Here is a 144,179-nt window from a genome sequence, read left to right on the forward strand (position 1 = left end):
TGCTAATACTTGTACCTGTTGTAGCTCCCACAAAGTTGTTTCAATATTCCACTCATTTAGAAAACAAAAGGCACCTTGAGGAGACATAGCTAAATTCATTGATTCTTCATCCACCATTATGAATTTACAAGTAAATCACAATCATTCTCACTTGTAATAAAGTTGACTCAAGATTGCCAAAAGCTCTAGGTATTCTCTTTCAGATTAAACTCGCTCAATTCCTCCACACACTCATTTCATATGCACTCAATCTCTTCTCAGATGCATCATCACTATCATTTGATGAGTTTCTCTCTCGCCTTCTCCAGTATTTCCTCACATACAAAAGCCTCTATTCGAGTTCTCAACTTGAAACTTAAATTCTTACTCTGCCTACAATAGAGTTTCTCCCCTTAATTATCTCAAATTTTCTACAAGATTCACCTTTTTCATAAGAAAAATTCATTCTAAACTACCATTGATTCTGATACACACACACAAATTGGAACTTATCAATTACATATACTCAGAGACAATATCAAATAACATTAAATTCTACACATACAAATTCTATTGAATACCTGTTTGAATTTATGAATGTGCCTAAATTCATGTGTTTGAAACACAATGTTTAAAGTTGACTTGAGAAAGACATATAGTTTTTATGTTTATTTGTTTACGTATTATTATTGTTCATTTGAAATATGTTTTGAGATTCCAAAGAAGGTAGTAGCTAAAAATTCCATGTATGTGGATATGCTAGAACTCTCAGTGACAAAGTTATAATGAATTTCTAATTTTTTCAGCCCTACCTTAAGAATGGTGGGTTAGCCTTATCCTTACTTTCCAAACAGGGGAATGGTGTTGATTTGTGATCTTCTCAGCTACTGATGTATTATTGTACTGATTCTCCTAGTATCTAGTCATTCGAGAATAACTAAGTTACCGATTGTTACCCCTAGTGGTAGAAAATATATAAAATACACCTTTGTGACTAAGATATTCAGAGTGTCGACTTACAAGAATTTAGATAAAGGAACTTGCTGGAATTAAGTCCTGGTTGAGTGATTGAACTCCTTCCCATGATGATGCTAGATAAATTTCTTTTCTTAGATGCTTTCATGCAATCAATCTTGATTATTGAATGTTGCATACTTGGGTAGTTGGTGGACACTGATTCCCAACTCAATTTGAGGTAAATTGGAAGGTTGTCACTTTATTGGTCATCTTTTTACTGAAATTGTTGATGACTGAATTTTGTATCTTTTCATTAGTTGACACTTACTTTTGTAGGCATTTCTAAATTTTTTGCGAGAAAGAGCTTTATTTGAAGTATGAAATGACTTATTAGGAAATCCAGTCCAATGTTCTGGACCTATTGTCAATATTTATTTATAGACAATTGTATGTTTTTGTGATTTCTGGACTTGTTTCAGCATGAATTACACTATCCTGTTTCACTGTGTAACTATTGGGTTTTTAGGTTCTTCACACTAATGTGGGACAATTAGCATCACAAGATCTTGCAGATGAAATGAAATGATTACATTCTGCAACTGACCGTGTCAATCCTCACTTATTTAGTGTTGGTGCTTCAGAACAATGATCATTTGAGGTTTTTGCGGTTGATGTTGAGGTAGAGGAAAATTTGTATTTCAATAGACATATATTAGACATTTGACAATTGATGATGTGATGCAAAATCTTTCACATTTCAAGTAGTCATCTGAGAAGAGGCATCTTGATTTCTAACCAGTAAGTTAAGATAATAATGTTCTCAGTTATAAAAACACTTGCTGAATAATTTGTCTCTAGACATTGGAGGTTTTCTAGTATGAGCTATTTCTATTTGATCTCTTTCTAATAGTGACTACCACATCCTTGGAAATTAAATAAACATGCAGGTTGTACTTGAGCTATATTTTTATTCTGTTATTGATACCTAGAAAAGAAAGGTCTCAGAAAAAATATCATTGGAGTTCAATAGTATTAGCTTAGTTTATTATCATTTCCAATTTTAACTGCTTGAAAACAAGTCCATTTCTGGTTTGATTAGTTCTCTGGTCATTAATATTGTTTCCCTATTCATTTCCTACTTCCAAGTCTTGTCTCCTAGAACTGTCTTGTATCTTGTTGATTTATAGCCTATTTGAACATGTGTATCTACTTGAATATTAATATTATGGTTGGCTTGGTTAATTTTATAGGGAAAAAGAAATCTTTTCTAGCATGATACAAAAATCCTATTTGATGAATATTTTTTTTTGCAAGGTATCCAGAGAGAGAATTGGAGATTACTACGATTCTCTTTGGTAAGTTTTCTTTGCAATGACTATATAAGAGGCTGCTAAGAAAGATTTATAAATCACCCACATGAGTCACTTAGCTGGGATAGACTGCCTTGAATTCACGATAAAATATTCGAAGGAAATTGACTAGTTGAGATCATAACCTTAATGCAATAGGAAGAAATATTGACTCAGCTAGTGTATATTGGTCTCTTTATATTGAAAAGTTTTTGTGGTGTTCTTTCAAATGTGAAATATTGTGCTTTTTGAAGTGACTAGAAGTTTTGAGCATCACTTAGATTTCTTTTTTGCATTTTCTCAGTTGATTCAGAGTTGAGGTTCTAGCTGTCTCTATTCTACCAAAACTCCCTAAGACTTGCACCTAGCCCAAACTGAAAACACAAGTACAAACACTAGGACATGCAAGCGGTCTATAAGGGAAAATCAAGTTTCTTGGGAGACTTGATTCTTGGTGGAGGCATTAACAGCATGCTGCTTTCACTGACCAGGAAATCCCTCCTCGACAAACCTTGTAGAACTTGATGTCATGTTATTAGTTTATCTAGAATTCCACAAAATTGCCAAGATGTAGAGATGGATACACATGTATGGTTCTGTAGCATTTAGAACTTGATGCCAACCTAGTGGGCTTGTTCATGCTTGCTTGAATGTGAAAACAATGAAATTGTTTCACCTGAATATGTTATGAAATTATATCTTTATATGAGGCAATTATTCATTAAAAAAGTCTTGTTCCTCTCCTCCTTTGTACTTTTAAATTGGTGCTATGACATTTCTCTTCAGAACGAGATTGATCATTGTGCTTGAAGATCACACAACATTGTGTATGAACCTTAGGAATATTGTATATTAACTTGTCTCATAGAAACAAAGAAATCCATGCTTACATTTTTAGGAGTTTGATGATTGTCATTTTAAGATTGCATGACTTTGTGTATGAATTATTACAAAAATTATGCATTAATTCATCTAATAGAAACAAAAATATCCATATCTTTGTGCTTATTGAAACCTCACTGAACCTCAAAGATCCATGCTATTGGGTTTGTTTAGAATTTTTCAGATTCCCAACCTATAGAGATGGAACCACATGTATGGTTCAATAGTGTATAGTAATAGAAGTCGATGCCATTCTAGTGGACTTATTCTTGGTTACTCAAGTATGAAATATGCAAAGTTGCTTTATTGTTAAGAAATTATATATCTCTATGAGGCAATTATTCATTAAATAATATTGTTCCTCACTGTTTTTTGTACTTTTAAGTTGGTGTTATGACATTGCTCAACGAGTTTGTTGATTCTTCTTTGAAGTTTGCAAGAAATCCATTTTCAAGTTCAAAACTTGATAATACAAGTATGGTTCTTATATTTCTCAGGATATATTTCTTACACATAGATGAAAAAGGAACCCTGCTGACATTGACATCCTATTTTATTTGATCCTTGATTTCACTACTGTTGTGCACACGTGCATTCAATGCTATTGTATTATTCTATTTTTTCTATGGATCAAAGCTTAAAAAGTATTGTGACTAAACTGTTGTTAATGATCAAAGCTCCTAGAGACTAACCATTAGCCTCAGAATAAAAGCCTGCCTCTTAAATATCTTTATAAAGGACTGATTTTATTTTTATAATTTTTTTAATAATAATATAAATTAGTCCTTTATGACAAGATCCTTAGTGGTTGGGTCAATTAGTTGGTGTCACTGTTGCTAGGATGTGGCCTGTAATCTGGCACACTGTGCAGGTCCATGCTCTGATTCCCATGGAGCTAAGTCACATGACACGAGGGAACATTACACAGAGGACTTGGAAATATGAGTATCTGATGTGGGACTGCAAATATACTTGATTTTCTTCTCCTAATATTACTAATATTACCAATGATCTATGGTAGATATGCATGAGTTGAAACTCGTTTCAGTCTACCAGATGGTAGAAATTGATAGCAAAACTGGACATACATAGTCTAAACACCTATTTTTTTTTTCCATTGTTTACTTATTGTTCTCCTCATGATGCACATTCAAATATCAATTGGATAATTGGCCAACTAAATTGACTTCCTCATGGCCTTTACTTCACTACCCTCTCCATTCTTGGCTAGGACCATTAGGGCTTTGTCCCATGAATGGGAGCCCTCTCTACCAGTTGGAAAAAATATTTCTCATAGCCCTCTAATCGTTAATGATTGACTTAATTTTCATTTATCATCTGCAACGTTTTTACCATTTTTTAACTTCTTGCCTTGCTTGTGTCAAGCAGTATGCTAGTGTCCTCCACTTCTTGATATTGCTTGGAAGCAATTTTAAGTAACTGGCATTGAGATTTCACCAATTCATAATGCTTTGCTGCTTCCCTCATCGAATTCCTTAATATTACTACTACCATTTCTTCGCATGCTAGAGTTTTCTTTTTATGCCATTTGGTATCACCATGTCCTCAACCACCTCCCTCTTTGCCTAATTCCTCTTTGATAGGTTATCTTGCTTTAAAAATTCTGTAAGGCTACTGTTTTCTTTTACTCAATTTTTCTTACTCCATCACTGTTTTACTTGGCCTCTATAGTTGTCGCGCCCACCCTCTCATTCAGGAACTAAACTTTATATCATTCAACCATTCATGTTAACATAAGACATAGTAGCATCTGAAATGATAAAACACCTTTTTGCTATTCATTTTGAATATCAGTAAATACTAAACATTCATACTCTAAGCCAGTTTAGGTCGCTGACAATTTTTTGAGGAGATAAAATAGGGTCTTGGGGTCAATTCGTACCACTTGGTTTAGCTGGGAATCACCTAACCTATTTAAAATTCAGATATTGATCTGATATATCACTTCGATTGGATCCGACCGTTCTTGAAGACTTATTGGCAGAGATCATTCTCAAAATGCGTGTTTGAGATAAAAATTTGATCACCAAAATAAGTAGAGATGGCACAAACCACACCCATATCTTGTAGTCCAAGCTTACTAAAGTTACTGCTAGTACTTCTAGCCATGGCACTAGCAGTATATATAGTAGTTCCTACCTTGTATTGGCATTTTAGAGAAGGCCTCACTCTTTTTAGGAAGACAACAATATGCTCTCCTTGTGTATATGACTGCACTTTAGAAGTTGGGCTGAGTATTCCTCTAGGTATTATTCTTCATTCTACAACCACATTAGCCATTGCTAATGTTACATAGGGATACCTCAAGACTTAGGTTCATCCAAGATTCTCTGATAAGTTAAGCTAGATTGTGTGATATTTTGTTCGTGTGAGGTGGATTTTGATTTTCCAATGACCAGTCAAGAGCTCAATTCCTCCAAGTGACCATCATACACATGGATCCCATAGTATGTTGGATCCAGTTCTGAATCATGAATCTCGAGTTCAGTTTGTCATGGTTTTCTTCTTGCTTGTGTTTGTTTTTTTTTGTTCACTCTTACTCTATTAATAGTGCAGTTATTTTCTCCAATATATCTTCCATTAGACTTCCTTATTTGCAGTTTCACTGAGAGAAGCAAGTTGCATTCTGCAGCCCAGTTGGGGGTAGAGGTGATCCATCAACTCTTCATGTGTTGGTGTATCACTGTGTAATAGTGCACTGGATCTATATGATACGCACTAACACACACCCATCTAAACCTAGGTCTGAGATGCACCTCAAGTTTACAATGCTAGAGGATCCATAGCGGGTTCAAATCCAAGTTTGAGATGCACCTCAAGTTTAAAATGCTAGAGGATGCATAGTGGATTCAAGCAAATGGTCCACATATCAAATATTGTTCAAGTTTTTGTGATCTAGTTCTTATCTTTTTGAAGTTCATATTCTTTTAAAATTTTCAAATTTTGTTCATTTTCAGCTAACCAAGGTTAAGCCTCAAATGTAACTCCATGCTTGTTAAGCATCTATGATTTCACTCTAGCTTGGGAGATCTGCATTAGCCACAAAGAAATATTCAATAATTCCAGTTATTTGTTTATTTCATGAGAGGTGCTCTACAACCTAGTATGACATAGATGTTGCTCGTAATGTGGGTAATGCTTACTTGGAATGTTGGCATGTTGGCTCTAAAATAATAACCAAAAAAAAAATTACATGTCTACAATTATAAACTAGCCTAGATCCATCAGAGTTTAACTCTAGATCAAATCCCTGAGAGAGTGAAAACATGTTCAGAGAGATCAAATCCCTCAAGGTGCAAACGTTTCCTTAAGTTTTACAATCTAAAAAAGGTTTGCATCTTAAGGGATTTGATATCACTTTCTCGACACTTGATAGATCCAGAGTTATAAGATGGATCTAGGTTGATAATTTTTCCAGCTGAGAACAATCTAGATTTTTCTGAGTTTAGGCTTCTGTGATCTGAGAAATTTTGATATGATACTTCTGAATCCATCACATAATGTTTTTGAGTTGATGTTTTCGAGCCAGCAAGTGTGGCTCAAGTGTCTTGATGATGAGCTACAGTTTCTAGCTCGAAACATAGACTCAAAAACATTATGTGATGAATCCAAAGTATCATATTATAAAAAAAAACTATCTAGATGGTAAGGTAAATCTTGGTTGTAGTTTGAGTCCCACTTTTTTTCTCAATATTAAGTATCAATTTATATTTGGAAATGTAGACTAAAAAACATTATGTGATGAATTCAAAGTATCATATAAAAAAACTATCTAAATGGAAGGTAAATCCTGGTTGTAGTTTGAGTCCCACTTTTTTTCTCAATATTAAGTATCAGTTTATTTTTGGAAATGTTTCATGTCTGCCTCTTTTCTAGTCCCACTTTTTTTCTCAATATTAAGTATCATGGAAACGTTTTATGTCTACCTCTTTTTTTCATGGAAGCCATCCCAGTTTAAGTGATCTATTTTTTATTTTCTTTCACTGAGGCATTTTATTAGTGAAATCTTTGTAGGGTCTCTTTTTTAAAATTTCAGTAAGGTCGGACTTTGAATATTTTCAGAATCATATGTAATTTCTTACATATGCTTCAAATTACATTTTCTAGGCACTAGATCAAAAGGAAGAAGGAACCTATCCAAATTGGTCATAGCAACTCTGTATGCAGAGCAATAAATAAGATGACTAAGAGTATGAATGTATGATGGAATTCTTAAGCTATGCAAAGTTGGTCCATTCAGAGATCAATAGATTGTTCTTCCAACCTCGTCCTGAATTTCATTTCTGTGCAAATGCCCCACTTTCCCATAAACGATTGCAAAATGTCATACTGTGGCACATATAATCAGTCATGTACGGTTTGGATCTCTCTCTCACTAGAGCTCAATGTATCATGTCTTCTTGCATGGTTGGCACCTTTACCTCTTATCTTGTCAAGGGCGAGGGCTTGGTTGTGGCATGCAGTTTTTGTCAACTGCTAAACTGTCAAACTGGTGCACCAAATATTGTAAAATTTTCCACCTCTTTAGTCTTAACAAGGAAAAATACTAATTGTCAAGGAAAATTCATAACATAAGTGCTAGACCACAAGGCTGAGCATCTAGAAGCAGACTAACTCTCCCTTTCCTTTTTGTATGGCCCGATAAACCAAAGGTTTGGTTGGACGTTAAAAACAAAAGAAAACAAAGAAATCAATGCTTGAGTTACCCATCCACGATTTTTGTCTATCTTTAGCAATTTTTATTGATGGATGTTGCCTATATTGTCTGGAAACATGATCCACACTTTCCACATCTCTATTTGGACATAAAAGGCAAAGACATCAAATTTTGAGTTTAGAACGCTTCTCTACTTGCTTCTTACTAGGCCTATAGGGTTTAAGGGGTTTGGTTGCTACTTAAAATGGTTTAAGTTACCTTTTTATCTAAGTAAATGCATTTTGTTTTTATTTGTTTCTCAGGTGCCTATCTTTAACTGTGAATATATTGGCCAGGTCAAAATGGAAAATATGTTGGGTTCATAGTCAGATTAGGACCTGTACATCTTGATATGCACAAGAATTTCTTAACACTTTCCCTTTTCTGTTTCCCCCCCGAGGCTAAAGCTAAAAGGAGTCTAAAAGCAGAAACAAGAATCCTTTTAAAGAGATCCATTCTTTGAAATGAAAGATATTGTCAAGTTCCTAACTGATTTATTTGTCTGTTGTGATACTGATACCTAAGGAAAAAAGAACTAATTCCATCTCAGAAGATGCTTCTAGTAATACATATTGAGTATGATTTTCCATGGCTTTGATAAGCTTTAACAACTCTTACTAGTGACTACTGAAATACCCTTTCTCATCTTCTCTTGAGTCTTAAGATAGTATTAATTTGTCTTCTCTAAATTTGCATTCTTATCTTCCCCAAAATAGTATCTCACCTTATGTTATCTGAATTAGGATTCTTATCTTTTATAAATTAACATTCTTATATTTTGCCTTTCTTAGACTTCTCCTACACCCCCTCCCCTGAGTTGCATCCTTATCTTCCCCAAAATAGTATCTCACCTTATGTTATCTGAATTAGGATTCTTATCTTTTCTAAATTAACATTCTTATCTCTTGCCTTGTTATATGTTATCTGAATTAGGATTCTTATCTTTTCTAAATTAACATTCTTATCTCTTTCCTTTGTTATACTTCTCCCACACCCCCTCCCCCTCACCCCAGGTTCCTTTGACCTTGGATGGTAAGATTGGGGTTTCCTATCTCCTACATGCCCCCTCCCTCTAGGGTCATACAAATAGATCCCCTCATGGTGCCTGATGACTCTAATAGTGAGCCAGCTTCTTGATGCTCCAATCGTTAGTCATGAGGATAAAGAGAGATAAATATTATCTCTACCTCCATCTCTCTCACAGTTTCACCACCAAGATTGTTGGATTTAAAGTCTTGGACTCTACCATGGTATAACTACATCTATAGTATATACCACTTCTATATGTATATAAATTTTGGTTATAGTTAGACCTAACAGTCTGCTTGGATGGAAACTTATCTTGCTATAGTATTTTTTCATTCTTTATATTGCTTTTAAGCATTATGGAGGAGTTGCTATGGCACTCCCAGGTTATAATTCATAATGGAAGTATCTTCTTTAGTTCTAATGGCCTACCTTTATTCTCATTTATTGGAAATTGATAAAAAAAATTATGTTATATCAAACCATCTTATCTTATCTGTTACATAAAAGGTTTCAAGTTTTAGAAACTTTGAAAAATATTGAACTCTTGACTGGACAAATTGGTCTACCACATGTTGCAAAGTTTGATCGAGAGTTATGGCTTCAAATGTATCAGGTTTTCAAATCTTTGAAAAATATGGAGCACTTGACTGGACTGATTGGGTTACGACAGGAAACAAAGTTTGATGGAGTGCTGAATGATTGTAAAGAACGTTTCTTTTATTTCTTCTTTCCTCTGAAACATGAACTAAAAAACATCAAAGAATTTATCAGTCTATGGGAAGATGCAACAACTATTTTGATTCTTCAAGACATCTCAAAAGATATTGTATCCAAGATGCAAAGACCTCTAACTCTTGGCCAGATTGGAATATTGCAAGTAGTACTTCCCCTTCTGCCGAAGGATCTGGTTTCAAAGTATTTAAAGAAAATTAGTACGTGCCTCGATGACACACACTATTGGAATGATCAAATGCTCTGGCTGCACATAAATACATTTCCAAAAATCAGTTTGCAGGATAAAAGAATGTGTCTAGTCAAAGGCTTTGAAAAAGCCCTATGTTCTACATTTAACAGCTGGGACAAAATTGTTTATATTTCCCCTCATATTTTCCTCATTCTCCTTGAGAAGTTGTTCTTTCTGGCATCTTCGTGTAGACATTTATCGACAGGCATGTGTCTGCCAAGGTCTTTTTTCGTCGAATTCATGACAGGGAAACAAGGGGAATTCTTCCATTCCTGGTTGCTTGAATCAAAGAGTCAACCGAGATGTGAAGGAAGCTCTGAAAATTTTTATGGTGCATTGAGAGATATAATTAGTAAACTGTTGCTTGATAAACATAGAATAGTCAAACGATGGATTGAAACTTTGAATATTAACTACAGAAAATACTTTCCAGAGTTTATATTGCATTTGATCAGTATGATTTGCTTGACATCGATCAACTCCATAGGAAAGCTAACAGATAATGCACAATTATTGCAGAAAATCTTCACAGATAGTCAGAGTACAAAGAATTTGCCTTTTAAATTTAGAGAAAGGCTATTGCAACTGTTGGAGAAGTGCTCTTCCAATCAAAAAGCATAATTAAACAGAGCATATTTTTCATATGAATGAGTGATACATTTTAAGATTATACAGAGCTTTCAATTAAGGGAAAGTTTTAATGATATAGACAAATGAAGCCCAACAAGAAGCAAAGTCACTTCAAGAATCAGAAGAAATCCCTCTCGAGCATCTGAATCAAATTGTTTCTCTTCGACATCGGCTACAATGACTCTGGTAAGATTCCAACAACTTTGGTAAGTTTCCAACAACTTAGATTGCATATCAATGTTAGATTCAAAAACTTAGTCCATGATCAGTGTGCAAAAGGCATCGATGCTGTAAATAGTTTTTTAGTATACTGATCTACCATAATAATTAGTTCGTCGATGGTTCATGTAATAATAGCCCTGTCTGAGATGAAAATGATGGACTATGTTTATCAAGCTTTGGTTCAATGCAGATAAGAGAACGATAGATTTATGCCCCTCTATTCTATTCAGCCTACAGGTGTAACCTGCTATCACACCTTCATCTAGGTGTTTCTTCAATCCAGTTGGGCCAAAGCTATGACAATCAACTCTGATTTCTCCTATTTTGAATAAGCCTGGATATGCAGATGTTGCATTATTGATTAGCCTTTCCATGATTGTAAGGGCCCATTTGAGTAGAATCTATTGGCATAGTCTCATTCTGAATATATTCTATAGGATTTAGAAATTCATCTATGTCCATGAAAGCCACCCATTGACATTCTTGGCGAGCTTGCAATGCACAATGGGAGAATCCAGCCTCTTGGGTTTTAATCCATGGCCACATATGTCTACTCACGTTGAAAGAAACCAATGATGCTATCACTTCTATGTTGTCATCACTGTTCTTATCATAAAGAAACCACCTCTGGACACCTAGATAGCCATGGTACATGATCGATTCTCTGAGAAATGGAGCTTGGTTCCAAAGCATTGTGCAAGCACAAACCTGATGGAGAGGCCTAAGCATCTGCACAGGTTTGGAGCTCATCATGGATTTAACTTCAATCCTAGCTATAGATGAAAGTAAACCACTCCTGGATCTCCATACAAAAGCCTTCAACCCTTGAATTTCTTGTATTTCTAAGCCATTAGGCTTCTCACATTTGATCACTTCTTGAGCAGCCACCAAAACCTTGGTCTTAAAAACCTTGCTACCCAAATCCATGGTGTCCCATTTCTTGAAATCCCTGGCATTAAGTAAATCGGTGTCCAAATTGGAACCAAAAACACAAAAAATATTATTAGTATCAGAAATCTTACCTCTTCTCAGGTTCAATCCTTTGACAAACAGAATCACGTTGTCTCGTTCTACTACTGCCTCATAAACAAGCATCCTCTATGCAAAATTATTTGGATACCTAGCTTGTGAAGGGACCAGAATTCCATTTTCCTTGAGTTTTATAGTTAAGGTCAATCCCTGTATAGAATTTGGTTGTGGAGGATGTGGGCACCTCACAATTTTCAAGTCTTGTTGTTTCATATCCACAAAGATGGAAAAGTGACAAGATCCTGGACCAAAAGAGAGTTATCCTTGTCCACGACTCATTCTTCAACTACATTATTTCTAGGCAGGAGTTGAGGATGATGTTCTTAGATAACAAGCCTTCCTCGGGGTGGAGGGTAAAAATCTGCCACACAATGAATCCCAAACATCAGAAACCTAAAACACTGCATCTATCACCGGCATACACAATGTCATCAAGCTTAGCCAACTTAAGCTGAACATATGCTTTCCTTGTATGTTTTGCACTCAAGGTAGGGACTTGCTGCCCAATAGTCCTCCTTGTTCTAATTGAAATTCTCTAGCATTTATAGTGGTAAAGCAATTGTCAGAAGGATGGACCAGTAGTTAGATGGTTTCCATATTTCTTTGAAGGACTAATTTTCAGATCTAGGTGTTTGCATATTGGATCTCAAAGATGGTGTTAGCTAGCTTCAGATTCGAGGATAGACTTGATGGTGCCTCATTTTTTTGTTATAGAAACTAAGGGTTATGCTCTTATTAAAAGACTGATATCTAGGATATCGTGCCTTCACCTATAGATCTACAGTGGTTGGTAGTGCACATGAGGATGGAAGTTAAGTCCAAGTGGATGATCATGGATGTCATAAAGGATCATTTGATCCCTCTATATATGAGAAGAAAACAATAAAGGATATGTTTTATGCCCTAGTGGACTTCTAGCGAGTGAGAACATAAATAGGAAGGTGATATTGTGAAACAATCTTAGATCCATAGAGATGACCTAATCAGACTTATTCAATAGTTACCTTATGCAGGGCACACGAGTTCATGGTCAACTTGTAATAGTTTTGGAAAAGGTTGTAGAACATAGCACTAAATGGATTCCTAGATTCATGGGAACCATTCATCAAAGGTGTTTCTGATCATGACAACCTTCCTCACATTGAAAAGATGCATGATGATTGTATCCAAGAGGAATACTTGGATGGAGTTGAAAGCTAGCTGTTGGAGAGGTAAATCCCCTCTGCGGACAGAGGCGATCCCACTAGCCCAAAATGGGTCTAGCAACAATCAATTAACGCTACCATGCAAGTTCCTAGTTGCAAATTGAAAGTGGATTATGAGAACCAACCTGGAGTCCAACGCTAGTGTCGTAGAAGAGTTGATACTCCCGTTCCCTTGCTCCGGCAGGTCACGATCCTCACGATCTCCGCGAATGGATACCTGCACATGCAAAGAACGAAGCGAATACAAGCATAAAATCCACTAAATACAACTATATATCAGTCAGAAAGGATATAGATCAAACATTATCATAGCAAACAATAAGATCGGAACCATAATGATAGTCGTTCATTAATGAATAATCAACAGAGAAAGATACAACCAAAGTTCTGACGTTGAATCTCTCCTCTGGCTGGGCGAGCAGCTATATATGTCTTGCAATAGACCTTTCTCTCTCAGACTTCCGACAGCAGAACCTCCCTATGCTCCAAGACTCTTACTATCACTCAAGACAAGCATTATCACTACTACTCAAAAACTAGCTTGTCAAATGCATGAGGACAGACTTTTATAGATGGAGAAGGGGAAGAAAATACAATGAATCAAGACACCCATTATGGATTGGCATTATCTCCAAAAATCCGTTGTGGATAGATGTAAGGGATAGATGATGACTCTCGACATCTAGAAGATGAGCTTTATCCTCAAAAGACTTCATGACTTGAAGGGAAAAAACATCTGGGCGCGTGTTTGTTAAAAATCTTTTCCAAACTTGGTTGGCGCGGGTGTTACTCTAAGACAGAGCGCCAATGGTCGCACCTTCTTTTGAGGATCTCATTCATTGGCGCGGGTAGTACGTTGTGGACCTGCGCTAATGGAAAAATGGCGCTTTTCAGGGATATTTTTCAAGAGGTGTCTTCAGGGCACATGAAGTCCATACTCAGCGGAACATAATGCAAGTGTTTTTAAGTTATGTCATTGCTCACAGGTCCCAGAATGAGTCCTCCAAAGTACGGGAAAGGGGTAACAGGGACGGTGACCAATGGTGACAAATTACTGTGTAACAGATGCCCCCTAAAGCATGAAGCCCGAGAGAGAGAGAGGGGTGAAATGCTTTAAAAGAACACATGTAGCTGCCACCGAGATTCTGCATTGAGAGATACAACTGATAGCTCAAGTACATGATATATGTGGTATGGTCGTAGCCATCCATAAGAGAGTACATAATAATCTAGATCCATAGTATGGGTGCAACCATCTGGTTAGGATCAATGAATCGACTCAGGTATGGTCGCAGCCATCCAATGAATGAGTCATGTAACAAGAATCATGCCTGGATTACAACAGACAAAATCCAGGGTCTTGTGCTCCATCTCGACCCGAACAAAAGTACAAGTTCAAGCATGTGAATATATGAGCTGAAGTCGAACATGCATGAACATCGTCTGATTACCAGTCAATATTGAAAACTGTTAACAGACGCGAGAGGTACCACCAATAATGACAATGGCCCTCAAGGTACTATAGGTACAATCTACGGCGTGCGAATTAGTGATCTGGCGTCGAACACCCATAGAATCATTCGATCGGAGGCCAATGATGAAAACCTCATGTCGAACGCGAAGAACCTGCCATTGAGGCATGCAGGCTCCAAGGCACCGGAAGGGAGTCTCTAGATCAGCTTCCTGGATAATGAGCTGAAGTCGACAGGAAGTGACCTTGATCGAAGGTGGGCAATAATGTTTCCCACATCATCGACATGAGACAGAGAGATAATTTTGTGAATCAGGATTATATGAGCTATCAGAGGGAGGTTGTTTCTTTGCAGAGGTCAACTTCTCCTGAACATATCGGCGGCACGACAGTGGAATTGGCAGTATTTGACATCAATGGATCAGAGGTCATGGTGACGAGGCAATGAGCAGATGAGAGGTCAAACAGGATTACCCAAATCCACGGAGGTAAGTGAAAAATGAGATGAGATATCCCCACCCAGACACAAAAGCAGACAAGTGCCATGTTCAAGAGCGACATACTGCCGACACGACAATAATTATGGTTCCTTTCTTTCCCCCGCCATTTCTGGCAAGTACCCCAATTATTTTTAACAAGCTTGATGGGGATAACATATGCTTGTGGTGCGTCATTTCGACAAAATCCGATGTCATCAGGTTTTAACGAGTCTGACAAAGGAAGAACTCGACGTCTTTTCATGTTTAGAGAGTTTGAAAAGACAGCAGAAAAGGAAACTCCAGGGGTGTCCTTTTTCGTAAAGTTGTGTCTCGCGAGCCCGAAAAAGTATAAAACAATGCTCGAAAGAACCGCCCGACCATTACGATCGAGGAGTACTTTTCATAAATAGTGATTTCGACCTGAAAAAGTAAAAAAGCGATCAAAACCACGTTGTTTCGTAACCATTAACGAGTCTGAAACGACAAAAACCCGGTAATCTTTTTATGTTTTAACGGTCGACAAAAAGAACTTAAAACGACCGCCCCTTATTAACGTTTAACGAGTCAAGAGGAGTAACTCAACAATCTTTTCATCTTTAAACGGTCAGAAAAGAGCTGAAAGCGGACCTCAAAGTAACCTTTTCACATGTTTTACCAAGCTTTAAAAAGTAGAAAAAGGAGCTCGTTTCGTCGCTTGAGTTGCACCTACACCTGTTATCATACCAAAAACAGCGTAAAACCCATTTTGATATAAATATATTCAAAAATACCCAAAAAAGACATTATTTTAACCCAAAAAATAATATTTTTAATGCAATTTAGGTCAAAAAATGCTATAAAATAGTGAAATGGTAAAAAACAAATTTACTTTTTACTTTTCACCTTGTGAGTTACCATTGGAGGGTTTTGGGTGCAAACTTCAACCGCTGATTGTGATCAATCCAGGAAAGCAATTGAGCCGCCGTCTGGAGCAGGTAAGAGGTCTTGTCCTTAGCTTCATTTTCATTCCATTTTTTCAGCTTTTCATCCACAGACGGAACCCTTGCAAGGGGATTTGCAAAATTTAGGGTTGCGCCATTGGCGCGGGTTTCCCGCTCGGGATTGCGCCAATGGGATTGTTTTCCCAAAGGGGGTGCGACATTGGCGCGACTGTTTTGAAAACAGTCGCGCCAACCGCACGACCTAATTTTCCCATGGATTTAACTGTTGAATTTTCAATTTTCCTTTAATTTTGGTTTCACCAGTGATCTAATGATGATATTTTCGACTTTATGGTTGCAGGGATTCGTCAAAATGGTTGTAGAATGGAGAGAAAGAGAGCATGATGCTATAGATGCTATGGCACTAGAGGATGAAGCCTGCATGGAAGCTTTGAGGGACTGCGGCTTAAAGAAGTTTTTACTCACCTCCTATTTGCGTGCACAACTGGAGCTACTATGATTTATCGTGGATTCTTGGGACATAAAGGATCAGGTATTCCGCTTGAAAGATCAAACATTGGAGCTGGATGTTTCCGATGTCTATTTTATCACTGGGTTTTCGCGGAGAGGTGCACGACCCGTTTTGACTGGAAGTAGGCCTTCTGGAGAAAAGATGGGGGAGGTGATGGAACGGGTTTGTCCGGGGGCACAGTTTGGATCGAACAGTTCCAAGGTAGATATCGTCACAGTTCCAGACCTAGTGCTATAGGTGATACTATTCACTATCACACGGACGGCTGGGGTACAGGCACCCCATGAGGCCAACAAGAATCATTTACTGCTGGCAACCGAGTGTCTCCATCCTACTCTGTTTGATTGGGCCACAGCTGTGACCCTTAACATCAAGAGACAACTTACGAAGTGTAAGCGAGGGGGCAACAAACAGTTCGGGTATGGATCCATTGTGGTATCCTTCTTCTTGGAGCGACTGCCGATTTTCCGGATTCAGGGAGGTATAGTGGTAGATCCAGTGCTATGGGAACCGAGGTTGGCTCGATGGGCAGCACTGATGCCTAGAGGAGGAGGGGGCCAGCAGATGGCCTGGAGGCTTGAGTTCTTCATATGGCTTCATCACCAGATGATCGTTATAGAGGACTGGCCCTATGTGAGCACCGATTTTAATGGAGACCTAGATCTCCCATTGCCTATGGGAGAAGACTGGGATGAGGAGCTTGGTAAGAACTCTTTGTGTTTTTGATGTTTTTTATGTATTTAAGTTTTTTTTGTAATACATGCCTGTATCTGACAACAGCTATATATATGTATGCAGATGTTGGTGCAGAGCGACCAGCTGATCTGTCTCACATAGCACGGAGGGTACAACTCGCAACCGACCCTCAGGTAGAGGGTGGTGTGGGTGATGAGCTAGTACAGAACCTTGAGGCACTCACTCGAGGGATTCCAGACTATTCTAGATTGGCGGATGTGCCCTTCGCGTACCAGAGGCACACAGTGGGAGTACCAACTCGCGTCCATCGTCTGCTGAGACGTTTGGTGCGAGCGGTGACATGCTATCATGAGCATCACCGTGATTAGACGCCTAGGTTTCATTTTTGCATATTTTTGAGAGACATGTTGTATGCGGCCATATGAGATTCGGACATGTATTATTTTTTTGGATTATGTAATGTGCGCGGCGCAAACATTATGATACACACGTATATATATCCATATGCCTATGGTTTATTATTGTGTTTTCATGTGCTTTCTTGTATAATGTTTTGGTTACAAATTACGCAAATGTCTATCTAATACATGATTAGCCAATGCATCAGATAATGTGTTTAATTGTCGTGGAATATGCTGATATGTAATAAAATCAAAGTTCCTTTCTAACAATCTCATACGTAAATACAACCTTAGAATGCGATGGTCTCTGACGGAATATTGCCCGTTGAGCTGGTGGACGACAAGTTGAGAGTCTAGGTTTACTACCAATGCACGAATGCCGAGACTGATTGCTTCAGCAAGTAGCTCGATTACAGCACAATATTCGGCGACATTGTTAGTGGTATGACCCAAACACACACCTTAAAAATCTATTAGCTCGCCATGAGGATCATAGATCACCCACGCCGCAGAGGACAAGTTGCGAGTACTGCGGCAGGCACCATCAGCGAAACCAACATAAGGTGCATCAACATCTGCACAAGAAGCGAAAGACACAATAAGTGGCAGTTACGCCTTTAAAACTGACACACATACATACAACACACTTGCTAGAGTACATGTATGTACAAAATAAAATGTACAAGCATCATGCGTAGTACTTTTTCAAATACAGCCCGTTTCGGGGCTTCCCAAGAGGGTTCCCTTCATAATCAATTAGCTCGTAGGCCCCTTTTTGCAAAACTTTCTTGAAAATGTAAGGGCCTAGCCACATAGACTCGAGATTTCCCGCTCCTAATTTATCCTTTGCTTGATCGTACAGCAGGACTAAATCTCCCTCAACAAAAGAACGTGGATGTACAGTCTGATCGAAGTGAGTCTTGACTCGCTTCTTTTGTGTTTCGATGGCCAAAGAGGCCAGGCGACGGGTCTCATCTAGCCGTTCCAGGTAAAGAAGGTGTTCTTCTAACGGAGTAGTGTTGGGAAGTAGCTCAACAGCCAATTTTAATGAAGGGATTTCACATTCGATTGGAAGGGTAGCCTCTAGTCCATAAACCAGTTGAAATGGAGTGAAACTAGTGGCGTCCTTCATGGAGGTTCGGTAGGCCCACAAGGCAGGGTACAAAATCAAATGCCAGTTAGACTTATGCATGCCAACGGTACGCTGAAGCATGGTAACCAAAATCTTATTGACAGCTTCAACTTGGCCATTGGACTGAGGGTAGTATGGAGTTGAACTATCGTGCTGCAAGCCTAGCTGGGTTGTTAATTCTGACATCATATGATTACGAAAATGCTTCCCGTGATCAGTGACGATGGCTTGAGGGACGCTGAATCGCGAGATAACATGGTTGAATAAAAATTGCACCGCTGTGTGACCGTCTTCAGTTAATGTAGGCATCGCCTCGGCCCATTTAGTAAAGTAATCGACGACAACGATAATAAACCCATGCCCCCCGGCCGAGCGAGGGTTACAGGTCATATAATCAATGCCCCATTTGGCAAAAGGGCTGATGGTGACAACAGGGTGCAATGGAGCAGGAGGCGCTCGCATCTTCTGCTGGTATATCTGGCACTCATGACAAGAGCAGACGGCAAGAATGCAATCCTTAAAGATAGAGGGCCAAAAGTAGCTAGCACGAAGGATTTTTTGGGCAGTGGCATATCCGGACATGTGACCACCACAGGCACCAAAGTGGCAGTCATTCAAGACACGCTCAGTTTCCTCGAGAGTTAAACATCGGAAGAGAACAGAGTCGGCACCGAGGCGATAGAGTGTGTCACCAATGATACGGTAAGGTTGAGACTCATGACGAATCCTTCGCCGAGCGTCTTTGGACACGCCAGGGCGAAAGGAGGAAATTTGCAGATATATAATGATATACCCGTACCAGGGGTCGAGGGTGCTAATGAGAAACAAAGTCTCATCCGGAATTTGATCCTCTATGTGAGAGGGCGGGGAAGAAGATGGCAAAGAGCAAAGTAACTCAGCAAAGACAAGGGATTTCTTGGACTTGGCAGTGGTAAATTCCAAGTCGAACTCTTGGAGGATGACAATTCACTTTGAGTATTTTCCCCCCAGCAACTGGCGTGACAAAATATACGTCATGGGGTTGCAATCAGAAATCACGGTAGTGGTGCACAGCAGAATATAATGACGGAAACGTTGGACAGCACAAACGACGACCAAAGCCAACTTCTCGACATAAGCATATCGAGTTTCCATATCTAAAAGATTGTAGCTGAGATAATATATAACATGTTCAGTGCCATCATCGTCAGCTTGAACGAGAACCATGCCGATAGTGGTGTTGGCGGCGACCAAATACAGAGTGTAGTCACGATGATAGTTTGGAGGACGAAGCAATGGAGCAGAAACAAGGAGGCCCTTGAGATGCTCAAAAGATTCCTGAGCCATGGTATCCCAATCAAAAGGAACATCTCGCTTTAATAATCATGTGAAACCTTTGGCCACCTCGGCATAGTTTGGAACGAAACGTCGTAGAAAATTTGCTTTACCCTGCAAGCTTTACAATTGATGTAAAGAAGCAGGGGGAGGAAGATGCACTATAGCTTCGACTTTAAGGGGATCCAAACGGATGCCCTCTCGGGAGACGACAAACCCGAGAAGTCGGCCGGATTCAACGCAGAAGACACATTTGTGAGGATTAAGTCTGATTCGGTAGTATCGACAGCGAAGAAAGATCTCGCGAAGGTGAGTAGGGTGGTCCTGACGTTGGGCTGAATGAGCTGGAAGATCATCCAGGTATGGCTGTACAATGTGTCGAATGTCATGAAAAGCATAGGACATTGCATGTTGGAAGGTAGCACCGGCATTTTTGAGACCGAAAGGGAGCTTCTTATAGGCAAAAGTGCCCCATGGATAGATAAAGGCGGTTTTGTGTTGATCAGCGGGAGCGATATTGATCTGGTTATAGCTAGAAAAATCGTCCATAAAAGAGTACATTTCACTTCCGGCACACTTGTTAATAATTTGATCAATGAATGGTGTGGGAAAATTATCTTCAAGACAGGCCCGATTTATATCATGATAATTGACACAAACACGGATTGTACCCTGTTTTTTAGTCAAAGGTATGATATTGGAAACCCAATCTGTAAGCGGGATAGGATAAATAAAACCGGCTTTAAGAAGCTTCTCGACTTCGGCCTTAATAGCTGCAGCCTTTCGGGGGTGTACAGGGCGTAAACATTGACGAACAGGCTTAGCACCTGGGTACGTGATTATCTCATGCACCACTATGCTAGGATCAATGCCGGGCATTTCTTCATAGGACCATGCAAAGACGTCACAAAATTCGCGAAAAAGATTGGAATAAAGTTGAATCTCCTCCGGAGTACAAGTGACTCCAATGTGAAGATGCTCGACAATCCCTGGTTTCACAGAGATGTCGATGGGTTGGGTTTGTGTAATGTTCGCCATATTTCATTCAGAGGACACTTGATAAACTTGGATAGGTGTTTGAAGGATTTGAAATGGGAGACAAGGAGAAAACCGCTCGAAAGAAGTAAGCATATCCTGCTGGGCAGGTAGAAACGAGGAACGATGGTGAAAATCATGCCAATGAGGTTCCTCGAGAGACATAGTATCAATAATGGCTTCGTTGGAAGGGAATGTTTCTTTTAAAGGGTCCGAAGAAGTCTCATCTACAAGCCTAGAGGATGGATGGAGAACCTTGCTCGAAAGGGCAAGTTCAGAAGAGGGAGCCGATGCAGCAATGATTTCGACATAGTTGAGCTCGGCAGGACTCAACGGCATCTGGTCACCCCAAGAATCTACTTGGTCGGTGAGAGGGAGGATCCATGGATCATAACAAGTAGTAATCATATTAACGGAAGCGACGTTAGGAGGTGGGAGCGGAAAAACACCCATGAGGGCGGGATCTTTGAAAAGCCCAGCTCCCAGACTCTCAGATGATTTCAAGGTATGCTCCACAAAAGGGATATTGTCGTCTGAAGAGGAAGCGAAGAATGATAGCTAGTTTATGGTAATAATCTTCCCTTGATTAGGGAAATGGATGATACGAAACAAAGATGAAGCTACCGCTTTCATCGCATATATCCAGCTACGTCCGAGAAGGAGGTTGTAGGTAAGAGTAGCATCAACAACTTCAACTTCCATTTCGACCGTCTTCCCTTCCAAAGAGATGGGCAAACGTTGGAGTATACCATAAGGATGGGATGCTCTTCCATCAAAAGCTTCCAAGGTCGTGGGAGACTGGCTCGGAGTCGGATATCCAATATCTTTCCAACAGGCAACAGACATGATCCAAGTAGAAGCACCTTCATCAATGACTGTTCGATGAATCATTTTGGAATCAATAATAACCTGTATAAGGAATGCAATTTGGGGAGGCAGTCTCTGCTATGGCGTTCTAAGTCAAAAGTAATTAAATCCGAGTCGGCCGGGTCTATGCCACCGATAGCGGATAGCAAGGACTTCCTCTGAGAAGGGCAACTATGGAGAACTTCTAAAGCGGACATAGCCAATGGAGTCTGAGCTAAGTCATCAACGATATTGTAGTGCTGTGCAGCACGGGCATTTGGGTTGTAAGAAGATTTCCGGAGTACTCCTTTTGGAGGGGGTCGAAGAGGCGTCTCAGTACTAGGTCTCTCGATGTGTAGGGGACCTGAACTGAACGGAGGAGCACTAGAGGGGATCTCAGGCTCTTTCCCGGCAGATGACGGATAATCTTTTGTTCGAGTACTGATATTGACAGGTATCGTTCCAGCCATAAACACTTGAGAACCGAAGGAAGAGGGAGGCTGAGAGGGGTCAACCACCATTTGAGTTTTTTGAGTTTGTTGTGAGGGAAAGGGTTCTTTTAGCACCATAGGAGTCCCGAGAGCGCCTTTCAACAAACGACTAACTTTGGACCGCTTGGGGCAGTCTTTGGTATAGTGATCCTCATCACAGATAAGACAAGGATACTTGGGTTTGCGCTTGGCACCTTCCTCGGGCGGAGGTTTAGGGGAGTCCTGTTTAGGTTGATCTGGCTTATTCTTCGCTTTCCCTTTCTTCTTTCCTTTCGAGGCTTTGTCTACCATGGTGGACTGGACGGCATTGACCTCGGAAGTAATATTCGAAGTGGGTGTTACCTGAGAAGTGGGTTCATTCGAAGCATTTGATTTTTGCTTCCCAGGGTTCGCGGAATTTTTCTTTGAGGACGAATTAACAGAACCAATAATACCGTCAACAGTTGGTGTTGGCGGGGCTTTGGATGTTCCTGGTCTCGGGGCGTCAGGCAGATAATCATACAATGTACTTGACTGAGAATACACCAAGTCAAGGTACTGCGCGTGTGCGATAGCTTGCTCTTCAGTGACACACGCCCCCATGGCAATGTCCCGAGCTATTGGAGGAACGAACGAAGTCGTAAACCAATCGGTAAGAAGTTGGTCGGGAATCCAAAATTTGATCATACGTCTACGCCGTCTCCATTCATGGATATGATCAGAGATATGCGTAGACGTTGTCTGTCTTAAGGACTTCAGGAGGTGTGTACCCATTTCATATTGAATGGGCAACTGAAAATGAGTGAGAAATGCCATAGCCAACGAGTTGAAATCCTGAAAGGATCCGCGATTGAGCTCAATATACCACTTAGCTGCAGAGCCAGTGAGAGTGCTTTGAGAAAGGCGAAGCCAAATTGAATCATCAAGCCATGAATTGGATGAACACCATAGGTGATAAGTCATAACATGAGCTTGTGGATCTTCATTAGCCTTACCATCGAATTTTGGACAGTCACCGGGAAATTTCATTGGAACCAGAGGCCATATGGATTATGGAGAATAGGATCATTGGTCAATTTGGACACATCCGGTAATTCTAAAGTCGCTAAGAAAGGTAATTGAGGATTGAAGGACATCTGGGGCTGCTGGTGGGATGGAACACCAGGGTTCCAACCAACTGGTGGTTACCCCCAAGGGCTTGGTACGGACGGATTTGGCCCCATAGGGTTTTGTCCGTAGGGATTTGGGTTCTGCCCCCCAACGTTCCATGGATTACCAAACGGTCCTGGAGGAGCACCATATGGTTGCGGATAATTCTGATAAGGATTCGCCTGCGGTTGTTTATAATTTTGATATGGGGCAAACAAAGGTTGCCCTTCAGGTTGCTGGTAACCATACGGTGGCTGGACTCCAAACTGAGTTTGAGAAATAGGTTGAGTTTGATAGACTGGTTGGGATTGAACTCCAACTTGCATTTGAAGACTGGATGGGGTCTGGGGTCTAGCCTGGGGCAAAAAACCGGACTGAGCAGTGCCAGAAGGATGTCCTGTAGGTTGGGCTATCTGGCCAGAAGGATGACCTTGTTGATATTGAGGTTGGCTTCCCTGCCTAGAAGGTTGTACCTGTTGGGAGTGGAGTTGTTGTTGCACAGGTAAAGGTTGTCCTAAAGGACCAGATGGCTGAGTGGGCTGGGCAGTTGGTTGTCCTGATTGGATTTGAGGTTGACTGGCTTGCCCAGAAGGTTGACTATACTGGACGGTAGGCTGACCATGTGGTTGAGCAGCTTGTCCAGATATTGGACCATACTGGACATTAGATTGGTTTGGGTTAACATATGATTGACCAATTTGTCCAGTAGGATAACCTTGCTGGATACCAGGTTGGGCTTGTTGAACAGAAGATTGACCTGAGTTACCAGAAGGTTGAACAAAAGAAGGGAAAAACGGACCACCAACGGTAAAAGGGTTTCCCTGGAAGGATTTCCCTTGTTGGTCTTGATGAGGTGGTCTTGGGGATTGTGCAGACGATACTTGGCCACCATGAAAAGAGGTGGAGCCCCAATCAATTGACAACGGGACTGAAATCTCAACAATCGGTTGAGACGCAAATATCGATCATATGGCCCCTCTGGTGGGACGTTTGATGTAGGATCGAAGACTCCGAATAAAGAAGCCGAAGGACGACTAAAAATAGGAGTCGAAGAAGCCACACATACTGTTGGAGCGGTTGTGATTGAGGTGACAGACGTACTGCGACTTTGTGGAGTAAAAGGTTCCGTGGTGGGAAAAGCGAGTTGTGACCAAATAGAACCCGTGAAAGGAGTTCCAGAGGGCATAGCATCCCTTAATGCTTTATAGCCTGGAGGTAGGCTCCCAGTAGTAGGAGTGCTACTAACAAGTGTAGGTTCTGTTGCGGTGGGAATTTCACCGCTCGTCGCAACAGATTCATCAGTCAAAGTAGGGGATACGTTCTCCATGTCGGAAGAAACTGGTGGGGCTGGAACACGAGGAGAAGTGTATTCCCAAAAAGGGATACTGTCCTCAGAAGGTTCCCAAACAGGGTTCCAATGAAACTCGTAAGTCTCGTCGCCTGGAGCACGAGAACTAATCGGTTGTATACTCGAAACAACAGAAAGAGTTGCACTCACAACCGGTATCTCGGAAGACGAAATTGGCAATTCCGCCAGGATGAAACTTCACAAAATCCTAGGGAATCTAACGAGACTAAACCCTACTCAAACTAACGCAAACAAAATCTAACCAGGTAAATGTGTATCGTGGCCGAATAAGTTTTAAGACGCAAAGACACAACTTGACCTTTTCATGTTTTAAGAGTCGAGAAAAGGACAAAAAGGTGACTCTAGTCTCCTTCGAATATTTAATGAGCACGAAGTGACAAGACGCTCACTAGAACCTTTTCTTTTAAGGAGTCTGAAAAGGATCAAAAGTGACTACTCTGGAGACTCTAGGCAAAGGGTTTACCAAACAATCCGTAAAACTACTTAGACACCTTGGCAATCAGATGAAAACCAAGGACTTCCCGTACGACAGTCAATCTTCCCGAATGTTGTGTTCAGTGCATTACGGCTTGTAAGGCGGCAGACACGGCTTCCTGTGGATAAAGGATGATAACCTAGTGGGGTCTCCCTTATATACGCGACGGTACGTGGGAGCTCAGTCCGTGCTAGACCACTATCGAGTCACAAGAGGAGGAATCACCCAACCGTAATGTGAAACAATAGTGACTAGGTTTAACGACGCCGGAACACGTCTCTAGCCTAGACCTCTAGAATGTATGCATTAGGTTCCAATGCGTTGTTAGATTCATTCGGTTTATTTTACAGTTTATCTTCAATTAGGTCTCAGTTTTTAGGTCCTACCATATGTGATCTCTCAGAATTTCCTAAATGCAAACTATATGCCAAAATATATCATTATGTTCAATGAATGCTAACTACAGAAGAGTTGAGATTTTTCAAACAAACAAAATGATCAACAAACAATCAACAAAGATCCTAATGTAGCTAATAGCAATAAATGAAACTTTTTCCTTTTCTCTTTTAAAAGTGACTAATTGCCAATAACAATAAATTTTAACTAATATAATGCAAAAAGATCATTTGTTTTTTTTCTTTTAAAATGGCATAATGCACTTAAACAAATCTCGAGAGATGTTAACAGGCATAAACAGGCAAATTTCACTCAATGCAAATAGAACCAAGTTTGAAACACCAAGATAAACTGTCAAAACAAGGAGAATCACAAAGACCTCAATGAACCATGTGATCTAAGCTCAAATGAAGTCAAGCAAAATCCAAACGAGCTAGAGGTGAATTGCTCGAAGCACAAAATAATAAGTTTTGACAACCACTAGACAAGTGTAGAAAACAACCAAAAAGTTGACTGGACAATTAAAGAACCAAAAACTCCCACGGAAGGCTCGATATACAAAGCCACTAGATGCTCTAGGGCTGGGATATAAAATCAATGGAAACAGGCAAACACCCGAAGGATAAAGATAAAAAACCAGTCAAACAGAGTTCTGACACACTCCAGTAGCTGAAAAGGATGTAAAAAGATAGAAATCTGAGTTTAAAAAGCTTCCAACAAACACACTGGCAAAGTTCACAGGACTGGCGCGACTGTCAGCCTGTAACTAGCGCTATTAAGGAATTAGAGCGAGTTGCTTTTGTGCAACATGCGCCAACTGGCGCGACTGTCAGGCAGAAAAACACGCTAATAAAGTTTACTAGCCTAAAAAATAAAACAAGCAGTCCAAGGTCTGGTCGACAGTATTCAGATAGATCAAACAGGAAGAAACAACTTAAAAACCAACCCAGAAAGCTTATTTATGCAAGCAAGAAAGAGGAAACCAAAATACAAGACAAACTCCAAGTTGTTCGGTTCATAAACCAAACCGGAGATTGACTGAAGTGGCATTGATCTACTTCGCTAATGCAAAGCAATAGCGTTTTGAAGGCTGCTTGGCCGTGCTTCAGACTCCGTCCAAGGTTTATGAATCAAACAAAAAATAGCTTCTCCCCAGCGGAGTCGCCAAATTATTGGAGAGGTAAATCCCCTCTGCGGACAGAGGCAATCCCACTAGCCCAAAATGGGTCTAGCAACAATCAATTAACGCTACCATGCAAGTTCCTAGTTGCAAACTGAAAGTGGATTATGAGAACCAACCTGGAGTCCAACGCTAGTGTCGTAGAAGAGTTGATACTCCCGTTCCCTTGCTCCGGCAGGTCACGATCCTCACGATCTCCGTGAATGGATACCTGCACATGCAAAGAACGAAGCGAATACAAGTATAAAATCCACTAAATACAACTATATATCAGTCAGAAAGGATATAGATCAAACATTATCATAGCGAACAATAAGATCGGAACCATAATGATAGTCGTTCATTAATGAATAATCAACAAAGAAAGATACAACCAAAGTTCTGACATTGAATCTCTCCTCTGGCTGGGCGAGCAGCTATATATGTCTTGCAATAGACCTTTCTCTCTCAGACTTCCAGTAGCTGAACCTCCCTATGCTCCAAGACTCTTACTATCACTCAAAACAAGCATTATCACTACTACTCAAAAACTAGCTTGTCAAATGCATGAGGACAGACTTTTATAGATGGAGAAGGGGAAGAAAATACAATGAATCAAGACACCCATTATGGATTGGAATTATCTCTAAAAATCCACTGTGGATAGATGTAAGGGATAGATGATGACTCTCGACATCTAGAAGATGAGCTTTATCCTCAAAAGACTTCATGACTTGAAGGGAAAAAACATCTGGGTGCACGTTTGTTAAAAATCTTTTCCAAACTTCGTTGGTGCGGGTGTTACTCTAAGACATAGCGCCAATGGTCGCACCTTCTTTTGAGGATCTCATTCATTAGCGCGGGTAGTACGTTGTGGACCCGCGCTAATGGAAAAAGGGCACTTTTCAGGGATATTTTGCAAGAGGTGTCTTCAGGGCACATGAAGTCCATACTTAGGGGAACATAATGCAAGTGTTTTTAAGTTATGTCACTGCTCACAGGTCCCGGAATGAGTCCTCCAAAGTACGGGAAAGGGGTAACAGGGACAGTGACCAATGGTGACAAATTACTGTGTAACACTAGCAAGAAGGGCGTTGACAAGAACCTTGTTCTATTTGGTTAGACAAATAAGGGAAAAGGTAAAGGACCTAACAAGGGTAAGGGAAAAAGTGAGGAATCAACCTCATAGTTAGGAAAGGAATTGAGTAAAAAAAAGTGCTTCTTTCCTCATAAGCTTGGTCATTATGCATCATAATGTCTAGAATCTGGATTAGAAGAAGCATAAGTGGAAGAAACAACAGAACTAGGTAGTGGCATCTATAGAAATTTAGTTGGATAAGTTTGTTGCCAAGTTTGAGAATGATTTCTTGATAGTAACTTGCCTATCTATCAACACAATTCTTAGGAATGTGTGGTATGTGAATATGGGGCTTCTCATCATATGGCACCAACCTGAAAATTATTCTCTAGTTTAACAAAGCAAGACTAAGTAGTATAACATGAGCTTGGTGATGCCAAATACCTAGTAGCAAGATTAGGTATTAATCTCTTCCACCTTGAGTTAGGGTTTAGATGTTTATGATGTTTTGCTTCACCAATAGTGCGAACGACGCCACCAAAAAATAAAGGATCATCATGCCTATATTATGGATTTTTGCTTTGTTGCCTTGAACTTTTATGTCGAGGGTAGGCAAGTATTGTATACAAGGCATCCTCTATGAAATTTAGCTAGTGCTTCACTTTCTACTATGTTTCTAGGTCAAATGATCAATAAAACATTTTGATCATTATATGTTTATGATATGTATGGATTGTAAAATGAATGAGTGGACATGTCTCTGTACAATGCTTTAGCATGAAGTATTGCATAGCAACATTCTTGCCAGTTTCATCTTAAACTTGCCCCATTTCCCTCAATAAACATTACCCTGGATGCATGCTCAAGAGTACACAGTTAAGATTATGTTTCCATTGTCTGAGACCTTTTGCATACTTCTTGACATGAGACCAAATCATGTAATCCAAAAGTACTAATATAAAACTAGACTTTTCTGTACCAGTGATTTCACCTTACTATACAAGTTAGAGAGTATGGGTCTGATCTACGTGAGGCCTACATTCAGTCTTTGATCTTGAAACTGATCTGGCTTGGCCCAAATTGTTGGCTTTGGTACCATAACCCGCCCTTCAAACTCGCTCTTGTATTTTGTCAGTGCATTAGATTACAAACCTAACTCAAACTCAAACTCAATTACAAACCTTATTATTTCCTAAAAGATAAGTTAAGCATTATATTTATTTTCTTATTTTCTATTATTCTAAATATGCAAGGAGTTTCTAGAATCCTAGTATTAATTTTTCTTTTTAGTTCTTGAAAAAAATATCCTGCACTTTTTCCAGGTGATTGTTTATATTTTTTGAAATTGTGTCCATGAGCAAGCTCTCCTGTGATGTATTTTACAATTTTTCCTTTAAGATAGGTACTAAATAACTATGTGTACATTGTAGGTTATGCTCTCAATCATTGCAATTGAGTATATATGTTGCTAAAAAATGAGAAGCATAGTTTCCATTTGTCAAATTTTGAATTTCTGAGACACCAAATCTTCTATAGAAATCTGAACTATGTCTTTCTTCATATAGTTTTTGAATTTTCTGCTAAAAAATGATATTTTGTGCTTTACATAAATTAGGGGTAAATATAGTGTTTGTGTCATTTGTTTTATCTTAGGTTCATATAAAAGTAAATCTTAGGATCATGAAAGAGTAATGATGTCCTTAACATTTTAGATTTTTATTTGCTGGATCGATCAAAAGCCTCCAACATTACAATTTATACAATGTACTTTTAACTACATATAAGTCTATGTTAAGATCCATTCTCTAGGTTAAGGTACCTACCTACATATTAGTGAAGTTATTATGATTGAAGAGTAAAGTAAAAGTCATTTCTAATGGATTGCATGCATAAATGACTTGCCTATTTTTAGTTGGATTTTGAGATAGTGAAACTAATGGTTCACTCCTTTCTTGTTAGGTCCTCATATTTTTACTATGGGTTAGGAGGTCTATGCTTGCGGCTTACAAATCTTTGATATCATGGTTTGTATGCTTTTATTTTTCTCATAATTGTCCTGGTGACCTAGGGTGGTCCAAAAAGGATGCAACAAAATTGTAGGAGAGAGGGGTCTTCATGCCCAGTTATCTATGTCTTACTTGAGGTAGAAGGTAATATTATCCCGACCCTCCTAATTGTATTGGTCACCCGAACACTACACAAGGAATAAACAAAGGTGTAGGAAAGAGTGTTTTGGCTGTGGGCTTATGTGAAAGGTCTTAACTGAGTTAGAGGGTAACATTGTGTCAAACCTTGTAAGGAAGGTAAGATACCTCATGTGCTTGGTTTTGAATAAGTCTTGTCATCTTGTCCTGAAAGGTCAACCCTTCTAAACTTAAGGTAAGTAAATTGTCCTTGATCTCTTAACTGAGCATAGCAATATGTTTGTCTTATTTTGTAAGAATGTTGGTTCTGATCGATAAACTATTGTTGGAGAAGCATTATGAAAGGATTTTTCTATAACTGTTGTGTTTTGCTAATTGATATCAATTTTGTGATGCTTGTCTCTATTTTAACAACCCAACTATGTTTGGGAAAACATTCTGACAGAACCCTTAGTTTGAAAAACCTGGTATTTGCTGCTAGATTTTTATCTAGGAATATTAATATTTTAAAACTTTTCCTTGTTTGCAGGCATATACTGTTGAGTTGGAAGTTGAAGTAATAGAACTCAAAGAAGAGAACAAGGAATTGTGAAAAAAACAAGTATTGTGGACAAACCTATAATTGATATAAATATCCACAGGATGTACTGCTTTCTTTAGGAAATTGGTTGTTTTATTATCATAAAATCTATGTACTAATTATTAATGGATATTTTTTTTCTAAAAAACAGGGAGAAATGGCTGAATTGCTAAAAGAATAAGTATACAAACCTAGAAATCTGGGTTTTCCATCTACTTGGATGAATATCTATCTATGCACACCATTTGAATGTGGGGATTAATATTATTGTCATATCATGTTACAATAATCTTGAACTTTTGTTGTTTACCCATGAATCCATTCATCACCATTTTCCCTTAATTTCAGTTAGTTTTTATATATTCCACTAAGATGTTTGGAGAGGAAAGAAGCTTTAGCACTGTATTTGTTAAATGTGATTGGTATCGGTTGATTTGATTATTTTAATTCTTGGTTGGTTCATATATTTTAATTTTAATTTATTATTATTCACATTCACATCTAAAAACCTATTTGTGAGGGTTGAAGAAACAAATAATTCATCTTGAGGATATTGGATTTATAGGTGTGGGCAAGTATATATATAGATACTATCTAACAAAAGATCCACCGAAATTATGAGATTTAAAATCTCTCGAAATTACAAAGTTATTGGCATATTTGTGTTGCGAGGGTTTTTATTGTTTTATTATTTTGTTTAACCAATTTCTTTTTAATAGCTATTATTTTTATTGTTAATCTTTAAAGGATGCTAGCTCAATGGAAGAGTATATGCTTTATAAGCAGGAGGTTGGTGGTTCGATTCCACTATGTCCTAATATGAATTAATCAATGATATTGTAGTTTATTTTTAATTAAATACTTTTAATATTGGTTTATTTCAATGGTGAGATATTTTTCTAGATTCATTATTTTATATTGTCTCTAAAGAGACAAAAGTGATGTTGTATTATCTTTGAATGTAATTTTTTATTGTCTCTAGAGAGACAATAGTTAGGATCAAAGACATTATCTCTTTAAAGACAATATGTCTTTAATCCCAACTATTGTCTCTAGAGAGACAAAAATGAAATTGTCTCTGGAGAGACAAAAATGCTTGTGTTATATATTGTCTATAGAGACAATATTTTAAGACAATTTAATTTGAGACACCTGCTTAAAGACAATATTTAAGACAGTACACAAGTTCTCTTTTGTCTCAATTTAAGACAATTTACCCAAAATTTATCTTAAATATTGTCTTAAAACACCCCTTTGTGTTGTAGTGCACTAGCGTTGTTGGCCAGCTTGGAGATGTATCCAACTATTTTCCCTGCTGCATGGTCATTTGCGTACTTATCTATCTTTTCTGCAATTTGATTTGTCCGATTAAATTTTGTGATCAGTATGGCACTAGCATGAGTGCAAAGCCTAACATTGAGTGGGCTTGCCGCCATTCCTGCCAAGTACATGAGGCCAGTGGAGGAGAGGCCTACCGAGTGCATTTTCAATTTGAAAGGAGGAGTTTCTCTAGTCAATTTAACGTCTCAAATTTCTCTACATAAATTATCAATCCGGTTATCGGAAACTGATGAAGTGTGGTGCACCATATGTGCTCAGTTAACCTTTTTCTATCTTCGTTGTTTTATAGTTTATGTTGTTTTTGGGGTTTTGTTCTTGTCACTATTTGATGCAAAAACATGTAAAGAAAAACTAATCTACAATCAACCGGTTGAACACACTTGCATGAATTAAAATTGCATCAATGGAAACTCTAATCTATCAAACTTGAAAGAAATCAAATGACATAATGAAATCAAAGGAAAATTACAAAATAAAACATACTCTACCTTACATTCTAATGTGCTCCATGACATCTACTTCACATCTCCTTCCATGTTGAGAACATCAAAGCTTTATTCAAATTCTTCAAAATTACAAAGTACAACAAAGCTCTCCAAAGCTTTCCAAAGCCATCAAAGAAGAACTACAAGCTCCAAGCTAAAGAACTAAAAGCCAAGCTAAGCTAAGTCTAACAAATGAAGGAGAGAGATCTCCTATTTATACAAAAATATGAGAAGCCATCTCATTAATGAGAGTCCATGAATCTCTCCCTCTACCTCTAGAGTCCTAATCAAAATAGGAACTGATAAGACACATGTCTTCTTAGATTTTCAATACAATTAGGAGATGTGACACATATCCTCATGATCCCATGATTATTTCCACTCAAATTCGAATTTGGCCCTAGAGTGCCACATAAGGGTCTTCTAGAAGCCTCCTTTGACCTACACATGTCAACAATCTTAGCCCACTTGTTAGGTATAAGAATATGCACTTTATTTTCTAATTTTTAACCACAAATTCACTTAAAAAGGCTTAGAATTAATAAAATTTGGAAAAACATAAATGTGGCCCAATGATAATGAAAGTGGGATGAATGTGGTGACATAGTAGTGGAATGGAGGTGATATAATGGACATAACAGTGAAAGTGTAATGGAAATGAATGACATTTTCAAGACCCAACAACATTGAAGACAAAGGTTCATAGATTCCAGTGGTGGATGTTGCCAAATGGAATTCTACGGATGAGGAAGTCAAGAAGGAGATCAAGCCTCAGGTGGCGAAGGCAAGTAGATGTGCCTAGAGCGTGAACAAAGAAGTCGATGGTGGAGGCCTCAGAGTAGATTAAGTGCACTAGCGCTGGAGAAAAATGCATGTGTATTGCTGCAAAAACTGATTGTGAAGGTTTGGTGAGTTTCTACTGAGCCTAGAATCTTATGAATCGATCCCAGAGAGATTTTGGTACATTAAGGAGCTCGAAGAGTGGCATTAGAGCCATGCTTTGACTTGTCCACAATTTTGTCATGACGAATGATCGTGGAGCTACGCTGAGGATAACCAGCTTGGAACTTTGACAAATAATTTGTGATGTAGTGCAGGAGTTGAGAAGGAGGCCTTAGGGTCGATTGACGATGGAAATTTGAGATCCTCGGAAGAAAACCTGGGTATGGCTTGGTACTTTTGATACTGCAGAAGAATCCGTGAGGCATTATGATAACACAACCATGACTCTAAGGGGAACCAAGTCAAAGACTATTTTTGCCACCCTGCGGGACAACCAGAGTAGCAGCCAGACTAGCACGGTGGAACCTTGGTCGAGTCCTAAGAACATCATCATAGCTCAATCTGACTCCCCTTCTGATGCCTCCTGGAGGAATTTCTACAACACCAAATACTTGGATGCGGCAAGGGTTAGTGGTAATGTAATTAGAAACCCTGGCTTTAAAGAAGCTACTATTGCTACTGTTTGGAAGACAATTTATATGGGGCAATAGTGGTCAATGTTGAATAACGATGCTGGTGTTGGTGAGGAGGTCAAGCTACGAAACATAGAGCTTGTGCGGTGACTAAGTGGAGAAGTCTAAGGAGATTGAGCAATGGAAGGAGGTCAAATTGCTTGGTTGATTGTTGTAGCCAAAGAACTGGCAAAGGAAAGTCACTGCGCTGTTGAAAATGACAACCACGAAGGCGTTGTAGCAAGCCGGGGTGGTATTGACATCGCTTCCCATGATGTAGTTGGCACGAGCCATGTGAAGGATGGGTATTGTGAATGCTCTAGCGTGGATGAGTCAACTTTAGAAGTAGAAAGAAAAGGCTTGTAGAATCAACAACCCTTGGATAATATTTGCAGAGTAGAAGCCATAGAGATCCATTCGAGTGTGAAGAAGCCTCGAAGTTAAGGAATGTCGAGGAAGAGCATCGAGGGATGTAGATGCCATTTAAGAAGTGTTGAACCTGACATGAGCTCAGGTGAGATGTTGAGAGGCCGTCGTGTGTGCTGAGACTCACTGCAAGAGACTTTGGAGTTATGTGCAGTCCAGTGTTGTCCAGAAGAGGACATAAGGGTGAGCCTAGGAGCATGTGAGCTCATAGGCAAAGCTGTAAGCTCGATGGTGTACAGAGCTATGCGATCTGTGGTGTGAAGAGCCAGAGGAGGGCTCAGTGGTTGTGAAGGGGAAGTGGCATCCACCCTGATTTTGATGTTGTTGGAGAGATTTTTTCCAGTGGAGTGTTCACTGAAGAGGGTTGTGCCACCCGTGACACATTTTTGGCGTAGATCTAGTGGAGTGTTGGTAGATAAGAGTGTCTGCAACAAAGTGTCTGCTGATGAAAATTGTGTTGACCGTGATGTTTATGTGGCGCAGATAATATCCAGTGGAGTGTTGGAAAATGTGAGTGTCTACAACCGAGTGTCAGTTGATGAAGTTTGTGATGTCTGTGTGGCATAGATCCAATGGAGTGTTGGCAGATAAGAGTGTTTTCAACCGAATCTCCGTTGATGAAGATTGTGCCCACTGTGATGCCTATATGGCGTAGATCATAGAGAGTATCTAGTGGAGTGTTTTCAGATAGGAGTTTCTGCAACACTGTGTCCGCTGAAGAGAATTGTGCTGTGTGAAACCAACAACAAAATATGAAAGTCCCTTATCAAGTTTTTTTCTTATGTATTGTTGTAAGCCTTAGCTGGGATTGAGACCAGCAGACACCTTAAAATTTAGGTCGTTGTGAATAAGGGGAGGTTTGTTATAATAATCACACTGTCCATCCATGTTTCCATGATGGCTAGTCGGCTGCAGTCGATGGGGAGTCAGCAGGAGTGAATTGATTTAGCTAGATTTAGGTGAAAAATAAATTACAGTCGATGATTACACTGTAGAAACTTTAGCTGTGGCATGTGTAAATAATAGTGATGTTAAATGAAATGTTAAGATCCATTTGTTAGAATAATCATGCCGTTTGTCCCTGTTCCCTTGACAGCTAACTAGTGGTAGTCGGCGGGGAGTCGGATATTGAGGGAACATCGATGCCATCAAGTCAACCACATCACCATGGTGGAGAATACTCACGACACATAAAAGTCGGCTTGAAGCAGATGGGCTATCATAAACCAGGGAGATTCTGCTTATTTCCACCCTCGATGGCCTCCATACAACACGCAACTTCAGGCACGTGTGAAGATCGACTTCCATACAACAAGCAGTGCTTTCAGGTGGATCACAATAACACAGTGATGCGACTCACTACCTCTTCACACTGCTCAACACCATCGAGCTTCCTCAAACCTACTTCAATACCATGTTGAAACTCACAAAATGAGCTTGAAGACTATCCAAAGAGAGCTTAACATTTCATTTAACATCATCATTATTTATACATACCATAGCTGGAATTTCTACAATACAATCATCTTTCATTTGAAAATTTTAAATATGAATTTAATTATGAGAATAATGAACTAGTAACCCATTATAAATTCTAATATAATAAGTGTTGTTTCAAAAATTTAAATAGCCATCACGTCATTGATAAAGAGGAGTTTGTCATTTGAGAATTTAAAATATGAATTTTATTACAAGGATAATGAACCACTAGTCACATTAAGAGCATAATTTTATGTTTCCTTTCTGAACGAATGTACATGTTGTATGTTAAATTGGCAACTAGGGCAAAAATCCATGTGGGTCAGCTTATTTATGGCACCTGATATTTTTATTGGATACCTCTCGTCGAGAGGTGTAGGATTGATCCAAAGATCATCCGATTCTGATATGTATTTATGGAGATATGAATTTATTTAGATTATGGTTTTATTATCTAGCCGACCAGCTCTTACATAGGCTCAAGAAGCCCAAACGTCATGTCTATTCAACCTTACGCTTTTAGTATAAATAAGAGAGGATTTGGAGTCATTAGAGACACACTCTTCATGTGATCTTCTCCTCACCACGTCTTGGGTTTTTGGTGAAGGAGAGACACACAAGAAGATACATTGGATGATGCCATAGCTTATACGTGGATGATGCCCTAGCTATATATGTAGCAAACATGTTACACACACAGCTAGCCTTACTACACGCAGGCATACAATGCAACAAACATGTTACACGCACCGCATGCCCTATACTCTACACGCAGGCATACAACGCACCAAACATGTTACACGCATAGCATGCCCTATACTCTACACACAAGCATACAATGCAGCAAAAATGTTACAGGCACAACATGCCATATACTCTACATGTAGGCATACAATGCAGTCATATAATATGGATTTATACACAGTTATGAAGCCAACATAATGAAGCAGTCAAGGGAACACATAAATAAAATGCCACATTCATATATGGAGCCGCAGTTAGGAAACACAGTCATATATGGAACCCGTTGTCTATACGGAAAAAGCAGTCATGTATGGAAATCGCACCACAATGTAATACGCTGTTCTTGGTAGCCCTAGCCATAGTAGCCACAAGCTTATGAGGATGTAAACCTTGTACACTGGACCCTATGCGCTGTCATGGAATGTTGATCATGACATTTATACGCTGGGCATAATTAACTTGCAGTTCATATATGTACATGCTGTTTCATATGACATATATCAACGCTGTCCAATGTTGAATATATACACGCTGACCACATGACATACCGCTGTTCATAAAGATCTATATATACAGTTCATGAAGAGAATACGTAGCAACTCTACACAACATATACACAGGTCATACGCAGATATGGTATACGTTGCAATGGAGATAAGAAGGCGCAGTCACATAGAAAAGAGCTGCAGTAGGGTTTGACTGCACCTAGGGTTTCGGTGCAGTCACAACCTCAATGCCAAGAGCAATGAATAATGTCATCGCAGTGAAGAATAGTCTCAACAACTTAACAGTGACAAGGGTTACATAATAAAGCAGTAATGAGACTCATTGTCTCAACAAATATACAGTGATGACAAAGATATATTGCAACAGTCCACATAATGATGACTTCAATAATGACTGTCTTAGTGCATCAATGAAAGCATAAATATCACAATGAGTGGATCACGTTGATATGAAGCAAGAGTGAAGATCTCCGTAATAATGGCTCCAATGGTGCTGAAATAAGGAGGATCTCAACAGCGATGAAAAAGAGGATTAGAGATCTGGTATATGGATCTCGATGACATGCAGCAGTGACTTGGAGTACAACATGATGTATGGGTAGCATAGTGAAGAGGTCATGGGCAGCATGGGTAGCATGAAGCATGATGATGCATGAGTAGCAAGAAGCATGATGAGATCATGGGCAGCATGGGCAACATGAAGCATGATGATAATCGTGATTAGTGAAGCATGCAGTGGTGTAGCAAGTGGACCAGATTCAGCACAATGATAGGTGAAGACGTCACCTTGAAGAATCAGTTGAAGTAGAATGTCTTCAACTGATCTCATCATTATACAAAATGATCTATGCTAGATCTAGTCAAGTCAAAGTGTTGATGTCTATTGTAAATGTACTATCTCTCTCTCTCTCTCTCTCTTTATCTGCTGAACTTTGAAGAACATAAAAGAAGAATTTATCAAGGGTTTCCCCACACATTGTGGGGTTTGTCCCTGGCTAGCGCCACATCTTGTGTCCTCTTGTCTTGGCTTGTCTTCTGCGATTTATATTCATGTTCTATTTGTAGTTTACTTTATGTTGATGTGATTGCTAATATGGAAAAAGAAATTAAATAAATTGCTCTAGCATAGAACATACCTAAACTTAACATTGTATTATAGTTTCATGGCTTTAACCAATAATGAATTAGTGTTTATAGGATTTCTTTCATGGTTGTGTTCATGTGAATTTGTTTTTAATAAGGATGATATAAATGTTAAATATTTTACATTCAATTTCAATTAATTACAAACACCAAATCATTTCCTCTTTATTTAGGGAAACAAATTTAAAATTCCTTCCAATTTTTAAGCTAATTTTTTTCTTTGTTTTCAAGATAGAGTGTGAGTAAAAGTATTTATTACTCTTCACTTAAATGTATAGAATGAAATACTTGCTCGGTAAGAAGGAAGTGGACTTTAGGTGTTCATAGATCTATGGTTTTCTTCTATGTTATAAAGTTCTTAATTTTACAACAAATTATTTTATTGTTATATGATTTACCATAAATATGATTTAATATGGTAAATGATATGGTTTAATTTTTTATTTTTATTGTAAAATATTAAATTATGTAATTGAATTTTGGATAAAAATCAAAATAGATTTATTTTAATTTTGGATGAAACTTTTTGTTAATTGTAAAATTTGGAAAACTACACTATCTCTTTCTTTCTTTCTTTCTTTCTTTTTCATAATTTTGATTTATTTAATAATTATTGTCATTTTTAAATCATTTTATTTCAAAGTAAATATGGATATAAGGTAATAATTTTTATTGAAAATTTAATGATAATCTAGATTTAGTGAAATAAACACTATATTAACTAAGAAAATTATAAAAAGGCACATATACATTTCTATTAAATTATGTGGCTGAAAGTTTGTGGGTGATAGCATAATTGGAAAAAAACATGTTGGCAAACCTTTGTAATTCTAGGTGATAGCATAATTGGAAAAAAACATGCTGGCAAGCCCTTGTAATTCCAAGTGATCGGATGTTCAATTCCCCACACATGTCTCACGAATATGTTGCTGAAATTTCCCCATTTATGTAAGTGTCATGATGGCTTTATATCAAGTTTATTGTTGTAATGGTTTATATCCTTGTCATTTAGGCTACTATTTATCTTTTCCTACTTTAAGGTAGAGATAAGAGTGCTTGGTTAAATAATTAAATTAAAACAAATTAAAATAATAACCATTATATTTATAAATAGTTAATACAATTAAAAAAATTATATTATTTTAATATTAATATGTCAAATTTACTGTAAAATATAATTTATAATTTATTTCCATTCTTTAAAATTAAGTAAAGTTGGCTTATAGTTATAGAGTGAAATGTTAAAATTGGGTTTCTGATCCGAATTGGATCCTAAAGATCTCTCTAAGTTTTCATAACTCTGTAAAATTCATGCCAAAGTTTCAAAGTCTTACAAAGGTCGAGCTTATCAGAAATATCCTCGAACAGTTGTAATTTGTGAGTAGCGACTCGTGGTGCAAACCACTCAGAGAAGCCCCGAGCGACCCAGACCTGAAAAATCATAAAACCGTATGGAATTCGTTGATCCCTTTATTGGCGTGTCCCACACAAAAACCGGCAGGATATCGAAAAGGCTTCAAGTAGTAAGCGGTTTCAACCCATTCCCACCTGATGCCACACACTGGGTGCCACGCATCCGTCGTGAGAGAGAGAAAACCGCTCACATCAGATGGGTAAGCGTCATGCAACTTACCTGCGTGATATGGACAAAGATCGTAGGATCTAGAGGCTCCAGATCGACGACGGATATGTGATCCGACGGATGACCGGATTCAACGGGGTAAACAGGCCGAGTTGTATAAAGTTTGAATTCCGGTATGAATGATGAGTTGGCAGAGGAATCATGTTTGCGGGCAATCTGGGAGCTAAACGGAAATAACGACAGTTCAAACATTTCCAAGAGAACTAACACTTAGTTTGTTATGAAACAGGTGGGCACCTCCCTGTAAGACATTACACAGTGATGATGACGCAGAATAGGGGAATTCAAACAGATAGAGGCAGGAGAACCAGAGCGCCAAGAAGCGGAAATGAACAGTCAGAAAGAAGATTGGCTTTAAAGCCACGAACTGACAGAAACAAAGCAAGCAGTGAGAAAAGTGAGTAAGAAAGCTAAGAGCAGAGAACGGAGAAAGTAAGTCAAACTAACCTGCAGAGCAAAGATAACGTCAAGACAGAGCCAGAGAGAGTTAGAGAGTCTGTGTACTCCAAAGAAGGCTTGAGAGGTTCAAGTGAACTCCTTTGTACATACCTGTCATGTATGAGTCTTAGATTGGGCTCATACTAGTGTGACTAATAGAGGTTGAGTTTCAGTAAGGAGAGTCTGTGTACTCTAGAGACTTGGGGGATCCAATTCCAGTCCTACTAATTTATATCTGTTGAGTGAGACTCAAATTGAGCTCACTGTTGTAAAACTCTGCTTTGAAAACATAGTAGAGAGGCCACCACTGAAGGTTGGACCAGGAGATGTAGCCCAGGAGAATTTGGTGAACTCCTTATTAAACTTGTTGTGTTTACATGTTTGCTTGTTATGTCTTCTCTAACTACTTCAGTGTCTATGTATTTCGCAATATTATCGATCCGTTGCATAAAGTAACATAGGCACATCCATGCACATGAGTCTATAATACCTTTAATTCTTTGTCCTGGATAAATTCCAAATGAAGTGGTATCAGAACTCTAGGTTACTAAGGTTAGACAAGCTTGTGTTGGATTTTATTTTTGAATGCTAAATAGATCAAAGCTTAAATTAGGAGAAGGAGAGTTGGTTGAAACTAACGCTAAAATTGGAAGAGTCTGTCCTATAAGGAAAATGTCAAAAGAAAGTCCCTTGGAATTAGACCCTCAGTTCATGGATAGTTTCATGACCATGAGAGCCATGGTAGAGGAAATGTATAGAGAATTTAAGAAAGGTAGAGAGGAAGATTCATCAAACTCCAAACAAGATAAAGGAGCAGAAGAATCTCTCCTCCGTGACCACTCTAAAGGAAAAGGGAAAGAAGAAAAACTTCCCACACCTCCTAGTAGCCCTGAAAACAAAAAGAATACATCTTTGATTAAATTAGATGTTAAATTTGATTTACCAATATATGATGGAGAGTTGAATGTAGAGAAGTTGGATAATTGGATTAGACAGATTGATGTTTATTGCGGAGTGCAGAGCATTGATTCAGACAATAGTAAGATTCAGCTGGCCAGCCTACGCCTTGGAGGCGCTACCTTGGTATGGTGGGAAGGCAAGACATAAGCTGACATGAAGAAGCATGGTAAAATTCTTTCTATCTGGAGTGAATTTGTTTCTGCAATTAAAAATAAATTCTATCCACTAGCCTATATGTAGTAATCCATGATGAGCTGGCAAACTCTTCGCCAATTAAAAGGGCAAAGTGTACAAGGCTACACCCAATAATTTAGGAAAAGAGCTTTGATTCTAGGAATTTCTTTAGATGCACCTGAAACTCTGTTGAAGTATATAGGTGGTATACACAACTACTTAAGGCACACTATTCTCATGTTTAATCCCACTAGTATAGATGAGGTATCTATTCAAGCTACACATCTAGAGGCTAGAGGCAAGAATGTGAACCCAAAAGTTGGGGGATCATCAAAACCCACTGCAAGCAAGAATAAGGAGAAAAGAAAACAGAAATGGAAAGAGAAGAAGACAAATACTGTACAAAAGACCAAATCTTCATGCACTCATTGTAAGAAGGATGGGCATGACGACAAACACTACTGGATTGTGCATCCGAAGTTGAAACCCAAGAAGTATGATGGCAAGAAGAAGAAGACTGTTGCAGCTATTCAAAAATATTTGGGATAAAATTTAGGAGATGAAACAACAATTGCAGCCACAGGTATAAAAGGTAAAAATTCTGAAGCATCTAGTAGTAATTCTACACAATCTATTGATAATGAAGCAAATTAGAGAAAAAGACATGAGCTTTTTCATATTAGAGTTGTTTCCAAGCATCAAAATATTAATACTTTGTTTGATAGTGGCTCACAAGTAAAATTAATTTATGAAGCAATTGTAAAAAAGTTGGAATTACTAACCACACCTCACAAAAAGCCATATCCATTAGGTTGGTTATGTGATAAAGCACAGCTACAAGTGACTAGACAATGTAAACTTAGGTTTTCTTTTAGGTCAACATTTGTAGATGAGGTTGAGTTAGATATTGTTCCCTTGGATATATGTGGAATTGTTTTAGGAAGTCCTTACTTGTATGATAGGAAAGTTATTTTCTATAGATTTGAGAACAAGTGTCAACTCGTTAAAGATGGAATCAAATATATTGTAAGAGCTCAAAAACTCGAGAATAATTATTCTCTCACAAACTTACGACAGATGAAAAGAATTGTAAATTCATGCAAAAAAAATTTACTGATGGTTGTAAAGGAAAAGAAACCTGACAAAACCAATGTATTTGAGGGCTGCAATGCTAAACAACAAGCTGATTTAGAAAAAGTTGTTTCAGAATATGATATACTATTTCAAGAACCTAAAGGTCTACCACCCAAAAAGGAAATAGCACATGATATTAATTTGCAACAAGATGCTCCATTGCCTAACATCAGAATGTACAGGTTGTCTGCTTTAGAAAATGCAGAAATCAAGAAGCAGGTACAGGAGATGCTTGAGAAAGGATTCATAAGACCTAGCACATCACCTTGTGGGTCTCCAATTATCTTGGTGAGAAAGAAATATGGCTCATGGAGAATGTGCATTGATTACCGAGCACTGAATAAGATAATGATAAAAAATCTTTATCCCCTTCCCCGCGTAGATGATCTACTAGATCAGTTGAAAGTTGTTTATTTTTCCAAGTTGGACTTGCATAGTGGCTATCATCAGGTCAGAGTTGCAGAGCAAGATGCATGGAAGACTGCTTTCAAAACAAAGCCGAGATTGTATGAGTGGTTGGTTATGCCTTTTGGGCTAACTAATGCTCCTGCTACTTTCATGAGAATAATGAATGATGTACTCAAACCTTTTATTGATGGTTTTGTCATTGTATATTAAGATGACATTCTTATATTTAGTAAAACATGGGAAGAGCATGTAAAGCATATCAATCAGACTCTATATGTTTTGAAAAAAGAGAATCTTTATGTTAAGCTCTCAAAATGTGAATTTGAAAAAACATCTTTGAATTAGTTGGGTCATATTGTAGGGTGTGGTGAATTGAAGATAGGTCCCTCTAAGGTTGTAGTCATTGTAAATTGACCTAAACCCAAATCTGCTACAGAAGTTAGAAGCTTCTTAGGACCAGCACAGTATTGGAGAAAGTTTATTTCTAACTTTTCCTTGATTGCAGCTCCCTTACATGCTTTAACAGGATTGAACAAGGTGTTTCAGTGGGGAGGCAAACAACCGAAAGCCTTCAACACCTTAAAAGAAAAGATTAGTATAGCACCAGTACTAGCACTGCCCGATCTTCAAAGACCATTTGAGATTGAAACGGATGCTAGTGACTATGCCATGGGAGCAGTGTTGATGTAGCACGGTAAACCCATATGATATCATTATGAGACATTTAATTTACAGTAGTTAATTATCCCACATATGATAAAGAATTGTATGCATTAGTACAAAGTGTGAAAAAGTGGAAACATTACCTAATAGGCAAAGGGATAGTTATACATATTGATCATTAACCACTTCAATATTTGCACTCACAAACTAAGTTGCAACAATCAAGACACTATAGGTGGATGGATTTTCTACAACAGTATCAACTAGTCATTAGATATAAAAGGGAATACACAATAAAGTTATAGATATGTTGTCTAGACCAATCATAAATGCATCTACTATACTTAAGCATAATTCAGTATTGCATGAAAGCTACATTGAATAGTATGCTCAAGATATGGATTTTAAAGATGTATATGCAACTTTAAGTCATGGCAAACAAGTAGAAGAATTGGATTATCATGTTAAGGACCAACTCTTGTATCATTTGGGAAAGTTATGCATTTCTCAAACAAAAAGAGTAAAGATAATTTGTGAAGCACAAACTTCTCTAATATCAAGTCACTTTGGTATAAGTAAAACAGTTGCACAGCTGCAAAGATTTTGTTATTGGCCAAAAATGAATGAGACAGTTTCTAGATATATAAGAGGGTGTACCATGTTTGCTAAAAGCAAGCTCAACAATAGAGAACTAGGCTTGTACACTCCATTACCAGTTCCTTCTCATCCTTGGGAAAGTGTTTCAATGGACTTTGTTGGGGGACTGCCTAAATCTAGAAAAGGTCATGACTATTTATATGTTGTTGTGGATAGGTTCAGCAAAATGTATATTTTAATACCTTGTAACAAATATATTACAGCTGAACAAACTGCAAAGTTGTTCTTTCAGCATGTATGGGTTCATTTTGGATTACCCACTTCCATTATATCTGATCAAGATACCCGATTTGTTGGGAAATTTTGGTCAAGTTTGTGGGAATTGATGGACACCAGACCGAAGAAGAGCACATATTTTCATCCGCAAACAGATGGCCAAACAGAAGTGGTCAACAGGACAGTGATCCAGTTGCTCAGAGGCTATTGCAACAAAGCATCCCAAGCTTTGCGATGAACATTTATGTTATGTGCAGCATGCTTACAACTGAGCTAAACATTCTTCTACACAAAAATCTCCTTTTGAGACCTATTTTGGTTTCTCACCAAGGTCTCCCTTGGATTTTGTCTTTGGTAAAGACATAGCGGTTGATGGACACAATGATGTGGACAAGGCAACCAAGTTCATTGAAAAAATCCAAGAGATTCACTAGATAGTACAAGAACAGCTAGAAAAGAGCCAAGCCAAGTACAAGGCAAGGCATGATAAGCGTCATATTGAGCATAGTTTCCAAGTTGGTGATCAAGTATGGCTGTATATCAGTAAAGATAGAATGCAAGGTGAAGGTAAGAAGCTGAAGCCAATAAGGTATGGACCTTTCAAGATACTTGATAAAATTGGTGAGAATGATTTTCGCCTTGATTTACTAGCTTACATGCACATCTACTCAGTTGTTAATGCAAACATCTTGAGACTATTTGAACCTTCATTGATTGAAGATTCTGAAGAGTAGAGTCAATTTTCTTCTATTGATGATCTGTTACCTGAATATCTCAATGAATTGTAGGAAGATACAGTTCTGGACAGGAAGGTGAAAACCACGCACGGAGGGGATGTTGAGTACCTGAGGATTGGACTCAAAGGTTCAAAACCAAGCAGTGCGAAATGGATAGAAATTGGGCAAGTGAGAAATCTGTATCCTCACTTGATTGATGCTTAAAAACCAACTTTTGGTGGTCCAACAAATTTTTCAGTGGGAAGGCCATGATCCGAATTGGATCCTAAAGAACTCTCTAAGTTTTCATAACTCTGTAAAATTCATGCCAAAGTTTCAAAGTCTTGCAAAGGTCGAGCTTATCTGGAATATCCTCGAACAATTGTAATTTGTGAGCAGCGCCAAGCAATGAGGACCCTTAGTCAAGTGCGCCAACCATTGGCCCATGGTAACACGCGCTGCCACGAAAGAGAAAAACGGGAAGCCTTTTTGAGAAACGGGGAAGGTTTCTGATTAGTGACAAGTCACTAATCGCATATCGCCGGGCAAACCCCTTAGAGAAGAAAAATCCCTGAGCGACCTAGACTTGAAAAGTCATAAAACCGTACAGAATTTGATGATCCCATTAGAGGTGGGTCCCACGTAAAAACCAGTAGGATATCAGAAGGGCTTCAAGCGGTAAGCGGTTTCAACTGGGTCCCGCCCGATGCCACACACTAGGTGCCATGTGTCTGGCAGAAGAGAGAGAAAACCACTCACATCGGACGGGTAAGCGTCATGTAACTTACCTGCTTGATATGGACGAAGATCGTAGGATTTGGAGGCTCCAGATCAACGACAGATATGTGATCCGATGGATGATCGGATTCAACGGGGTAAATAGGCTGAGTTGTATAAAGTTTGAAGTCCAGAATGAATGATGCATTGGTAGAGGAATCATGTTCGCGGGAAATCTGGGAGTTAAACAGAAATAACGACAATTCAAACATTTCCAAGAGAACTGACACTCAGTTTGTTATGAAACAGGTGGCCACCTCCCTGTAAGGCATTACACAATGATGATGATGCAAAACAGGGGAATTCAAATGGACAGGGGAAGGAGAACTAGAGTGCTAGGAAGAGGAAACGAACAGTCAAAAAGCAGATTGGCTTTAAAGCCACGAACTAACAGAAACAAAGCAAGCAGTGAGAAAAGCAAGTAAGAAAGCTAAGAGTAGAGAATAGAGAAAGTAAGTCGAGCTGACCTGCAGAGAAAAGGAAACATCGAGACAGAGCCAGAGAAAGTTAGAGAGTCTGTGTACTCCAGAGAAGGCTTGAGAGGTTCAAGCAAACTCCTTTGTACATACCTGTCATGTATGAGTCTCAGATTGGGCTCATACTACTGTGACCAATAGAGGTTGAGTTTCAGTAAGGAGAGTCTGTGTACTCCAGAGACTTGGGGGATCCAAGTCCAGTCCTACTGATTTATATCTGTTGAGTGAGAGTCAAATTGAGCTCATTGTTGTAAAACTATGCTTTGAAAATATAATAGAGAGGCCACCACTGAAGGCTGGACTAGGAGACGTAGCCCAGGAGCATTTGGTGAACTCCTTATTAAACTTTTTGTGTTTACATGTTTTCCTATTATGTTTTCTCTAACTGCTTCAGTGTCTATGTATTTTGCAATCTTATCGATCCGTTGCATAAAGTAACATAAGCACGTCCATGCACATGAGTCTGTAATACCTTTAATTCTTTGTCCTAGATAAATTGCAGATCGGTTTCAAGATTTTAACATAACTAATCTATTATTTTAAAATGTATAGGTCTTTGTTTATAATTTTGTGTTATACAATTGGTTTTCTAGATAAATGTTGAAAATAGCAACAAGAAATGTTAAAAATAGCATCAAGAAAAAAATCTTAATTTAATGTCCTTGAATTAAATTGTAATTCCACATCTCATGACAACTTGTAATAGTTAACTAAGTTAATTTTACTTAGTTAACTTAGTTAATTCTAGTTGAGGGTCTAACTACAGTCACGTAGAGTATTTCCTACAATCAGGAGCACTAGTTGAGTTTATATTGGATTGTAATTATTTAATTTAGTCTAATTGAGTTAAAGTCATTTAAACTAGTTCCAACTGATGGAGGAATTAGTGGGAGCTACAGTAATGGGGTGTAACCTGCAATAGTGGGATGTTGCAGTAGTGGGGTGTAACCTGCAGTGATCAACCAGTAAACTAAAGATTCACTCATAATTAACTCATGCATATCATATTAGAGAAAGACCCAGGTGAGATTGGATTTCAGGGACAATTGTACTATCAATTGTAAAATCATCTAAACTAAACCAATGGTGCATGCAGTCAGAGGAAGGCCTATGAGGATTGGACAATTCATAATTGAGGAATTTCCACATTAAATAGAGGCTAATTCCCAAGCAAACAGGGAAAGGAATTAGGAGCTTGGAAGGTAGCAGAATTGGCTAAGTATTTTCCAGAGTTAGCTTGTGAGGTAGTCGATAGAAAATAGTTGTGCAAGTTGAGCTCAAGGTTGAGCAAAATGTATTTTACTCATCCAGATTATTTGACAATGCAATATACAAATAGCAATGGTTTTTAGCTGTGGATTTCCTGAGGAAATTACTGTGTTATGTGTGATTGAATTCTTTCTCTTACATGATTTGTGATTTCATCAATTAATTATTGTTTCCGCTGATGAGTAGAGTAGATTCAAGCCAATTGTTTTATCATATTACAATTTGCAGTTTGAATCTACAGGGAAATGTTTACATGGTATCAGATCTAGATTAGCAAAAATTTCTACATGGTATCAAAGCTATATTTGTAGAAATTTCTACATGGCATTGGAGCTAAAATCACAATAGAAGAGAAGAATTCGAAGTCGTCCTTGCAGATTGATGGAACTCTAGTTCAGGGCAGATCTAGAAGACCCGATGTGTAGAATTCTTAATGGAGCTAGAAGGCTACTAGTGGCAGATCAACGATTCAATGTTTAGTGACACAAAAGGGAACTGTGATCATTGACATTGGTAGATAAAGAAGCATAGAGATTTCCCACAAGGAGATTGAGACTCACAAGGAGTCCAGTTTCAAAGGGAGCAACCCTATGCAAGCTAGTACTTCAGGACCTGGGGAGATTAGACTCATTATTGCAGTAGTTGTAGCAGCAGTTCAGAAGTAGCAGCAGAGTAGTAGTAGTAGTAGTATGAGTAGATTAGATTTATCTCATGCATGCAAAGCCTTGAGGAGCAACGCACAGACGAGAGATATGGTTGTCGAGAGGGAGTATAATTTACCTCTCAACATGTAACCTCAGAAGCAGCCTCAACAAGTTGTGGAGCAAAAAATGATTGGAGAAGCAGAGATGAGGTTGAGGGAAGACATCCACTCAAGAAGAGGCCTTTATTAGGGTGAAATTTCGAGCCAAGTGGGCAGAGGGAGCACATGCAGCCTTACCTCTAGGTTAGAGGTGGGGCGATGTGAAGCAATAGTCTCGATAGTGAAAAAGTTTAGACAAGGTCCATTGAGGTGTTTTTTTGCCTCATTGATCATTACCTTTCTACGGAGCCCATAGTATTTAGTAGTAGCAGGATCAGTGCTAGTTAGATACTGAGGAGTGCAGAGCAGTGTTGACAAGAGAGCAAGATGCTTAGTAGCAGAGTCAACAACAACACAATTTTCTCAATAGACAGTTGTGGACATAGTTGATTCAGTTTATTCTGTTTAGGTGATTTTTGGTTGTAGATGTTGCAATATAGTTGATTCAGTTGATTCTGTTTAGGTGATTTTTGGTTGTAGATGTTGCAATAGCAACAAAAACAGTGACAAGAATTGCATGTAGAACATTCCAAAGGTACCAAATCCAGATAGAGTTAAATTCCTTTCTTGTTGAGAGGGAGTGTTGAAAATAACAAGAAGAAATGTTAAAAATAGCATAAAAAAATCCTAATTTAATTTGTCCTTGAATTAAATTGGGAATTAAATTGTAATTCCACATCTCATGACAACTTGTAATAGTTAACAAAAGTTTATTTGACTTAGTTAGCTCAACTAATTCGAGTTGAGGTTCTAACTAGAGTCATGTGGTGTCTCCTAAAATTAGGAGCACTAGTTGAGTGTATTTTGAGTTGTAATTATTTAATTAGTTTAACTGAGTTAAAGTTAGTTAAACGAGTTCCAACTGATGGAGGAATTATTGGGAGGTCCAGTAGTGGGGTGTAACCTCCAGTAGTAGTGTGTAACTTGCAGTAGTGGGGTGTAACATGCAGTAGTGGGGTGTAACTTATTGTAGTGGGGTGTAATTTACCTGTTGTAGTGGTGTGTAACCTACAGTGATCAACCAATAAACTAGATATTCACTCATAATTAACTCATGCATGTCAGATCAGAGAAATACCTAGTTGAGATTGGAGTTCAAGGATAATCTATTATCAGTTGCAAAATCATCTAAATTAAATCGACGGTGCAATGTGCAGTCAGAGGAAGGACTATGAGGATTACACAATTCATAATTGAGGAATTTACACATTAAATAGAGGCTAATTCCCACGGGAGCATGGCAAGGAATTAGGAGCTTGGCAGGAAGCATAATTGGCTAAGTATTGGCCATGATCAACTTGTGAGGCAGTGGATAGAAAATACTTGTGTATGTTGAGCTCAAGGTTGAGTAGAGAATATTATATTCATCCATGTTTTTTGACTAATGCAATATACATATAGCAGGGGTTTTTAGTTGTGGCTTTCCCCAGGAAATTATTGTGTTATGTGTGATTGAATTCTTTGTCTTATATGCTTCGCGATTTCATTGATCAATTATTGTCTCCGATGATGAGTAGAGTAGATTCAAGTTAATTGTTTTAGCATATTACAATTTTCATTTTGAATCTACAGGAAATTTCTATAATAAGTGATCCAATAAAAAAAGGTGTCATCTTACTAACTATGTAGAGGGCAATTACTGGCTTTCACCTCAGCCTGGGGCCAACCATTTAGGTCCAACACCCACTAAGCAATCAAGAGAGGAGTCCCTAAATATCCTCTAACAAATATGGTTTATGTCTAGTTTCATATGGAGTGGATGGGGTGAGGTGTTCTTGATCTATCTATCATGCATAAAAATAGTGTTGAAAGCAATTCAAATCTCTAACAAAAAATGTTAGTAGAAAAACATAACCTATGGATTTTGGTCTACTAAATTTACCATAACCAAATATAGAATTATTTATCAGTTATGAATTCTATACAAGAAGTTACAGGTGAAAGTAACTTGTTTTCATGTATGAAATACCACATTAGCTATGTAAAAACATAAGGACAACAACCTATTTTATTCTATTTACTAATCCATTGTGTGAAAATCATGCTTAGGGAGTTACTCTAAAGTTTGGAATGGCTAGAGATTATAACATAGAATTTAATAGAAGGACTCAAACAGGCATGCATACAACTTGAATTTACAAAAGTAGGTATGATATACTCACCTATAGGTCCTATGATTGATGATGATCCTGTAGGGTCCACACCCTAATTTCTCCTCCTGAATTTGTAGAACTACAAAATGGACAAGGAACCCAGAATGAATCATGACACTCAAAGTTTATATGCATATAAACAAGTTAATTCATAGAGATATCCATTATACATTCACATTTTTAAGAAATAGGCAATGCATATAGGAACAAAATATGGGTTTCTTTATTGAAATAAAAAATAACAAAGGGTTAGCTATGATACAATCTAGTCCTGACTATTGGCACTGATGAAACCTTTATCTAGATCCTTCCTACCTGGGACAACAAAGAATTCCTCTCCAATAGTAGGAATGATATGTAAGATATGAGAACTCAACTTTATGCAAGGAAAATATGGTTTCCTAGAGATGAGGAAGTGTAGAAAGCACGAGATAATGCATACCTAATTTGGGGGAAATGATGACAATCATTAGGATGCATATGAGGGAAACCCATAAGGTGTTTTTATATCATCATAAATGAGTTGGATTGGTTATTTCATGGGCTCTTATAGGTGGGTTTGTAGTCTAATCTATTAACTTTGTTGAAAAATAACTGAATTATATATTTTTACAAATTTTAAAAAGTTGTGCATGGGAAGTAGGGAACCACGTACATATATGTTTTTACAATGAGAAAAGTGTGTATATATTGTGAAAAATGTTTTTCTTTAAATAATGATAGGTTAGAAAGGGAAAAGGGATATTCCCTAGCCAATATGAGCATATGATGAAAAAAAACGAAAAAAGACGGTATAACACCATCTACTAAATTTTGACCGAAAATGCATTTTCAAGCTAGTATGAAATTAATTTTAGACTTTTGAGTTTTGTTTATTTAATTGAAAAAATTCCCAAAAGTTATTTGATGATTTAAAGAGCTAGAAAATAAAATAATGTCAACTATAACAATAAAAATGTGACTATAAATTAATTTAAAGTTGAATAGATCATGTTCTAATGTAGTATTCTCACATGTAGGCATGTATAAATTATATCACGTGGTTGAAAATATAGGTCTAACAAGCAGAAAATATTCTCAACTTGTTGATCTACAACCACAAGTCTACATACAAGTGTAAAATTAAAGAAATAGCAACTTAGATCAAAGCGAGAGTGAGATCTAACGATTTTTATATTTTTCCCCAATAAATAGTTTGTTGTAAATTGATATGAAAATAAAAACTAGCAAGCAAATCCTACGCTAACTGTAGAAAATAAAAAATGATTTTGATCATTTTTGTATTTTTATTTGTTGAAGTTCTACATGTGCCTTGGAGTCAAACATTTCATTGGAGTTCAAAGTAGACTTCCCTCTATTTTGATATGCTGGATTATTTTTTAAGGAGTGGGCTTGGCCCTTTTCAAAATTTCCTCCACTATAGCTTAATTCACCTTGCAATTTTCAATCTTCCTTAGGAGGTACCTTCTAGAAATATAACTTGCCCAATCATAATGTCTAAGTGGATTATCTTTAAAACCCTTGAGGATTTGTAAAATATCAAACTTTTTTTTTCCCGTCATTGAGTAGACCACTTTTCACAACGTGCATATCATAAACAACCTAATGTTGCTCCTCTTCTCTAGAAAAACCAGTAGATTCACAAGCTCATGCAATGTACTAAAGAAAAAGACAAGAATCTACTTCTACTTTCAACCAGCGAAAGCCAATAGATCGATGAAAATAGTAATCGACAAGAGGAATATAAATCAATGGCACATAACACAATAAGTATCCCAAGAAAGCCACAACTCAAAACCCCACTATCTGTATTGCATATATCAAAAATACAAGATGATAATATAATGCTTTTTCTCACAAGAACAATCCCAACGCTCAGTATGATGAATCCCCCAACTCATAAGCAAGTTCAAGGCAAACCTTAGCCTCTTCTAGTGCTCTCCAAGCCCCTATTTCCTTGTGCAATTCCTATGGCTGAATAGCCCATATTAACGGGAATCCATTGCATCCAAAACTATGCAATCCACACTAGATTCAGTTCCTGATTGCATGCATGATATATACAACTCAATAAGTCATACAACTAATAGTACACTGTCCTTGCACTCTAGTCTCAACTGGGTCTTTCTCAGAATCGACATACATGAGTTTTTGATGAGGGAACAATCAGTTAAATGGAGTAGCACTAGTGGATGCATTAGTGCACCAACTGACCGTTAACTCTATATTAGTTCCACAAATAGTTTGGAACTAATTTAACTGAACATAACTCAGTCAATTAAGTTATCTAATTACAACTCACAATTAACTCATCCTGGACGCCTAAAATTTAGGGAGAACATATACATGATTTCAGAAAGATTTCCAACTCGAAATTCCTAAGCTAATTAAGTTAATTAAACTTAATTAACCCTTTACTAGTTGCTATGAGAATAGAATTTGATTTTAATTCTCAATTTAATTCAAGGACAAATTCAACTGGAATTTCTAGATTCTATTTTTAACATTTCTTGTTGCTATTTTCAACACTCCTTCTCAATAAGAAATGAATTCAACTCGATCTCGATCCCGAACCTTTGCAATATTATGCATGCAACACTTGTCTCTAATGTTGTTTCTCCAAAAACTCTAGAAACAAAAGAAAACATCCAACCTGAATCAATATGATTCATCTGTCATCAAAGTATCTAACTGTTATTACCTCTCTTGAATGAAAACTTTGCACTTCTACTCACTCTTCCTTTCTACACTATTGTCAACCCTTCTCTGTGCTCTTTAGTATTTGACTGCTCTAGCCTCTGTCACTTTGATCATTGACTGCATTGATCCCACTGATTCCTCTCGCAACTATGTACTTTGGGCTCCCGTAGCAAGGTACGATCCATGAGATAAAACCTCTCAATGGACCATGCACAATTTCAGCCCTCTTGGGACTATCACTTCACATCTCCCCACCTCACACCAAGAGGTATGGCTACATGTGATCCCTCTGCCCACTTGGCTTGAAATTTCTCCCTATTTGAGGTCTTTGCATGAGTGGACGCCTCCACCTGGTATTCTCTTTGCTTCTCCAATAGTGGTTGCTCCGCAATTGTCTGAGACTGCTTTTTCTCTGCTTGAGTGGATCTCTCCACTCGGTCTCCTCTTAGCTTATCCAATCGTGTATGCTCCACAATTGTCTGAGACTGCTTATGAGACTTCCTATAGGGCTTCATGTTGAGAGGTAATTTACTCTCCCTCTCAACCAACAAGTCTCTAACCTTTGCCTTGCTCCTCAAGGCTTTGCATGCATCTTGAGCCACAAGAGAAAATAGGTTCTTGACACGTGCACCAATCTATTTCATCTTTCTCGTGGTGATGTGTCTATGGAAAACCTTCCCTTACTAAAATCACATCATAGCCACGATCTTCCAATATCGTGACTGAAACACGATTCTTCTTTAGTCCTGGAACATACATCACATCTGTGATCCTGAGAGGAGAGCCAAAATTCCTCTGAAAGGTAATCATATCGATCCCGGTAACTCTATACCTCTCGTCATATCCAAACTCTATACTTTGCTTGAGGTCTTTCTCCTCAAAATCACTAAAGAGATATCTATTCCCCGTCATATGGAATGAGGCACCGTTGTCAAGATACCACATGCCTCCCATGATAGTGCTAGCCATGCATGCAATGAGAGTGAAATCAAGTTCAAATTGTGAAGCTAGAGCTTCACCTGTTGCCGCTATTGTCGGCTCCTTCTTGCTTGCTTTCTTCTATGGGCAGTTCTTGGCATAGTTCCCATGCTCGTGACAATGAAAACACTTGACTTTTGTCAAGTCCATCTTCTTTCTACCCTCCTCACCTTGGGATTTCTTTCCCTTGGCCTTATTTTCCTTACTCACTAAGGAAAAATCCTCTTCCACTTCCTTGGAAGAGATCCCATCTCTGGTGTTCCTCCTGATCTCCTCCTGCATCAAATCCGACCATAGTCGTTCCCAATCTGGCAGCTTCTCCCGACCATTGACAGAGTCCTAATAACTATGCCAACTCTTTGGGAGTCCTATAAGAGAAATACTTGCCATATCATCCTCGAAAACCATGATTTCGACACTTCCAAGTTCATCACGACATTGAGTGAACTTGTTCAAGTAATTTGGAATTGAGTCACCCACCTCCATCTTGATTTTTCGAATTTTATCTTTTAGTGCCAACTTCCTTTGGTCACTACTATTTTGGAAAAGGTCCTTCAATGATTTCCACATAGCATGTAGAGTTTCCTTCCCATGGAGACTCAAGAAAATGTGGTCTCGAACTCCCTCAAGTATTATCCGCCTCGCGCTTGCCACACACTTCTTCCATTTGACCAGATTCTGAGCATCTAATGCTGGTGGCTTAGGAATGTCCTGATCAATGAATTCCTTCAAGTCATTGTCTTCTAACATGGCCTCCATCCTGTCCTTCCAGGCTATATAATTTGAGCTTCCATCCAAGGAATACTCAAGCTGCAAATCGTAGAATGCCATTTGCCGATCCTGAAGTATGAAATGCAAATTCAAATTTTAGCTGTAACCCAAAACTCAAAACTTCAAAATCTCCTCTAGTATACTATTCCTAGCTCCGATACCATGTATAAAATCCTATATATTCACAATCTCATGCAATTTACTAAAGCACAAGACAAGAATCTACTTCTACTTTCAACCAACGAAAGCCAATAGATCGATAAAAATAGTAATTGACAAGAGGAAGATAAATCAATGGCACATAACACAATAAGTATCTGAGGAAAGACACAACTCAAAACCCCACTATCTTTATTGCATATATTAGAAATCCAAGATGATAATACAATGCTTGTTCTCACAAGAACAATCCTAACATTCAATATGATTAATCTCTGAGCTCACAAGCAAGCTCAATCCAAATCTTAGCCTCTTCTGATGCTCTCCAAGCCCCTATTTCCTTATGCAATTCCTATGGCTGAATAGCCCATATTAATGGGAATCCATTGCATCCAAAAATGCGCAATCCACACTAGGTTCATTTCCTAATTGCATGCATGATCTATACAACTCAGTAAATCATACAAATGATAGTATACTGTCCCTACACTCTAGTCTCAATTGGTTCTTTCTCATAATCAACATGCATGAGTTTCCGATGAGGGAATATTCAGTTAACTATAGTAGCACTCGTGGATTCATTAGTGCACAAACTGACTGTTAAATCTCTATTAGTTCCACAAACAATTTGGAACTAATTTAACTGAACATAACTTAGCCAACTAAGTTCTCTATTTACAACTCATAATTAACTCATCCCGGACCCCTAAAATTTAGGGAGAACATATACATGAATTCATAAATACTTCCAACTCAAAATTTCTAAGCTAATTAAGTTAACTAAACTTAATTAACTATTTACAAGTTGTTATGGGAATATAATTCAATTTTAATTCTCAGTTTAATTCAACGACAAATTAAACTGGAATTTCTAGATTCTATTTTTAACATTTCTTGTTGCTATTTTCAACATATTCTTCTCCTTAGAATATTTTTCTATATTTTTTAACAAGTTTGACCAAGATGTAGTTGGCCACTAGATGCTCATATTTTGAAATTTCCTTGTGACATAGAATTGTCTTGTTATGCTCTATAATATGAAACTGGGTTGATTTTTTTACCACCTAGACCATCTTATATTAGGAATCATGAGATATTTTGAGAACATTAGAGTTGTCATATGAGATTGTTATGTTGTGAAATTCACCATGAGGAGTAATTTACCAAGGCCATGGTCACTTAAATACTCAATAAGACTCTTATTTCAAATGGTGGAGTTGCACCTTGATGCAAGATGCGCTGACCTATACATTGATGTTCACCCATACAAAATGAAGGCTCCCATAAAACCATGGGACTTCATGAGAAACCCACCAAGGTCCTTCAATCTTATTAGGGACAAGAATGCAATCCTTCATAATTTTTCAATTCCAATCCATTCAGCTTTAAGGAAAAGGATAGGTCCTAATTCAACCATTGATTTTTAAATATCCCAATCTTAATTAACACCCTTGATAAATACATAAGTCCACATATTTATTGATCATAGAAAATATGGAAATATGTTTTCTGAAAATAACCCTTCCATTGGGGATATAGGGCAACCTTGTCGCAACCCATGTTGAGCATGAAACATGGTTGAGGCAGATCCATTGATGAGAATCACCAAAGATAGTAAGTAGTACAAATCATAATATAATTGATGAAGGGAACTTCAAAGCCTATATGTGTAAGAAGGAGTTGAATAAATAACTAGATATCTTGATCATATGCTTTCGATAGAACAATTTTAATCACCATATCTTTTATCTTTTTGGATTTTCAGTTATGAATCCCTTCCTAAGGGACCCTAATCACCTCATGGATCTAATTTCCTTCCAAAAATGAAAACTTCTCCTTCGACACATTTTTGGAAAGTATTGGTTTGATCATGTTTTCAATGATTTTTACTATCACTTTGCAAATACAGTTACAAAGAGAGATTGGTCTGAAATCATCAAAACATTGAGGATCTTCAGGCTCAGGTATAAGAGCAATACATTTTGATTGGAATGATTGTAACAACCTTCCATTTTGATGGGAATCCTCTATCACTCTTAACATGACTTCACCCAAAATGTTGTACAGTCTTGGGAGAAACTGAAATGACCATACATCACGTTTAAAACTCTTGTATTTTTGGAAACTTTGAAGGACCCTTTGCAGCTCACCTTTAGACAAAAGATCCATTTATTATTTGTAAACTCGGGAAATGTTTGAGTTGGAAGAATCACTTCTACAATAGAGGCTTTTGAAGGAGTTTTATATAGGTTGCTAAAGTGTATCTTCCCAAAACTGGTTAACTCCTCAAAAGAGGTGGCTTTACCTCCTTTTGCATCATTCAAATCCCATATAGCATTGTATGCTTTTCGATTCCTAGAAAAATTTAAAAAAAAATTGAATATTCATCTCCACTCTCAAGCCAGACAAATCTATTTTTTTTCCTTTAAAGTTCCTCCTTTTAATCCAAAATTATTCTTGTGGTAGCCTATAGCTAAAACATTCCTTGTTTAGAATCCTTAGACACATATCCCCCCATCAAGAGCCTCCTATCTCCCCATATCTTCCTCCATATGTTTAAGATCTTCATCTTCCCCCAATTTCTTGTGGGTGGAGCCACTGGATAGTAGTATTTTTAATCCTCTTTAGATTTTTAGCAAAATTCACTACAATGGGAACTCCAAAGTTAGGATTGAAAGGCATCCAATTTTCCAAGACTAAATTATTAAAATTATTATCTTTTAACTAGGAGGCATTAAATTTGAATGGGATTGTTGGTTTATGCAAAATTACAAAAATATGGGAATATGATCAATTTCACCCTAGACCCAATCAACTTCCTAAATAGAGGGGATCTTTCCATCAAATATTCTACCATCATGAAACAATCTATGAATTTTTCAACCATTTCCGCCCCATCTCTTTTTTCTCCAGGAGGGTTTAAACTTGATTTAGTTCACATGAATTAACTTGTCCTCTGCAAAGACTTTAATGAAGAAATTTTAAAAGGAATTAATATAAGCATGTATTCCATAGACTTCAGAAGTTGGAATAAAAAAATTCAAATTCCTCCTAACCACCAAATTTCCTTCATTCATTAAATGTTTTCTATCAATTCATCCCAAAAGGGAACTTGATGTTGAAAAACCTCATAAATATTGATGTTGAAAAACCTCATAAATATTTACCACCTTAAAGTCCATCCCTAGATGTGAAGAGAAATATCCACACCTAAGACCAATTTAGATCCCTAGGAGCTATTCACATTGAATTATAATCGATGGTGTGAAATGTATAATCCATCTACCTAGGAATGGACAAGACTATGTAGATCTCTCCTCCTAGCCAACGGTCATGAGAGAGGTCTAACCCCACTAAGGGCATCTGCTATTCTGGGGAATAAAATAATTCTATGAGGATCTTAGACAGGAATAACATTTGATGTCCTGAAAAATTCTTATGGGGAATTAAATAATTCTATGAGGATATCTGACAAGAATAAAACGTGATGAAAATTTCTTGGACTTCTATTTCAAAAAATTTGATCAAAGGATGGTGGGGATGCATTAGGGAAGATGCTGTGGAAAACATGTTAATTACTTTCCAGGGTGAGATGGACCAATTTTAAAAATTCCATACAAGCATCGAGGCTTATTATCTAGGCGAGGATGCCTGGCTTCCAATAGAGGGGATTGACAACAATTTTCAGGAAAATGTATATAGATCTGAGTTCATTTTTGTAAATGGAAAGATGGTCATATATCATATGTGGGAACAAGAGGATTTAAGGTGATTTAAGAAGACTTCAGGCAACTGTTAAACCCACTTTTCTTTTCCAATCCCAATTTCCCATAGCAATGATAATTAATGAAGGTAAGATTTCTAAATTCCAGTAGGGTTTTAATTAAATGTTAATCACTTTTTTTCGTTGGTAAATTTATTTTCGGAATTATTAAAACAATTTTAAATATCTTTCCAACCTTGGGCATTCGTCTTGCACATACTCGTAATCGCGTATTCAAACCTATATTGATGGAAGCATTTAGAGTGAATATGTGAACAATGAGCGTCTTCTTAGTGGATTATTTTAATTCAATTTTATCTTGAAGTCGTTGCAAAAGCATGAGCATAGATTACTTACGAAAGGATTACTTAGGCTTTCATCTTTCATTGATGGGAAGTACATGATTCTTCAGGTTTTCAATTTTGGCTAATGGGAAACATATAATGCCATAGATCTGGATTTTTCATTGTAAAGTTTTTTTTTTTCTTTGGATACATATATGTGATTCTCCACAGAATCAAATATACTATGGTTTCTCATAGACTGAAATTATTGTTAGTTTCTACAATTTAACAATCATTGATAGTTAGCCATTATTCCATGATTATTTCATGGTTTAATACAAATGATTATTTCATGGTTTATGTTGTATTATAGTTTCATGGATTTCAAAAATCAGAACCAGTTTTCATATGATTGATTTAGTTTCTGCATTGGAAATTTAATCTCATACACTGACAACAACTATATTTGCCTAGTAGGTTTTGTTTGCAGGTTGCGGATTTTTGTTTGCAGGTTGAAGGATAGATTAAATAAAGTTATCAATAGGAGTACAAATTCTCCATTTAGCAACACACATCAAGTAATTAAGAAGAAATGTGTATTTATTGAAGGGTTGGTAAAAAAATATGAGCAAACATTCACTCCGTAACTCTTATTTGTATGCTGCAACAAGTAGAAGCTCAGAAGAATGATGTTTTAGTACAATCCCCCATCCTAAGTTTTAAATGTTTTTGCTTTGTCATGTAGTAATGAATTAAAAATTGTATTTTTGAATATACATGTGAAGAAGTCCTTAGTTTAGTTGAGGGTGTAAGTTTGAGAGGTTAAGAGGAGAAAATCGTGGAGTAAATTTTGGTGGGTGTGTGAAAACAATTTGTTACCCGGTTTTACAGAGAGTTACTCCACAACTCCTGGGGAATGTAAATGGCAGTAAAAACGCTTGTTTTATTTGGTGAAGGATCAGTCTCTATATGAATGTATTTCATGTATTATAAATATAATCCAAAGTTTTTATGTGTTGCTCCCAAATTGTTACTTCGTTTTACTCTGTTTTCCTATTTTCCTATGCGTTAAATTTTTGAGTTTTAGCTCCATTTTAGTTGCGATTTTATCTCCACAACTGAAGTATTGAGGGAGATTTCTCTACCCTGAGGGTGATTTTTCTACCCTAAATCATTCACCTGCTCTGTCACTGTAAGAACACGTGTTTCTACTGGGAGTGTATTTCAGTTAGAAATGGCGGCATCAAGCACAAACTTGACTAATCCTTAGATACCTCAATTTAATGGCAAAAAATTATGACTACTTGGTTATTACAATTAAGGCTTTGTTTTCTTCTCAAGATATTTTGGATTTGGTAGAGAATGGTTTCCAAGAACCAACAGATGCAAGAACATACAATGCCTTATCACAAACATAAAGGGATTTGTTGAGGGACAATAGGAAGAAGGATTCAAAAGCCCTCTTTTAAATTTTTCAAGCAGTTCATGAAATTATTTTCCCAAGGATTGTAGCAACAAAAAAGTCCAAGCAAGCATGGGACACCCTTCAGACATCCTAACAAGGCATATAAAAAGTGAAGACAACAAAACTACAAATGCTAAGGAGAGACTTTGAGACAATTTGTGTAACAACCCTCATGAAAATTCCATGTAAAAATATATATAAGGAAATGGTGATCAGACAATATTCTAAGCTGAATGGTGGGAAGGACATCCTACCGGGTGTTCATTTGGTTGTTTATGGCTAAGGAAATTGGCAAAGGGAATGGCTAAGGCATTAAAGAGGCAAAAACGTATTTTGACACATTTATTTATGAAAATAATGGAAATTAGGAGAAAATGAAGGTGAAAGGTCACGGGTTGCATGTGAGGAGGAAATTGAAGGAAAATGATGGAAAATGAAGAAAATAGAGGCCTCATTAATAAAAAGGCTTCTGAGGATCAGTTGGAAGACTCTTGGTTAAGACGGTCACTTCAGTTTTGTAGCTCTTTAATTATTCTCTCTCATACTCTTGGATACTTAGAGTTTTCTTGGAGAACTCTTGGAGGGTGTCACATACTTGGATTTTTGGAGCAAGAATGCAAAGGAAGAGCAAGAAAGCGCAAGAGGGCATCAAGATCAACAACTATATCATATTTTCTTGTAGGTACCAAGTTGCATGTATGATTTCTTCACTAGTTTTGGCATGCATGACACATGCATGTGGTTTCTTAGTCATGATCTATCACTGGCATGGAGGATTTCCTGGATTGACAGTGGATTTGAATAGCCTTTCCATTTCCTGGATAGCCATGGTGATTGTGGGTTTATTTTCATTGTTTTGTTTTGGTTGGTTCTCATGTTTCCTTTGTTTGGTTTGAGTTATTAGTTCCTGGAATCCTTGGTTGGGAAAGCACTCTAGAGTCCTATAATGACTTGGGTTGAGCTACTAGTCTCGTAGCCTTGGTTGAACAAACTTTATGGAGCCCTGAAAAAGCTTGGGTTGAGTTACTAGTCCCGTAGCCTGGGTTGGAAAAATGCTCCGGAGCCCTTGGTGGGTTGAGTTACTAGTCCTGTAGCCTTGGTTGGAAAAATTTTCTGGAGCCCAGTAAAAGTTGTAGGTTGAGATACTAGTCCTGGGAGCTGGGTTGGAACAAACACTATGGAGCCCTTGAAGGATAGGATGGAGACCATTATGATGTTGGTTTTGTGATGTCCAAGCGTGAGGTGGAATCACTATTTGATGGGTTGAGGTAGATGGCATCTGGAAGCCCTGTATGAGTTTTGATTGATGGGTTCTATGAGATCCCACATTCATGCTTGGAATATGGCATGGGAGTGAATGACTGAAAAGAGATTTGGCTCAGCCATTCTACGATTGGGTGGAACATGCACATCCCATCCCATGTTTGGATTTTGCATCATTAATGAAAGGTTATTTCTCCTCGTATCTATATGAGAATTATGGTGGATTATATGTGGTTTATATGGCAGTGATTTCATTGGTATTTTTGTCCCTATTATGCTAGTTATTTACATGTTTTATGACAACAACCATGAGCGGCTATCATCATGTTCTTACTTTTTATTGAATGATCAATATATCTATGAACTAATGGATGAAATGACAACTAATGTGATAAGGAGAAAATGGGTCATAGAGATTCTCAGATAAGTATGAGATCCATACACTTAATTGTATTGTTTACACATGTAGTTTACATGTTCACGATATGTTTGTTGAAATGTATGTCATGGCTAGTAGGGGCCTGGCTAAGGTCTTGATCATCTCATTGATTTTTCATCATTGTTTCCCTGTAATTTTCTTGATTCTAAGGATTCATTCCATTCTGGGCAGTGCTTGGGTTATGGGCCTGAAAAAGTGGCTTAAATCCTAGGGTCGTTGGCACAGAATTGGAAATTTTGGTCCACAGTCATTGGTAGGTAGGCCTATGAGAGGGACTTTGGGTTTCTGATCACTCCCTTGCCCATAACATGAGAGCGACTATGTTCTAAGAGGTCCAGAACAATAGTAGGATCCAAGGATAGGATGTTTGAGTGGTTGACTTTTCTTCTGAGGGTTTTGTTGATGATGTTGGATGACTATGTGTGATGTTCCATCGATTCCATTTCTGTAAGGTTACCAAGGAGGTCAAATCATATCATAGTGGCCTCTCGTTATATGTTTACCCTAGATGGTCGGTTTCTTGGATATATGTGGGAGGAGGGTGTTACAGTTTGTATGAAAGAGTCTAAGAATGTAGACTCATTTTTTACACAAGTAATTGGACTAGTTACTCAAATCATGTCTCATGGTGAGGCACTTGAGGAAAGGAGAATAGTTGAGAAAATTTTGAGAAGCCTGTCAAGAATATTTGATGTCATTATTGTGGCCATAGAATAAACAAATGATCGCTCATAATTTTCAGTGGATGAGCTTCATGCATCATTGATTTCTCATGAACATAGACTAAACATAGCAAATAACTCCTCATTGGAGCATGCCTTCAAGACACAAGTTTCATTTGGTCAAGATAGAGGCAGAGGAAGATCAAATGCTAGAGGAAGAGGAAGAAGCCCATACAAAGGTGGAAGAGGCAACCATTCAAGCTCAAGTGGAAGGGGCAACAATCAAAATCCAAGTCAAGGCCCAAGCCAAAATCAAGCACAAGGTCAAAGGTATGATAAATGTCAAGTTCAATGTAATTATTGTAAGAAGTATGGTCATTATGCAAATGAATGTAGAAAGATGAAATATGACATAAATAACAAACCATGTGAAAAATTCACAAAGGAAAATAAGAACCAAGATAACATGTTTTTAGCTTGTAATGTAGCACAAGAAAAACAAAGTGATGTATGGTTTCTAGATTCAGGGTGCAACAACCACATGACAGGAAGCATAGAAATGTTTTCCAATCTAGATGAAAGTGTGAAATCTGCAGTGACATTAGGGATTGATAGCAAAGTATTTGTTATGGGAAAAGTAAGATTCAATATTCTAACAAATAAAGGGGACACAAAGCACATTTCAGATGTTTATTTTGTCCCTAGTTTGAAGCATAACCTCATAAGCATTGGACAACTCATGCAAATGGGATACAATGTCTTTTTAAAAAATAACGAGTGCACAATTGTGGATAAGTTTCCAAGTAGACAGCTGATTGAAAAAGTTCAGATGACAAGCAATATAATGTTTCCCCTAAAGATAAAATCATATTTAAAGGAAGAAGGTACATAAGCATAACTATCAATGAACTCACAAGAGGATGAAAGAAAAGTTGCAGTTGTCACACAGGTAAACTTTCAAGCAGTGGTCATCTCAATTTTGGAGGTTTGAATTTTCTGCATAGGAAAGGCATGGTGAAGGGATTTCCACTCTTAGAAAAACCAAACAACCTATGTGAAGGATGCATCTTGGGAAAAAAAACATAGAGAGACATTTACAACAGGAAAGTCAATAAGGGCAAAAACACCTTTGGATATTGTCCATTCAGATTTGTGTGGACCAATGCAGACATCATCAATTGGTGGAAGCTACTATTTCTTGACCTTCATAGATGATTACACGAGCAAGACATGGGTCTACTTCCTATAAAATAATTGAAGTGTTTGAATTCTTTCATCAATACACAGTTCTTGTTGAGAAGCAAAGTGGACACTACATCAAAGTCTTGCAGACTGAAAAAGGTGGCGAATGCATCTCAAATGACTTCCTTCAATTTTGTAGGGAGCATGGAATTCACAAGCAATTTACAACAAGGTATACACATCAACAAAATGGTGTTGTGGAAATAAAAAATAGGACAATTATGGAAATGGCAAGGAGTATGTTGAAGGCAAAGCATTTTCCAAATGACTATTAGGTCGAAGCTGTCACTTTCACAACATATATCATTGATGGTAAACTTCTTATTGTTGTCTTATATCTATATGGTTTGATTTTTACAGGCAGTGGTGATTTCCTCATCGCTGATTTCAAAGAAGTCAACTAAGTGAGTTTCAAATGACTAACTTGGGCTTATTAAGGTATTTTTGGGGCATAGAAGTGAATCAAATAGAAAATGGTATTTTTATTTCTCAACCAAAGTATGTAGCATTCATTTTGGAGAGGTTTTATATGCTGAACAACAAGCCCGCACCAACTCCAACTGTCATGGGCTTGAAGTTGAGCAAAGAAGATTGCAACAACAATGTCAATCCGACATTATACAAAAGTATGGAGGGAAGCTTGACGTATTTGACCATGAATAGGCCTGATATAATGTATGCAGTAAGCTTGGGATCGAGGTTCATGGAGACACCCCAGGAGACACATTGGCAAGCAACCAAAAGGATCTTAAGGTATGTCAATGGGACAAAGGAGTATGATATCTTGAACACCACAACAATGATTTTAGGTTGGTAGGTTACACTGATAGTGACTGCGCAGGAAGTGTTGATGATATAAAGAGCACGTTAGGGTATGTTGTTCATTTGGATTCACGAGCCATTTCATGGGCCTCCAAGAAGCAACCAATAGTGTCATTGTCAACAACAGAATCCGAACATGTCACCGTAACAACAATAATGTGTCAAGAAATTTGGATGAGAAGAATTTTGAGGGATTTATGCCACGACCAAGAGGGAATAACAACTATTTTCTACGACAACAATTCCACAATTGCACTGTCAAAGAAGTCTATTTTTCACAAGAGGACCAAGCACATTGATGCTAAATATCATTTTATTAGAGAATTGATTAACAATGATTAAGTTGTGTTGTAGTATTGCAGGTCACAAGAACAATTTGATGATATTTTCACAAAGCCATTGGCACATGAAAATTTTGTTTATCTCAAAGTCTGTTTGAGAATTGTCAATGACAATAGTTGTGATTAAGTTGGAATGTTTGAAAATTAATCTCAACCACCACATTAAATACACTGACAACAAGCATACTTTCCAAGTAGATTTTGTTTGCAGGTTGCAAACTTTTGTTTGTAGACTAAAGGAAAGATTAAATGAAGTTCTCGGTAGGAGTACAAATTCTCCATTCCACAACACACATCAAGTAATTAAGAAGGAATGTGTATTTGATGAATGGTTGGTTTAACCGTATGGGAAAAAATTCACTCTGTAACTATTATTTGTATTCTGAAACAAGTACAGGCTTAGAAAAGTTATATTTTAGTACAATCGCCCATCCTAAGTTTTAATTTTTTTTTTGTCACATCCTTCCTTGATACTCTATTTTTTTTCCTTGATAACTTATGATTATTTTCCCATATGGCACTTTATATATGTATTTGAACTTAGGTTCTTAAGACCATGCATGATATGTTATTACCCCAGTCAATTCGATCCTAACAAGGTAAGTTTATAATAATGAACCTTTTTCTCCATGTAGTTTTGTTTATACTCAACAATGGGTTTATATCTTTATTCCAGCATGCGTGAGTTCCTATCAATGATGCATTTTACCATGACATTCATCATAACATAATATTTCCTTGTGAAGTTATATTGATTAATTAATTTCCTCCACCCTCACAACTTGAATTATTAGCCCATGATCTAGTTGTTCTCCACATTGAAGTCCACCTTTGACCTTCTCACTACACGTGTAATTTCCACATGAATTTGAGTAATTTTTAAAATGGGCCTCAATGATTTCGAGGTGGGAAATACCAACGATCCAGGTCACTACCTGCCCATCAACAACTCAAAATTTTCACACAAACCCTAAGGTTTCCTTCTGCCAAACTTACCCTCATTTGTATTTTCTTCTCTACCGCTTGAGCCAAGGTTTATGCAATGGAGGTATGTGGCCTCTATAATGTTCACCACTATGTCCCCTCATCTTCTGATTGTGTCCAAATGCATGATGCTCCATTTCAGTAATGCACTCCCATATGATTCACATTCATTTGACGCTATGATGATTTGATTAAATTCCTATCTCCTACATTCGCAAAGGAATATACCACCACAAACAGGTTTCTCATGCTTTCAGGTAAGTTTGAAGCATCTTGTTAACCTCAATAACTTCTTTCATTGTCTGAATTTTGTTTTGCCTATTTGTTTCACTTGGTATGTGGAGAGGATTTTGTTTTTAACATTTTCACACCTACAGGTCCAGTATGGAAGGAGCACACTATGATAGAGATATGACCTCAATAGTAGGGAACTATGGTGAATCTTCTCCTAGTACTTGGCCATTCTTAGGTTAGATTGGTTGGATTAGAATCCAATCTACCCTATTCATATTTTATACTTTAGCCTAGAACAATTTGGGTTTTTTGGTTCTCCTTTTTCTTATTTACCTTGAATTTTGGCTCAGTGCAAGAATTGAAACCCCCTGTTTCATAACACATATACAGCTAATGTGATTCTCTCTCTTATCATCATCTCCAAAAATAAAGTATTGTTCACTATTTTGGATTTAATGTTATTATCTAATTGATATTTATTATTTCGGATGGTTTCCCATCACAGGTACGCTTACAGTCTTCATTGCTTACAAAACCAAGCCTTCCTGATCTCCGACGAACACTAACAAGTGCTTTTCCATCTACAGGTCGTTACCTTGCCTAGGTTTTAACTTCTTGCAAATGTTACTGCTCATGCATAGAGAAAAGACTTTAGAATTCCTTCCTAAGCTCGCCTGACTACTTTTAGTTTAGAGCCATAAGATTTCTTCCTTGCTCAGATGCTCACTTTGCACAATAGCCCCGAATGTTGTGCCCTGGAGCTTAGCATGGCATCCTGTAGCCGAGCATTGCCCTTTTTTCTTTTAGCAATTCCTCTTATGTATGAATCACACTGTAATTTCTGTTTTGAATTAAATTCTATTCAATGAATAATTTCCTCCTTCTACCCTTCTCTATTGGTAGCATTTGGGCACCAGGGTTACTCAAACATCATTTTTTTCCTGATACCCCTTGTAATTTTGTCCTCTTACTGGAAGCTAGGATAATTCTCGAGGCAGGTTTAACTAAAAAAGTTATTTGATTTTTCTGCTATGTTTCCTTTTGAGTTTTTTATCAGCTTAATTCTAGAATTGATCTTTCCATTCACTTCATGGTGTGCCAATGCATGCTTTCAATTATAGTTATGGTGAATGTTATTTGACTAAACTAGAAGACGTGAATGATTAGAGAATAATGATTGTGTGCATCTACTAATAAGATTTAATCATCCTTACAGTCCTATTTTTGAATCAAATCCCCATTAAAATGCTACTGGGATTATTTTATGGATATATTGATAAGTAGATCCCTAGAATTAATTTACAACCTTTTTATAAGGATTACAATTTTCAGTGCATGCAGAGTAGAACCTATTGTTGGTTGGTAAAAGCTAGATTTAGATGATAGACATTTTTCCACGGTAGGGTTTACAATGTTTAATTCAATATTTAGATTTTATATGGAGATTCATGTTTGTATAGTCATGAATGTGAAACGCTTTTCCCGTGGTTGGTTTCAATTGAATGTTTCAATGGATTAAGTTAATTTCCATAAAAGTCAATACAAAAGTGTTTGTGATCCTATTAGAGATGTACAATTTAATCGTTGTTGATATGAGTGAATCTTCTTTTTCCAACCCCTGTTGGGTTTTATTTGACTAACTCCTCTCTGCTACCCTCTAGAAGTGACTTGTTGGGGCTTCCTTCAGAATTCCTGCTAAACACTTTTCCAAGTTTCTACACTTTCACTTAGACCATACCCTGTTAGTTGCAGAAAAAGTATTGAGTTGGAATCTAATGTACTCCATTCTTTCTATTAAGTATTTCTTTGGAACTATTCTCTTACGTTGCACATATTCGTTATTGAACATCTAAGTTCATTTTACAAGCTCTTGTAGCTGTTCCAACATAGCAAGCCTTACTCCTCTACTTGTCCCTTTGCTTATCGTTATTGATCAGAAATAAGGTGAGTCATACTCTCTAACCCAAGAGTAAAATCTTGAATCCAATTTAATTACAGTTCTTGCTACATTCCACTTCTAAATTCTAGAATCTTTACTTTCTACCATATAACCATATTACATACCAAATTCCATCCGCTTTAACCTTAAACATAATTTGTAAAAATATCCTTGTTCACGCCATATAACCAAAGTTTATATATCCTATCAACCTTGAAATCAAGATAAATCTTTGAATTTACAAATCCCAAATTATTAATAAGAACCAAGCCAACCATGCAGATGTGGCATGGCGGTTGGTAGTTAGTCCTAGAAGATATCCCATTGTACATTTCTCCTATATTATCTATATATTTACACATGCAACCTAATTCATAGCAGAATACTGATAGCTGGTAATCTTGATCATATTTCTACTGCAATTGTAGATGCATCTGCTATGAAAATGTTTATAATAACCATAAAAAGGATTCCCCTAATAAGAGATGATTATAATTACGAGGAACCAAAAATTTTCTGTCTCTCATGATAAAGAAGTAATCATTATACCTAGTGCTATAATTAATAAATTCAATATATATATATATATATATATATATATATATATATATATATATATATATATGACTTTTCCCATTATAATAGTACAATCATTCAGATCTTGTGCTTAATATTATGGCTTCCTACTGTACATCATTCTCCCTTTAGAACCACAACTTTCTCTAATTTTTGACTAACAACCATACGATAGTTACTAGAATAAATACCAAATTTTAAAGTCAAATGAATGAAGTATTGACTAAAATCATACCAACATTTAGAGTCAAAAGAATGAAATATTTAACGTAAATAATCAAACCAGAACAACCAATAGAGAGACACTTGGGAATCGAGCACCCCCACCCAACCAAGAACTAATTTCCTCTAGTTCACCCCTGAGCCGAGAGTACTTGCCTAGGATTCAACAACTTCCTGCTGATCCCTTCATTAGGTATTTAATTCCCCTTTTTCATGATAAGTTTTATTTTAGGGGCATCTCGCTTTTGTGGATCTTTTTATCCACTTGCCTATGCTTTTCCATAAAATCCCACCTTTGTCTCCGTCGGTGCTTTTAAGATTTTCCAAGCCTAGTATCTTTCTCCAGCTAGGCAACTTAATGGATCTTTCTCTCCCATCCATTAAGCTTATATAGAATTTTATTTTAGATTAATTATCATGAAATAAATATCAAATATCATTTATTAATGAGATTTATCTTTATTTTATTTTGGAAATAATCATGTTCCTAGGTGTCTCATTCCCAAGTACATATTATATAATTAATGCAATATTCTTCTTTGGCTTATCTGCCATTCTTTCTAACCCAAATCAATCTAAACAAAGTGGTTTTACTACAACATAGGGGTATTACATATGTCATGTATTAATGAATTAAAACTTGTCTTTTTGAATATATATGTGAAAAAGTCTTTATTTTAGTTGAGGGTGTAAGTCTGAGAGGTCAAGAGGAGAAAATCATGGGGAAAATTTTGGTGGGCACCAGAAAACAATTTGTTACAGGGTTTTATAGAGAGTTACTTCGCAACTCCTAGTGAATGTAAATGGTAGTAAGAACACTTGTTTTACTTGGTGAAGGAGCTGCAGTCTCCATATGAATGTATTTCGTGTATTATAATTATAATCCAAAGTTTTATTGCGTTTCTCCCAAATTTTTACTTTGTTTTATCTGTTTCCTGTTCGTTAAATTTTTGAGTTTTTGATCCATTTTAGTTGAGATTTGATCTTCGCAACTGAGATCCCGAGGGAGATTCCTCTACCCTAAATTCTTTAGCTTGTTCCATAAATAAAATTTGAATACGAAATCTTCACAGTTAGGTACGTGTAGGTAGAGAATACACACGCCCACAAAAATGGTCGTATGCATTTTTTTCTTTTAATAGTTATGTTTGTTTGCTTACTTATATATATATATATATATATATATATATATATATATATATATATATATATATATATATATATATATATATATATATATATATTCTTACTTTGATCTTTTCGGTTATATTTCAATTAAATATGACGGCTAAATGATATTATTTATGTTAGTTGATGGAATCTTTCAAATAGATTACTATAATGTTTAGTACCCTCTTCTTATTGGATTAATCCTCTTCTTATTGGAATTTAGCAGATTATTCTTTTTTAATTACAAATTCCAATCCTCGGGGATATTATTATATTCTCCTTGTCCCTTTTGAATCAAGAAATGGATTTTTCATAATTTTCAGTAATAAATTCCTCACATATCTAACTAGTTCCTTTCTTACTTACAATTTCTGATCCTAATGGATGTATCCCTTCTAAATGAAGATATGGAATTTTTAGCAATAAATTTCTTTCATATGTAAATAAAATATTTAAAATCTAATAAAAATATTTTTTTACCAAGTTAACTTTACAACTTTAGATGTTAAAATGTGTGTATGAAACCAATGCCTGTTTACATTCTTAAATGTATGCCTGTTGAAATGTGGAGGAATAAATGGAAACTTGGAGGAATAAGGAACGTTGCTTGCTTATGTAACGACTCCCCATTCATATTCTCTTTGTTGCCCCATGCTCTATTTCAACGGACCAAAAGTTGGTTTTATTTTGCTCCCATACCTAGTCGCCTACCTCAAAACTTCCTTCTCTACCATGTTGATCTATCGGTTGTTTCATTCTATTTTGCGCCAAAGTGAGGTTATCCTTTAAGAGTTCGAGAACTTCTTGTTGATGCTCGATGTGATCTTCCAGTGCTTGAACCTTAGAATTTTCTCTTAAAGATGATGTGATGGATGGTGGATGATATCCATAAAGAGCCATAAATGGGGTCATTTTTGTTGTAGTATGGAAGGAAGTGTTATACCACCATTTAGCTACAGGTAACCACTTGACCCATTGTGTCTATTTATCAGATACAAAGCAATGAAGACATACTTTCAAATATTTGTTCACTATCTCAGTTTTCCCATCAGATTGAGGATGATAAGATGAACTATGAGCTAATTGAGTACCCAGACAAGAAAATAATTCTTTCCAAAAATTCGAGTGAAAATGGAATCTCTATTGTTTACAATAATATTTTGGTTTCCATGTAGCTTTTGAATTGTTTCCATAAATGCAATAGCAGATGTATTGGATTTAAATGGATGAGATAATGCACAAAAGTGTGCATACTTGGTAAGTCTATCAATTACCATCATTATGAAACTCTTTCCTTTAGACTTGGGTCTTTAGGGGAATTTTGAGGTCTAAAATGGGCCTTCTAATGAAATTATAAAATAATGGTTGAAATAATAAAATAAGATTAGATTACATCATCAAATTTTAGAGGGAAAAAATAAAAATCTATCTTTTCAACTCGTATTTTCAACTTATCTCCCTATGGGCTTACTCAAATTTTGAGTAGAAACACTCATTAGATGCAAAAGTTGATTCCTCATCCAAGGAGTACCCATGTGCATACTTTGGTTTGATCCTGCTACACAAAAAATGAGAAATACATGAAAAAAGTGATTGCAATCACATTTTTTCATGTATTTCTCATTTTTCATGTAGCAGGGTCCATCGAAAGTATGCAACATGGTTACTTCTTGGATGGAAAGCTAAATTTTGCATCCAACGAGTACTCCTGCTAGAAATTTGAGTAGAAACTTAGGGAGATAAGTTGAAAATACGAGTTGAAAAAACAGTTTTATTATTTATTATTTTTTAATTTTCATACTTTTTTACTCCAAAAATGGTGAATCATCCCCCATCATCATCATCTTGAATCTTATTGGTTCTTATAAAGTTTATTTTGGTTGTACATTTTTCTTAGAATGCCCATTTTAGACCTCAAAATTCCACCAATGAAACCTGTGATAAAATCCATTGAAACCTCCTCCCAACGTTGACTTGGAATGGATAAATGTTGTAACAGATCTGGGGTCATAATTGTCTCAACTATATTTTTCCAACAAACATTCCGTCACAAACTTTTGAATATCAGATTTAAGGTCATCCCAAAAAAATTCCTTCTTATCCTTGTGGTAAGTTTTAAAAATTCCGTAGTGTCCTCCTAACGAAGAGTTGTGCAATTCCAGAAGAATATTTTGTTTGAGAATGGGAGTTATTATAAAGGTATAAGTGATCTTTGTACCATGATGAATCATTTTTCCAACTAAATGTATTAGATGTACTGGGATCTTGCTGTAAAGTTTGAATGAGTGCCCACACTTCTTCGTCATTCTTCCATTCATCCCTTGCTTCAGTTATCCAATCTAGTTGGATAATAGAAATGGCACAAAGCAATGCTTCCACATCCTCATCCTTTCTTGAGAGTGCATTTGCAACAACATTTTACTTCCGTTTTTTGTAGACAATTTCAATTTCATAACCCAACATCTTTGTGACCCATTTTTTATGCTCTATTGAAGATAATATTTGTTCTAAAAAGTATTTTAGACTATCCATATCCTTTTTTACCTTGAAGTGCCTTCCCATTAGGTAAGGTCGTCATTTCTTAAGTGTATGTAGTATTTCCAACATTTCCTTCTCATAAATAGCTTTGTGTAAATACTTTCCTTTGATTGGATGACTTTAAAAGCAATGAGTCTTCCCTCTTGCATTAAAACAACATCAATTCGATTTCTCGAGGCATCACATTCCACAATAAAGGTTTTTGTGAAGTATGATGTAGCTAAGACCGATGCTTGGCTCATTGCCTCTTTAAGATGTTCAAAGGACTTACTTTCTTCCATAGTTCAAGAAAATGCATCTTTATTCAATAATGTTGTTAGAGGCGTTGCTATTCTCCTATAATTCTTAACAAACTTGCGATAATACCATGTCAACCTGAGAAATCCTTGCAGATGCTTTATGGATGTGGGGGTTTTCCATTCCTTAATGACTTTAATTATTTAGGGTCTACCTTAACACCCTCATGAGATACAATATGACCCAGATATTCTACCTACTGTACTCCAAAGAAACATTTAGAGGTTTTTGCATATAATTATTTTTCCTCCAATAGTTTGAGCACCCTCTCAACATATTGAACATGATCCTTCCAAGACTTGTTGGAGATTTGTACATCATCGAAAAATAATAACACATATTTTCTAAGGAAGGGTTTGAAAATGGAATTCCTCAAACCTTGGAATGTAGAAGGTGCATTGGTAAGGCCAAAGGGCATAACCAAAAATTCATAATGACCATCATGAGTTATAAATGTTGTTTTCAGAATGTCTTCAGTCTTCATTTTTATTTGATGATATTCTGAATGAAGATCCAACTTGGCAAAGTAAATTTCTCCATGTAATTCATCCAATAATTCATCAATGACAAGAATGGAAAATTTATCTTTAATAGTAAGCTTGTTGAGCTCCCATAATCTGGACACGTGCACCATTATCCATCCTTCTTGTGCAGCAATACTACTAGATCAAAAAAATAACTTTGACTAGGTTGAATTATACCAACCTCTAGCATTTATGCAACCATATGTTCAATTTCACTCTTTTGGGCATAGGGATATCCATAAGGCCCAATGTTTAGAGGAAAACTTCCTAGAATCAAACACGAATAGGTGGGAGGCCATTGGGAGTCTCAAATACCTTGGAATGATTGTCTAAGACTTTTTGGATGTTTGGAGAAATAGATGATTTCGATGTTTGAACCTATAGTAAACATAATTGTGAAATTATGCTCCGTTGTTCGTTTTTTAGAAGTTTTTTCATGCCATTAAAGTTGATTACCTTTCCTGGTTTCCTTGTGATACCCCTTAATTCAACTTCCTTTCCTTCCCAATTTTTTTTTTATTCAACTTCCTTTCCTTCCCAATTTTTTCTTAAGAAAAGTTCTTGAAAATTAAAAGCTATCGTACCCAAAGATTGTAATCATTGGATTCCTAGTACAACATCAACACCACCCATTGGAATGGAAAGCATTGGACTATTTAATACATATTCTCCCATGGATAGCTTGATATTATGACACTTTCCATAGAAATTTATGGTTCCTCCATTTGCACTATCCCTTCACACTCTAGTGCTAGATATAGGAAGCAATTCAATTCCTTGGCTATCTTACAACAAATAAAATTATGGGTACTACCCGAATCAATCAACACTATTACCTTTCCCTTCCTTGTATGTCCTTATATCTTGAGAGATTGAGGAGTGGTAATTCCTGCCAATGCATTACAAGATATGGTCGAATTCATTTATTCTTTCTTTGGGGTAGGTTCCTAGTGTATATCCTCTTATCTTCATGTTTCTTGTTCCTTTTATTCCTCCTCTTCACAATCTATGTAAAATAATTTTTTCTCAACACACTTATGACCTTTAGTGTATTTGCTATCACAACTTTAAAAAAGCCCTTTTGCTCTTTTTTCTTCCAATTGTTGGGTGTCAACCTTATAGGTTGTGGAAGGCTAGGAGAAACAACATTTCCATCTTTATAGTTGTGAGCGGTATACTTCCTTGTTGCCATAATTTTTCTTTCATCTTTTTTTTTCCAACCTGAATGCATTCTCCAATGAATCAGGTTCCTAAAGGTGAACCTCATGTTGGATGTTATCCTTTAAAGTCCATACGAACACATCAATCCTATGCTCCCCTGGAATATCATTTACCCTTATATTCAATTTTTGTAAATCTTCAATGTGCTCTGCCATTGAACCCTTTTATCTAAGATTTTCCAATTGGATAAGAAGGTGTTTCTCTTTGTATCCTCATAATGTGCTGTCATTTCCTTCGTAAAAATTGACCAAGTGACAAGTGGTTTACAAGAAAAAATCCACCGGTAGCATAAAAAATGAATGGGTTCTAAATATAAAGTTGTAATGCATACCTTTTGTGTGTGTTGCACATTATAAAGATGAAAATATTGCTCCATCTGTAGTATCCATGTTACCAGATCCTTTCCACCAAACTTCTTCATATCGATCTTTGGAATATGGTGGGTCTTCAATCCAACGTTAGAGTCTATGAAATCATGGTTAACATTTCTTTTGTTCTCATCAAGAGTTTCATCTAATAACTTTTCACTATTAGGAAACATTTCTTGTAGAAACTTTGTCAAGCTTTACTTCAAAACTTCCATGTCTGATTTTAAACCATTATTAAAATATTCCATGTTGTCTTTCATTTTTGCTTCTATGCCATCTTTCAAACCTTCCATGTTTGATTTAAAAATATTATTCAAACCATCTATCTTAGCTTTCATTTTTTTTTACTATTTATGATAGTGAAATTTGTTTCACTTGGTCTCGTAATTTTGATATATCATGTTGCATTTCTTCCTCTTCTTCATGCGTCATAGTAGAGCTTTTTGGTTTCTTACAAGGAGCTCACAAAAACCCTAACTTCCTCATAGCATATCTCCTAAAATATAACGAACCAACATCTGAAATGTTTACATGAAGTTCTCTGATATTTCAGCACCACGTGGTAAAAATTTCAGATTCTAAAGCCTCGCAGAAAAAATGCTATAGCGAAAATTCCAAGATGACTTGTTTGAAGAAGCGAAACGTTAGAATCCAAATATCTGAGACCAAATGTTATGAAACTAACTCACAAAATAGAAGAAGGGATAGATCAACGACTTCAAAATTAGCCTCTTCGAGGGGGAATCCTCCTTTACAATACACAAATGAACAATTCTTTCATGATTCAAATGACAAAACCTCCTTTCTATATATAGGAGTCTAAGGGATCACCATATAATCAAAGCTGTCATAAAAACAATAATGTAAGGGCACAACAATAACAATATTGGGCTTCTATGGGGCACAATAATAACAATATGGGGACTAGATAGGCACAACAATAACAATAAGGAGGTTACATTGACGATAACAATGAGGGAATACACTAGTATTATAGGGACCTAACAATTAACTATAATGAAAGGTTTTGGCCTACATAAATATACAATAATAAAAGTCTAATAAATCAATATTTGCGGTGTACATGAATATATAATAGAGTAATATTTATGATCTACATAAATATTTAATAATAAATATTTAATAAATCAATATTTAGGGCTTAATAAGGATTTTTTAGCTTAACATAGATTTTAATATATGTAGCATGTTCATCACGATATGATTAGGTAACCTATCAAACTAATCACAACTACCTCTTGTGTGATTCCCAATGGCCTTGTACCAACTAACAAATCATCTAGAGGTTATATCGCCATTTCAAAGATGTTATTTAATTCCATATTAGCGGTAATGAAGAAACATCGAAGAACTTGGTGAAGTTCAAAGATTATTATGATGTAACAAATTCCACTAATTAAGGATTTAGATGGTAACTTCTTATTATTTTTATATTGTTGCTCATGGTTTGAATAAGTGGTTAAGCACTCATGGTTTAATTCTACCTTTCTATAATCCAATGTAAAGAATGAGGAGCTCCATTCTATAAAATGAGGGAGCCTCCATTCCAATTTGTAGGAGAACAAAGAAATTTGGTATATTATTTGATTTTAGTATTCTTATTTTATATATGAAACTTCTTATAATTCATTGGGAGTATTGGATAGCACTTGGTCTTGGAGAAGAAAATAGTTTAGTAAATTGAAGTAAGAGTTTCTATCTCTTGGGATCTCTGAAATTTCTTGGGATCTCTTAAATTTCTTTAGATATATTTTACAACCTTATTTGAGAGAAATGATATTGAATCCCTAAATAAGCCTTTACTTTTATTACGTTCTTCACCTTTGGTTGAATCATATTCATTACTCTTTAAGTTATTTGATCTCACACTAAAGCTTCCTTTCCAACTTCGAAGTGGGAAGTAACTTCATCACATAAGTTAGAAACCCTTTTTAGAGACGGAAAGACCTCATAACTCCAAGTACTAGCCTATCTTGTCTTAGGCCACCAAACTTTAGACCTTTTCTCGCCTTATAACTATTCTAATTTTTGATATAGGGTCTAAATTCTCTGACTTTAATATGTGATCTAGTGTCTAAATTCAATAATTAGTGGATCTAGATAGGATCACTAGATTTGGATATCACACCAATAGTTGCAATCATATGTTAAGATTAGATCTATATATTTCTATCTTAATTTCACTTAAATATCATTATGGTTAGTAATTACATTCTAATTATACTATTAGAAAGTGAATGATTATGTAAGTGATACTGAAATTATAGTTATATATTAAAAATAGCAAGTGAATTGCTACTGATGTAGGTGTAGTAAGTAGTAGTCCATTGATTAAAGAGACTCATAACTCATTCATCTACCATTTCCTAGATATATTATGTTAGGTCCCTATAATACTCGTTATTACCCCATTACTATTGTAGTTATATCCCTTATTAATATTGTTGTGCCCTATTGTCCCCATATTGTTATTACTGTGCCCCATAGAATCCCACTATTGTTATTTTTGTGCCTTTATATTATTATTGTTAGGTCGACTGGGTTATATTGTGACTCCTTAGACTCCTATATATAGAAAGGAGGTTTTTTCATTTGAATCATAAAAGAATCATTCATTGGTTTAATGTAAAGGAGGTTGCCCCCTCGAAGAGGCTGAATTCTAAGGTGTTGATCTATCTTTTCTATCTTTCTGTGAGCTGGTTTCATAACATTTGGTATCAGAACTTTGGATTCTAGGGTTTCCAAATAGGTCATCGTGGCATCTTTGCTATAAATTTTTTCTCCGACGTTTCAAAAGTGAAAAGAAACCCATTTGAGATGAAATCGCAGTGAACCTTGGATCCGAATTTCAGAGTTTTTCGTGCTATATTTGTGGAGATATGATTTGATGAAGTTGGTCTTTTTGCAGACTCCTGAATTACATTCCAAACAGGTGACCTGGGGAAAATCATCATAACTTTCTCTCTGAGCATCGGATTGAAGTTTCGTAAGAACGTATAGAAAGAGGACAGACTGTAGTTTCTTGTATATATTTTTTAGAGCCAAATGTCGAAACAGGGACACGTGGCATGTCGTACAAGTTCGCTCTACTGAACTAGTCTATAATAAGGTCACTGTGGGATATTTGGCATAACTATTCTTTGGAGAATCCAATTTGGATTATATTGGTGGAATTGGAAAGAGGGCATAGAGGGCTACTGTAGGTCGCAATTTCAGAATTGGATGATCTGAAATTACAGAGATACATCAGAGGCAATATTGAGCTCCTACAAAGTGAAAAAAGGTGTGTAGATTTTTTCAAATTTTTGCTTAAGCTTGGTTTGAAAAATTATTTTGAAGAAATTCAAAGGGAATAGTAGAGCATTATTATTGGTAACTGATGCCCCAAGGAAAGAAAATTCAAACACCTAGTAAGCAACCTGAAAGCTCTACCATGAATCATGAAGAAGAGGAAGAAATGCTACATGATATATCAAAATTACAAGACCAAGTGCAACAAATGTCACTCTCACAAAAGCTAACAGAAGATAAGATAAATGGTGTGGAATCTAAGATAAATGGTGTGGAAGCTAAGATGGATGATTTGAAGATAGATTTGAAGACATATTTGAAGAGAGACATGGCAGATTTGAAGACAGACATGGCGGATTTGAAGACAGTTTTGACAAATTTTCTACAAGAAATACTTACAAATGGTGAAAGGGTAGTAAAGGAAACTCATGATGCGAACGAAAGAAATGTTAATCATGATTTCATAGACTCTAATGTTGGATCGAAGACCCACCATATTCCAAAAATCGATATGAGGAAGTTTGATGGCAAGGATCCCGCAACATGGATATTACAGATGGAGCAATTTTTCAATCTCAATAATGTGAAAAACACACAAAAGGTACATATTGCAGCTTCATATTTGGAACAAAATCAGTTTGTATGGTATCAATGGCTTTGCTCTTGTAAAAAATTATCACTTGGGCAATTTATACAGAAGAATTGACAGCACATTATGAGGATACAAAAAGCAACACTTTTTTTAGCCAATTGATAAGTCTCAAACAAAAGGGTTCAATAATGGAGCACATTGAAGAGTTCCAAAAATTGAACATAAGGGTAAAAATATTCCAGAGGAGCATAGGATTGATGTGTTCATAGGGACTTTAAAGGATAATATCCAACATGATGTTTGCCTTTGGGAACCTGATTCATTAGAGAAGGCATTCAGGTTAGCAAGAAAAATGGAAAGCAAAACTATGGCAACCAGGAAGCGTACCACTCACAACTATAAATATGGAAGTGTTGTTGCCCCTAGTCTTCCACAACCTATAAGGTTGACACCACAACAATTGGAAGAAAAAAGAGCAAAAGGGATTTGTTACAGTTGTGATAGCAAATACACTAAAGGTCATAAGTGTGCTGAGAAGAAATTATTCTACATAGATTATGAAGAGGAAGAAGAAAAGGAGCAAGAAAGGTCAAAAGAAGAGGATATACTCCAGGAACAAAGCCTAGATAAAGAAGAAATGAATCCGACCATATCTTGTAATGCATTGGCTGGAATTACCACTCCTCAAACCATCAAGATAAAAGGACAAATCAAGAAGAAAAAGGTAGTAGTGTTGATTGATTTAGGAAGTACCCACAATTTTATTCATTGTAAGGTAGCAAAAGAATTGAATTGCTTTCTATATCCAACACCAGAGTGTCAAGTGATGGTTGCAAATGGAGGAACAATAAATTGCTCTAAAAAGTACCATAATATCAAGCTATCCATAGGAGAATATGTATTGACTAGCCCAATGCTTTCCATTCCAATGGGAGGTGCTGATGTTGTACTAGGAGTCCAATGGCTACAATCCTGGGGTACATTAGCTTATAATTTTCAAGAACTTTTCATGAAATTTTCTGTGGAAGGAAAGGAAGTTGAATTAAGGGGTATTTCAGGGAAACAGGGAAAGATAATCAGCTCTAACGGTATGACAAAGCTTCTAGAAAAGGAACAAAGAGGTGTAATTGCACAATTATGTTCACTAGATGTTTCCATATCAAAATCATCTATTTATCTAGATCTCCAAAAAGTCTTGGACAATCATTCCAAGGTATTTGAGACTCCTAAAGGTCTCCCACCTATTCATGATCATGATCATGTTATTCATCTGATTCCAGGAAGTGTTCCTCCAAACATCAGACCGTACAGATATCCCTATGCCCAAAAGAGTGAAATTGAATGTATGGTTGCAGAAATGCTAGAGGCTGGTATAATTCGACCTATTCAAAGTTCTTTCTGTGCTCCAGTTGTATTGGTGCACAAGAAGGATGGATCATGGTGCATGTGTCCGGATTATAGGGAGCTCAACAAGCTCACTATTAAAGATAAGTTTCCCATTCCTGTCGTTGATGAATTACTGGATGAATTGCATCGATCAATTTACTTCACCATGTTGGATCTTCTTTCAGGATATCATCAAATCAGAATGAAGACTGAAGACATTCCGAAAACAACATTTAGAACTCATGAGGGTCATTATGAATTTTTTGTCATGCTTTTGGCCTTAACAATGCACCTTCTACATTTCAAGGTTTGATGAATTCGGTTTTCAAACCCTTCCTTAGAAAATTTGTGTTGGTATTTTTTGATGATATACTAATCTACAACAAGTCTTGGAAGGATCATGTTGAACATGTTGATAGGGTGCTACAACTATTGGAGGAGAAACAATTATATGAAAAAAGATCCAAATGTTTCTTTGGAGTACAAGAGGTGGAATATCTGGGTCATATTGTATCTCATGAAGGAGTTAAGGTAGACCCTAGAAAAATTAAAGCCATTAAGGAACGGAAAATCCCCACATCCATAAAGCATCTGCGAGGATTTCTCGGGTTGACAGGGTATTGTCACAAGTTTGTAAAAAATTATGGGAGAATAGTGGCACCTCTAACAACATTATTGAAGAAAGATGCATTTTCATGGACTCTAGAAGCAACAAAGGCCTTCGAACATCTTAAAGAGGAAATTTTCCAAGCACCGGTCTTAGCTACACTGGACTTCACAAAAACCTTTATTGTGTAATGTGATGCTTCAGGAAATGGAATTGGTGCTATTTTAATGGAAGATGAAAGACCCATTGCTTTTGAAAGTCATCCAATCAAGGGAAAGTTTGTACACAAAGCCATTTATGAGAAGGAAATGTTGGCAATACTACATGCACTTAATAAATGGAAACCCTACCTAATGGGAAGACACTTCAAGGTAAAAACGGGTCATGATAGCCCTAAATACTTTTTAGAACAAAGATTATCCTCTGAAGAGCAACAAAATTGGGTCACAAAGATGTTGGGTTATGACTTTGAAATCATTTACAAAAAAGGGAAGCAAAATGTGGTGTCAGATGCACTCTCAAGAAAGGATGAGGATGTGGAAGCATTGTTGTGCGCCATTTCTATTATCCAACCAGATTGGATAGACAAAGCAAGGGAGGAATGGAAGAATGATGAAGAAGTGTGGGCACTTATTCAAAAGTTACAATAAGATTCCAGTACATCTGATACATTTAGTTGGCAAAATGATTCGTTATAGTACAAATATCACTTATACCTCTGTAAGAATTCCCAACTCAAACAAAAGATTCTTATGGAATTACACACTTCTCCCTTAGGAGGGCACTCGGGATTTTTAAAAACTTATCATAGGGTTAAGAAGGAATTTTTTTGGGATGGCCTTAAATCGGATATTGAAATTTTTGTGGCAGAATGTTTGGTTTGCCAACAAAATAAAGTTGAAACAATTAAGACCCCGGGTCTAGTACAACCTTTATCCATTCCAAGCCAACATTGGGAGGAGGTTTCAATGGATTTTATCACAGGTTTACCCAAGTCTGAGGGAAAGAGTGTCATCATGGTGGTAGTTGATAGACTTACCAAGTATGCACACTTTTGTGCATTATCACATCCATTTAAAGCCAGTACAGTTTCTACTGCATTTATGGAAACAATTCAAAAGCTATGGAAACCCAAAGATTATTGTAAGTGATAGAGATCCTATTTTCATTGGAAATTTTTGGGCAATTTTTTTTTTTTTTGTCTCGATACTCAGTTAGCTCATAACTCATATTATCATCCTCAATCTGATGGGCAAACTGAGATAGTAAACAAATGTTTGGAAGGATATCTTCGTTGCTTTGTATATGATAAATAGACACAATGGGTCAAATGGTTGCCTCTGGTTGAATTGTGGTATAACACTTCCTTCCATACAACAACAAAAATGACCTCATTTATGGCACTCTATGGATATCAACCGCCATCCATCACATCATATTTAAGAGAAAATTCTAAGGTTCAAGCAGTGGAACATCACATCGAGCATCAATGACAAGTCCTCCAACTCTTAAAGGATAACCTCGTGTTGGTGCAGAATAGAATGAAATAATAGGCAGATCAACATCGCAACGAAAGAAGTTTTGATGTAGGTGATTGGGTATTCCTACGGCTACAACCATATAAACAAATGTCCCTCAAGCAAGCTAAGAAGGATAATAAATTATCACCAAAGTATTACGGTCCGTACAAGGTGTTGCAAAAGATTGGTACTATGGCATACAAATTGGAGCATCCTACAGCTTCTCGAGTGCACCCAGTTTTCCATGTTTCATGTTTAAAGAAGGTTATAGGTGACAAGCTCCTAGTTCAAACAATATTGCCAGAACTTGACGAGGAAGGAAAAATTATAATGGAACCGGAAGCAGTCACAGAAACAAGAACTCAACAACTATGAAATCGATCAATTTCGGAGTATCTCATCAAGTGGAAGAACTTATCCATTGAAGATTCCACATGGGAGGATGAGAATTTTATACAGAAGCATCCAGAACTACTCAAGTGTTGAGGACAACACTTTTTTGAAGGAGAGAGGCATGTTAGGTCCCTATAATACTGGTGATTACCCCATTTCTATTGTAGTTATATCCCTTATTAATATTGTTGTGCCCCTATTGTCCCCATATTGTTATTACTGTGCCCCATAGAATCCCTCTATTGTTATTTATGTGCCTTTATATTATTATTGTTAGGTCGGCTGGGTTATATTGTGACTCCTTAGACTCCTATATAGAAAGGAGATTTTGTCATTTGAATCATAAAATAATCATTTATTTGTTTAATGTAAAGGAGGTGGCCCCCTCAAAGAGGCTGAATTCTAAGGCGTTGATCTATCTTTTCTATCTTTTTGTGAGCTGGTTTCATGACATACTAATGTATCATTATTATCAATATAAGCCATTTCCCTCTAAGTGAAGTATCTTATGCTTATTTATGGCATAGATTTACCCCCCTTAGGTTCAAGGGTGGGTGGCTTGCCTATTCTTGGACTCTTCTTTGCTTTGAGATTTTCCTTTGGAAGGAATTTGAGCTATAACATAACCCACAATCAACTTGCCTATTCTTGGATTCTTCTTTGCTTTGAGTTTTTCCTTTGGAAAGAATTTGAGCTATAACATAACCCACATTCATTGACAATATTAAGTGCAAATTAATAATTTTTTCAACCTTTCAAAGAAAGAAGAATATACAATTATTATTATTTTATTATATATTAATTTATATGAATATATTTAAAAAAAATTGTGATATTATATAAGGTGAAATTTTAAATATTAACTATGTTGTATATCTAAATTTATTTTAACCTTTATCATGTAAATTATTAAATAACCAATTACATCATATAAACAACAAGTGTAATATGCAACATTGATGCTTAGTACCTTCCTCTTATGTAAAATAGATTAAATAGATATATTTTTAAATATATAAATAGATTCAAAATTAAAATATTTTTAAATTTATTTTAACCTGACATTTATACTCATATAAAATAATATGTGTTTTCATATCCTATAAATGTTATTAAAATTATATTTATCATTTATAATTTTTTTAATAAAATAAATTTAAAATTAAATTAACCAAAAACTACCTTAAATCATCATCTAAATCACAATTTATTGAATTTTAATTTTAATAAGTTAACCATGAAATATCCATTTTATAACGAAATATGTTGACACGAAAAAAAATCAAATTTTAAATAAAATGAAAATTAAATTATATTATATATATATATATATATATATATATATATATATATATATATATATATATATATATATATATATATATATATATATATAAAAACATATGAAATAAAATTCTTTAAAAATTAAATGTAAAAAAATAAAAATAAAGCAATAGAAAATATAAGGTTATGGGATTTTAATGTAATGATTCAAAACTCATTTAAAATAAAAAATATTCAAAAATCAAATAAAAAATTATAAAACATATGAACATTATGGTAATGCCATTAAACTTTAATGCAACTCACCACTTCTTACTATAAATATTAAAAATATATATCTTCCAGGAACATCATAATTACATTTTCAAAACTGTCAAAATTAATTTTAGTTATCAAAGCATAATAAATATTTTGATAACCTTAAGTTCTCTGATAAGCCTTGTTTTGCGTAACAAGTACGTGGATGTCATTATAGTTTTGGATTATATTAGTAACAATATTTTGTTATAATATTAAAATATATTATAAATTTTATCATCTCCTTTGGAAGCAAGACCAGTCGTCAAATTTTAAAAAGCTTTAACATGTTTTTCTACTTTGTTAATGCAGTTTATTAATAGAAATAAAGGAAATGATGGCAGTCAGATCTTTGCAGCTGTTGAATCGATATCTATTCAGTGGAGATATGAATAAAATTAAAAATAGTTAATAGTAATTTATATAGAATTAAATTTTTATAAATATTGAGATTTATAAAAATAGAGGGAATTTTTTATTTTTTATTTTTGAGATAAATTTTATTTTTGACAAATTTTATATATAACTTCATAAAATTAGTGATTTTATTTATATAAGTCAATAAGAAAATTTAAATTTAAATTTAAAAAATTTCAAAATTTATTTTTAATTTTCAAAACATTTAATTTAATATTTGTTTTTTTCAATATTTTATCGAATTTGTTTAATTTTTCAAAACTAATTAAAAGTCAAACATTTTTTATTATAAAATGATTTCAATAGAGTTACAACATATATAATAAATTATTATCTTTTTACATTCGTTTGATACCATTATGAAATTATCATTGAAATGATCAGACACAAAGTAAAACTACTTGTAATTTTTCTATACGTATTAATTTTAAAAGGGAAAAAGAACGTATATCGAACTATATTTAAGCATGGCCGATGTTTATTGTAATCACTAGTACAAATTACTTGTGCTCGACCATAAAGCAAACAATTTGTTATATTACAACAAATATGTGTAGTATAAAAAACTCACAGATTAAGTTCATAAAATAATGGAAATTTGAGTAAGATTATAATAAAATTTGGTAGAAATTTTTGAAAATATGGGTTACAACTATAAAATTTCAAGATTTTGAGTGCCTTAGGGGTTTTTGATGGTGTTGAATACATTTCCATTATAAAAAATGATTTAAACACTCCAACAATATAATTTTTTGAATTATTTACCGGTTTCCGGTAAAAACCTGCCATCCAGGCGAATTTGTGGCATCGATACACAACGCCCAACAAATAGGCCATAAATTCTTTGAGAAAATACAAGAGATAGAAGTACAAGAATGTTGCCGAAGATTTGAAAATAAAATTAATAATACATAGTAAGGCATGTCCAAAGAGTATATCCCTTCCCTTCATTGTAGCAGCCCATGTCCAAAGAGTATATCCCTTCCCTCCATTGTAGCAGCCCATGTCCAAAGAGTATGTCCCTTCCCTCCATTGTAGCAGCCCATATAACAATGTTGCTAAGCGTTTATGACGACGCTCACCAATTTTTTGTGTAGTGATTAGCGAAGAGAAACTTTTACAAGAATGAGTGTTTTTTTTATGTACTGTAAATATTAAACCATTTTGAATACATTTTATATCTTAAACTGTTTTGGATGGATAACTTATTTTCCCATAAGATAATGATCGAGTTGAGGGGGAGTTGGAGGTAATCTGTATTAAAATATCTGTTGGTCTGAGTCTCAACTAGGCTTACAATTTAAAATTTTTGACATCAACTAAAATATCATTTTTTTTTCTTCCAAATCATGTATCCTCTGAATTGCTTTAACTTTTTCTTTTTGTTGTAGGCTTCAAATTTCAATTTCTAGTGCAACTCTTCCATTATTCTAGGTTGTCCATGTATGTCATCTACTTGTTCAAAAGTAGGCTTGTATGTAGACTGCTGTCACATTTCATTTTCTATAGTGCACTTTTTATCATCAATCTTTTGTTGCAAAATAAGTCCATAATACAATTTCATCTCTTCAAGGATCCAAGATATGAAAAATGCATTAATGTTTTCATCATCTATGTTTTTCTCAACATTCAATTCTGCAACTTCTATGCATACTTTATCAAAACAGGGTGTTGCAGGCTATGCTTCAAGGAACTTTAATTCTTCTTCAAATATTGTTGTTTCTTCCTGCTAAGATATGCACATTCAAAATCAAAGTTAAGTTTAAAAATATTTGCAGAACCGTATTCTTTCTGCTATGCAATGAGAAATTTCTCTTCTTGCACTCCTTTCTCTATCTCCGTTGCTTCCACCTCTTTACAAACTTGTGTGTCTTCCACTTGGTTTTCAGACTTAAGTTGGCTTCTCTCACCGAATAACATCATGTCAATAAGATGTTTTTGTTGCATCATCTGCAACCATTCATCATTAGCCCACTGGTCTTCATCAAACTAAACATCACCAAATTGAATTGTTGGATTCACCATAACAATGTCTACTCCAATGACAATTTCATTGTTATTAGCAAGCGTTGTTGCTGGATTCACCAAATCTTCATACACTTTTGGTTGTGCACAGTTAGATTCAAGAGTATTTATGTGTTATTTCTCTGTTTTTTCTGCAAATTCTTCACAGTCAGCGTTGTCATCCACTTTGAAGTGAGATTCACCAAACTCGTCATCTCGTTGTAGATCTAACGCTATAAGTTCACCTTCAACTTCAACTTGATCACTCCAGTTACACCAAGATTCCTCTCAAGGGTATCCTAAGCCTCCTTGGTTGTATTTGCATCTGTAATGAGGGGAATGTTGTCATCTACACATTCTTTTATGCATTGGAATGCGAATACATTTTTTTCCTTTTCACTTCCAAATATTCCAAATAAATCTCGAATATCTCATGTTGTCACTTTAACCTTCTCAACCTCTTGGCTTTTCCATTTGTTATACTTTAACAAGCAAATCGACTTACAAGCATAATGACCCGTTGTAATAAAAATGTCCCTACAATAAGTTCTCTACTTCTACCAACAAATACATCTGCAAATTTTCTAATACTTTCACAACAACCACTTTTAGAAACTCTCTCTTTCCAAATATATTATACACCTTATTTTTCTAATAAACCCCTTTTTTTTCAAACTTTGAATATCATTTTTTTTTTATTCTATAAAAATTAAAATAATGCCATCGCCTTTTTAAAATGCACACTTCACAAATATATGCAGGATAAAATAAACACTTTGGCCTTTAAAGTAATCACAAGATTTTACTTTGGAGCAAATCTTTAATAAATCTTTATGTGAAGCCACACTTAGATTCCACTACGAAATATTTCATATAGAAGGTTTTCCAAACGTGAAAACACTATGGGATAAACATTATCCTTGATGCATGAAAAATGGGATAAAATAATTTTCAATGGAAAATAATATGCCTTGGATAATTTCAGGTGGTGGGCTTTCCGTGCATAGTGGGTTACTCCCGCTGGGTTCCTTTTCTCGATGGTGTGCTTCTCACGCGAATGGGTTGTTGCTGCTGGTCCAGATGTTACATTATCGGAGCTCCAAATCATGGACCAACCCTACTACAAATCAACTGTTCGGATTTGCGTTCACATATACTCTATCCCAACATTTTAAATGATCTTCTTGGCTTTCAATTCGTGCACGGTTGGAAAGGCAGAGGAGACAAACTAAGAATTAATTCATACATAAAACACGAGTCGCGACTTTTCTGGTGATCACACAAAATATGATTTTTACAATGAATTTATCTTTTCCCAACTACCGACTTGCCTAAAATATATTGAAATGCACTCACATGCAACCACACACTCAAAGTCGTCTATCACTTGACTCGACACAACACTCAAACATTCAACCACTCAATCACTCAGTTAACCGACTCTCTATGTTTAACTAACTCCACATGCGGGAGTAATTACAATTTCTAACACTCCCCCTTAATTATGACCATATGACTCAACATAACTCAACATGACTTAACTATCACACAAACATGCATGCTAGTATATGTGTCAGCTAGGCTTACAATCACTCAAGGATTTCAAAATTTTGTATTTTCTTTTTCTCTTCTTCCAAATTCTATATCCTCGAAATTGCTTCATTCTTTGTTGAACTTTCTTGCTGTAGGCTCTCGCTACTACAATTTTTCTTTGACTTGTTTTGAACTTGTTCTAAAAGACAATTGGACCATGTCTTCTACACCTTCCTCTTCACACCTTCCTCTTCAAATATTCGTTTAACCATGGACTACTGCCAAAACATTGCATCTTCAAACTGTCTTCTTTTCTTTGCTTCCTTCGCTTCATATTCTTCACATTCTTTTTGCCATATTTCTTGATAGCAAAATCTTATCTCTTCTTGACTCCATTGTTGAAAAATGGTTTCAATGCATTCATATTTGTCTTTAGAAACATCTATGTCATTATTTTCACTTTCATCATCGGGTACTGCTGCTTTTTTCCTGTAATCTGCATCAAATTTATTAACAACCTTGTTTTCAACATTTTAGCCCATACTATTTTGAACACCTGCATATTCAAAAATAATGTTAAAAAAATCTTTATTACGCACTACCTCTTCCTTCTTTGCCTTCTTTTCAACTTCACTGAAACTATCTTCCACTATTATGTGGTCAGTGGATATTCTCATCAAAAACTCTTCAATCACTTTACATTGTTTTTTATCATCAATTACTGCTAGATGACATACTGCTTCATGAATAGTTCCAATTGTTTCATATCTCGCTGTTACGGTGGCAACTTCAACCTTCAATGTTTTATCAAACATTACGCTTACCATATTGTCATAATCAATCCCTATTTCAAAAAAGAAACCACACATATCATCAATATAATGTTCATCCAAACTATTGTGGGATATTCGAGCATGCGTGTGCTCATTGTCAATTTCATTGACAATTTCAACTCCACTAAATCCAACAGTTGCAATCGATTCACCAATTCACATATCACTTTGCAGTCATCATCCACATGTGTCTCATCACAGTGGGATTCACCATCATCTGCATCATCCACATTACAGTGGAGTCATTCAAGCTCCTGCTTCTCTCTCTACGATCTTTGTTGCATCTTCTTCATCCATATGCATGCTTACATAATGGGTTTCAATTTTATGGTTTTGACAACCATCATCCACTTTTGAGTGGGATTCTCCAAGGTCTGTTTTCCTCTCAGAGTCTTGCTCATCTAGTCTCAAATCTGTGACTGGCTTCTTTGCTTGTGACATAACTTGATGTTGCATGTCACTCTACCTTGCACCAAACTTTGCTTCCAAGAACTTGCATGCTTCCTTAAAAGTCGTAGCTTTTGCTACCCTGCACAAATACTTCTCATCCAATGCTTGTTCTATAAAATTCAATGTTAAAACATTACACACTGCATCATATGGGTTATTAGATTCGTACTCAATTAACTCTCTAGCTCAAGGAAAAGTTAACATCTTGATAACCCAATGATCAAAATATTCACCTATAAACATAGGAGGTGGTAGAAAATCAAAGCTACACCAATCACCCTCAATTTCTTCTTTGTCTTCTCCTAGACTTCCCAGTTCCTCAGATGCGGCTTGAACCTCTCTAACTATGGCAACAATACCTGCCTCTTCTTTTTTATTCATTTTCTTAGTCTTCTTCAATCGCGCTTTGTGACCCATGACTGTTGTCATTCATTTTCTTATAACTGCTTTGATGATTGCATGAGGTTGTCTTCCATATCACCCCCGAAAAAAATAATTTTCAATATGCGCGTAAAGCAACAATATTCACCCAAAAATTGTCATTTTTGACAAAACACCAAAAAAATTCACTAATCGAACCTTAAATTCTCTTGCAAATAAAACCCTTTTTTTAAATTTTTTCGTTGTTCTCTTTCAATTAAAAAATCTCAACTCTTTAACACACAACAAAAAAAAATAAAATTTATACCATATACTTTGTTTTTCTTTAACTAAAAAATTTCCAAAAATATCTCCGCCTCTTACAAAAAAAAAACCTTTATACCATGTACCATATACCTTTGGTTTTTTTTTTAATTAAAAAAAATTCCAAAAAAATCTGCCATATATCTTTCGACCTTTTAAAAGCACCACTTTTTTAATATTCCTCGACTATAAAAAAAATCGAACATCATAAACTCTATATGCAACGGCCTCCAAAAAAACGAATTAATTCTAAATTCTTCAATAGACTGACGGTGCTGGTTCATGACGGCTGTATTATTGCACCGACTCCTCTGCCTCACGGTTGCACGAGAGGCTCTCCCAAATGGAAGCTCCTTAAACACTTAGCGGATGTACCTTTCTTACAGCTTGATCTAGCAGCGACTTTGCATTTACGTATATTCTTTGGTTGATTAACACGCCCGTTGTGGTGACGGTGATAGACTCCCACGTTATTCCTATAACGCTTCAAAAACCAAAGGAATCTGTGTGCATGTAAATCGCGCTGAGTTTTTGACTCTTAACGCGGCTCTCTCCCGAGCTTGAGCGCGTTATAGCGCCTTGTATACAATTTTAGGGTGTTTTCCCTCGCTTTGTGTAATCTCAGTCTGATACCAATTTGTTGGAAAGACAGAGGAGACAAACTAATTCACACATAAAACACTAGTTGTGGTTCTTTTATTGGTTACATAAAACATGATTCTTACAATAAATCGGATCAAAGGTATTTATCCTTTTCAAACTAACAACTTATTTTAACTCGATTTTTCAAACTAACAACTTGTTCTAACTCGACTTGACTAACACTTAAACACTCAACCATTAAATCATTCAGTTGAGATATGTTTAACTAACTCCACAAAGGGGAATAATTACAATTTCTAACATGGACCAATCCTGCCACAAATCAATAATTCGAATTTCGAATTTGCATTCACCTATACGCTATGCCAGCGTTTTAAATGATCCTCTTGCCTTTCCACATAGATTATTAAAGATGTCAAAGATAGCAGGTTCTCTTTGGGCCTGATCAGTTTCCCCATCCTCTCTCTGCTGCTCTTTTACGGAGTCTTATGTCAGCTAAGCTTTAATACCATGTTAGATAATTAACACGGTGAAGAAGAAGTATTCTTAAAATTCAGCTAGAAGTCGACTGAACTAGAATACATTGAATTCAAACTAACTATAACAACTAAATTGACTACTATAACACCTAATAGGTTATGTAATGTGCTGTATGAATTATTCATAAAACTTGAATGCACTCAACTCAAACTAGCTATGACAACTGTTATAACACCTAATAAGTGGTTAGAATTAGTGTATCCAACATTAATGTAGTGTGTTGTATGAATCGGCCATACAGCCTTCGAGAAAATACTAGAGATGGAAGTACAGCAATCCTATCAAGTATTTTCAACATAAAATTAATAATACATAGTAAATAAGGCACATCAAAAGAGAAAATCCCTTTCGTCGTTTGTCGCAGACCATAAAACGGTGCTGCTAAGGGTATATGACAATGCTCACCAAATTTTCGTGCTAGTGACCAGCGGAAAGAAACCTTTACAATGTATTGTAAATATTAAAACGTTTTTTAATATATTTATATCATAAACCTTTTTGGATCCATAGAGATCATTTTAATGATATAGAGTTGAGAACGAGCTGGAAATAATCTAGATCAATTATTTTGCAGGCTGATTCTCTGTTAATATAGAAACAGAAACAGATAGTACATTTATCATGTATTTTTTATTTTCTGTACACATTTTCAGCATAAAATCCAGCAAAAAGAGTTACTTATCACATTTTCCAATAATGATATCTTTTAGTTCTAGATACTAGAGTTTTTAGACTAATTTCATTACTCCTTAAACCTTAATCTACAAAAAAACACAAAATGCAAACAACTTACAAAATAATATGTCCCATGCATTTCTGTATTACCCAACACTGTCTCTTATCTCTTCGAAAAGTTAATGCTTCTTGCATTTGTCTTGACCCCTTGTTCGAATACTGAGAAATAAAACTTACCTGGTGCCTTGCCAATGCCTCTTTTGGATAGTATATCAACAGTCCATTTTATGTTCCGTGTAAATGTGATCAATATTGATGTGTTGGAACATACATACCATTGTCTTGATGCGCTTCATCCAGTTATTTAAAATTGGAGGATTGAATTTATTCTGGCCTTTAGCCTAGTCAATAATTCCTTTTGCATCTCCATTCCCATTCATTTTGCTGTGATCAACACTCCCCATTGTGCAACTATCTCTGCCTTGCTTCCCACCAAAAGTGATAGCAGTTACCTGACTCAATGAAAATGTATGCCTTGCATCCACATTTCCTCCTACAACTCGCACCATCGAAGAAACCCACAGGAAATTTATGCCATATGTCTTTCCAAATGATACTTTTGTGCTTGTTATCAATTTTAGTTGGACGAAGCTCCATGAAGTATGCAATTGTTTTGATAACGTCCTCCCTTACAATTGGATTTCTATTCTAAAAAATGAGTGCATTCCTACTACGCCATATGACCCAAATGAGATACAGTGGGAGAAATCTATATCTATCTTGAGTTTTGAACCATTTCCATAAACAACTTCTTAATGATGAAAATTGCTTAATTGGCTTGATACCAAAAGTGTCCAAAACCCCCTCCCAAACAACCTGCGCGTATGGGCAATGCAGAAATAAATGAACATTATCCTCATTACATCTCATGCAAAGGAGACATATCCCCGACCCTATGTGTCCTCTGTTCAGTAAATTATTCCATGTCAATAATCTGTCCATTATAGCCAACCAAAAAAAAACACTTGATCTTGTTGGGAATATTCCCTTTCCATATTTTCTATATCTAGGAATTACCCTGATTCCCCATCTCCTCCCTAGGGATACCGTTGTATATTTATTTTACTAATGGGTGCCCCTTTTTATGCTTCCCCCTCATGACATGTGATCATCCTGGTCATTAAGAGAGTTACTTGCTTTCCTCGGATTAGTTATATATGCTTCCCATTCACAGATATCCTGCATAGGTAATTGAATATCCCTGGCACTTTTCCATGATTGGCGGTCAATGCATAAATCATCATGTATGAAAATCTGTTTAAGAAAGATTATCTCTTTTTTATGCAGGAAATGAAGGATTCCAAATGATAATGAGTGGTTTCCCCCCATACCTTTAATTGCATCCAATCCAATCTTGATAATTGACCCATCCCCTACCTCCCACCGCACAAATCCCATCATCCACTGTATGTTTTTCATCATACTCTTCCAAATATATGATGAAGTAGACTTCATCTTTGCCCCTCTAGAAATCCATGCAGTGAAAGACTGCCCATACATGTACTTATCTATGATGACCTTTGACCATATACCTGAGCCCGTAGCTGCCCTCCACATGTTCTTTATGATCAATGCACTGTTGAAGGCTGATGGATCTATTATACCCCATCCCCCTTCCTCAATGGGTCTTGCAATGTGCGACCATTTAACTAGATGATACTTCCCTTGAGTTAATGTTCCAGCCCAAATGAAATGCCCCATGATGGATTGAATCTTTTTAATTATCTTCTTTGGCAATAGAAAAAGATGCATCCAGTATACCACTAGATTTTGAAAGACAACTTTAACATAATCATTCTTCCTCCCATAAATAGCCATCTATGAGTCCATCCATCTAACTTCTTTTGGAACCTATCAACTAACCATTCCTAGTCCTTGTTGCAGTAATTGTTGGGCTTCAGGATGAATCCCAGATATGTAAAGCCTTGTTGCAGGGCTTGCTATAAAGCGCAATTCATGATTTTCTTTGGACACTTAAAAGCAGAAAGCATCTGAAATATCATGGAAACTTGTGACGATGATAATGTTCCCAATGAAGAGGATGTACCTCAACAGAACACTGGAAAGACTAAAGTCACTGGTAATTATGGGGATCTTGCATCTAGTTTCAAAGTTTCCCCACACCAACAATGGTCACGAAAGAAGATTTTGTACGCACGATGCGTGATATTGAATGTCGCTGGGTGTACACAAGGTTTGCAGAGGAACATGGCTCCATGACCCAATGCTTGTATGCTCTCCACATAAAAGGCAACGCTTATAAGCTATATCTTATAGGTGGTAGGAGAGGGAGTGAGGTGGAGGAATTGTCCGGATTGTTAAAAGTGGCCGGAATCCTGGTAAATTCTTTTACCAGTAACAGTGTTTGAATCATGTTTTTGATGGTGGAAATGGATTCAGCACCATCAAAAACCTCTAAGGAACCTAAAATATTGAAGTTTAATGGCCATAACTTGGATTTAGAAAAAATTATGTTGAATTTTATCAAAATATAGCTGGAATTTTTCCATGATTTTCAGGGCAAAAAAACAGTCTGGTTAGACTACAAAGTAGAAGATGCACAATCAGGCCTGGAATTTCAAATCCTCTTCGCCTGTCAAATGAAAATTTGATGACGTTTTTGAATTTTTCATGCCCTTCATTTTACGTTCTACTCAAATTTCTGAGTGTCAATGTAGAAACTACTCTTACATCTCAGCGTCCATTAATCCCCCTCTGAAAATGCCTTGTTTTTAAATAGCAGGAAACCATACTTTTAAGAATTTATGAGATTTTTTAGCTTTTGAGATTAATAATTTTGATTATGTACTTAAATGTTAACATGTAAAGAACACTAAAGAAAGCCACAAGAATAAGATGATAAAAATCCTCAATCACCATTATTTGATGAGAAGTTGGAAAATAATAACACATTATAAAAGTATCACATTTAAAAAGACAACATCCCTCCTGATCAATAATAAATATTGATATGATGAAGAAAGAAGTTGGAAAGTAAGTTGTAACAATATCTTGATTAAACAGAGCGTTTAATAAGCTTCACTCGATACATTATAGATCAATTACTCAATTCTCTGTTCGGTGGTAATATGAATATGGCTTTTATAGGTTTTTCTTCTTGTACATTGATGATTTCTATTAGAAATACTTTTGATGGTTTCATTCTTTTGAATGTTTATGACAAAATGATGAGGCATCATGCTCTACAAACATTGGGAGCCGGAGAACATGTTAGATGTAATTAGATCCATTGTTCAACTAATTAAATATCAATTTTAGATCTCTCTATTAAAGAAAAAGACAATATATAAATATATATTAAAAAAAAGACAACATATAAATATATATGAAGAGTGCATTTAATCTTCAATCTAAGTTTTTGTTATAAAAAAGAACCTCAACAGCTAGTTATGACTGGCAGTGGAAGGACACAAATACTTTCTCAACATATGTATTTATTGTAAAAATGTTTCAGGCAAAAATATAAGCACATGTGTTTTATAATATATGGATTTTTATGTGTAAGTATCATATTACATATAATAGATATTTAAATGTCATCTCAAAAGGAAGCGTTTAGACAAAGTAAGTAGACAATCAAGCTTTCAAAATATCTTTTGATTTTTTATTTCCCAATAACATAACATGAAAATTATTTACTATAATTAGTAATAGAAGTACAAATATGTCACTGGTAAAAATTTGTTTCAATCAATTGTAATAATGGTTTCCATCGATTGTAGTAGTAATTTCTAAAATCAACTAGAATAATCACGGGTTTCAGACGTCGTAATTAAATTGCAGCAAATTAATGGTAATAATGAGTTTGAACAGATATAATAATAACAATCCTTGAAATCGAATGTAATAATAATGAATTAGGGCTGGTGGAAGATCTCACCGATATTTTGCAGGAGAAGCATTTGCAATAAGCAGTGTTTGAGACATAAACGTGAATGCTTGAAAATATAATGAATCTTTCACTTTCCACACAGTTATAAATAAAAGTCAAAAGCTAGATACTTTTTTACACAAAACAGAACGTTGAAAATATGGTTAAAGGTAAAATGATACCTTGAGCATCACGTTTGTATTGAGGAGGCTAAGGTTGTTGCCAAAGTTGCCCAGTTCCATCATCGTAAACTCAGGGAAGCTATTGAGATTGAAAGAAGACCTAGCAATCTCAATAGAGATGACGACTGTAAGATTAGTAGATGTTGGATCCCTGCCATTTCATCTTAGTTCGCCCCCCCTCCCCCCCCCTCTTTCATCTTTTTCGCTTTCGTCGTTCCCTTGGAGCCTTCCTGTCTCCTTTGGTTTATCCGGTCCTTCTCCTTCTAATTTGTATCGTTCCTTTCTCGAGTTGATATTGGTATTTATAATCTTAACAGATTTTTATTTACTCATTATTATTTTTTATTTATTTATCTATTTTATATTATTTTTATGTATTTATCTATTAACAAATATATATTAATAATATCAGTATTATTTATTTGCTTATTATTTTTTGAGTCGTCCCCCCCTTTTCCCTGTTTGATATTGGTACTTATAGTTTTAACAAATATATATTTACTTAGTTTTATTATTAGTATTGTTTATACACACACACACACACACACACACACACACACACACACACACATATATATATATATATATTATTTTATTTATTTATCTATTAATGAATACATATTATTATTATTATTATTATTATTTTCCGTAACTAATCTTTATATATTGTTATTATTTTAGATAGTTACTAACGAATATATATTAGTATTATTATCATTTTTATGTATTTTACTATTTCTTTCGTAACTAATTTATATTATTTTATATTTTAATTTATTTAATTATATTATTATTGTTATTACTATCTATTTTTTCGTAACTAATTTTTATATATTGTTATTGTTGTTATTTTACAATTTATATATTAACAAATATATATTAGTATTATTATCATTTTTATTTATGTTTTTATTATTTCTTTCGTAACTATTTCATATATATTTAATCTATTTATTTATCTACTAACGAATATTTATTATTATTATTTATTTAATTGCTTATTTTTATTATTTATTTTATTTAACTATCAACTTACATTTACCTTAGGTATATAAAAGTTAGGTCTCCATTATAACTATTTCCCATTTAATAAAAAAATTTAATTGTTAAATTAATAATGTAACCCCCTTCTAATATCATTTCTTCTATATATTTTTAGGTATGGTCATTAACTATCTTCCTCTAAATAATCAATTTGACTTTTTGACTGTCCCTTGATCAAATCTAGCTGTTGGAGGCCCTGCTCAGACTATTTAACATGCAAAGCTGGATCTGTTTCTTCAACTTGTCCTGACGATGAGCCACACTTGCTGGTTCGAAACGCGTCGACAAAGATCTTTCTATATGTGATTTACGCCAAAGATCTTCTTACAACTGTTATGGATCACATAAGTCTCAATTTAACAAAATTAATTGATGTCATTGGCTCCATCAGATACTTGAAAAATGTATTTATTTTACCTTACGCTGTTTGGGCAAGGGCTAACGAGCCTGCCATTGGGCATTAAATGCCCGCTCAACTGCAAGCTCGTTAGCCATATAACACGAGGTGGGGACAGAGTGTTCGGAAAGTCACCGGGCGCGCGTGTTAGATATGGCTAACCAGCTTGCAGCTGAGCGAGCATTTAATGCCCTATGGCAGGCTCGTTAGCCCTTGCCCGCTGTTTGGGTGTGGTTTAATGACGCAGTTGTCTCCTCTTCTCCAGTCAACATCAAGCACTAACTCTGTGTCTTGATCTTGATCTTGCTGCAACTCAATTTAATATCTAACTTCACCCACTTCGAGCCTTACTAGCCATCAGGCTTGACATTTCAAATTAGGCATGCAATCGATATCTGGCTTTCCCTACACCTCTAGTTCGTCCTTCTCTCCTCTTTCCAAACCAAAACCCTACACTCTATGAATTCGAACTCTGTTGTGTACCGGTCCATGGCTAGCGTTACTAACTCAAAACAGGGATCATAAATTTTGATTGATGAAATTCAAATATAAACGTCATTTTGACGGGTTGAAAATATATAATACACGTCAAGCTTGACATGGAAACATTTACACTTACCGTCAAATACGTCATAGAATTCAAAATACGTCCTACAGGACGTCAAATTCCAGGCCAGCACAATTTTGTCGTGTTTCATTCACTTCTTTAATCATGTAATCACGTCTTGTACAACTAGCATGATGCTACATTCAACAATGTGGAGAGAAGTATGGGCTGCGCACCCTCGATTGATGGAAGAATTTGTGTTTAGAGGGTGTGACATGTACGATCCATCTACCCAGGAATGAACGGCACTCCTTAGATCTCTGCTCCTAACGTTCATGATAGGGCAACCAATAAATCCTATGCTATTGGGCCATTAATGCATAGGATTTATTGGTTGCCAGTACTTTATGGCTACCATGATCATGCATGTTGCTTTATGAGCATTCGTTTTCCGATCGCCCCATATTACCAAGCAGGCGAAAGCCAGAGGGACCCAGAGCATGTCTTTTCACCATATCTAGTACATAGTCTCATTAAGTACTTGACTGGTGATCTTTTTCGATCCAACAGACCGGGTATTAAGTACATGATTTGAATTTTAAATTTCCCCGCCATAGATTTAAATTTGAATTTTCCCATCCGCCTGCTCCCTCCGCATTATTTTGATTTCTTCCTGATTAAACCCTAAATCTCAGTGCTGGAGGAGCCGTGAGGGCACCATGGCAGAAGAAGCCTAGAGGACACCAGGCGGTTCAACATATTGTCGAAAGAGGTCGACGTCCCTCTGGTGGCATTTTCGCTCAATGGCAGTAACAGGCACGATGAGTATGAGATTTCTGACCACCTCAGAAGGTTCGGGTGGATCGTGCCCGCATACACCATGGCTCCCAACTCGCAGCACGTCACCCTTCTGCGCGTGGTGGTTCACGAATATTTCAACAAGAGTCTCGCAGAATGACTGGTTTGTGACATAGAGGTGTTGCAGGAACTTGACGCGCTTCCTCCAAAATTAGTGAAGGAAGTGACGACCTCTTTGGCAGAAAGCCATCCTCAACTCAAAGATGACAAAGACATTGGCGTCGCAAAGTTTAAGTCATCAGATCTGTTTCATGAGATCCTGTACTCTCATGGAAGATATTTGTTGCACATAAACCTAATCGTATTTGCTGAAAATCCTACCCAGATTATTATCTTTCATTTAATTCGTAGGTGCCAGTGTGAGGTTTTTCGAAATTTAAATTTTGTAAACTTTGGGGTGTACACAATCCTTATCGAATTAAAATGGTATCATGGACGTCTGTAGATAATTTTTAATCTTTTTGAGAATTTTATGGCCTTCCTCCTTTATTCATAAAATAATGCATAGAGTTGACGGAATGCATGTGCCACACAATACACAAATACAAATTGATAGATGTATATAAAAATATTTTTCTATAGATTTATCAATTGAAAAATACAATAACCTTTCATTTTGGTGTGATTCCACCTTGACAAATCACTGTGACATTTGAAATAGTTTTTGTTTGATTTGATTCAATGCATGAAGCCCTATAATCTATAATTTCCATAGTTTCAAACTTTGGACTTCAAAGTCTATACACATTTGGAAGGGCGTTGGATAAATATTCCAACAAGTTTGCGCTTCTAAAACGAGTATTGTCTCCCATTGAATATGACTTTGTAACTTGATGAGATTCCTTCGTAGAAAATTTACATTTCCTATATTTGTTTAAGCTATCATAGTTTTTTTAAAATTTCTATTTTTAAATTTAAAATTTGATATATAAACAATTGTATACATACGAATTTAAATAGGTCAAATGATTCAGAATCTCTTACAAACATTTTTTTCAATGTATGATTTGATAATGACTTTAAACTTATAATAATAATAATTATTATTAATAATATTTATTCAATTTCCCATATAAATTTAAATTAATTTATTTATTGTTAAATAAATATACAATTTTATAATATACTAATTTATATAATTCGTATATTTTTTAACAACATCATACACATTGTTATTATTATAATTTAATTATTATATTAAAAAATTACGTTACTATTATTATTAAAATTTTAAAAAATTGTATTATTATTAATTTAATTATTATATATTAAAAAAATTAAATTATTGTTAATTTTTTATTATATATTAAAAGAATTACATTATTGTAGAGTTGAGGCTTCTGTGATCCATATCAAGTTTACGAGAGATTTTTCGGCGAAAATCACAGTAGAATTACATTATTTTCAATTTAATTATTATATATATAAATAAATTTTATAATTATTATTGAAACTATTTATAAATATTAATTATAATTTAATATTATTTTTTATTTTATATATATAAAGATGGAAATTGAATAAATGGAATTCTCAGAAAACCTATAAGAGGGTTTAAAAATTTGGGCCTAAAAGGAGGAAGTCAAAACATACCTACCACCTCCTCAACAATAATTGATCTATCATATCTCTCACATTCTCTTACTTTGATTTCATGTTTTCTCTCCACATACACATATCACATGCATGGCCATCCTCCTATTGTTTGGTTGATATGACGACACCCACAACCCCCTTGCTTTGATGCCCTCCTCAGTGCTTACGAATATCTAAGCTTACCACATCTCGACCCCACCATAACTTGGTAAACCTCCATTGAGCTACCCGCTATCTCTCCTTGTGCTATTTATTTTCCCTCAGACCTAATTGCCCTCCCATATTTTACATCACTCACTGACTATAACCTCCCCCTCCATGTACTCACTTTTTGTGCAAACATTTCACGTGTGAAATGTTGCGGGGGTGTATCTCATTCCATTGAAGGGTCATCTCACTAGTTGACAAGGAAGGAACGAGCTAAGTAAAAAAAGGAATATGTAAAATGCAACACAGATTTAGTGTTGGGTGACGGATTTATGTTGAACGACATCTCAAAAATGGAGGAGATCACTTTGGTTGGTCATTTTGCAAGTAAGAGAATGGTGATGGTTGGTATGAGAAATTGGACGTTGAAGAATATTTCCCCTATACTTGGTTATTCACCACACTTTTTAATTTTGGCCAAGGGTTGTATGGGGTGGCTTTTGGATTCAAAGGATGATGACGAGAAGATCCTTCAACGTCGATGGCATTGGCGCTCATAGGCCTTATTTCTGAAAAGATGGTTGGCCAACTTTGATGCTCGCTTGGATCCTCAATGGACAAATGCCAAAATTCCTGGTTAGATCACAAACCAAATGATTCTATATATGTTGGGGTATATGGCTAGAAAGAAATGGCACCATCTTTGAAGACCAAGGCTAGTCATCCATCACAATGGATTTTAACAGTCTAGCACTACAAGACTCCTTGCCTCGGAAATTGAATGCCCAACATAATTGATTTCATCCTGATATAATCATTTTGAAGGATAAGTCGTGGGCTTATTTTGATGGTGTTTCCCAATAGATTCCCTCCATTGGCAAAATATGTGGTCATTTATATCTCTTAGACTCACACTATTAGTTTGGATACAAACAATTTTGCTTAGTTATTTTCTTTAAAAATTCTCCTACAATTAAGTGAACATTTGTGTATTTCTGACATCAATATATATGGGGTTTCTATGACAAGTCCAAATTGAGAAATCACACCCTTTTGTGAGGGTAAATTTTCACAAAATCAATTAATATCATAAAATCTGTGAGGGTAAATTTTCACAATCAATTTCTCAATTTATTATAGCATATTCTGTGAGAACAAAACCAAATTAACATCAAACTAGAAAAATAGCAATGAAATGTTTATGCATAGTATAAATCGTACCGGCCAGTAAACTTCAAATTAAAGATCCAGAAAAAGAAACTTGCAACAAAGAAGGAAACAATAAATTAGGTAGAAAAACAAATTTCAAGGGGAAAAAACAAATTAGGTATCCTTTATGATAACAGAAAATAAGAATAAATATGTTATTGTGCTGTTATGAATTTTAATTTGTTTTCTAATTTTAATTTTTCCTTTCAGTATTTAAGATTAAATTAGCAGTATGTTAAGAAACGCCTTAGAATATCCAAGTAAGAATCAATGTTAGAATATCCAAGTAAGCATCAATGTTGACCTATAGTCTAAAAGAGACGTCCCCAATCCTCTGAAAACCTCTGAAACTCTTTTCAAAGCCTTGCTAATTACATGTATAATCCAGATACACATATAGTTAATTATAAAAACAAAACCTATAATTCTAATGACTTTGAAATCCAATCGTGATTTCCATCACTGCAAAATATACCGTTCAATTTTCATCAACATTTCTTAATCAACTCGTTCTCCTACGTACATCAAAATCAATACAATAGATTATATTAAACTACATATAGCAAGGGAATGATTTATGTCACCTCGGGATAATGTTGATTTAATGCACTCACATTGATTTTCTCTGGTCATGCGATGATAATGCATTCGAACCAAATCAATATATGAAAAAGAAAAAAAACGAAAAACAAAATTGGGTGCACCGCAAAAATACAGAAACGTAACCATAGTTGTACGAACCAGAACCAAAACTAAGAGATCACATCTGGAAATACAGAAACGTAACCATAGTTGTACGAACCAGAACAAAAAAGAAGCATGAAGAAAAGAAATGATGCACCCAAGCAAGAACGTGAAAATAACAAAATGGAAATAACCAAAAAAAAGCATGAAAATAACAGAATGGAATCAAACAAAAAGAAATGATGCACCCAAAGCACGAACGTGAAATGAAAGAAGAAAATGAATGCGAGATCGGTGCCAATGGTAAAGTTTAAACTAATCAATCGAAGCCTGCTTTTAAATTCATCTAGCTGAATGACCGTTGAACCATAGGAGAGGTTTCTTTTTGCTTTCTTGTAAATTGAAATGGACGGTTGCTTTTTGCTTTCGTGGAAATTGAAATGGAGCAGTGTAAATTGAAATGGATGGTTGCTTTTTGCTTTCTTGGAAATTGAAATGGAGCGGTTCGTTTTAAGATGCCTCTCACAGTGTTATGTGCGGTTGACTCAACGTTGTGCTGGTTTTGTTTTATTCACACCGACATAACCGTTTTCCTGCGCATAATCATCATCGTATTTTGAATGATCGGTATTTTGAATGATGGTATTTTGAATGATTAGTATCATCATATTTTTTTTCAGTGAGGGAGAGAATCCGCATTGAAGAATCATAATACAATATATATTGCTGAAGCGAGCAGATTTCATCATTCAATATTGCCGAGCTGAATATGTCATCGCTGAATACGTCATCATCTAGTAAATTACAGCACTATCGAAACTGTTTCATGCTGATCTAGCAAATTACAGCACCATCGAAACTGTTTCATGCTACTCCAACAACCACAACGCGCGCAAGAATCGAACATGACTAGGGATGCAAAAACCAATTGCCGCAGCCAACACATCATTGCCAATACGTGCTTACCCTCTTTGAATTTAATTATAATGATATTATGAGGAATCAAAATTGAATCTGTGTAGCGTTTTACTTTTATGAATTTAAATTTGTAAAAGTGATTTTAATTTCAACGAACCATATTATTTTTAAAATATTTATAAATATTGTATAATTTTGAAAAGGTTTTGTTTTTAATAATTTATTATATTTAAGTTTGAAAAAGATTATTAGATTTTAAATTTTTTGAGGTTGAAACATTATTATAATTTCCCTATTAAATTAAGACGAATGTGAATGAACATTTTGGAATAAAATCATTTGTATTTTCATTTACTCTTATTTATGTTTTAATGTAATATACTTTTTATAATATTAAATAGTTTATTTTCACAAAATTTTATTATTAGGTTGGTTTATTCACCATTTTAGGTTCTATTTAACTAAAGTTTTCTATGAAGCTTTGAAATTTTATCTTTCTAAATTTTCTTTGAATCCACTCTCTCTGTAATCTTATTTTATTTGCTGCTTCCATTTTTTCCTTTGCAAAAAACCAAAACAATTAGTGATGGGTTATGTGTAAATTATAATGGGGTAAAAAACTTACCAGTGTGGTTAGTTGTAAATATGTTACTTTATGATAGTTTTCAAGAGCAAAGAATAGACATCAAGTGAACTTAAGGAAATGAGGCCGTATTTCTTTCTTTATGTTTTTATGTTTTATCTCTCTAACTATTTATAACCTCTTAGTTCAGAGTGTTTTTTTGCACTTGATGGGGTTATAATGTTGGGGTTGAATATATGTTTATCATTTGAGCTCATTGGATGTTGGTCATTCAAACACTCACTATATAATTCATACCACCATCATTATTGTAACACATACTTAATGGTAACTACATCTAATTAAGAACTTGAATGTAAATCTCTTAACAACCTATGTATATTTTACACATTTGCAAGCTGGTTATAAAGATAATTCACCATTTTGTGTTGTCTAAAATATAAGTGTGTTAATGATTTTATTTGCGATAAAGTAATTTGTTAACCTTGCCAAAATTTTCCAATTTGTATGGTTTTAATTCTGTTTGGATATGAACCTACACATGATGAACCTTTTAAACATCACAAAACCTAAAATTAGGATTACAAAACTGAGAACTATGATTTTGTTCATTCATTTTCTAAGTCATTAAACCCTCATGTAACATACCCAATCCCTTATAATTGCTACATAAAAAGAATTTTTACCAATACAACTGTCTTAGGACCATATATAAGAATTTTTCCCTTGATGAATGTATTAATTATTGTGTAACTAACAACTTTCGTTTATTTATTCCATGATAAAATCAACTAAGGTAATATAACTACTGAGTTATTACACCAGCGTGACATGTACATATATCCATGGGGTTTTTCTTTATTAATGGTTATGTCCTATGTTGATCGAATATATATATATATATATATATATATATATATATATATATATATATATATATATATATATTGTGTGTGTGTGTGTGCCAGGACATTTTTGTAAGTGCCACTATAATTACTTACCATCACCTTTAATTACCTATACATATATATTTAACTAGTAACCATTCTAGGCACATATTGACATCAATATTCTTGGGTTACCATACACATTGATATGTAATATATGTTTAATGTTATGATGAAATATTGTGAACATTGTATGAAGGATTCTAACTCCATACCATAATAAATTGTTGTTGTGTCGAACCTTTACTAGTTATAATGTAATGTTATGGCTTAAATTATAACCCTCTTTCGATGTTAAATTTAAAATTATCGAATAAATGCTAGTTGTATGTTGGGACAGGTGTGCCCACCCACATCGTTGGATTGCACCACCTAATCAGATGGTGGGCAGGTTACTTAGGATAGCTAGGGAAACTACCCAACCTCTCCTCGACTTCGGTGCTCATTCTATTCGATTCTTCGTCGAAGGGTTTTGTCTACAACCTCCAGGCTAGGGTTTTATCCTTCATGGCCTTTCTTGTTGTCTGCTACTATTTGTCAGCTGGTAATCTCCAAAAGTTCTTATTGGTGGTATTAATCTTCTTTGCTTCCATCACCGTCTCTGCGAGACTTTCGAATGGAGTTACCATGGTCTCAGTTTTCGACGTGTCTTCATGTCAACAAGTAACTATAGACTATTATATTTTTTATGTTTCCATACTTGCTAGTTCTCGACAACCAAGCTCAGAATGGATTTTCATTGTTGCGGGTGTACACCTGAGTATTCCTTTTTCAATGAAATGGCTAGCAGACTCAGGTAAGCCAAGACAAGATTTTGCCTAAAATTTTATTTTAGATAATTTAAGGAGTGCTTATTCATTTGTTTCTCACAATTTCCCTTTTGATTTAATAGGTAATCCAGTTTTTGCTTAGTTGACAACTTCCTTCTTTTCAATTCCGAGAGTTCACCATACTCACTGCAACAGATGCAGGGAAGAGAATATCCTTGTTATATGTTTTTTTACTTCTTTGTTAGATTATATGAGTACCTTGGTTAACAATAACCTCATGAAATATGTAGGAGTCATCATTAGGCTCGGTTGGATATCGATTATAACATATTAGAGTCATCTTCTCAATGCCTTCCACTTATCAGGTACCCTCATGCACTGGATTTTATTAGTTGCTACAAATTCCAATCCTTTTTTGTTTTTGTTTTGCTAAGCTACAATTTTGTTATGCTACTCCCCTCTCTAGATGCAGAGTCTCAGAAAAGAGTTGGGGGTTTCTTCCACACTTCAAGCAGTTAATGGGCCTTTATCTCTATAGTTAAGGTCACATTACAATTGCTATCTCATTCTTTAGGTTATAATTCTTTTTTTTCTTCTCACTGCTATAGGTACTTTTCAAATCTCGGTACAGGGTTTAACATTGTACTCTGCATCATATTCAGTGTAGCCAATTTCTTGCTCGTCTTACAATAAATTGCTTGTTATTCAGGTGCACCAAATTACCCTGAGTGACCCAGGTATTCTTTCATACTGATCTGCTCGAATTTATGGAATTTTAATTTTGTATTCAACGCAGAGACCCTAATGTTTTATTTATAATTTAGTCAAAATTACGAGCTTGGATTGTTTCATTTCCATCATGCATGATTATTTGTTATTTTGCAGACATTGAGTTTTATGCAGAATTGAGAATATTTCATATTCCCTATAGCAGTTTACATTATATTTATAATTATTTAAAGAACAGTGCGTCTACTAGGAAAGTCTCAAACTAGGAATTCATGTAACCTTTCTTCTAAAATGTGTAGATCCACCCATTTCTTTGACCATTTTAATTTCATTATATTTCTTAAATCCAATTACCATAGTTAGAGATATTATCTACTACAATATCTTTGAATGGGTCTCAGATATATTCACCCTCCCGATGAAACAACTAACAATTGTCTCTCAACTTCATCCAAAATGGGATTAAAATCCTTAAAAATGATTCGATATTCTTATCAGAATTCCCCCTCCCACCCTCCCATTACCAATAACCCTTTCTCATTTTCATCTAAAATGAGATCGAATTCCTCAACAATGATTCAATATTCTTATATAAGTTCCTCCAATGAGACTTTCAAAGAGTCCCAACATGCCCTTTTTTTCCCTATTATAGTATGGAGATTAGAATTTAGTGATTTGGACCATATAATCTATTCCATTAACAACAAAACCCATAATCATCTAGTGGGTGGATTTAATCACATGTACTTTCTGAAACATTGTGAGATCCCCTGCAAGACCTTCGAATATTTTGACGTTATTTTCTAGAAAAAAACATTGGATTCTTTAACCATAACTTGTACAATTTCATTGCCACTGAGATATAGATCAATTGGAAATAGGGTGCACTATTAAGGAACTCCTTACCACTTCATTCGTTCAAACCTCAATAAATCCTATGTGATTCTTATCGAGTATCATGGTTACACCTAATAGTTATAGCAGTACTTATTGGAATCAACCCCATTTCATGGAAATACCATTCAGAACTAATTTTTTATTCCACCTATCCCAAAAAATAATGCACAATTTGGTTATGAGGAAGATATTGTGTTTTTTTCTTCATTTATTGATAATCTTGCATTTCCTTTTTTTATTATGGCCTAAACCCAGGATTTCATGATAGAATTTCCAAACTTGAATTTTTTTGGGATCCTCATCATCAGCTCATAAAAATTGTAGATTTATTTCCCATTGCATTTTCACTATTTTTCTCTTGTTGTCTAGTCTATTTAATGAATTTTAACCCTTGATTCACTCTACAACCCTATACCTTGAATAAAATCTCCATGTCCCTCTTTATCATTAGAAGTTGAGTTGGCCCATATTTATGGGATCCCTTAGAGACTTTTCTAAGAGACCCTTCAATTGTGTTTGTGAGGGATTATTATGAACCATCCTTGCAGCCATCAAGGTTCTCATCAGTGTTCAACCTTGTTGAATATTTTGTTTGCTATAATTTATTTGTGCCATGAGTTTGGACTTGGTTCTATAGATATATTAGAGTGCCTTACATCAACATTTATCCTTCTTCCATTTTGAGAAGGGGTTCGAGGTTCCATTTTTGTTGCATACACCCTTAAGATTTTCTAAACCCAAAATAGTGAATCTATTCGTAGTGCCATGATTTGATAATTTTCCCCTTTTCCTTTTTTGTTACTACCAATTTTTTTATTTGATCGCCACTTGTCCTGAGAGTGAAGATATTATTTTTCACTATCTCTTTCACCTAGGAGAGTTTCTCAAACATCAAGAAGTAGTCCTAGGAAAAATTTCCATTCATATGAAAAAAATTGCACTGAAACAATAATTGTTTGTAGTCCATTTTTTTAGGTGAATCTAGACATAATTGGAGTTTGAACACATCGAGGAGGCCCTTATACAAGTTAATTACTATATATAAGCTATCAAAAGCATATTTTTCGCCTTATTGAATGCTATGTAAGTATCTACCTAAATATTTACTCATCATTTCCAAAGTTTTCAAGTTTGGTAGATTGAGAAGTGAGAAGGGATGCTAGACCCACATAGAGGTACTAATTGGAACCTCCCATTTTGGGTTGAAACCTAACGATCGAAAATTCAAATAAATGCCACAAAAGCTTCAAATCAAGGGTCCATTTCAAAAAACAAAATCATTATCCTTAGAACTAGAAGTGAAATGCATAATAAAATTTTTGATAGAAATAAAAGAAGGCATTAGCATTCAAATGGTGTGTCCAACTCTTATTGATCCAATCCTCTAAATTTCTAGTATTGGGTAATATCCTTGTAAATTACACAACCAAAGCATGGTACAAATAATGAAAATCCCTCCTCTTCAAGTTATTAGAGGGGATTATAAAATTGTGCATTTCTTCCATTCAATTGACAAACCTTCTCTTAAAGTTTGTTAGGTCATTTTTAGATTTCTTAGTGACTACAATGGTCATTTTTTAAAAAATATATTAAGCTAGCCTCAAAGAACTAATGTAACCAAGAAGTAAAACCACAAGAAAGCATGGGCAAAGCCAAAATTCATTTTGATTAGAAAAAACAAGAAAAACTCACCACTTACACTATACTTTTATTTCTACTCAGTGTGATTTAATACAAATAAAATTTACTATCAAAGAGATTAGTTTCCATCTAATTCTATTTATTTAAGAAATAATGGTAAAACTAATTTCAATAAGTGAAATAATTATAAATCCATCATTTGTGCACTTCACCATTAGAGTATTTAGGCATTTTGATAAAAGTAGTACACACATTTCTTGCAAGCTAAAAATCATTATTCAAGGCTTAATGCAAATTCCATTTCCATAGAAATGGGGTGATAAGTTTTCCAACACTTTATCAACATAATCTTTCAAATTTTATTATTAATATGATCACATTTCATAGAGATTAAAAAAAAAAAAATTACATTTCATCATTTTATTTTCCTTTTATTTTTTATTTAACATCATCAAATATCTAAAAACTTTGTAACCAATTGTTTGATGTCTTGTGAAATCAATTTTCACTAACTTTATAAATCCCTTATTTGATTATTTTCATTTTTTTGTTCAATGATGGTTGGTAATTTCTAATGAAATCTCTTTTTCCACTATGACATTTTTAACAACTATTTTTCTTAACTAGAAATTCGGTGGAGCTATTACCAAGACATGTGAAAACACTACATCCCACACTATGGAGATGCCTACCCCTTGAGTTGCATCACAATGATTTTAAATTTATAGGAAAGTGAGTTTCAGATGTTAAGGAACTTTCCCACAATTTTAGCATGCATCCTCTTCACCTCTAGTACTTGCACTTTCTATAATCTCTTTAAAGAATAATGGGTTTAGGGAATGCATAAATTTTACTAAACTAGATACAAATATTCTACTTCTCACTAATATTCATCATCGAATACATATGCATTTTGATCCACCATCACATTTAATTTATTTGTAAATATTTAATTATTCACATCCACACAACATGCTCCATAGAACAAGCATACATATTATTGAAAAACTCCAATAAATCCAATTTTTGACATTGAAACTAAACCCACGAAGAATTAAAAAAATCTAAATTGAAAAAATAAGCGAATAAATTGTTCATAAAATATTCGATGTTATGTATTAATTATGTGGTTTTCTTTGCAACAATGTGCTCTTTGACATCTCTATATTTCTTGCACTAGCATTCCATTTAATTATTATTAATTTTTAATTGGGAGAATTTTAATGTATTGTAGAATTAGTTTCAATAGAAATAATAGGATTTGTTTGAGCTTCCCAACAATGTTTACTTTCTCATAAGTCACCCACTCTCCTAATCCTTAGGACATATTATGTGGACATATGTCAACAATAAACATGATGATAAATAATGTTTGTGGCTTGGAATACTTTCTAAGTATAAAATTTCTTCTCTAATGTTTTATCTCACAATAGTTGTAAATTTTGGTTTAGGGTAGCATATACATCCCAACTTACCATGATCATTATGCCAATGTAGGTGCCAACAATGCTACCGACACTCCTACTAAAATATTAATTGGTTGTAAGATGAATTTGTATTGTTTTCTTGGACCCCCTCATGTTCACTCTAGGGTGGAGATTTCAAGTGGATAGTGTGGATATTAAACAATTCTCTCCCCTCTCCAACTATATTATAAACATTATTTTAGTTCTAAAGTAGTTTTTCAAGCATTGTAATCAATTTTTCACAAAATCCTCTCTAACAATGTTATTTCATTTTGTTAATGAGTAGAAGGAAAAATGGAAATAAGATACAAAAGGCCAAATTAATGTAAAATAAATAGATATCAAGAAAGTATTGTGCAAAACATAATAATTAATTATCATGTGAATAAGAAGCGAAAAACATAATGAAGGAGTTTTAGAGATATAGGTTGAACAAAGAAAGTGGTTGAAAATGGACTATTTTATTTCATGCATAAAACATGAAAAAAAGTACAAACAATATCAACATCATACAAGAAAAGAGTGTCAAAAGAAGACAATAAAAGTCATTTTTAAGATGCATATTCCAAAATAAACCCAATATATCAAAAAGAATGAGGAGTTACATATAAAGAAGCCAAGTTCAATATACTAAAACTCTAATACAATGCTAATATCACATATCATTCTAAAGAGTCCACCAGGAAACAAAGTATAAAATATTTACCTCAATGTTCAATCTTGCTAAATTAGAAGGTTGTGAAAAGCATTTGTGCACACACACGCACGCACACCCACACACACAGATATATATATATATATATATAGCGAGAGAGAGAGCGAGAGAGAGAGAGAGAGAGAGAGAGAGAGAGAGAGAGAGAGAGATCATGTGTGGAAGGAAGAATGAGAATATCTCAAAGGCCAAATTGACATAAAGTAAATAGATAAAAGGATAACATTTTGTAAACATAAAATGTTTAATTCTCATGTGACTAACAAGTGAATAATAGAAAGTTGGAGTTGTAAGAGAAATAGGTCAAAATGGAAAAGTTGTTGAAAATGGTGTTTTATTTATGTGAAAAACAGGAAAATAAGGTACAAGAATGTTAAGAACATATAAGAAAAGAGAGAGACAAAAGAAGAAAAAAACATTAATTTTTAAATTGCATATATGTGAAAAGGAATGTAGCATATAAAAAAGAATGACAAGTTAAATATAAAGGCCTCAAGGTAAATTCATTACAACATTAATACATTGATAAGGCCTCCATATCTTGTGAATGTGAGACTTAAAATGGTTATGGGATTAATGGTGAAAAAATGATTCTCTTTGTATGTCTTAAGTTCAAATAAAAAAATGGAGCGGATATGTACTTTTTAATACACTAAGAAATCAAATCGACATGCAGAGGGGGGTCCCTTGTTAGAAATATAAGTGTCTCGTACATCAATTTGTTGTCTCAAAAGGTCAATCACCTTAACTAGTTCTAACAAGGTCCACAAGGCTTACACCTAAACTTTTTCCTCCTCAATATTTAATGGATCTCAATTAAAATGGCTATATGATAGTAATAAGAGTGTCTTATTAAAAAACATATATAAAACATTTTACTATATTATCATATACAAATATATATAATTTTAGTAATTTTATACATAACGAATTGCTTCCCCATTTATATCTTGTAGTTTTTCATTTATTCATATTTATATTCCTCTTTATTTTTAGGGTGCTTTCCTATTGGTTTACTGATCTCATTGTACTTTAATTTTGTTGCGGATTTGCAAGGTAGACTACCTTATTTATGAATTTTGTCCTTATACTTCATCATTAATTTTCTCAATAATGTCTAATTATTTTCACCGTCTCTTCCACATCATTAAATCCCGTGGCACTAACTATGTATAAAGGGCTATGCTCTCAATCAAGGATTTTGGTATATTGTCAACCAAAACACATCAAATTGATTTTTTCTAGGTAATGTTCTTGTATGTAATTCCATGTAATTATATAGACATGATACAATGTCATCCTTGAGAGATGTTACAACCACATATTTGCTTGGGTTTAAAGAAAAAAATCTTCTTACCATAGGTGAAAAGAAACAAAAGGTACTAAAACCCACATCAGTGATGTAATTATAGGACCTCTAAGGATATCCACATTGAGATGTAACCCTATTGATTTTTAATCTCTTTCTACATTAATTTTGGTATAAGGGGTTTTGCATTTTTACAAGGAAAAACTTCTTGTTTTCTTAGTTTTATTGTTCTACTTCCTCTATCTAGTTTTATCAAGAATTTGTACTTAGTTTGACAATCTCTTTCACATTGGGCATTCTCATTGTACCATCAATATTTAAATGTTTTACTCTTAATAAAGAATTTGAATATATTCTTAGTGAAGAAAGGTTCAATTGATTTTCCATGGGAAACATTTTTCCTAGGTACTTCCACACAAATATGTACACATAGTACAATGGCATCCTCAAAGGAGGCTACAACCTCAAAAGTAACAGTTCTTCTTTACATAGGTCAAAAGAGACAAGGTACTGCAACTTGTGCTAATGCTTTATTCCAAACTTTCTCCAAAGCTACCACAAACAAGAAAAAATTAAATAGAAACAATCATCTCTACAATAAAAGAGCTACAACTAAAATTATTTTTCACTCCTCCCTATAAAAGTGTAAAAATTTCATTGTCAAGCCTGATTAGACTCCATGGATTTACCCCCTAAGGTCTAATAACAAACTATATGCTTTATAGTCATTCCTACTAAGGTAGGCCACAAAATACATTCTTCCAAATAATTTTTCCATTTTTTCCTAATTTTTAGTGATATATGAGTTAACTAGCTAGACTCCATGGATTTTCCAACTAAGGGCTAACAAACCAAGTACTCTATATAATTAGATTTACTAAGTCTAAAACCAATTCAATATTTTACCCAATTCATGGCTTCTATATTTCTCACGATTTTTTGGATTTGTGTACCAATAGAGTTTTAAAAGGCTAGAAACAACACTGCAATGCCTAAAGGGAAAATTCCCTTTTATTCTCTATATTGGGCTCACTCGAGGGAAAAATCCCCCAAGCAAGGGCATGCCTACTTTTAATGATCAAAATTTTCATTATCAAGGATGATCACCCGCGACCTAATAAAAAACCATGTGCTATGAGTCCTTCCTATGTAGGTGGGTGACAAAATGTTTTCCCAAAGAAGTTTTCTAGTTTTGTCTAAATTTTAGTGATTTAAGAGTTTACTGTCCAAGTTATCCAAACTACATGGACATTTCAGCTTAGGCCTAACAAAAGGAGTACTCTATATAATTAGCACTACTAAGTCCCAAACTAAATCCAACATTTCACCCAATTATTAATGTCTATGTTTGTGAGAATTTCTAGATATATGTACCAAGAGTTCTTAAAAGAGTAAAAAACTCTAATGACTAAAGGGGAAATCCCCTTTAAGCCTCTCTATGGGAGTCACCAGAGCCAGAGCTTCCCCAAGCAAGGGTATGTCTAGTTTTTAGTCATCAAAATGTCTGTTGTCAAGTCTAATCAAACTCCACGGATCTATTAGCCGAGCCCTAATAACAAATTATGTGCTTCTCAATCCTTTCTATTTAGCTGGGTGACAATAACCATCTCCCAACCAAAATTTCCATAATTTTTAGTGACTTGAGAGTTCATTACCTTGATGGATTTGCTAACAAACCAATTACTCTACCTAATTAGCTTTACTAAGTCCCAAACCAAGTCCAACATTTTACCCAATTCATGGCTTCCATGGTTATCATGTTTTTAGGATGTCCGTCCAAATACAATTTAGAAAAAGCAACAGAAAAAATCTAATGACTAAAGGGAAAATCCCCTTTAAGCCTCTCTATGGGAGTCGGGGAGCTAGAACTCAGGAAGTAAGGGCATGAATGAGTATGATCTCTACCACATAAGGGAATGTAGTTAAAGCTAAAATTTGGTGCCAAATCCATTATGTCTCTACTCACACAAGGTACTTCACTTTATCTAATATAAAACTAACAATGAAAAAGCACACTAATTTGGTTGTTAATTTGTAAGGGGAGCTAGAAACCCCCAAGGAAAGGCATGAACCATTATGATCTCTCCCACATAAGGGAATGTAATAAGTATGTTGAAAGCCAACTTTTGGTTCCAATTCAATTATCTCCCCGTTCACACAAGGTACTTCATTTGATCTAATATATAACTAACAATGAAAAAACACACTAATTTGGTTATTAATTTATAGGGTTACAATAAGAAGGTATTGAAGGATGATTATTTTCCCATATAAGTAAAAATCACATCATGCACAAGTAATCTAAAGACTATTTTTTCAAACTTGTTTGGAATGGTGCATAGTACGAGCTCAATAACGTAATATAACATAAAAATCTACACTCATTAGAAGATGGCCTATATTCAATATATAGAGGATGGAAAATTTTGTTTCCAAAATATATTTCTATTAAGAAGGATGTCTAGATAAATACTAACTTCATCAAATCCATAATGACTTCATTTTTAATCACTACTTTTACATCAAATAAATGGGCAACTATAACCTCTCAACATTGTTACAACAATAATATACAAACCATGTGTCTGGGCCTGAATAAATTGGTGGGTGTCAACCTTGTTTTCCTATCCATCAATTGATAACTAGAGTGATTTTTCTCTACAAATAAAATAACTATCTAGAAAAATTAATGGCAAAATTAAGCACAATAATTTGAATTGAATTGAGTGGAGCTTGAAAAAGTATTCATGTTTTCACAAAAGAGTGTGGCTCCTAAAGAAAAATATAAAATTGTATCAAAATCTTAGAAGAGAACAATCATAGAATTGAATGAGAAGCTTAGAAGAAACCAATCAATATATAGACAATGATATAGATATAATATATAAGCTAAGAAGGAAACAAATTCTTCATAAAACTATTCAAACTAAAAACTTTTGAAAAGTTTCTTATTTTAAAACAAAACAAAAAAAAATTTAAAAATTGTTTATGATATAAAATAAAATTTATTTATTATCATAAAAAATATAATTAATTTAAAATGGCATAAAATATTTTATAAATTTTAATTATTCATATTCCAAAATTTATCTATAACTTTAATTATAATATTACTTAAATATCATTAATTATATTTTACATTAGGCTTTTAAATCAAAACAATATTTTTTTTTTTTTTTTTCTTTAATTTTAACTAAGAAATTTATGCTTACCCAAAACTATATGACCCATAGAACTATTAAAAATGAAAATGACAGAACATCTCTAAATGTGGAACTCTTCTACAAAATTTAAAGCTAGGGAGGGGAAACTCAACTCTATCAGATTCAAAAATTCATTCTCTATATCTTCATTTTTATGGTTTTCTATCTCTATTTTAAAACCTAGATGAGGAGGCAGCAATATTAACTTCAATATTGTTGTTTTCTTACTTCAGTTTTTAAATTCAAATAAATAACTTCAGTTTTTAAATTCAAATAAATAACTTAAAATGTGGTGATTTCTTATTTGTTTTCTTCTTTATTTATGTGGCGATCTTTATGATATATATTTTTTTTTATTTCAATTTTTACCTTATACATTTTAATAATTTGATTTTACCAATATAAAATTATTTCAAGTTTCATATTTTATATATTTTTATAATAAAATAATTATAAACGATGTTTTATATTTAAATAATTATACATTTCTGCCTCACATTACGTTTTAGAAATCACATATTCATATAATCAGATGCAAACTAACAATACTTTAATTTCGACAGGATAGTAGACGATGAAGCCCATTTCCACTAGTCGGTGTAAAATTATTTCTAAACGTGCCTTGGAAACTCCATTACCTTCTACAAGAGGCCAAGTCACATCAATTCTAAAACTGTCTTGGAAACTCCATTACCTTCTACAAGAGGCCAAAATTGCCTTGGAAACTCCATTACCTTCTGCAAGAGGCCAAGTCACATTAGAGGAAAATTGGTAGAAATTTCATAAATGAGAACTGTGTAATAGATAACTGTGGAAACCAGATCTTTTATCAGAGAAAATGTTAATCAAACCCGGTTCCAAAATGGCGGTCTCATCACAAAATGAGAGAAAACCGCTAAAGCGGAACAATATATTAAAAACCTTCAAGTAGATTTGGTTGCTGCAGCAGGAAAATAATTTGCCTCTGGATCGACAGAGAGCCGTTCTTTCTTCCATATGTCAGTGTGAGGTACAATGAGAGGTGGCCTATCCATGGCTCAACTTGTCGATTCCGAAGAGGTAAATTGTAGGTTAGAGACACCAGTTTTTAAAGATATACCTACAAACCCTACCCACAAATATTCAAAGGCACTTCAACATCAGAGTGAATGGAGGCTGTGTTAGCTGAAACCTTGACAAAATCCCTTCCGCCTTTCCTCTCTGCGTAATGACGTCGTCCCTGGTATACACGCCTCCAAATTTATTAGAATCTCATACTCTGAATCGACTGGTATGTCGCGTTCAACCCAAACTGAAGGAGCTACTACCTTTCGACCTGCATGCCCATTTTTCTTTGCCGGGCAGAACTTGATATATCTCGCGGCATAAACCAGTTATCGCTTATGCCATTAAATTCAGTTGAATACGCGTATTATCATCTCACAATATGCAATTACCGCCGCGAGTTAACCGCCTTGGATATGCGGTTATCGTCAATAGGTATGCCATTATCACTATTGACGCGAATTATCACCTGATCCCACACAATATTCGAGTGCTTATCACCAGTGGTTATGCGAGTTATCGTGTGAAATCTGAATTATCACCAGTAATCGTTCGATACGCGAATTATAACCGCAGAATATTCGCATCACTAAGGTGATATGCCAGTTATCCCCACCAGATAGACGCGTTATTCAGTGATACACCAGTTATCCCCACCAGATAGGCGCGTTATTCAGTGATACGCGGTTATCAGTGTATGATATGCTGATCATTACACTGATATCCGACATGTTTTTACCGTTTATGCGAGTATTTCAGCCGGATATATTAGTAATCGCCACGGAATATGCAGATTAATTCTCGTTATGCGAGCTCTCACATGAGTTACGCGAATTATCATGCTTGTGTACACGACTTATAATCTGATACGCGAATTATCATCGGATATGCGAGTTATCAGCTGATCCGCGACTTATCGTCATCGAATATGCGAATTATCAGCTTTTAAGCGGCTTATCACAGCCAGATCTGCAGGCCATTACGCTGATAGGCAATTTATCTCTGTTGTTTATGCGAGCGATCGGATCTGAGACTAATCACCGTCGAATATGCCAGTTATTTTCACCTGTAGCGAGCTACCCCGCTGGATATGCGGATGCGAAGTCTTAGCCATTTATGCGACTGATCCGCTCCCCTGATTCGCTTGGTCGCGTCCCTGGTTTGCCAGGTAGGTACGAGAGGATTTTCTTCATTCAGAATTGGTCCGTTCGGATTTTCTTCATGGCTGAAGTCATATAGGAGTTGAGTGGCCCTCATTCTTTCTCTTCCTGAGCGAGAGGTCGAATCTTCCAATAAGAAAAGTTCACGGTCGATTGGACGAAGCCGCTACGGCGTGCAGAAAGAGATCAATCCCACTTTCATTATTTCCCACTTTTTTGGTGCATTTGTTGCCCCGGGGCGAGAGACCTCCAATTCCTCACCCAAAGCCTTAGACATTTACCTCGTTACTCCATGGCTCCCGGCAACCCTTATCTGGATTGAAGATTCACCAAACATAACATACGTGGCTGTTTGGGCCCAATGAGATTATGTACTAGATACAGTGAAAAGACATGCTCGGGAGTTGGGTGGGTCTATTGCAGATTCCTCTAGGTCCCTTTGGCTTTGGCTCAGAAATATGGGGCGATCAGAAAACGAATGCTCATGAAGCAACATGCATGCTCATGGTAGCGACAAAAAGCATTGACAACCAATAAATCCTAAGCATTAATGGACCAATAGCATTGGATTTATTGGTTGCCGGTTCGTATGGTGGTTCTTTCACATTCTGAGATCCAAAATTTGCTTCCTTGGAAGTATTGTATTTGCTTCACCTATATTAGGGTCAACTGCATTTAAAATAATTCAGCAACGTTTGGAGGGCCAATGATGGCCATGGCATTTTGCACAAAAATAACGATAAACTTGTGATGAATATTTAAAAAGCTATCTGAACCGAATTTCTATTCACCACAGCTTGCAACTTTTACAATGAGCTACTTTGGGCTAGCTCTTCTCTTCTCCTTTGAAGAAAAGAGGGGGAAGGAACTCTTCCAATCTGCGTTTGCAGTACTGATGAGAACGCTAAGGAGATTTGGGCGATGAGATCCATGACTAAATGACAATCTCTGGTCCTTAAGTATTTTATGAATGCACTCCTTTGTTCACAAGAAATTGAAAGAATAAAATGCATAGATTTCTGAATGATTTTCAGCTCATAATCTTGGGGTGATCGGTGTGGATTTCATTTCAAATTTTGAAATTTCCTGCTTCGCTAGCCAGTTTGAAATATACCAACTACCTTTACTGCATTAACTACGTACGTCAGAACAATTAAGTCAGATTGATCTGGCAGGGCGTCGGAAAACTTTAGTTAGATTGGTCTGGCTTGAGGACGTTGGAAAGATAGAGCTATCGGATGTATGGGTCATATCGTTGAATCCGCATGTGCTGTAAAATCAGGTTCTAAAGTATGTATGTGAACCAACCACCATGGCGAGAGCTATTTCCACCTCTATAGAAACATTAATGTGCGTCCTTACAACTCCTTACATCATCGCATGTTACATTTCGCCAAGCTCCGGCGACCCGACCATGCATCCATAGCAAATTACATGTTACATCTCTCCAAGCTCCGGCAACCCGACCATGCCTGTAACGACCTGTGATTCCACCGATGAACGACCGCGACCGAGCAGAGTGCGACTATGGGTGGAAGGTCGTTCGAACAGCATATGTGCGAGCTCAGACTTGTGTGAAGGCGTTGGGGAATAATGCGAATGTATAAGGAGGGCGAGCTGGAGTTTATACGCATGGAGACGTGGTGTAAACATATGAAGGCCGACCAACATTTGATGAGGGGCCGACTTAATGTTTAAAGCATTTGCGGTGACGTGTAGAGGCATGGGCAGGTCGGCTGGGTAGCCACGACCTCGCCCTGCCTTGCATATATATTGGGAGTGCGTGGATGGCATTTCCACCATCAACACATTCACTCATCGCCCAACAAAGAAGAGTCCGCAGAACAAGGTGAAGGCGCAGTAAAGGAAGAGAGGCGCAGTTTGGAGATGTGCCCATCCTTGGGCAAGGCCGCACGGAGTTAGTCACTCATCTTGGTTTTAGGTGAAGGGCGCGGGCAGGGTTACCCAGTGGTTGGATGAGGCGTGCATAGGTGTGTGGCACCTGGTTTGTGCAACGACTTGGCACGGGTTCTTGTGTGGCTTGGGTGAGCGCCCGCCCGTCGTGCAAGTGTGCACGGTGACTTAGTGAAGTGTTGAGATTGTGAATGGAGGTGTGTCTCGGGCAGAGGCGCCTGTGTATGGCGACTTGGAGGCATGCCCAAGTTGGGCAAACAACACGATCGTGCGACGAGGTGAACGAAGGGTTGGTGAGTCGTGCGGCAACCGCGCGGAGGCGCCGACGAGCTGGGAACCGAGTTTGTCAAAGATTGTAAATTTGGCTAACTATGAAACTTGGGGTTTCCAAGTATACTTGTAAAGCTTTGTAAACTGTTGTATAATATATTATTGGGCAGACTCATTGTTCAGGGAGTTGCCCCTCCCTTTATACTGTGCAATTGTGTTCTCATTTAAAATTGTTGATGATAATGAATGTGTATGGGTGTTCATTGGTATAAAGGATAACATAATAATACTTGGTTGTGAAACACAAACTAAGTAGGAGTAAGTGGTTAGGCGTAGTCCACGAACATAAGTATTGGTGAAAAGAAAGTGTTCGGTGGTGCCGCACCTCGCTAAGAGCGGTTGAAAGACTATCGTCGGCTTGGGGGCGTGACAGGTGGTATCAAAGCTGGGTTGCTCGTGACAAAGTGCAGATATTGAAGCTGATTCAGGGTTGAAGAAGCTTGACAGTTGAAGACAGTGAAGCAGGTACTTGCAAGCGAAGGAAGCTGTTTCACATACAAGTGGGACAAGAGATGGTTCAGGTTGCAGGCATCTTGGTGACGCTGTTGGATGGTTGAAACTAGATCAAAAAGAAGAAGGAAGCTGTTAGCAATGGCAGCTGAATCTTAGGCTGGGTCTAGTCACGATGTGAAGGATGCTACTATAGCACTTATGGAAAAAGTGTTGGAGAAGATGGAGGACTTGGAAGCTTCCTGGAATAAGAAGATGGATTTGATAGAGAGAGATCAAGAGGCCAGTTCAAAGATGAGGGAAGAGCTCGAGGAACTCTGGACTCAACACGAGTACACTGATCTTATGTGTACACAACTTGAAGTAAGGGTCAAGGAGGTTGAAGAGGCAAGAGACCAAGGTCTTGCAGAGATCGTGGGTTTGCGAAAATCTCTTGATGAAGCCAGAGATGAGATTGCAGTGTTGAAGAAGGACGTGAGGCATAACTCAGGTGGAGGAGTGCCTCATGTGAAAGTTAAGGAACCAAAATATTATGATGGTACAAGGAGTGCAAAGACTCTTGGAAAATTTCTATGGGACATGGAGCAATACTTGGAATGCTTGGGTCTATCTGATGATGAGATGAAGGTCAAGGTAGCTGCTCAGTTCTTGACAAAGGATGCTAAGATGTGGTGGTGAAGGAGGATGTATCAGATTGCCAATGGTAGTGCTAGTGACATTACTTCGTGGGATGAGATGAAAAAAGCTTTGCAAACCCATTTCAGTCCTCAGGATCAAACGTGGGAAGCAAGGATGAAAATTAAGTTCATAAAGCAGACCAAGAACCTTTAGACATATCAGCGGGAGTTTGCAAGTGCGATTCTGGAACTTCCTGACATGGCGGAGAGGGACAAGGTGTTCAATTTCATTATTGGATTAAAGCCGTGGGCACGCAATGAAGTGAAGAGGCAGAGGATTAAAACACTTGAGGAAGCTTTTGCTGCTGTGGACAGGTTGGTGGAGCATTATGATGAGACTTCTGATGATAGGAAGAAGAAGTCCGATAAGCCGAAAGATAAGAAGAAGGATGATGATTAGAAATTGGATGATAATTCGAAGATGAAGAAGGCCTTGAAGTGTTGGATATGTGCTAGGCCACATATGGTGAAGACTTGTCCTTCCAAACCGAAAGTGGTTGCATTGCACAATCTTACAAAGAATGAAGAAGCTTCTGTGGGGATGATGTAGATACTTGGTGGTGGTGCTGCTACAGAAGTGATCTCTTGGAGGGATCCTGAGAGGAACAGGTGGAGTATGTTCAGATGAAGGTTGGAGGTGCTGATATACTCACTATGGTGGATAGTGGGGCCTCTCACAACTTCATGGGAGAAGATACTGTGAGAAGAATTGGGCTGAAATTTGTACCAGTGAAGGCACAGATGAAGACAGTCAATTCTCCTCCTGATAATGTTCTTGGTGTAGCTGAAAAGGTGGACAAAACACTTGGTGAGTGGACAGGGAAGGTCGACTTCACTATAGTGCGGATTGATGACTATGAGGCTGTGCTAGGAATGGAATTCATGAAACAATTTGATGCTATGATTGTTCCACATTTGAGGAAGCTATACATTTACGATGGAAGGGAAGATGTACCCATTGGTGTACCAACCATTGGAGTGACAAGGCCTGATTGTAAGTTGGCAATGATGCAAATGGAGGATGAAAAGCATATGGAAGACATGAGTAAGTGGTTGTCCAAGGTTGAGACAAAGCTTACCGAGCAATCATTGGTCATCAGGACTCTTTCAGATAGTATCTTGGATTTGTCAAGAAGGCTAGAAGCGGTTGAGGATGATGATGATGATGATGAGACAGATGTGAGGCCGAATGTCAGGGAGGAGGATCAGGTCACTTATCTATAGAGGATGGAGATAGAAAATCCTAACAGATGGATTGAGATGATTAGTGAGGGTGAGCCTTCAGGCTCTACCCCCTCCACATCTTCTTAGATGACAAGAAGATGGGGCTCATTTTTAGTTGCTCATGGCAGTGAGTCCTTAAAACAGGTTGAGAAAGTATGACAGATGGTGCAGGGATGGCTTGGCATCAAGCATCATGACATGTTGCAGATGGGATGGAGTTTCCATGGACCTGAGCATGGTAGTGAGATTCTTAGTGAGTCCGAGATGTGGCAAGAATCCAAGATAGACTAGTGAAGGCATAAGGATGTTCACTCTCATGGCTTGAGCGTGACAGTTGGATTAACTACCCAACTAGTTCAAACATGGGGTCCGGAAGTGCACGGAGAGATGCGGGCATCAGACAGACGAGGAGGACAGTTCACATGATGAGGACAACACATGGTGGAGATGGAGTTCTACATATGTTGCAGTATGTGGAAGAGTTGACATCATGGACCGAGGATGAGACAGACATTGATGATGATCTTGGTGGATGACTACCAAGATGGTATGTTGTCAAGGACGACAATGATTTCAGGTGGAGGAGGATGTAACGACCTGCGATTCCACCGATGAACGACCGCGACTGGGCAGAGTGTGACTGCAGGTGGAAGGTCATTCGAACAACATATGTGCAAGCTCAGACTTGTGCGAAGGCATTGGGGAATAATGCGAAGGCATAAGGAGGGCGAGCTGGAGTTTATATGCATGGAGACGTGGTGTAAACATATGAAGGCCGACGAACATTTGATGATGGGCCGACTTAATGTTTAAAGCATTTGCGGTGGCGTGTAGAGGCGTGGGCATGTTGGCTGGGTAGCCACGACCTCGCCCTGCCTTGCATATATATTGGGAGTGCGTGGATGGCATTTCCACCGTCAACACATTCGCTTATCGCTCAAAAAAGAAGAGTGTGCAAAACAATGTGAAGGCGCAGCAAAGGAAGAGAGGCGCAGTTTGGAGATGCTCCCATCCTTGGGCAAGGCCGCACGGAGTTAGTCGCTCATCTTGGTTTTGGGTGAAGGGCACGGGCAGGGTTGCTTGACAGTTGGGTGAGGCGTGCATGGGTGTGTGGCGCCCGGTTTGTGCAACGACTTGGCACGGGTTCTTGGGTGGCTCAGGTGAGCGCTCGCCCGTCGTGCAAGTGTGCACGGTGACTTGGTGAAGTGTTGAGATTGTGAACGGAGGTGTGTCTCGCGCAGAGGCGCCCATGTGTGGCGACTTGGAGGCACGCCCAAGTTGGGCAAACAACACGATCATGTGACGAGGTGAACGAAGGGTTGGTGAGTCGTGCGACGACCGTGCAGAGGTGCCGACGAGCTGGGCAACCGAGTTTGCCGAAGATTGTAAATTTGGCTAAGTATGAAACTTGGGGTTTCCAAGTATGCTTGTAAAGCTTTGTAAACTATTGTATAATATATTATTGGGCAGACCCATTGTTCAGGGAGTTGCCACTCCTTTTATACTGTGCAATTGTGTTCTCATTTATAATTGCTGATGATAATGAATGTATATGGGTGTTCATTGGTATAAAGGATAACATAATAATACTTGGTTGCGAAACACAAACTAAGTAGGAGTAAGTGGTTAGGCGTAGTCCACGAACATAAGTATTGGTGAAAAGGAAGTGTTCGGTGGTGCCGCACCTCGCTAAGAGCGGTTGAAAGACTACTGTCGGCTTGGGGGCGTGACAATGCCTCCATGGCGAGAGCTATTTCCACCTCTATAGAAACATTAATGCGCATCCTTACAACTCCTCCTTACGTCATCGCATGTTACACCTCGCCAAGCTCTGACGACCCGACCATGCATCCATCGCATGTTACATGTTACATCTCTCCAAGCTCCGGCGACCCGACCATGCATCCATCGCATGTTACATCTCACCAAGCTCCGGTGACCTGATGTTTGCTGTGTTTCTGCCCGTCTAGTTGCCCGCCTCCACCGCAGCGATGACCTACGGGTATTAATCGCATTTAATGGCATTTAAACGTGTTACCAACCACTGTCATATTCTGCTCAAATCCAAAATCCCAGAGCTCGCCCCCACATCACTAGCAATCGAACCATTGAACAAATTCCCAAGGAGCTTCGGTGAACAGAAGTTACAGAGGGTGATCCCCGCAGTGCATGCAGTGTTGCCTCCCCGTCTAGTTTGAAACAGCTATTTCTCGGTTAATCTGCCTGTTTTTTTGCAAAACAGGTTTAGCCAGGCTACCTTAGGCCAGGCTATTCAAGCTTAGGCTAAGCAAGGCTAGGTTAGGCTAGGCTATGCTATGCTAGACTAGTCTAGGCAAGGTTAGGCTTGGTTACACTAGGCTAGGTTAGGTTATATTAGGCTAGGCTAGGTTGGGCTATGCTAGGTTCGGCTAGGCAAGGTTATGCTAGTTTAGGTTAGGCTAGGTTAGATTAGGTTAGGTTAGGTTAGGCTAGGTTAAGGGAGGTTAGGCAGGCTAGGTTATGCTAGGTTAAAATAGGTTAGGGGAGGTTATGCTAACCTAGGCTAGGCTAGGCTAGGTTAGGCTAGCCTAGTATAGGCGAAGTTAGGTTGTGTTAGGATAAGTTAGGTTAGTTAGGCTACATAGGTCCCATAAGCTAGGTAGGCCTGGTTAGGTTAGATTAGGTAGGCTAGGTCAGCTAGGTATACTAGGTTAGGTTAGGATAGGTTAGGTTCGGTAGCCTAGGTAGGATAGGCTAGGCTAGCATAGGTTAGGTTTGGCTAGGTTAGTTTAGACTAGGATAAACTAGGATGGACTAGGTTAATGTAGGTTAGGCTAAGCTAGGCTAGGCTAGGCTAGGTTAGGCTAGGCAAGGCTAAGCTAGGCTAAGTTAGTTTAGGCTCGATTTGGTTATGGCGGGCTAGTTTATGTTAAGCTAGGTTGAGCTAGGCTAGCGTAGACTATGGTATGTTATGCTATGCCAGGCTAGGTAGGCTAGGTTCATCTAGGTTGTGGTAAGAGTAGCTAAGCTATGCTAGAGTAAGCTAGGCTACTCTAGGTTAATGTAGGATAGAATAATCTAGGTTAGGTTAGATAGATTAGGGTAGGCTAGTTTAGGGTAACTTATGTTAGGTTACGCTAGGCGAGGTCAGGCTAGGCTATGCTAGGCTAAGCCAGGCCATGCTAGGTTAGGCTAGGCTAGGTTAGGCAGGGCTCGACTAGGCTAGGCAATGCTAGACTAGGTTAGGAAAGGCTAGGATAGGCTAGGATAGGCTAGCCCAAGGTAGGATAGGTTAGTCTAGGCTAGGATAGGTTAGGCTAGGTTAGGTTAGGTTAGGTTATGCTAGAGTAGATTAGGCTAGGGTAGATTAGGCTTGGTTAGTCTATGCTAGGTTAAGATAGTTTTGGATAGGCTTGGTTAGACTAGGTTAAGGGAGGCTAGGCTAGGAAAGGCTAGGCTATGAAAGGCTAGGTAGGAAAGTCTAGGCTTGGCAAGCCTAGGCTAGGCTAGGTCTGTTGGGCTAGGCTAGTCTAAGTAGGCTAGGTAAGGTTAGTGTAAGACTAGGTTAGATTAGGTTAGACTAGGTTAGGCTAGGTAAGGCTAGGCTAAGTTATGTTAGCCTAGGCTACACTATTTTAGGTTAGGCTTGGTTATCCTAGGTTACACTAGGCAAGGTGGCTACCCTAGGTTACCTTAGGCTAGGATAGGCTAGTTTAATCTATGTGAAGCTAGGAAAGGCTATGCTAGGCTAGGGAAGGCTATCCTAGGCTAGGCTAGCCTAGGTCTGGTTAGGATCAGTTAGGCTAGGGTAGGTTATGTTAGGCTAGGGTAGGTTATGTTAGGCTAGGTTAGGGTGGGCTTGGTCCCATTAAGTTAGGTAGGCTATGTTAGGGTCAGTTTTGTTAGTCTAGGTTAGGCTTGGTAAGGTTAAGCTAGGTAGGCTAGGTAGGAAAGGTTAGGTCGAGCTTAGTTATGTTAGGATAGGTTAGGCTTCGTAAGGTTAAGTTAGGTAGGTTGGGTAAGCCAGGTAGACTGGGTTAGGTGAGGTTAGGATAGGTTAGGATAGGTTAGGTTAGGTAGCCTACATAGGTTAGGCTAAGTAAGGTTAGGCTAGGCTATGATAGGTTAGGTTAGGCAAGGCTAAACTAGGATAGATTAGGCTAACGTAGGTTAGTCTAGGCTAGGTAAGCCTAGGTTAGGCTTGGCGATGTTAGTTTGGGCTAGGTTAGTTTAGGCTAGGCTTGGCTAGTTTAGGTTAAGCTAGGTTAAGCTAGGTTAGGCTAGGGTAGGCTATGCTACGCTAGGTTACGCTAAGCTAAGTAGCTTGTACTATGTTAGGATATGGTAAGATTGGTTAAGCTATGCTAGGGTATGCTAGCCAAGGCTACGTTAATGTAGGATAGACTAAGCTAGGTTAGGTTAGGAAAGGTTAGGCTAGTCTAGTTTAGGGTAGGTTATGTTTGGCTAGTCTATGCTAGGTTTATATAGGCTAGATTAGGTTAGGCTAGCCTTAACCTTGCGAGGCTAGTCAAGGCTAGGCTAAACCATGCTAACCTATGCTAGGCAAGGCTAGGTTAGGTTACACTAGGTTAGGTTAGGTTAAGCTAAGCTAGGCAAAGCGACATGAGGCTAGGTAAGGCTAACCTAAGCTTGGTTAGGCTATGTTAGGCTAGGTTAGGCTAGGCTAGGATACATTAGGTTATGTTAGCTTAAGCTATGCTGGATTGGGGTAGGTTAGGCTAGGTTAGTTTAGGTTAGTTTAGGCTAGGCTAGTTTGGGTAAGGCTAGGCTATGCTCCTTTATTCACTATAATTTATTTAAAAATTTTAATCCAATTGTATCCATTACCTTTATAAATATATATATGAATCCATTTTTATTTTGAAAATATAAAGTATGTATTGGGAGTGCATCTTTCTTCTAATATGTTCTAACAATCTAACTCTTAGTTACATATAATCAGTTAATCCACACACACACACACACATAATATTTTAAATACCTATTAATTTTTCATTATACTAACACAAATTTCATGTAAAATATGATAAAAAACCTTTCATCATTTATTTTCTTATCATTCTCTTAGCTGATGAATGTTTGTAACAAATTTATCCCCCTATTTATACCATTCCATTCAATTGTTTAGTTATTAAAATTTTGCATATATATCGTTCTTTATTAACTAGTGATCTCTCTTGCATGGTTATAAATGTTTTTTTTTTAATCTGAATCTAAGTTATTCATTATATCATAATATTACATCCGTTTATGAAATTTTCCAAAATCCTACCATCCTCACTCATACCATATTTGTTTTCCACTATGTAATTACCAAAAAATATAGCCAATTTCCTTGGGAGGAACTAAGTCCTTGATTCCAAGTGTGTGGACTAGATTGAGGTCTTAGGCCTCACCATGGCCTGAATATCCCACAAGGTGTCTTTCTTGTTGACCCCTGTCTCAAATTCCACTTCTAGATATACCTCGTTGAAGAGGCATTGCACTCCAACCTATATGACAATACTTCCTGCAAACCGAAAAACTATTTCCATAACAACAAACATCAATACACCCAGATAGAATACCCCTAGAACTAAAATATCTACCTTCTAGACATATACAGGGGGTGAGGGATAGCATTCACAAGCTGAGAGGTTAACCATGTCATCTCTCTCTATAGCAGCACACCCAACCCTCCATAAAACCACCAAAAGCTTGTGGCCCTTCCAAGACAATGAGAACCCAATGTCGCTTGACCAACCTATGCATTCTAGTCCACCAACAAAAGAAATTGGTCCCATCACCATAAAATATAACCAAAAATAAACCAAAACCCTGTAAATAACCGAAATATCACTTAAGAAAATGAAAGAGCCAATTTCTATGGTTAATTAAGAATAAGGCCAAGACTGGCGAACTATGGTAGTTCCTAGGCCCCATAAAGACTAACATAGATTTGATGACAACAATACATAAATAATGAACTTAGCATAGTGATGTATAAAGAAATCACATGCCCCTCTATACAGAAGTCACCCTAACACATCTCATTGTTTCTCTAGTGTGTAGCAAGGGACCATGTGCACTATTATTTTTACCATCTATTGTTGTAAATCTGCAAATAAATTTCTTGTAAAAGTGTTGAAGGGGTGCTTTTACTGGAAAATATTGGAATCATCCTAGACACGCCTTGTACTAGGGAAACTTGACCATCGTAAAACCTACTGGAATCCGTTACACTAGGTAATACTTCCCATATTAATGCTTAGTTGATACCTAGTTTAAGCACGTATATCCATAGGCGCCATGCTTGAACCAACATCGCTACTACCACCCCCATCATCATGTTGCAAGTAATAAAAATTCCTCTCGTTCATTAGCATAAATTTTCATTTGCTTGCATGGTGGAGAATGAGGAAAGTGGCATGTGAGCATATGGTGGAGATTTATAACACATTTGACATTTTTTTTTATCTACATCGTACTTATTGAATTTCAGTCTTCCAACATAATCCCTTATTATGAAGGTATACTTTGGTAACTAATCATATGTTAATTTTTTTCTTTGAATATATTTGGATGAGAGTGGGATGCATTACATTTATATAGTGCAAACAACATTGACTGGATGATGTTATGGATTGAATGATGGAAAAAATCAATTGATGGTAACTTAGCATGGCATGGTGTGGTTACATTGGTCAATGAAGTTGAGCGTGAGAGAGATACCAACAATACAAAGAGGAAAATTGATTTAGAAAATTGTTTAAAGATAAACAGGTAAGCATATCCCCCAATACTATTTAGTTTTTTTTAATAATATATTGATTTACATGTCATGTACTTTTCTTAATTTAAATAATTTCTAGGTATAAATATTATTATGAATTGAGAATGCATTTTTTACGTGTGACATTACACAATTGAAACAATTCAACACTATGTGGTGTAATAGCCACAAATTTCACATCAAAAAGATGGATGAAAAGATGAAAAATTCTAATAGGAGGATTTTCAAAGTATTTCAAGTCATTAATGTTTCCTCTAGAAGTGATAGACATCCAAAAGTCTCTAAAAATTGATACAAGTATTTGGAAGATATAATTGAGTGTGACATTAAATCCTTCAAACAATTTTGTTGGATTTCAAATGGTAAAAGCTACAAATTAATGAATGTGATCTCGACATATAGAAAAGAATACCAAATTCTTTCACAGGTATACACTCGATCACAAAATCTCAAATATAATTCTCAGAATTAGGGATGTATCTAAATAATGTTAAGAAACTCACTAGGACATTGAGGAGGTGTTGCTGCAACATTTCTAGAAGATAACAGTAGAGCCCCTGATTGATAGATCAAAATCTATCGAAAATATTCTTAGTCATATTCCAAGACTGATTATAAAGGAGCATAATTGAAATCTATATAAACCTATCTCGATGGAGGAAGTTTCTTAGGATGTCCAAGAGATGCCTATGTAGAAATTTTGAATAATTTAACACATATTCAACAGAGATTATCCTGATCATGTACTATTGCGGAATACATACACAATACATAAGCTCCTCTACGTTGATCATCAATATAGTAGCATCAATAACAATAAAACATCAAGAGCATTCACACATTAACACAGTATGTAACCCGGGGAAATCATCTCTCTAAAAACCCCAACTATCTGTATATTAATGATTGAGACCATGTAACATTACAAAGTACAATGCTTATCACAAGCAATCCAGTACCAGCTCCACCTGTTACACACAATACAGCTCAGATCTGATCTCCAAATCTATTCCACTGCTTGCCTGCCTCCACTGCTCAATACCTGCTCAAGAACTGATGAGAATGGCTTACCAAACGCGTATTTCACCTCAAAATAATCACTCACACTTTGTTGGACGTGAGAAAAGGCTACAATACTGGGAAAATACGTGAGCAAACTCATTGGAATACTCAATCCCTTGATTGTGCAAGATCTGGTGCGCAACTATAGTCACAACTGATAGCAATCTGATTCTCTACCACCTGTCCTTGTTGAACTGAACATGCACTGACATGCAACTGAGTTAACTGATGTATTCATTAGTTGCATCATGAGTTAATAATTAGTTTAACAACTCATCATTAGTCTATTTGCAGTTAGACTAATTACAACTAGTTTAACTAAGTCAAACTGAACACAACTCCATCAACTCCACAATCAACTCCACCAAACTCAACTGATTGAGTTCTAACTGAAGTCATGCATGCAACAACTCAAATGACTCATAAGAAAAGCGTATTTCCTTCTGACATCTGCATGTGCCACCTTTGTAGCTCAAACTGAAGTGCTCCAAGAGAATAAGATCAAGTTTATAGTCCAAATATTATTATGAGACAATAATATTTGACTTTTCTATTTTTGACAGCTAGTCTAAAAATAGACTTTGATCACTCACACTGTGATCACTCACACTTTCATCGAAAAATAGAAGTCCATCTATTTTTCCCAACTTGACCAATCATCCATAAACAGCAACCTGCAATCCATAGACATGATCCATATGTCTAAAAATAGACATAGCCTAAAAATAGACTTGCGCCAAAAATAGCCTACAGGCCCACTTAGTGAAGGTGACTCTTTTCACTAAGCTCCATCATCTTGTTGCAATCTCAACACTCCCTCTCAACAAGATATGGATTATCAGCAACCCCTATCCTGCCTCGGTGGTACTCGAATTTACTCCTGGTGAGAGCCTTCGTCAGAATATCAGCATCCTGATCCTCCGTTGGACTGTACGAAAGTAACATGATCCTCCGCTGCACACAATCTCTGATATGATGGTACCTGATGTCAATATGTTTAGATCTATCATGAAATACATGATTAGCCAAGAGTTTAATGCAACTTTGGTTATCACAATAAATCACAGTAGGATCCAAATGAGAACCGAACAAACCAACCAAGATCTTCCTCATCCATATAGCCTCGCATGTAGCCAAACTTGCTACCATATACTCGGCCTCCACTGAACTGAGTGCCACGGATCTCTGCTTCCTGATGTACCAAGAAACTTCTGTCGATCCAATACTGAAGACCCCTCTTGATGTGCTCTTTCTTTCCGTTGGGCTCCCTGCCCAATCTGCATCCGTGAAGCCACATAGCTTCACCTCATCCTCCTGTCTGTACCACAAACCATATCCCGATGTGCCTCTCAATTAGCGCAATACATGCTTGCCCACCTTCCAGAAGAGCTTGGTAGGCTTAACCATAGCTTGTGAAAGTTGGTTAACTACATAGCATATATCGGGTCGTGTATTGACCAAATACATCAGCGACCCCACCAACTGTCGATAAACAGTGGCATCCACTTCTTCTCCCGAAGTGGCATCCTCCTTCCTCTAACCTCCAGGAAGAGGAGTATCAACAGGCTTGCAGCTATGCATGTTGAACTTCTCCAGTATCTCCCGAGCATACTTGCCCTGAGAAACAAACAATCTACCACTGCGCTGCCATATTTCCAATCCTAGGAAATAGTGAAGGAGGCCCAAGTCCTTCATCTCAAACTCTGTAGCAAGATCCTTCTTGCATGATAGTATCAACAGCTCATCACCCGTTAGAATCAAATCATCAACATACAGTACAATGATAAGCAACTTACCCTCCACCACAATCTGGTATAGGTTAGGATCTGCCTCACTCTTGGAGAATCCAAGTCCTGTGAAATAATTGTCTATCCGTGTGTACCAAGCATGTGGTGCTTGCTTCAACCCATACAACGCTCTCTTGAGCCTGCACACATGCGACTCGCTGCTGAAGACCTCAAAGCCTTCGGGCTGCTCAATGTACACCTCCTCCTCAATGACTCCATTGAGGAACGTAGTCTTCACATCCATCTGATGAATGTGCCATCCCATCTGCGTTGAGAGAGCAAGAATCGTCCGTATGGAAGAATACCTTGCGACAGGTGTAAAGGTCTCCTCATAATCGATCCCCTCAATCTATGAAAAGCCTCGGGCAACAAATCTTGCCTTGTACTTCTCCACACTCCTGTCAGCTACCTGCTTGACCTTGTAGATCCATCTCGAACCCACCACTGATTTCCCTTCCGGTCTAGGAACAATCTCCCATGCACTGTTTCTGACAATAGAATCATACTCTTCCACCATGGCGTCTACCCATGCGGGATCCTCCATAGCTTCCTCGAAAGAGGATGGCTCAGTCACAACACACTTGCTCATCAACCATGTATCCAGTGTACCGATCAGGTGACTGTCTCTGCCTGCATTGGGCTGTAGGTGGTCCTACAACTTTCTCTGCATCTTGAGCCAGTCGCTCAGCTTCTGTCAAGCGCTTTCTCCCTCTGATGGTTGGCGCTGCATGAGTGGTCTCTTCCACTACATGAACCTCGTCCTGTGGCTGATCCACGTCCTGAAGCTCATCCTTAGGAACTAATAGCTCCTCATCTGCATGCAAGTGTAGCTCCCTCTCAAGTGAACACCTCATGGCTTTCTCCTCCTGAAATTTTATATCTCGTCGCACAACAGTTTTACCACTGTCTCATAAATACACACGATAGTTGTGGGGCGTATCAGTGTACCCCACAAATATCCCAACCTCTGCGGTCGGCTCCAACTTCTTCCTAGCATCCTTCGTCACATGCATGTAAACGTTAGCACCAAAAATCCTCAAATGAGAAAGATTAGGCTTCTTACCAGAATAAGCCTCCTCGGGTGTACTCATGCCAGGTATCCTATGAGGACAACGGTTCTGCACATAAACTGTTGTATTGCATGCTTCCGCCCACAAGTGAAGGGGTAGGCCCTGATCATGCAACATTGCCCGTGCAGCACCCACGATCGTTCTGTTCTTCCGCTCAGCTACCCTGTTCTGCTGTGGGTTATGGGGAGCTATGAGCTCTCTACGAATCCCTTCTGCCTTGCAGAAATCCTTGAACTCGTCCGAGATGTATTCACCACCATTATCGCTCCTAAGAGCCTTCACCTTCTTCCTCGACTCCTTCTCGACCAGTGCTTTGAATTCACAGAACTTTGAATGTGTCTTGCTCTTCTTCTGCATGAAGAAGATCCAGCACTTACGAGAGAAATCATCAATAAAAATCACATAATACCTGTGTTTTGCTGTCGAAGCAACTGAGAAAGGTCCACACACGTCTGTGTGAATTCTCTCAAGGATCATCGTCGCGCGACTATCCTTCTCGTGAAATGTGGCTTTCACAAACTTCCCCAAAGTACACCCCTTGCACTGATCTGACTGCGCAAGTGTGCCTTTAGGAAGCCCTGTAGTGATCTGCTGCAGTATCTTCAAGGCTCCATGGTGAAGGTGACCCAATCTCCTATGCCACAACTCGCCATCATCTCGGCTCACCAATCCTTCTGCCTTGCCTGCCATTGTTGTGCATCCATCTACATGCAACTGATAAAGGTTCCTCACTCGAACCCCTATCTTCCGGGTCTCACCAGTTGTCTTGCTGCACAGGAAAGCCTTTCCCTTGCTGAAAACAACATCATACCCCTTGTCTTCTAACATCGCCACTGAGATAAGATTCTTCTTCAATCCTGGAACATGCATGACTTCCTTCAATACGAAGGGTTTACCAGACTCCCTCTCAAAGGAAATGGTATCGATACTGGTCGCACTGTATCTACCATCATCGCCCATCTCGATGTGCACTCCAAGATCTTTGTCCTCCAGATCAGAGAACAAATCGTTATCTCCCGTCATGTGAAAAGACGCACCACTGTCCAAGAACCACACGGATCCCATCACACTTCAAACCAAGCATGCGATCAATGAAAAATCAAGCTCAAAATGAGAAGCTAAGGCCTCTCCCCCTGCAGATCCAGCAGCTTGCTTGTTCTTCTTCTTCTGCGGACAATTTGTGGCATAGTGTCCGTGCTGGTGACAGTGAAAACTCTTCACCTTGGACATATCCTGCTTCTTGCCTTTCGCACCAGACTGAGAAGCTTTCTTGCTCTTCCCTTTCTTTGCTTTGGCAGCCAAAGCAAAATTCTCTTCATCAGCTCCCTTTGACGAAGATCCGTCCCTGGTACTTCACCTGATCTCCTCCTGCACAAGATATGACCATAGTCTTTCCCATCCTGGCAATTTCTCCCGACCATTGACAGAGTCCTGATAGGAATGCCAACTCTTCGGAAGACCAAGGAGATCCAAGCTCACCAAGTCCTCATCATCGACAGTAACCCCCACACTTCCCAGCTCATCTCGACACTGAGTGAACTTCGTGAGATACTTGGGAATACTGTCACCCTTCTCGCATTTGATGTTTCTGAGTTTATCTTTGAGCGCTAGCTTCCTCTGATTGCTCTTGCTTTGGAATAATTCTGTTAATGATTTCCACATCAAATATGGAGTAGCCTTTCCGTGGAGGCTGGACACAATGTGATCCTTCACGCCCTCCAACAGAATCCTTCGACATTTTGCGATCTTCTTTTGCCAAGCATCAGCTTGAGTAGCATCAGTAGGCTTTGGGATATCCGTATCTATGAACTCCTTCAGCCCGTTATCATCCAATACTGCCTCCATCCTGTCCTTCCATGCAATATAGTTTGAGCTGCCCTCAAGAGCATACTCCAATGGCAATCCGTTGAAAGACATTGCTGCGTTGTCACCAAGAAACCACTGCTGCAAATTCGAATTCCACCAGCAACCAACTCAACCGCCTCGGATCTAAGATTCGTGAGAACACAATATTGCTCATACAGAGATTGACTGTATGGGCATTCACCAGATATCTCGCCTTCCAAAGGAAGGATGAATCCATAGGCTACCTAGCCCGATTATAGACTCTGCCTGAAGAAATAGAATGTAGACACTTCCTAAATAGTAGATCTGATGATCAACAACTCCGATACCATGTAGAAACTTTTTCTATAATTATCTAGCTCGCTTTGATACCATGTAGAAATTTTGAATAATTTAACACATATTCAATAGAGATTATCCTGATCATGTACTATTGCGGAATACATACACAATACATAAGCTCCTCTACGTTGATCATCAATATAGCAGCATCAATAACAATAAAACATCAAGAGCATTCACACATTAACACAGTATGTAACCCGGGGAAAGCATCTCACTAAAAACCCCAACTATCTGTATATTAATGATTGAGACCATGTAACATTACAAAGTACAATGCTTATCACAAGCAATCCAGTACCAGCTCCACCTGTTACACACAATACAACTTAGATCTGATCTCCAAATCTATTCCACTGCTTGCCTGCCTCCACTGCTCAATACCTGCTCAAGAACTGATGAGAATGGCTTACCAAACTCATATTTCACCTAAAAATAATCACTCACACTTTGTTGGACGTGAGCAAAGGCTACAATACTGGGAAAATATGTGAGCAAACTCATTGGCATACTCAATCCCTTGATTGTGCAAGATCTGGTACACAACTATAGTCACGACTCATAGCAATCTGATTCTCTACCACCTGTCCCTGTTGAACTGAAGATGCACTGACATGCAACTGAGTTAACTGATGCATTCATTAGTTGCATCATGAGTTAATAATTAGTTTAACAACTCATCATTAGTCTATTTGCAGTTAGACTAATTACAACTAGTTTAACTAAGTCAAACTGAACACAACTCCATCAACTCCACCAAACTCAAGTGATTGAGTTCTAACTGAAGTCATGCATGCAACAACTCAACTGACTCATAAGAAAAGCGTATTTCCTTCTGACAGCTGCATGTGCCACCTCTGTAGCTCAAACTGAAGTGCTCCAAGAGAATAAGATCAAGTTTATAGTCCAAATATTATTATGAGACAATAATATTTGACTTTTCTATTTTTGACAGCCAGTCTAAAAATAGACTTTGATCACTCACACTGTGATCACTCACACTTTCATCAAAAAATAGAAGTCCATCTATTTTTCCCACCTTGACCAATCATCCATAAACAACAACCTGCAATCCATAGACATGATCCATATGTCTAAAAATAGACTTGCGCCAAAAATAGCCTGCGGGCCCACTTAGTGAAGGCGACTCTTTTCACTAAGCTCCATCATCTTGTTGCAATCTCAACAACGTAATGGTAAGGTACCTAGCCAAAATGGCTTTACCACTGATTTTTAAAATCCTTTTGGGAAGTGGTCAAATAATTTGTTTTTGAAGTTGTGGTAGACTATTATGACTCAACCATTATCCTTAAATCTTTGAGTTCCATGTTTATCACTCTAATCTTGAAGGAGGAAAAATCTAGTACTCTAGATAAGTTATGACCGATAGACCTATCTAATGTTGTATATAATATTATATCAAAAGTTGTAGCCAACCACATTAAAATGGTTCTTCCTATCATGATCTCAAAAGAATAGTCTCGTTATATTGAAGGTAGGAAAATATTGGATAATGTTATCCATACCCATGGGATAGCCCATTCACTTAAAATTATGGGCAAGGAAGGAATAGTAATACAACTAGCCCTATCTAAGGCATATGATAAGGTCAGTTGGGAGTATATGGAAGCAATTTTAAATGCCTTTGGTTTTGATAATTGGTGGATTAGTTCGATCATGTACTTGGTCACCTCCCCTAGCTTTTCAATTTTAGTAAATGGAGCTCCTGCTAAACCCTTTCTTGCTTCTCGAGGAATTTGTTAAGGGTGCCATGTGTCCCCTCTTTTATTTCTTATAATAATGGAAAGTCTAGGGAGAGCGATGAAGGTTGTTGCCAGGGAAGGGGATATCAAGGGTATGTAACCGCAGGAAGGGTACCTAGCAAAAATGAACCAACAGTTTCTAGACGATACCATGTTACATGGTATTTCTATAGTGAACGAGGCTAGACATTCAAGACTATCCTAGGCACTTTTGATGAAGCCTCAAGTATGCAGATAAACCGAACTAAATTCATTATTTTCTTTTTTAATATTCATATTCCTATACAGAGGAATTTTACAACCATCTTAGGGTTCCAAAGGAAGAGTCTTCCTTCAAAATATATGGGAATCCCTCTCACAATCAGGACTTGGAAGAAATCCAATTGGGAGAATATTGTGTCAAATCTGGAAGATAGAGTTAAATGTTGGACTTATAGAGCATTAAACTTAGTTGGAAGGCTAGTTTTGACTGAAATGTACTACAAGCGATTCCAAGTTATATGTTATCAATACTTCTAGCTCCCAAAGGATTTTGCAAAACATAAGGGTGATCCAAAAGAATTTCTTAAAAAGAGGAGACAAATACAAGAGGAAATGGTTGTTAGTAGCCTGGGGCAAGGTATGCAAACAAAAAAATTTAGGTGGCTTAGGTTTACAGAGCCCAAAGATTGTCAAGAGGGCATGTGGAGCTAAAATTTGGTGGCACTGGTTAAAGGAAGGTTTACCACCTTTGGCCCCACTATGGAAGGTGAAATACACACATAGTTGGCACTTGAAAAACCTTGTCCATATGTTAGGAATAATTAAAGGATTGGTGATTTAGAATTTGGCTTGGAGAAATGTGGAAATTATACAAAAAATTTGTTTTTAGGAGATTAGAAATGGAATATCAATGTTATTCCGAGAGGATGCCTAGCAACAACAACCAAGGCTAAGCAAGGAAGAGTGGCACCCAAATTCAAATGGAAAATTAGGGCTAACACAGGTTTGTTTTAGGATAATCATGTACAAACGTGGATCCATATTTGTAGGGTCACAGATATATTATGTGAAATAATTTTAGTATGTGCATATATGTACATGAGTGTTATGTATGGTAAGCACATACATATGTGGGTTTGCTTCAGGGAAGTCTTGTAAACATTCTAGGGTTTTGTAATATGACCTAATGATGATTTTTTTGATCAGTTATGTTTTGATTGCTGTTGTCTGCCAATGATGTCTCTATTATAGTGACTTGTATCTGAGAATATTGACCAGGGTTAAATGATGAATGGTATATGAATTGATAATGATGCTATAGTATGTTGATCTATTTTTTTTATTGGTTCAAGTGTTATGTGACTCTTCGAATGATATAAGTATAGTTTAGTGATTGATGATTGAATGCTCAGTATTCTGAGATCCGTATGCAGATGTGATGCAGAGAATGCCTGTATATATGCGAGCCTTATTCAGTAAAGATGAGTACATAATTAGATACTTGTTATTTCTGGTTATGTTCTACATTCAATGATTTGGTGCTTAATATTTCAGTTGATTTACAATGTGAAAGTGTGTCAGATTCAGTGCTTCATTTTTTAGGGTTTATGGTTGATATGCGTCCAATTTTAAAGGCGGTATACAAGTTGTGTTATGATTGTTTGACACATGAATCCATTCTGAAATATTATGAAAAGTGGTTCACAAGGAGATGAGGGTAGTAGCCTTTAGAAAGGGGGTAGGAGGTCATTTCAGTAGGAGCCGGTAAATGAGTTCAAGGGGGTTGTCACTCCCTTCTAGTGGTTGTTGGAGAATGAGAGAGATTTTAGTTCTCTGTAGGTGGGTGCCTGCATACTGACAAGAGTCTGCACGAGTACAAATGTCCACTGATTAAGGATAATCATATGATATAATTCATAAAATTTCAGTAAACTATATATACGTTGGTTTCCTTCTCTGAAGTATCATATACTTTTTAGATATAAAATTAATATTTTGAATTTGAAATATTGATTCACCTCCTACAGCCTCCTCCCCCTCCAAGTATTTTTCCCAACATGATATGACATCAAAAGTAACCGAAATGTTATTTTATTCAAGGCATATAATAACCAACATATAACCAATATAAATATAAAGCATATAATAACCATATAAACAAGTATATTTACCCATAAAATACCAAGGAGAAAGAGCCCTTATTCATGATTGCATAGGTCGACTAGGTATGAGACTTCCATGAACCACCTGACCATAGATTGGGCTGAACCAAATCTCTCTTTCAGCCAATTACCCCCTATGCCATATTCCAAGCATGAATGTGAGATCTCATTAAACAAATCAATCAAAACCAAAATAGAGCTTCCATAGGCTAAAACAAATAAATCCTCAACTAGTGAGTCCACCTCATGATCATACATCACTCACTATCACTAGATTGGTCTCTACCCAAGTTGTCAAGGTCTTCAAAGTATTTGTCCCAATTAAGGCTTCCAGGACCAGTAACTCAACAAACAATTGTCACCAAGCTTCTAGAGTGTTTTTCCATCCAGGGCTTCGAGCACTGGTAACTCAACCCACCAAGGGTTTCCACAACGTTTTTTGAACTAATTCTTCTAGGACTAGTAACTCAACCCAAGTTGTTACAGGGATTTGAGAGTATTTGTCCAACTAAGGCTTCCAGGAACTAGTAACTCAACCCATAGCCAACGACAAATGAAAACCAACTAGAAAACAAAAGTTAAACCCACAACGCCATGGCTATCTAGGATATGCCAAGACTAGGCAAAACCACTGTCAATCTAGGCAATCCTCCATGTCAATGATGGATCATGACAAAATAACCATGCGCATATGCCATGCATGCCAAAACTAGTAAGGAAATCATACATGCAACTCAGTATCTGGAAGCAAAACCTGTTGTAGTTGCTGATCTCGATGTCCTCCAAGAGTTCTCCAAGAAAAACTCTAAGTGTCTAAGAGAATGAGAGGGAGAGAGAAAATGAGAGCTCCAAAACCGAACTAATAAAAATCCATGAGCTCATCCTCATAAGTCTTTTTATAATTGCGGCCTCTATTTTTGTCAAATCTTTATTATTTTCCTCTATTTTCCTCCTCACATGCAACCAATTACCTGTCACCCCCTTTTCTACTATTTTCCATTATTTCCATAAATAAAATGCCAATTAATGCCACTTTTCCTTCCCAAAGGCATTTCCTTTGCCAATTTCCATAGCCATTAAGAAACTAAATGAACACCCACTAGGATGTTTTGCCCAACATTCAACTTGGAATACATGTCCAATGACAAAGTTCTTATTTTACCTTTATGAAATTTTACATGGATTTTTTACCACGGCTGTTATAATATTATTTTGGTGATTTTTGTTTTGATCAAAGGTTGTCAATTTTACAGATGAATTGGATCCAATAGAACATTATTGAACAAAATGGTACATTCAACTGATATTTTTTCCTTCGAATATCCACTGTTGGATGAGAAGTTGATTTGAGAATGATTTTATAGTTAATGTGTGTGTATCTTTGAGATTTGTCATGCATATATAGTACATGGTGCCTCACAAATATACTAATTTGGATTAACAATAAACGTACCAAATTACAATTGTATAATTTTCCTGGAATTTTTTCATCTATCACAATGTCCTGGAATACCACTGTTTCCACCTTGTTTGGCTCACCTTACATGCACTTTCGTCATTTTCTTCACTTTCCTTCATTGCTTCTAGGATGAGACTCAAAGGAAACCAGTTCCTTCGACGACATCAGATATGGCACTGGAGCTTCATGGAATATAGGAGAGGAGTCGTTTGCCAAAGAGATAGTTAGGGAGAAACCATCATGAGTGGAATTAGAAATAAAATATGCATTAATCGCAACATCTACGATCGATACATTTATGTGGAGGTTTGCTGTTACACCAAAACCTGCAGGTGTTGGTAAACATTCCAAACCAGTAACTAGGATCCCCAGGTTGGAAACTAGGGATTCTATAGAGGTGCGATGATTTTTCCAACACCCCCCTCAAACGCAACTTGGGGGAATCGAACCTAAGTCCAAGCTCTGATACCATGTGGAGGTTTGCCGTTACACCAAAACCTGTAGGTGTTGGTAAACATTCCAAACCAGTAACTAGGACCCCCAGGTTGGAAATTAGGGATTCTATAGAGGTGCGGTGATTTTTCCAACAATTTATAAATATGTTCACATTAGGACCATTAAATGCATTGCCTTCCTCAGTAGAGCCAAAATCCTAAGGTCCATAATAGACATCTCTAACATAGAACTCCTTCTGCACCCGAAAATACCAACCTTTATGAGGACCATGTCATAATAATGAGCTCGAAATTTGAATCCTTCATGACCACATGCTATGCTTTTTTGAGTAGGAAAAGGCATCCAGAAAATGAATGACACACCGTCTCTATGTTTCACTAACCACCTACACGCGTGAGAACTACCCCTGAAAAAATCCTTCTTAGAAAGAAGCGAGCTTAAACGATAGAAGAAAAACCAAAATTATGCTCTTATTGCCTTTAATCATGCTATATATCTTAATGCATGTTTTATTACATTTATAAAAGTAAATTGTATTAATATAATATTTATTACTGTGTGACGTGGTACTCTACAACTTATAATAGCGGCAATGTTGTTAAACCAGCATAGATCCATCTTAAGTACCGATCTAACAGGAGCCGAGAAAGATCAAATTTCTTCACATGAAAACTTCTTTAGAGTGAAAAATACAATGTGTAATTTTTCATTGTTTAAATTGTATTTTTCAATAGGACCAAATAAACATTTTAACAAAAAAAACATATTTTTTAGTGACATATATATATAATTTTTTTTAAATGATATACAATTTATACATAATTGGCATTAAAATATTTTACATAAGGTATACAAAGAGACATTTTATTAGAAATATTTTTGAAAAGTATAACGTTTAAACATCTTACTCACATTATTTTAGCATATTTGATTATTGCTATTACTATTATAGACCACATTACTTATCTTTTCATGATATATATATATATATATATATATATATATATATATATATATAAATGATATACAATGTGTACATAATTGATATTAAAATATTATTATATAACATATACAAGGAAACGTATTATGAGCAAAAATTAGATAACATAGATCTATTAAATCTCCTATTGAAATGTTTTTGAAAAGTATAACGTTTAAAAATCTTACTCACATTTTTTTAGCATATTTTATGATGATGATGATGATGATGATGGTTAACGTCCGCTGAGACCAACAATGGTCTATCGGACCTAAAGAAATAAATTATTTATTTTAATTTAAGATTGTATTCCTATGCTTAAAAAGCTTGGAGAGAAGCCTCCCGAGCTCACAATAATTTTGACATTGTAAAAGGCTAGGAAGGTCAGTATTGTAACAAAGATTGTGAAACTGAGATCTAATGTGGTTGTAAGCGGGGCACTCTAAGAGGAAGTGGTTTTCATCCTCGATGTTCCTATTCTCACATATATGGCAGATCCTTTGCATCCATGACATTTTAGGAACTGCCCAACGACCTGTTTCACTATGGAGCTCATGAGAATTCATTCTAATCTTTGCTATATTAATTTTCTTTTTTGAGCTAGTTAAAATAGAGAGATACTTTTGATCTTCTAGGGTGGGGTTGATAACCTTCTTATAATAACTTAATTTTCTTTTAGCCGCTAAATAATCATCATAATCATCGATTAAATTGAAAATAATATAATTCTTTTAATATATAATAATAAATTGACAATAATGTATTTTTTTTTAATATATAATAATTAAATTTTAAAATTTTAATAGTAATAATAACATAATTTTTTTAATATAATAATTAAATTATAATAATAACAATTTGTATGATGTTGTTGAAAAATATATAAATTATATAAATTAATATATTATAAAATTGCATATTTATTTAACAATAAATAAATAAATATTAAATTAATTTAAATTTATATTTGGAATTGAATAAATATTATTAATAATAAAATAATAATAATTATTATAAGTTATTATCAAATCAAAATAATGCGAAGGGAGCGGGCCGGTGGGCAAATTCAAATTTAAAGCTATGGCGGGGAAATTTAAAATTCAAATAATGTATTTAATACCCAGTCTCTTGGATCGAAAAAGATCA

At 36.5% G+C, this 144,179-nt stretch overlaps 1 pseudogene; it reads right to left on the reverse strand.

Moving 5' to 3' along the window:
• Positions 1 to 10,809: 10,809 nt before the first annotated feature.
• LOC149240766 (glycosyltransferase family 92 protein RCOM_0530710-like) lies at positions 10,810 to 94,525 on the reverse strand (annotated as a pseudogene).
• Between the last annotated feature and the right edge of the window lie 49,654 nt (positions 94,526 to 144,179).

The sequence above is a fragment of the Pinus tabuliformis genome, chromosome 8 (assembly GCF_031772625.1).
Source record: "Pinus tabuliformis cultivar Carrire ecotype Pingquan chromosome 8, CPIR1, whole genome shotgun sequence".
NCBI classification, from domain to species: domain Eukaryota; kingdom Viridiplantae; phylum Streptophyta; class Pinopsida; order Pinales; family Pinaceae; genus Pinus; species Pinus tabuliformis.